This window comes from Larimichthys crocea, chromosome XVII (genome assembly GCF_000972845.2).
Source record: "Larimichthys crocea isolate SSNF chromosome XVII, L_crocea_2.0, whole genome shotgun sequence".
Lineage (NCBI taxonomy): Eukaryota > Metazoa > Chordata > Actinopteri > Sciaenidae > Larimichthys > Larimichthys crocea.
In genome coordinates this window covers 15088707-15231897 of record NC_040027.1, presented here as the reverse complement: position 1 = coordinate 15231897, position 143191 = coordinate 15088707, and the positions used below count along the sequence as shown (strand labels likewise).

Here is a 143191-nt window from a genome sequence, read left to right as displayed (position 1 = left end):
GAACGCATTTGACTCCAAGACTCATTGTTAGCACTTATGTATGGGTAAATCAAGAAGTGTTTTGAGGCAATTTAAAACATATCCAGTATTTGTGGTAGAAAATATCTTACAGTGTTTAACTGAATAGTTTTTATTCATGTAAGAATTCCTGTTCTATTGCAGCACAAATCACTTTCCCAACAAGTCAAGGCTTAGAAAACTACTTCCCATCCGTTCTTCATCCTTATGTTCTTTATTGCTTATGATTCATGATGTACAAAACTAAAGAAAACTCTAAAAGAAACAACAAAGAAAATACATAATATACTGTACATCAGCAGGTATATCGGAATCTGTGTCAATATCAGAAATCCCATATTGGACAAACACACACACACACATTCACTCACACACACACACACACACACACACACACACACACACACACACACACACGCACACAAACACATACAATGAGGACTGTTCGGTCTCTGCAGGTCTAACAGCCGAGCCAACACGGCAATTCTAATCTCCAATCAGTGGGCTAATGATGTTTCCTTCTCTGCGTGATAACGTATGAATGTACCAGACACACATACACACTCACACATGATCGTACACACACACACACACACACACATGTGTGTCAAGAGATGATGAAAAGAGGGTAGAAGTTTGAAGCAGCCCCCTCCCTCTTATTCATCACTTGCTTTAGGCCAGCCACATCTAGAATACTGCCCTCGGCAATGATTTTCTAAACGACAAGTCGATTTTTGTCGACGTGTAGTAGCTGCACTCTAAGTCCAACACCAATTCACACCTTCACATCTTAACCAGATGAACACGTGACTAATTTTTATATCCAGAGTCCAGGCACTGTAAATATCTCTCAATATTCCAACGTTTAACCTCTTCACAGATGATTATGACCTGTGTGACAAGTTAACGCCAAACACACACACACACACACACACAGACCGTCTCCCCTGTCCTCTGACCTACTGCTGGTAAACGAATGACATTTTTCTGTCTGCTAAACAGCTCTATATTTGTCATCTAGCGTAAAACGAGCAAACTCGCCGCCTGTTCCAAACAGGAAGCGCTGTGTTTAAGTATATGTAGCAATGAGGTCACGCTCTTGTAAGTCAAATGTCTTTTTATGAATGTGATGTAACGTAAGAAGGATTGACACCAGCAATCTGCGGGTCATCTAAAGCCTGCGCGCCTCTAAGCCTCCCCTTGAACAAATGATCTGATAATGACAGCTTGAAGATTTAACGGATAAATTATAGGTCCAGGTGTGTGTGTGTGTGTGTGTGTGCGTGTGTGTGTGTGTGCGTGTGTGTGCACTGTGTGAAAGCTGTTGACGGTGTCAGATTGAGGATGGAGGGGAGGATAAGAGGATGTAGCGATGCATGGTAAGAGGGACCAAAACAGGAGTGTTAATGTTCTCGGCCCTGCGGCTCTGACTTTAGCTGTGCCCTTGAGATTTATTGTGTGTGTTTATGAGTGTGTGTGTGTGTGTGTGTGAGAGTGAGGCTTTCTGCGTTTGAAGTGTGTGTCTGCAAAGATGTGCTACATCAGGCTCCTGTGTGACAGATTTTGATTAAAAATTACCATCCTATAGTAGAAAAAGCCTCTCTTCTGCAACCACATAAAGATATACTGTCACCATAATAAACCAAGCTGGAAATAGCCATAAACATGCACGCATGTAAGCACAAACATACACACACACACACACACACACACACACTGCCAAGCCCTCTGGAGAGTTATCATTTAACCGTGCCCATTCATCCAGGACATTTGGAGCCATTCAGCTCCAGAAAATGAATAAAGGCCCAACTATCAATCAGTCTTTCAATACAGCTGCTAAATGCATCAATCAGGATGAATTCCCGCTTCTGATGGTGAACCCCGCTCTTTTCTCCGCCCAACCTCTATCCACAGTTTGTCGTTTATCATCTCTAACTGCCCATCCGTCCCGTGATGGACAGGGCGGAAGCAGAGCAGGATGGAGGAAGAAGATCAAGTCTCATGAATCACTCGTCCATGCTGCTCACAGAGATGCTCTGTGATCGCTCTGCCCCACTTTAACACACAAACACAGCCACGCTTACATGAACGCACACACACACACACACACACACACACACACACACACACACACACACACACACACACACTACTATGACATCAGGAGGCCCTCTTCCACAATGACAGTTGATCTATAGACTGTGGCCTGTATGTACTGTATCTGTAGCATGAGGGCATTCAAGCGAGGCTTCCACTCACATAGAGTAGAGTCATGTTAGTTATACTCCATCACCCTGACGCTGTCTTCATGTGCGGCTACGATGAACCGACTCCATTTCTACAACTAGAGAAGGTTGGAGACCGTGTAGACTGGATGAGAAACTACCGCAGAGTGGCTCGCAGCACAGGAAAGCATACACACACACACAGAAACAAGAAAACACACTTACAGTGCTCACACAATATGATACAGTCACATAGTGTCGCTATAGGTAGACGTCTTCTGCCCATCTTTACAGGGGAATGAGCTTAAAAAGTAAATTAACACCAGGCTGAAAAACTGTTTTGCTGCCCTTCATGGTTCAATGGCTTATGCCTGACTTATACCTGGCAGCAATAAATGTTTCCATCCACCTGTTTTTATGCATATAAGAAAACTTAAGTGGACGATTGCCCCAAAAAACAGTTGAATTGCAACTGAGTTGGAAAATGTTAAAAGAAAATATGAAAAAAACAACTGAAACTTAGTGAATAAAATCATGATGTTACACGAAGCGTGTGACTTAAATGAAGCTTCAGCTCCACTGGAGAGATGAAAAATTGCAGCAGACAAAAAATAAAAAAAAACCCAAAAGCACAGGGACAAACACATCAAACAAACCAAATTTCCGCTGTATTTTTATGACATGGTTTCCCATCATCTGAGGTTTGACTGATCTTTTAATCACATCATCTTGTTGCAGACAAGACGCTCGATAGTGATGTCACAGTGAACTGACACACGCCACGGTACATGTTTACATCATTGAGGCGACCGGGACATCAGCAAAAACCTAGATTTTCAGGGTGGTGTTAAGTTGCTCTTTTTAAAGGTACCCTGTGGAATTATTATAATAATTTTCAATATAGTATAACGTAATAAGATAATTAGCAACAAAAACAATTATGTATACATTCAGAATTTACCACAAAACGTATTTATTTGTATCCTTGCTTGCTTTTTTTGATGCATTTCCTTCTTTGCAAAACATTTGCTGACATCAATGTTTGCTAACTAGGTTTACTTGGTGAGTGTCAATCACGAAAGCATCGCCAGGAATATGTTATTGTGTCACCAGTGTGGTCATGAGTGTAGACAGAGCATACAGACAAAATGGAGACCTGGTTATCAAAACATTGCTCCATAGTGCCACTAGTGGTTCAAAAACTCCACAGGGTACCTTTAAACTTCAAAAACTCACAGCAGGAGAAAGCAAGCCTCCGGTGAGTTGTAGTTTTTACATTCAAATGAAGTTTATCATACCCCAAATTGTTTGTGGACAGATTCTGTCTATAGGAGACAACAGTGACTGTTCACTATTTCAAGTGAGTTGCCTTAAGGCGTTCAGGAAAATCACATCTTAATAATGAAAATGTAATAGTTTTCCCTTTTTATGGTAGCGGAGATAAGGCATCACTCTCTTTGTGACCCCCAGTACCAACGTATGTGTGTTAATGTAGTGTGTGTGACTGTGTGTGTGAATGTGTGTGTGTGTGTGTGTCGCTCACATAACATATCCAGTTCTAATCAACATTTACAGAAAGATTTACTCAAGAGCGCTTCACGTAGTATGCAGGTACATCCACCCACTCAGGGAAACCAACAGCTCTGTAGAGTATCTGAGACGTAGTAGTGCTGAGATGAGCAGTGTGTGTGTGTGTGTGTGTGTGTGTGTGTGTGTGTGTATGTGTGTGTATGGGGGTTATTGCTCTCAATAATCTCAGAGGTCATTCTGTACTCCTGAAGTGAAGGCATGTTCGTCCTTATTGCTGTCTCTGCCTGTCTCTCGTTCTCTCTCTCTCACACACACACACACACACACACACACACACACACACACACTTTCTGTCCAATATGGTGAGGAGCATATTGTGATATCTAAATCTGTAACAAAGAGAGACAGTCAGATCTTGGTTCATTGCAGAGCCTTTGGTCTCAGAGTCCTCTCATCACTTCTTCCTCTCAGCCACTTCGTCATGTTCAGTCTCTCACACCTGCTTGCTCAGATCCCCGTTCCGCTGGGTCCCACAGCCCATCCCTCCCCTATCGTCCTCGTCCTCGTCATCGCTGTCCTGCTCCTGGCTCTTCTTTTTGTGGTAGCGCTCGTACAGCACCATAAGCACGCCCATTACCCAGGCCGACACCGTGCCGGCTGAGAAGATGACGAAGCCGATGGCGATGAAGAAGAGGTAGTCCCAGTAGCCCAGACCTTGGTGGCAGTCTGTCCGCAGCTGCATGCCAACCTCCGCCAACCGCTGGCCCGCCAGCTCTGGGGGATTGTGGCAAACTGTCTGGCCCTCGTCTGGAAGTGAAGAAGAAAGAGTAAGAAAGGAGAGAGGAAAGGTGAAAAGGAAGGGCAGAGTATCAGGAGAGAAAAGGAGGGAAAAATGTAATTACTCCAGAGAAAATGGTATTCAATAAACAAAAGCCAGGACTGGCACACACACATACAAACAGCCGCTAACAATGCAGCGATAACCTTTGAGATAAACGATCCCAAGAGACACTCTAGTACTAGACACCACTCCTCTGAGTAATGTGGGTCTTTGGTGTCTAGGACATGGCAACATTATTATGCTACACACACACGCACACATACATATGCACGGAAAGGTGACTAAACTTGACTGCAAGCCTCTGACACACCAACCCTTCCTCCCCCTCATACGCATCATTATACGCTAACAAATCACTCTGCGGTAGCGCAGAGATGAGGAGATGAGTGTTTTCTCTCACAAAACATCTGCTGGTCATAATGAGGAATATGATAATCAGCCCGGGCTGACTTCAGTCCACACGGGGAGACAGAAACAATGGCACTACAAGCGTTTTAGGTAATAAAATTGTATTTTATAGTTTGATGTTTCAACATACAAGAGGTTAAAGGTCAAGAATGGGCTGCAGAACTTGGTCTTCATCGTTGGTTTTCATGCCCGGCTGCATGTTTTCATTCTGCTACAGTGACTTTGCAGCATTTGCAAACGTACACTAATTAGTACTAGTACTAGTACGAATGCAGAGTGTTAAGAAGAAAAAAGATGCTTGTTCTGTATGTGGTGATCAGGATACAGTGTGCACAGCTTTCTATCTGTTCATCTCTCATTATAAGCGGCCCTAATTCCCATGCTCCTTCACTTCCCTGCATGCTTAATAGCACTTCCCAAAAAAGAGGCATGCAGGGAACAATGAGAGAGATGAGAGAGCCGAAACAGGTGAGCTGGAGATAAGGACAGAGAGAGATGAGAGTAAGATAGACAAACAAATGCACACTTTGGAAATATCTGCATCCACACTCACGCTCGAAGGAAGGGACAGATGCAGTGAGTCTGACCTCAGAAGACGAGCGAGGAGGGAGAGAAACGTATCTGGCTGCAGTCCTGTCGCCTGATGGATTATTGCCGTTAACAATGTTAATTAAACTGCACTCATCTACCAATAAGGACAAAGGTCTGAATGTAGAGATGAGCGATGGGGGAATACTTATATGATCTATACTTTGACTTGACTACGTGCCAGGGCTTTTTCAAGAGCAGTCTGAGGGCAAAAGCTGGAGCTAGAAGTATCAACACATACGATACACATGACACGATATGACTTAAATCCTTCCTCACAAATTCTTAAGGGATTTTTTCTATTAATATCCACTTTAACCCAGAGCGTACTTGGGAGAAGTTTGCCTTCAGGGCTGTCTGGTAGAAAACCCTGGGGGGAAACTTATGCACCCATGTGCACCTCCAGCTAACCCCAAGACAGATTTGTCTGGTAAACAGATTCAGACTTTTTAGTGGCCAGCCTGTATACACACTACTACTCTTACTCTTAATGTACATACACAGATATAGACATAAATACAGCTAAAAACAACAACTCCAAAAAGAAAAATGATCTGTTAAAGCAACTTTATGTAACTTTTCTGCCATAAAATAAAATATTTTAAATCATTTTAATGCTAAATTGACTCAAGTGAATGGTGCCTATGTCATTCCCACTCTTCACCCCATATGTCTGTTTCTGGACTACGTGACTTTGTGCTCTGGGTACGCAGGGGGAGCAGCAGTATGTCCATCTTATTGCCCAGAGAGCAAACGTTTCACTGGAGCACAGTGCAAAATCTCCGCTGCCTCAGTTTAATGAGCACTCCGGCTGTGTCTCCGGTAAATTCCTCAGAGAGCTGCTGCTCCTCTGACTAATAACTGTAAAACTTTCCAGTTCACTATAACCCAGTGATTTTTTTTTTTTACCAGCGGACAGTCTGATATTTAAAATTTCCTCCTTGGTGAATGTGACCAGAGAGCGAGAGCTGAAAACGAAACAAAATGAACGAAAACACCAAAAGGGGAAGAGGTCAAAATGACTCATTCAACCAAACCTGGTGTTTTGAGGCTTTTACACGTCTGCAGAGGAAAACATATCTGCAGGGGGTTTGATAAGATTCTTGATCAATACTTAACGATCGCCTCACCGAGGGCTTTGTCTCTGAGGCTGTGAGGTGACTCAGATACATCATGCTGATGCTGGTGTCATGTCTGCTGAGCCCATCCAAGTGATGGGTTGAGAGTGCGTTGTGACATGACGGTGTGCATACAAACGCGATGAGAAGTTATAACGGGTCAGGGTTATGCACACTGTCGACAGAATTACAGCGAGTGGATCAGAGAGATGTTTTAGCCTGCGTATGCAGGTGAGGTCAGAGTAGTAGATTATTGAGTTAGCAGGTAAAATTATGCAAGTCGTTTGTCGATGTCCTGCAATTACTGTGCATTTATTCAGCAGCAGCAAACCCAGGATGAACCAGGAGAAGCATGTAACACCCTCAGCAGACACTCTGTCTTACCTCAGTTTTATCCGTCCCTCAGTAGGAGGAAGGACATACATGCTGAGGCTTCCCCACACTGTAATTTTATATCCTCCCTCTCCTTGTTAGCACTCACTTTCTGCCTTTCAGCACAAAAAGAGGCCCAAAATGTTTTTTCCATCGGACGCTGATTGTGCATAGGAGGGCACAACCAAATTACAAGATCATTACACAGACAGAAGTTAGGCTGTTAACTGTTGGTATTAGTGTAAAGAAAAATGAAGCAGGTAGTTTTGTTTCTCCCTTTTTGGAAAGAGTAATCAAAAATATTGGAGAGTGGTTGCATGAATCACTCCCCCAGCTGGGTTTATTAGCAGACAGGTCTCTCTTATCAGCGGGTGTATCCGAATACTAATTTGGACTTCCTTTGGCAGGCTTTATTGGCGCTTCAAGGATTTTTATACCACCGCTGTAAGGGTCAGACAACAAAGTCTTATTTCAGAACGGTGATTGAGCCTCTTTTGAATCTCTTATCACAAGATTGGTCTAATTTTTGAACCTATTTAAAGAAGGAAGTAAATATTCCAACTATTTTTATTGTGAAAATGTGCTGCCCCACTTTCATTCTGTTAATGTTGTTTTGTTAATTGTACTTAATTATACGGCTATTTGTACCACAAGGATACTTTTATGTGCTCATGTTTGTGCTTTTTGCGTAGCTTTATCTGTCGTGACATGTTTCTTTACATGACTCTCTCTCTCTCATGGCTCTCTGTATTTATTTTCCTCTTGTTATTTCCCTCTCTGTGGGGGCCCATCGGTTCACGTGGTCGTCCCTCCGTCACTCCGTCACCATCTGTGGGCTGGCTAGCTGATCGCCTCAGTCTCATTACCCTGCCAAGCTTGCCTCAAGCCAGGTGTGAGGATTTTTTCCCTGTGTATGTGCATTACTGTTGCTGTGTATTACCTCCTGCAATATAACATTCATAGCTGGATGCTGGAACAGTGAGCTACAATCAGTGACTGTACAAACACTACACAACAGCAAACAGGTCCCTCAGGGTGTTTGGGTCTCATCTGTCCTTCCTCATCACTGTTTCCTGCTGCACCTTGCAACAGTTCAGACTTTCTACGTAGCTCTTGGCTGCCCGGTGTCCTCTCTCAAACTAAAGTGTGATGAAAGCCAAGACAAATCTCTAAAACAAAAAACATTCAACCTGAATTTGGCAGATGAAGTTTTCTCCAAGTATTTTAAGCCGCAGTAAAAAGCTTGTCTCTCGCCCAAATGTTATTACTCTTCTTGCACTTTTCATGAATCCACTTGTGTCCTTGAGACAATCTCTGAAAAAACTCCCACTTTGGGCATTCACCCACATTTTAGGATGATTTTCTGGATTAGTATAAAGGCCAATTAAGCCACATTTTATTGATCAGTACCCTCACTTTGACTTCTTTTAAACATGTTAATAGAGGAAGCCATTGCTGTAAAGTCAATTTCATGAGAGGAAGATTGTGTTCTTTCAAAAGTTAACTCTCCTTTTAAGGTAGAGCAGCTGTCAGACATATTGTATAATGAGGTATGTGTGAAAACATAAATGTCAGATCAAAACTAACCACTGAACAGTTCTTTATGGAACTTAAGAGTGAGTGATCTCCGATCCATAGTTAATTTTCCTCACGATGAACCCAAGTAGTGTCACACAAATAAAGCAGAAATGAATACAGACGTGTCATTAGATGAAAATTTGCAGGGGGGCACATTTTATGACCAATTCTAATAGTTGGAGGGAGTTCAGAAAGTTATAATAAGATACTTCCGGACCCTGCAAATCACAACAACGTGGACCCTGGCCAATTCAGACAGAGAAACTGTGGACCACAAAATGGAAACCACACTTGAATTGAATTTCTAAAAGGATCTACTGTATTAGACTCCCAGAGAGAGGAAAGTGTTCCACCAAGACACTGGTGCTCAAACAAGCCATCTCTAATGGCAAACACCTGTCAGTCAAAGCAACCACACTCTTAATTATGCATAACTTTAAGACTCAATATAATTTGAACAGGTGAGTTCTATAAAAATTCACCTTCAGTACAGTTGTCATTTTGTACCAGGCTGTAAACATGTTTATTTCTGCTGTGAAGTTGGACATTTGAACATGGGGACTTATGGAGACTGACTCGTTCTATAGCCAGCCTCTAGTGGACGTTTGAGGAACTGCAGTTTTTGGCTTCACTTCACATAGAGATCATCGTCAGGTTGCTGCTTGGTTGAATGATCTTAAAACTGTATTGCATGTATGGAATGCTGTAAACAAAACTAAATATTGAGAGATTATATTTTTATATATACGGTTTCTTCATCCACCAAACGAAATGAGGGAAAAGGCCTCTGAATTTTGCACTGCAATATATTTTTCCTTAACCACCAAACTGACATGACCGCTTCCTATAATCAGAGATAGGCGATAATAACAGAAGAGGTGACAGCCGGGATGATTCACTCTCTGCTCAGTCTCACTTCACCGTCTGTTTGTCACTCCGTGTTTCTCACTCATTCCATCACTTAGTTGGGGAAATCACTCAGACATCACTCCATCAGGATGCCCATGACATTTTCAGTGTTTTTTCACCTGCACGATTTTTTTCACTGAACATTGTCTTCAATAATTAATGCCTTGGCACTTTTATTAGAGGATGATAACACTCTAAGGTCCAATATTCAAGGATTTAAGTTAAATACCATAACGAAATTAAAGGCGCTGATATAATTGACCAATTTATGACTGAGTTTGAGCTCACACGGCGAGATAAACCTTCATCGGTAAGGTGTGTTTTTGTGTGGTTGTTTATGAGGCACTCACTGAAAGAAGCTTCGATTTGATTTAAATCTATCTTTGAAATGTTTTTAAAGGTGTCTGAACTTTTAAACTGAGAGTTTGGACAGTGTCTAGGCCAGTACTTGCCAACTCGAGCTAAAATTTACTCTATATGTCAGCTCGCCTTGGCACTTCATTAGGCCTACAGAAAATTAACACACTCATAAACGTCCTTTGAGTCTCTGCATGTGCAGCCCCCATAATATCATAACTTAGAAGAAGACAAGTACCTCAGGAACTAAACCCGAGGATGTTTTCAGGTTAGAAAGTGCGTTTATGTATGTACAGAGAGATAGAGATGTGTGTGTCCTCCGTGTTGCGGCAGTGCTGTTGCTTGAATGTGCAGTATAATTCCAGCAGTTTCAGTACAGCAGCTGCAGCCTTGAAGAATTCACACTTTGTTGCATGCATGCTGCACTGCAGTTTCCATATTCCTCCACCTTAACCAAGCACTGGCTGGGAAAATCCTGCAGCATAAGATGGATGCGGGATGCCCTCCCCAGTCTGCCCTCTTATGATGAGGTAGTCCGGTCTGAACATTAATCTTTGGCAACAAATTTCTTCCCTTGGCCTGCGCTTAGATACTGTCATTTTGTAGTTTGACAAGATGTCACCGTCGTCTAGTCTCCTCCAACAGCAGGACAGGAAGCAAAGCATGGTCCCATCTTATTTCTGCTGTGCGTGACATGATGTTTACTGCGTTATGGTAATATTACCAGGGTTATGGGTGAGTGTAAGTATAAATGTGACAATATGCTGGCCGGATAGTGACCGGACACAAAGTCCCGCGGCTGTGTGACACACCGACAATCATGGGTTATAAGGACAAAAATAGTACTGAAATAAATAGCAGTAATCAGAGGAATAAACACACTTATACACAAAGGCACACATACTCTGACATTTCCTCACAAGCTGCGCTTTCTTGGAAATGTGAATGGGGACCATAATGTTTTCCTTTTTTCTTTTTTTTTTAATTTAAAATGCACAAGTAAGCAAATCCAGCGAGCAGAAGTGTTTATGTGTGTGTGAGTTGCCACCGCAGTGGTGCGATACAGTCTCCGTGTCAAATCTTCAGCTGGATGGTTTCCAAGCTCGGCACTGACACACTGACAGAGAGCACGGCTTATCACCTCCCCCCCTCCCGGAGGAGGGGCTAGTGTAGGGGTGAGACGCTACTGAAAAATATGACTGACTCTTTTATGAACTTCACTCTTTTTTTCCTCCTCTGCCTGCTGCTCGACACATAAAAGAGCAATGAGCAGCGGAAAAACAATCTTTTTTTTTTAGGCTTTTTAGACGAGTCTGTGAATGCAAAACACACCAATAGACGTAAGCGGCCTACGCGGTCGTAAAAAAAACAGGTTGCATGTATACAGCATGTGCACATACATGCATACAGATGATTACAGCTGTGGGGTATTAACCTGCCAGGCAAAGAGCTTGTCCCGTGAACTGGGAACAGAGCTATTTATAAGCAGATTAATTATGCCGATGCATATGGTAATGAGTATGGTTGGGGTCTCATATAGAGGGAGAGGTGGAGGCTGTAGACACCAGCATCCCCTCAGTCCTAAAGCCTGCGGCTGAATTTCTGACTGCTTTAAACATTGTTGTAACATTGTATATAAAAGCACACAAGGAGATCACGCTTCAACCTTGGGTGGAGTCCCTTCAAACATCCACCCTCCCTGTTTCTCCGTCCTTATCAGCTCCTGTGCAGGTGTTTCTGTAGCTGACCTTTAACCTCCCTGTGGAAGCTGGCTACTAATAATAGCATCTGGGGTATTATTTATGAAAACATATGATCATAATAGGAATGGTGTCCTTACAGTTGCTGCCAAGAGAGCACAGTAAGCTGATTTGGTGTTTTACAGGTCAGAAGACGTCTGGAAGTCGAGGTTACATTCGTTAAGATCGTTGTGAAGAGACAGTCGTCTCATTCACTTAAACGGAGCCAGTCTAACAACACGGGAGATCCGTCCATTTCCTGTGACCGCTTATCCTTGTCAGGGTTGGGCAAGAGGCGGGGTACACCCAGGACAAGTTGGTAATTCATCACAGGGCTGACACACTGAAAAAAACAACTATTCACCGTCACACCTACAGCCAGTTTAGAGTTTTGGACTGTGGGAGGAAGCCGGAGCACCCACAAGGGAGAACATGCAAACCCCAGAGAAAAGCCCCCGCTGAGGTTTGAACCGGGAACCTTCTTAATATGAGGCAATACCATCCTGCCTGATTGTTGTCTGGCAAAAAAAAAGTTGAGTCTGGTTCAACACAACATCATCTGATAATCAGATATATGCAAGTGGATTATTTGTCTTGTTTACCTTGCCACTGCTGCCAGGAAACCTTTCCAGAATGGTAAAATCCTGTGACTCAGTATTATAAACATCCCCGCCGATGCAGCCGCATGCTTTGTTTTATTAGAGAGCTGATCTTCAGTCTGAACAGTTTGGTTAAGAAGTGAAGTCTAGATAATGAAAATGTCCATATTTCAGGTAGTTTTAGGTTTTGTAATTCAGTGTTTCTTGTTTTATTTTGTAGTTCTTAAATCTTTACATCCTGCCCTGTGTTGTGTTTTCATTAGTTTTACCTGTGTCTTGTTGTTCTGACTTGTGTATTAAGTCTCTGTATGTTGTGTTGTAACGCTGGTTACTTCTTAGCATTAACTATAAACTTTTACTGAATAAAATCACTTTCGGGTGGCGGGTAAAGCAAAAACACAAGGACGGCTTCATCTTGGTTACTGACGACGACATCACATATGACTCCGACAATCTTAACTATCACTTACAGGCAAAGTGTACCACATTATATAGTACCTGTTGATTCTACTCTCACTAAACCTGAGAAAAATCTATAAAATCTTTACAAAAATAAATCAGGTGTTTGTTTCTGAGTACTACGTCTTGGTGCTTCTCTACGAGTTCATGTTCCCTGTTCTGGATTTTTTTCACTTGGACTTTTCTGTTTGTTTTTTTATTTTATTTACCTGCCATATATCATAAAGTTACCTTTTGTTCACTTCACCTTCGTGTCTGCATTCGAGTCTACTTCTTGAACCATTCATGACATCAGGTCCTCCATGCGGAGAAATTATTTATTTTTCTTCAGTTTCAGGGACAAAATAAGTATCTCATATCTGAACTTCTCCTGTTCACTTATTTTGCCTTGCTCATCAAATCTTTTTTTTTATATAGATTTTGACAAACTGTTCAATTATTGACGTGATTGATTATTGTCTTGGGTGTTTAAGGTTTGGCCTCCATCTTTTGATTAGCTGTTCCAGCCTTGTGGTTTTAGTATAAAGATGTTTCATGTTGTGAATATGATACCTCACAAAGGTCTATGACTAAGTCAGCCTTTTCTTTCACGTGATTTCATTTTTCACCCGTCTACCAGGTGTTGAATTAGACAACGTTTATTCGGAAACATAAGACATTAAAATTTAATGCGAACAAATTTAAAAAACTTTCACATTTCAATCAAATATTTAAAGACAGCTGCTCACTGGAAACCTGTGGCGATAAGATGTGAGACTTTTTAGGCTCTTCCTCTCACAGCTAAGCTCGAGTATCTCGTCGTTTAGCCAGCTAAACGCATCATACTGGGGTTGGCTAAGACTAAGAATAGCTGACCTTTTCTCCATCACATCCACTAGGGCTGAATAACACACGCCTTCTCACTCCTCTCTTCTCAAATACAGCATTAGTCAGATTACCACCATCCTCTTTTCCATCGTTTCTCCATATGATCCTTTCTTCCTCTGGCAGAAGACTAGTGGAGAGAGAGAGAGAGAGTGAGAGTGAAGGTCAGATAGCAACATCTCTCTCCTCATCCTTCTATTGCTCTACTTATCAAACGTTATCACCTCCTACTTTTCAATCCCACTCTGGCACGTTAGCGTTTATTCTCCCTTCATGTCTCCCCTTCGGCTTTTAACACTTTTCCGTCTTCTTCTTCTTCTGCATCCTTCAAACTCTTTTTTTTTTTTGCTCTGTCATTTCACACTCTCTCTTTTGCAGTTTTATTCACTCGGCTCAAATATTGGTCAGACTCACACACCTGAGCTGGCTCCCCTCCGTGCCTCAGGTGATCACGCCCCCGCACAAGCATCAACATCAATCTTGGTTTCAAGCTCGCGCCGTGAAATGCAAAGAGACATAAAAATATATATACAGGCTACGTTACACAAGTAGGCCAGCTGAATTCGATATGCTTCTCCGCCACCAGATGGGTCTGAGGAATCGTTCCAGCTGATAAATAATGTATCGTCTACCTGTATTAAATTTAATCGATGCCTCCTTGTCATAATGAATGTTTTAATGGATTTGAGTGACAGATCTGGGGCACAGGCAATTGGTAACTCCTTTATAGTCAGCTTGTTTTTGTCTTTTCCCTCTCTGTATCTTTCTGTCGCAAAGTCCATCTTAATCTGTTTGCCTAATTTTTCAGCCCTTTCCGTTCTTATCTCATCTTTTTGTGCTCTGTTCTTCAGTCATGCAATTTCACTCAGGCTCCCCTCTCCTCTCATATCTTAAGTAATCTAAGATTCACTTTCATTAAACATAAATCAAATTCAATTTGCACACAAAAAAGACTTCCTTCTTACATTATTCCTCTCTTTGAACCCACGGACCTTTGTTTCTCCTTCTCTTTTTTATGAATATTTAACTCCTGCCCCGAGCCTGGCCCCCCATTTTGGCTCTTTGCCACGGGTCTATGAGCTGTCCAGGCTGGCAATTAGCAGCCAGAAATACTTTCCCAAACACCAGGAAGCCATAACATCACCAACTCTGCCAGCCCAGGACAAGTCACTGATGTATTTAGCTGAGGCACAAAATCGACCTACAGCGGGTACAGCGGGTCGTTCAACAAGCTGAAATTCCATTAGACAGGAAAGGTAGGTATATTCCCAGAGTACGGAGAATTGATGATTGAGAATATTTAGATGCTCAGAGCAGGAAAGTCAGAGTGTTGCATAGGACGGACACAAGGTAAAAAAAAAAAAAAGTTAAACCCTTCAGGAAAGAGATCTTTAACTCTAAAATAGCATCACCACAATAAACAGAGTTGGCTTCTTTGACATTCAAAGCCACATAAGACAATTAACAAACTCCAAAGAAGCTAAATCGTCTGTATCCAAACAAGCAGTGCTAAAATGTTCAAATATTTGAAAGTGGTCTTAATAATCTTGACACATGCCAAACAAAGTATTGACAACTACTAACAAACGTCAGTACTGTGACTGTGGAGTGAAGCTGAAAATGCCAAAAACTGCAGTTCCTCAAACATCCACATGAGGCTGGCTCCAAAAGTCAATCTCCATAAGCCCCTATGTCAAAATCGCAACTTTGCAGCAGAAATGTCTTTTTTTTTAAATCACCCGTTCAAGTTATGCATAAAAAACAGTGTTGTCGCTTTGATTGACAGATAAGTGCCACTGCAGGTGGCTTGTTTGAGCAGCCTTGTAAGTTTATATGGCTACTGCAGAAGATACGAAGGAAGATTATTGTAAGTTAGTCAAATATTCACCCTGTTCTGAGCTCTGTTTTTGGTCTCAACCCAACTCCCGAGGTAAATGTCTGTCTGTTTAGCTGCTAAACGCTTCAACTGTGCTCACCAGCTAGTCTCTAACTGTATCTGTCTGCTGTTGAGTGCTGAGCAAGCTCAGCAATGCACAGTTGGATTTTTAGTGCTTTTCCACGAAAATAACTGGCAGCTGAAAATGACACTAAGAGAGCAAAACAATAAAGTTGTGAGCCAGACGGCTAAACAATGAGCTGAAACTATAAAGCTCAATATAGCCAGCTGGGGAGCTGCAGAGTCATTTGATTGTTTTCATGGTTATTTGGTACAATTTTATTATATAAAATAAAAACTATAGTCAAGATAATAGTCATTACCGACCTTTGTAACTTTACGTTGTTTCCCTTTAGGTAAGGGGGATGTTATTCTCTGGCATTTGCTAAACAAACATGTCCACCATTGTCTTTCCCTTCTCACTGTCTCCCTCTTGTTCTGCCTTTACCCACCTGCCAACCTTAATGCTTTTGAAGCCATGCTTTGACTGACAGGGTCAAGTCATGTTCACCTTTCTGTCCGACACGAATGCAGGCGAACGATAACGACAAAATAAATAAACACAAACAATCAAGCTAAATTAGTTTTTTCCAGCAATAATTGACTGTCTAATTAAAACCTACACAATCAGCGGTCCCGAATGAGTTAGTGTGTGAAGCGGTTGCATACAAACACAAACACACACGTAAGCATGCACCTGATTCGTATTCACACTGAGAGGTAGCGACAGCTGGAATCTCTGTACATTAGACTCACCGCCCTGCAGTCAAACCGGAGGGAGTTCATAACCATTGAAATGCACGCACGTGCTCTCCTGACCCCATTCACTCTCTGTTAAACTGGTTACTGTGGTTGTTTATAACTGCTACATCGATACACGATTCAACGTGTGTGTGCTCGTGTGTGTCGATGAGGGCATCCAGTAGTTTGTTCACATTTAGAACTTTTCAAAGTGTTGCGTGACGTGGACTAAAGCTGTAATTTCATGGTTAGTAGTTGGGATTTTAACCATTACAGGTGTGTGTAAAGTATGTGTCGAAACACAATAGCCAGGCTGTGGGTGTGTGAGCTCTTCTCTCACGATGCTTGTTCTGGGAAATGTCAGAATGAAGTAGGAACATTTTTACATGTAATCTGGGAGTGTAGTAAGTATTGGCTCGGCTCGACAGTACCTGTATCGCCAAGACTAACCGGTTTTAACAGACAACATCACATCCATGGGCGTTTTTACCAAGTGGCTGTGAAATGAAGCCAATGTGGAAGTGCTAAAAACTGTGATTCCTTGAGTGGCCACTTGAGACAGGCTGCAGAAGTGAGTCAATCTTCATAAGTGCCCCGTATTAAAATGTCTAACTTCACTGCAGAAATAACGGCGTGACAGCTAGGTGCACCCAGGCGTCATTCAGCCTACCTCAGGTCCATGATGATCCACGTCTTAGCTGGGAAGAAGCATCCAACATCCAACATGGCGGGGTCCAGTGCTGCATATTTTTGGCTTTGGAAACCTCCGGCTGACGTCACTCATGCTCTGTCCATTCTTTATACTGTCATTGGTTTTTACTGATCACTTTTAAAGCCCGTCGGAGTCTGGCTCTTAACTATACTGCCGGTATGTTAACTCCCTATGAGCCAGTTTGCATCCTTAGATCCTTGGACTTCTGGCTGTTCCAAGGTTGAGGCTCAAAAGTAGAGATGATTGTGTCTTCTCCATCAGGGCACGTCAACTCTGGACCGACCTACCTGAGGAATTAATCTTTCTGAACTCCTTTAAATCACTTCCTTTTTTACTAAATTCAATTTCCTCTGCCCGTTTTCTACTTCTACTTTTCTCAGTTCTAACTTGTTTGGCGTTCTGTTCGGTCCTCTGCTCTGTAAAACACTTTGAAAACCTTGATTTAAATAAAGTATTATTATCATTATTATATTATTAAGCCTGTGTCTGTTAGGTGACCAATCAGAAGTGCCAAATATATCTAAATATGAGCGGGCGGTGATAAAAGTCAGGGTGGTCACGGCTGCTTGAATGATCCTTGGATTAGAAGAAAAGAGCTTCTCCATGTTTAAAAAATGGATGGAACTGTTGCCAGCTAACGCTGAAGATGGAAACTTTAAGAGGGCATGGGATCGTTTGTTTGTATAGTACTTCTGGGACACTTTGAAGATCTGGCATCGAATGTTTAGTTTGTTCGTTCCAAGGAATGCCTGTTCTGATTTGTTAGAGTGAGACAAAAATGAGTTTGTGTCTGTGTGTGCAAATCTTTGAGAGTACTTCAGGGTGGTGAGTAACAACTTGGGGGACCTGCTGTCTTCAAGTGGCTCCTTGTCCCTGTTTCCCATCCTGGATCCTGGCTTTATAGGGTCTGCCGTAACCTCCAGATCACACACTGACTCACACACACTTAAGTGGAGTGAGTCACTTGCACACACACACACACACACACCACACATGTACACTATGTCCTTAATGGGAGCATAGGAGTCCAGCTTTTTTGAGCACCATCATTAACCATCTGGACTGAAGGGCCAAAGCATGCGACGGTGGGAACGCCAGCACACCCAGGTGCATGCTGCGTGTGTTTGTGTGCAGGTACAAAAGGACACCATCATCCTCTTGTCACTATCTCTGCCTTCAGGACCCAGAAAGAAAATGAGTTAAGAGCGATGGGATGTGCACTGACAGCTATTAAAAGCAAGACCACACTTGTTACAAGTCCTAACCGAGTTCACCTGCTTGGAGCTAAGCTCGGTTAACAATTACGGGCGGAGATCATCTGAGCTTGGCCTCGCTTAGAAGGTCACGAGGACCATTGTTGGTGATTTCTTGGGTCGCTCTAATTCAATCGCCTGCTATTTAAGGAACAGACGGCTAAGGTGGCTGACGTTTTCCAGGCAACTGTAGCACAAATCTGCTGATTTGTTTGGGGGTAAACTAGACTTTATTGAGACGTGAAGGGCGGTTTGAGGGGATTGTGTTGCAGAGAGGAGCAGAGGGAACGAAATCTTCAGATTGCTCTGACTCTGAGGTCAAACCATTAGCTCTGTGTGTGCCTTAGATAGATAGAGAGAGAGAGAGAGAGTGTGTGTGTGTGTGTCCATACATATCTACAAAATAAAGGCAGAACAAATAGTGCAATAAGTGGCCCACCATCAGAGACTAAATTGACCGAGCGCCCACAATCAAATTATCTAAATGAGCTGATGTGACAATAACAAACGATAAGACCTTGGAGCGTCTTTGGCTCATATAGTTTCAGCAGAGGAACAGTTTGTTTTCCTGCCAGGAGACTGGCCAACAAGAAGATCCCACATCCAGAGCCAAGCAAACAAGAGGCCACCTGCAAAAGGTCTGACAGCGGGAACAGGATCGTGACATGGGTTTATAGGCGAAATTTTGGCAAAGAAATGCAGGCAGGAGATGTTTTTGAATTATTATTCTAAGCTGCCAGACTCTTTAGTGGTCATTTAAAAAGTAAATCATCCCTTTCTGGCAGTTTAAATCACCCTAAATGTTTCTGTGTGTACGTGTTGAGATTGAAAACTGTGAGTTTAACATCTCTTAGACTCCATCCATCCTCACCTTGGAACTTGAAGCCCTCTATCTGCACCCAGAGGCAGAGGTCCTCCGTGTCACAGTCGCAGCTCCAGGGGTTGCCGCTGAGCCCCAGAGACCGCAGAGCAGGCAGGGCGATCAGGTTGCTGATGTTGAGGACCGTGAGGTTGTTCCGGCTCACATCCAGAACCTGCAGAGCCAAGTTTTCCGAGAAGGCTTCCGGGTGGATGTCCCACAGAGTCGGGTTATCCGTCAGCCGGAGCATTACCAGAGACGACAGGGGCCCGAAAGTCCGGTCCTCAACCTGCAGCAGGGTGTTGAACGACAAGTCCAGGTATGCGAGTTTCCGCAAATTCCCGAAGGTGGACTCTGAGATCTCTGATAAAGAGTTGTTGCTGCAGTCCAGGTAGACCAGATCGGACAGGTAGTTGAGCTGAAGCGCCGGAAGGTCCAAGATGCGGTTGTTGGAGATGATGAGCTGCCGAGTTGCCAGGGGCAGGTCATCGGGGAAACGGATGAGATCCTGCCCGGCGCACTGGACCACCAACTGGTCGTCACACACGCATTTGTCTGGGCAGCCGGCTGTGAGAGCCGGGGAAGGGGTCACCCCCATCACGAAGATAAAGAGGAAGAGGATCCGGAGGGATTGGGCGCTGGGCTCAGGCAAGAGACGCATGACGAGGCCGCCCAGAGCGTCATGAACTCGGGCTGAGCTGGACCAGGACTCCCCAGCGCTCTCCGGGCATCCTGCATGGGTCTGAGGAGCGAGAGAGGCGAGATGGCTGCTCTGAGTGTCTGGCTGTCGCTGCCTGAAAGCCTGGCTGCTGTTTATATCCAGCCTCTCTTTTTCTCTCTCTCAGAAAGACTACCGGTCAGTCACTCACACGCACTCTGGCGCGCCGCGCACGTCGCCACAAGACATCATTTCAGAAGGTGACCGAGGGGACGCTTATCGCTCTGTGGGTGAGAATCTTGCAGCTTACCGGACTTTGAAGACCACAGGAGCACTGAATGTTGTCCATCACCCCCTCGGTGACTCATCTTTGTGAATTAGTTGTCTCCGGCAGAGTGCATTGCTTACTTTCCAAACAAATGCCATGACTTGCGCAAAAATCCCTGAATCCTGGATGTAGACTCCACCGAAAACGCACGTCTCTCACATATGTCCTTGACTGTGTGTGTGTGTGTCTGTGCGTGTCTATATGTATGTGTGTGTGTGTGTGTGTGTTGTACACAGGTATCCAGCAGCAGACAAGTCGGGGGTTTTGTCTCAGGAGCGCGATGGGAAGCGCGTCCTTCCACCTCTCCGCTCAGTCGGCTCTGTGTGACTGAGGCTCTCTGCTGCGCTGTGGTGGTGTTGGTGATGTTGGTACTCTCTGCGCTCCCTCCCCTCCCTGTCTCTCCATCCGCGCGCACTGCAGCTCTGCACACACACAGAGGTAATGTTTGTGTGTGTGTGTGTGTGTGTGTGTGTGTGTGAGTTGGCAATGATGTGATATGCACTGGTGACGTCACCAGGTGTTTCTCTTATGAGTAAACCAGACGACCAGAGTACAGCCTGTCCGACCAGAGAAACTATATGATGAGGGTAAGTCTCTCTCTCTCTCTCTCTCTCTCTCTCTGTGTGTGTGTGTGTGTGTGTGTGTGTGTGTGTGTGTGTGTGTGTGTGTGTGTGCCAAACAAGTCAATCATCATCTTGGCTGAAAGCAGCAGCCTCTTAGCACATACACAGATTTAACAGGCTTTATCTCATGTGGTCCAGTGGTTCATTTCCCCTCTCCTCTGTCCTCCTCTTTTTCCTTCCCTCCTTCCAGTGGCGTGTTGACAACATAATGCATTCAAATTGGATTGTGTGTGCTCGCTCGCCTATTAATTTTCTGGCATATACTCAATTTTTTTTTTTTTTATTTGGGGAAGGGAAAGTGGAGTGACACGTTCAGATGTCCACATTAATGTCTTTTTTTTGTCTCGACAGGATGTTGATTGGCTCTTGTGTCTTTCAGTGGAACAAAAGAAGTTAAAATGTAAACTTTGCGTTAAGATGATGAAAGAAATGAAGACGTACGAGTGGTGTGATAGTTTCCATCCCTCCCAGTGTCAGAAATATGAATAAATCAGCACACAAGAATGATTAGGTAGGCTGTAATTAAAGTCATTAGGCTAGTGAAGAGAAAAAACGAAACAATTATGAATGTAATTACTGTTCATTTATGACCAGCTGCACCTTTTTGTATATAATTTAATGCATTTCAAGCCTGTTTTCTTCAAGGGTCAAACAAAGGTCATTCATCTGTCAGTTACATTTTCCTCGATGTTATGAGATTTAACGAAATAGTTTGATATTGAGAAAATGGTTTCTTTCTTTCTTATGGAGTGTTAGGCCTAAATGAGAAGATCGATACTACTTCTAGACTGTATAAAACATGGACTGCCGAGATTTGGGTAGCGAACTATGTAGGATGAGTTGTTATGATGCCCTTCAGAGGTAAAGAGATTCTCATTGTGGGAAGATTAACTTGTCAGGCTGAGAAACAACCGAACTTTGGTTTCTTGTAATCAAGTTGAAGGTTTGCGATCACGTCAGATGCAGGGCAGCAAAATGTTACTTTTCCAACTCTTTGTCAAACTCTGAACCGCTTTTGCGTGTGAGGATCTCTGACCTTTCAGCTAAAATACTTGTAACTTTGTTTATTTGTCCATACTTCACCGGTTCCAAGCAGTAAAGTTTTATCACAGAGTTAGGATCCAAACCTATTTTAACCTATGAGTAAGCTAATATAAAATTAAAATAGTAACCTAAAGTCTGTGAAGGGTCTCAGGTCATCTTTCCAACTGGACTTGGTTGTAGAATCATGAAGATGTTTCACAGATATTTAGCCTCGGTGGGATCGTTAACAAGGCAATTGTTTCCACTTGGTTCGTTATTCCCCCTCGTTGTTGTGGTGACTGTTGCCTGTGTCGTTCACCTAAGGTCTAAGGTGACTATGACAGTCGTTATAACCTAGAAACATTTTCGAGCAATAGTTTACATACATTGCTACAACAAAACACAAAGTACAGCAGTGGCTGATGGGATTGCCATTAGTTTTCCAAGTGACCTGATGATGGTACTTGACGAAAAGTCATGGACATGACCAAGTTTTATGGCAATCCACCCAACCAAACCATTGATGTGACACCAAAAACTAAACATATCTACCAGATGAAAAGTCAGAAGATCACCGAAGTCAGCAGGCTTCAACCTCTTTGAAGAAACTTCTAGGTCTGAACCAAATTTCATGGCAACCTATTTAATAGTCCCTGATATATTTCAGTCTGGACCAAAAAAAGGAGGACGGACTGACATTGCCATCCCGAGACAATCCAGACAACTGAATTGTCTTGACAGCCAAATGATTGGACAGACCGAACAGATAATATGTTAATTGTGAAAAAAAATGTTCTCAGCTTTTCATTTCAGAGCTGCTGTGGTCAGACATGGGTGTCTATCTCCTGCCTGATATGTCATTATTGAAGGAAAGCTCCACCGAGTACAGAGCAGCCTGGAGGAAAATGAGCCTATTTGATCAGTGTCGCTTTCTGTCAGCCTGTCTGCTCCCTCAGTCATGAGTTTACTGTCTAAATGGCCCTGCTGGATCGTGTTCGCAGATAACTGCCCCCGTAAAGCCAGGCGATCAGAATCATTAATGTAACTTTCCTCCGTGACTGTTCCAAATGGTGTCGGCTTCCAGGGGTGTGCTTGTGTATACCTGTGCGCACGTGTGGGCTTACAAAGTCACCTGATATGTGCAGGTCTCATGTTGTATGATCATATGTGTGCAGGCATGTGTCTGCATAGGTGTTCCCTACTTTTGTGACAGTGTTCAGGATAGTGTGCATGTGTAGCGTGTGTGGCCTGCAGTGAAACATCCTTATTTTTTAATAAGGGTGTATGCAGTGTCAGCTGTCAACTGCCAGAAGCCAATCTGATCCTCAACCTGAAGGGAGGGCCACCTGCCATCAGAGGTGTCACTCACCTTTGCCTCACATCCATTACCTCACATCTTTTAGTTTCTATTTGGAGGCATCCCTGGACTACATAACAACCAGTTGAAGTTCTTCATACAGGCAGAGCTCTGCCTCTTTATCTTCTTCCATGTGTAACTATAACTCCTCTTTCCCTTTCTTCTCCCGTGGCTCGGTATGGTTGTAACTCTTCTCCCCTCCTGCTCCACTATCTTTCAGGCTGTAAGTCTGAGGACCTTTTTTTCAGCTCCATCATTCTAATGTAATTGAACCAAGAGTACGATCAGTCACCCTGACTGCCTCTTCACTGAATGGTATGTGTGTGTGGGTGTGTATAATGCCTATATGCCTCAGTATTACTATAAAGAAACCTGATGTGCAATTGCTCGATTTCAGGATATAGTTCAGAATCAGAAACAGAAACAAGTTTAGTAGTAGGTTTCACATACAAGGAATTCAGTCTTGGTGTTTTAGAAGGAAGGTAAAAATTAAGTACTCGAAGATATAAATACATATATGTACAATATGTTATTAAAATGAAAAGGGCTGCACAGTTTTGTGCAAGAATGTACAAACTATTCACCAGGTAGTGTGCAAAAGTTTACAGGATGCAGAATATTTATATATTTTGCGAAGTGCTGTGCATGGAAAATTAACTTTAAACATCACTCCAAATTACCGTACATGAATATATCTTAAAGGGTACGGCGGCCGATATTCTATATTTTTTTGTTTTTGTCAATAAATCCCATGCGAAGACCATAACCAACAATGTGTTAGTCCAACTGTCAGTACTTTCCAACTCTCACATTCTGTCTGTGGCTCTCAGCTTTAAGCTAAATAAGAAAATCTTTAGAAATGAGTCACAAACTCTTTAATTTTTGATGAAGGGCTAAATAATCAAACTGGAGTAAATAGAGCATTTCATCTCCTGCTGTGTGATGAACACACATTTGGAGGTCGAGTGAGTATTTACGTCAGCAGGATGATGTACAGCAGGTAAAAATAAACTACTACAGTGCCCATGTATATTGTAATGACGGAACATGTCATGTAGTGCATCGGTGTGGCTCACTGACGTGTGTTTAGCCCTGCTAGCGGCATGCCTCCAGGGATGGTGATGGCAGATGGTTGGGCTGTCGATTCACCACTTTGATCCAGACTAAAATATCTCGTAACTACTGGATGGATTGCCATTAAAATTTTCATAATCTCGCAGACTTTGACTTCTCCTCTCTAAAATCTGTCCATTACTGTGTTTTACTTGCAAAACTCTAATGATAATATTCATATTTACTTTGTATTTTGTGCTAACTAGGAAATATTTGCATGCTAACATGCTAGACTTAAGCTCCGTCTCAATTCGGATACTTCCATCAGTACATTTCTATGTGGTACACTGTGTGTACACTGTGTACTTCCTGGCGTAGTTGCACTCTGGACGGTAGTGTTGGCCGTTGTGCAAGTACGGGAAATGACACAACAGAACGATGTCACTACCTCAACATGGTGTTATACTGTTGTTGCTTCTTCTATTTATTGTATATACTTGTTTTTAAATTTAAATTTGCCTACTATTTATATTTTATATTTGATATCGGGCTGCTCCAATTTCATTTCATCCCATGTTTTTACATGTGCTGTAATGACAATAAAACTCCTTGAATCCTTGAAGAACATTAGCGTCAACATTTGACCACCAAAATCTAAATGTGAGACACACATACAACTTTTGTAAATAGCAGTATTCACTGCAAGTGCTTCAGCTTCCTCTGCTGCAGTTTCACAATTTGTGTGAAAGTGTCCAACGTTCAATACTCAACACAAATTTATCGTAACATCAGCTGAGAGCACAGCTGTTGTGTACTGTCAGTATGGCTACGAAGCAGGCCACAGTCTGTAGAGTCAGTCAGGGTTTTATATGAGGGGACAAGGAGTGGAGATGGTGATGTAAGCTGCTACCACATATGTCACCTGCCTCATGATCAGCCAATAGTAAAATTCAGTTGTAATAGCCTGCTTTCAACCAGTAGAGGGAGGTCGCTATGCGGATTTATAGCACAATATGTTAGATACTACTATTTCGACTTGAACTGATCAACAACACAACACCAGTTAAATTATTATTGGCTTTAGCCTTCTTTTAATGTGATTTATTGACAATTAGAAAAATGTAGGCTGGCACCAGACTTTTCCTTTAATATTCAATTTTACACTTTTGTAATGATAACTAATGAGTCAATATCAGCAAGGGTGCACATCTTCATTTTGATGTTCAGGGTTGGTCCTATCGGGGCTTTGATGGCTGTTGGTTCTGCAGTATCATCAAAACGTATTAACCCACTCCACCCTGCTTCTGTGCACTTTAGTGTGTGACCCTTCACACACACACGTCACCTCGAACATGTTCTATCTTCATCACCACTCCTACTCATATGCACACACAAACAACAAAAATACATGAGAACAAACATGTTGCACAACTGTTGTTTTGGTTTCATAAGTTACACCAGTTAAAAACAGCCTGCCCTGAGGGATGTTATATTTTTAATAGGTGAAAATCCATGAATGCAGACTGAACTACAGTATGCATGATAGTATTACAGTATATCTGTGTGATAAAACAACAGACACAAAGGTCAAACACACTGTATGTGCCCTGAGCAGATCACAGTGCTGTCTTGTTCTTGACAGACAGCTCTAGTAACAGGACCCCACTCACTCCCTCTGACTCATACCCCGTAGACAGGCCTCCCTATCTGAACTCGGCCCCCGGGATGAGGCTGGAGGGGCTGTCTACGGCTAAGACTCTCCTCCTGTTCACGCAACCTCCTGCCTCTGACAGGAGGAGAGGATGGAGATGGAGAAAAGGACAGTGGGACTCGCATCACTTTGAACTACAGTAGTGGTGATGGAGGAGTCAGCCAGCAAAGGCCTGTAGTTAAATGACATGAGCAGTGACTGCACTGACAAGCAAAGGGAGCAGAGGAGCAACAGGATAACATACTCCAATCCAATCCAATCTACCATCTGATACAAGACTGACCCCTGCAGGATCGGAGGGGAAAGGCCGTGTGTCTGGCATCAGCTAGGGTTCTCATGCTCCAATGTGTTTGTTGAGGAGGAATGTAAATCGGACCATTTGAAGCCAGGAAGGAGAGCTAGCTTGCAGAAAGGTAGACTGGACGAAACAATACCTCTCTGGCCTGTGTGTGTCTCAGAGTCAGTGTCCCTGCTGTGATGTGTGTTCAACCTGTGGGTCTCGTCTGAGGACAGGGTGACAGTGTCCGTCACAGTCCATCAGGTTCAGTTTCTGTCCTCACACTCAAAGGGCGAGTGTCATCTACCATCAGTTTTCCATCTCAAAGCACACACACATGAGAAGAGGAACAAGCACCCGGCGGACATCAAATCTGAAGAGCCTGTCTCGTCCAAACCAGAACCTTAGAAACCCAATGTGGTGACGCAAATCTGAATGACCTGAATGACATGTCTTTGTTTGGTCCTTTCTGTGCGTAAATAATATCATCTCTATTCGAGTTTCTCCCTAAAACCCAGCAGCCCGCAGCCACCTTACAATCTACATTTATGATACATTTATATCTCAGTTACAAATTAATATGATTCACTGCCTAGGCTCACTCGCATTCATGTGAATTAGGAAGAGTAAACAAAGCCAGACAGCAATAAAATGTGGAATAAAAAAATGTGCTCGCTGTGGCAGAAGGGAAGTCATCTGATCGATATAAATGTATCCTGATGAAACCGAATGCTAAAATAACTTTTTTTTTTATAAATGCTCAGTTTATATTACAATGTCTGGATCACATGCACGTGGATGTGCACACACACACACACACACATACACACAAACACAGGGACCTGTCTGTTTAGACTGTTATGCCATCAGAGTCACTGTGTGATTGTGCAATTGCATAACCTGTAAAGACATGCTTAATAATGCATGGTCAGACTAGACATGAGCAACCTGACGGAAAAAACCTTACCTCAACAACCCGCTTTGTCTGGCCCCAAGACTGGACACTCCAGAGACAGGACAAATGGCTGGAGGACAGTGTGTTTATGTGTGTGTGTGTGTGTGTGTGTGTGTGTGTGTGTGTGTGGGTGGAGGAGTAAAATTAGGAAGAAAAGACAAAAGATAGTTTCACTTTGAGTCCTGCTGAGTGAAATAGTGACTGGCATCAGGCAGTGCAAACATCCTCTTTTACCTAAAATACTTCACAGGAACTCACTTCAACATTTCAGGCCTAACTGATGAGCCAACATCATGTTTCAGCTCTCTCTGCTGTGCAGCCTTGTATGAACCACTGAAGTCAGGAGGAGCTTAAAGTCCCTGCTCCTCCTCCTCCAGGAAAGGGTACCTGCTCCAAACTTCCTGGTTCTCTCCTGGAGAAGCCTTCCTCCTTCTGTGAGCCAAACTACTCAAGAAACACACAACATGACAACCCTCCTCCGCAGACTTGTAGGTCCCAGGGGCTCATCGAGCCGGTGGATGGGCGTGATTCTGCGGGAAACGCACGGCAGAACTGTCCATCTGATTCCCCGGGACGGAGCGCGTCTGCTGGCCGGTGGCGATCGCCCTCTGACGGCGTGCAGTCGCGCACACAGCCGCAGGCAGCACACGGAGGCGGCGAAACCTGTGGAGGTGGATGTGAAGCGGTTAGATGGAGAAGACGATGGTAGGGGGACACACTGACATGTGATTTAACATCGTTCATAATCACACTGATGAACTTTACAATGTGGGGCAGGACATTTTAATAAGTTACCACAGAACTGACTGAAAGTGAAGCGTTAGTTAATGGGTAACTCGAGGTTTATATAGGAGCTAATGATTAATTAATAATTAGATAATTAAAAAAACAAGCGAGGAACGAATCAGACTTGACAATTGGTGAATAAATGCTTCTCTAATTAATACTAATGGAGGACAATAATGATGAGAGATCAGACCTGTGTGAATCAATCATACTGGACACTTTCTTCTCATAATTATGAGTTATGGAGTCAGTTCCCTGTTGTTACATATCATTATGTTAGTGGTCATTTCCACCTATATAAATATATATATGAAAATATATTCATGTACATTCATAGATATTAAACAGATGGAATAAAAGAATATAAGGATCAAGCAGTATAAAATAATATAGATAAGGAGCATGACTCAGATAAGGAGTGTTTGTCCACCTTTGCCTTCCCCTTTGTCCTCCCTTGTTCACTTACTCACTATTCTACACATACTCAGGAGTGTCCATATGCCAGGTGTGAAATGAACGATTGCCACATCATTATTTAATTTATTTATCTACTTACTATTCTCTCAAATAGTAGATTTGTTGTCAGGAAACATAAAATAACCCACATTACTCCGGTTAGTTTCTCCAAACCCCCCCAATATTTAGTTAGTTTCAATATAAGATAGAAGAACACAGATAATTCTTACATTTTACCTTTTTTTTTTTTTGCCATTTCTGCTTGAAGTTCTGCTTTTTATTCACTGGTTTTCAAAATTGTAGCCCATTATTTTTCTGTTGATTGATCAGTGGGTTCATACCGGGTACTCCGGCTTCCCCTCACAGTCCGAATACATGCAGGTTAATTGGTGACTCTAAAGTGTAAATGTGAGTGTGAATGGTTGTTTGTCTCTGTGTGTCAGCCCTGTAATGAACTGGCAACTTGTCCAAGGTGTACCCTGCCTCTCACCCAATGTCAGCTGGGATTGCCCACCCTGATATGGAAAATGGATGGATGATTAAGGGCCTGTTTTACTGACTTAATTATTAGTATTACTTTTATCCTGCATCTTTCTAAGTCTAAGTCTGCTCTTTCTTTCTTTCCATCCATCTACTTCCTTCCACGTGACAGCAGGTTTAACAGGGCGTTCCTTCTCCCCAGCAATGCATTACAGCTCCCCCTGGGGGATCTTGTGGCATTCCCAGATGAGCTATATACTGTAGTCCCTTCAGCAAGTTCTGGGTCTGCCCTGGGGTCTCTTTCCAGTTGGATGTGCCCAGACACATCCAAAGGAAGGCTTCTAGGACGCACCCTAATTAGATGCCCGAACCACCTTTCTTTCTTTCCAGTTGTTGCTAATTTTCCTCTATTGTGGCTTCCTGTAGAAGGTGATGGAGTTGTGCACGAAGAACACAGCGGGAAGCCTCAAGTGTTGTCACCAATTCACAGTTTTAACAAAAACAGTCAGTTCATTAAAAAATGTGAATGAACTGCCAGTTGCTGATCTGTCGTTCTTCTTCACAGGTGTAGTGGAGGTGTTGATGTGCCGACACAAGGCAAGAAACGCCCTGGGCCATGTGTTTGTGTCACAGGTGAGCAAACCTCTACGTCACACACACTCATAAACACACACAAACACACTAAGACACCGTGTCCCATGTGTGTGTAGATGAGGGAGCTGGTGTCCACTCTGTCCAGTGACTCAGCAGTGCGTGTGGTTGTCTTCAGGAGTTTGGTGCCAGGTGTTTTCTGCGCAGGTAAGTATCTTCTGTAACATCTGATACCTGCCGCGCCTCGCTCCGTGCGTGATGGTGGTATCATCGTGATGTTTTTCATAGGTGCAGACCTGAAAGAGAGAGCTCTGATGAACAACACTGAGTCTGATCTGTTTGTTCACGGCCTGCGATCCCTCATGACTCAGATAGGTAAGAAAGAGAACATGTTATGTTAAGACTGAACGTTTATTTCCTCACCATATGTGTATACATGTATGAGCTTTTCTCTCTTCGTTGTTATGTCTCTGGCAGCATCGTTGCCCATGCCGACCATTGCAGCGATGGATGGCGTTGCCCTCGGAGGTGGGTTGGAAGTGGCCTTGGCCTGTGACCTTCGCACTGCCGGTGAGTGAACATCCACCTACGAACGCTGAACTGGATGAGTCAGCAGTTTTGATATCCTCCTTCCCCTCCTTCAGGTGATGTTAAAGGGCTATGAAAAGGGATGTCGCGTCCCCTTACAGCTGTCACCAATCCAGTCGTATTAGATCAGTGGTTGAGACTGACAACTCCCACATCACATCAGTGTGGATTAGAGCAGTGGTTCTCAAGCTGTGATGTCAAGACTCCCCAAGTGGGAAGAAGAAATACTCTGAGGGGTCACAAGACAGGAAAGAGGAAGGAAAAACACTTACACCAACTTAAGTCTAATTTTGATTAAATCTACCTTTTTTTTCTTCGTTCTAAAATACCGCTTAGGACTCTAAAAGCAACTTCTCACAGCTCATGTGCGACCTGTAACGACAGATTACTTCATCATAAATGGTCGGGACAGTAGCTTCTATCTAATCTCATTTTATGAGCCCAAGTTTTCATTTATTCTTTGTATTTATCTGCAAAGTTAAGTTTTACCGTAGCAGGTTTCACTGCCACAACAGTCCGAATAGATGACGATTATTTTACTTACACTTTGCAGACACATACAGTTTAATACAGTAAATAAATGTCTTCTGTACGCTATGGTCTGCCAAGTATCTTATGCGCACGTCCTCCGGATTTAATCAGCTCAGTAACAGAAAGTTCCACTCGAACTGGTGGGCGCTTCTGCCTGGCTTCAGGTCCATCTATGTCAATCCACTCACCCGGTGCTGCTCTCTCCTGCAGCTGGATGCCAACACAGCCCACCTCCACAGTCCAGTAGTCGATTAATTAATCAGTTGACTGATACTTTGATAATTGAATAGTGGTTTTAGTAAAAAAAAAAAGCCAACCATTTGCTGTTTTTATCTTCTCAATAAGAGATTTGGTGCTTTTCTATGTCACGCATGATAATAAACTGAATATCTTTGGATTTTCACAAAGAAAGAAAGAAGAACAATTTTCTGCCTTTTTATAGAAAAAACAATAAAGTTAATCATCAGATTAATTAATACAGAAAAAACAGATTGTTACTAATTAGAATAGAAATAGAATAGAAAACCTTTGCTTTTGTTAAAACATATGTGGACTAAGAAACCACTTTAAAGGAAGCAGTCAGACATTACAAGCATCATTTTGACAATATCCATTCGATTAAATGGTGCAGCCATCAAAAGTCTGTGGAAGAATATGATTTTAAGTATCTTAAAGCTGCTTCGGGGACAATAAAAGTGCAAAATTGGATATTAAGAATTAAAAATACTCTACAGAAATGCACAGCGGTCAACAACAAATCTGTTGTTGCTCTGAGAAGTTGACATTTTGGAGATATATGTTTTTCGGTCAGCACTAATGATCTGCTGCTGAGCTCAGGGACTAATGATAGTTGGTGAAGCCAGACACATCTGCCCAGCTGTTCACGTAGCTGAATCTACACGCAATTGGTTAAATCAGTCATGGCGGCTCTGTGATTGGCTGAGCACTGAGGTGCTAGGTGAGCAGGTGTTTTCGACTGTTGCTCCGACAGAAGCATCAGTCAGACTTAACGCCCTCCCTGGCTTAATGGCACTCAGCAGTGCAGACCTTCAGCTGTCCTCTGTGTGTGTTTCAGCATATTCCGCACAGATGGGTCTGATTGAGACGACACGGGGGCTGCTCCCGGGGGCGGGTAAGACGAAACAAGAGGTCACACACAAAAAAATAATGACCTTGCAAAGTATAAAGACAAATCAGCTGTGCTGAAGTTGACCTTGTTGATGTGGTTTGCCCTGCAGGGGGCAGTCAGCGGCTGCCGCGGATGGTGGGCATCACTCTGGCCAAGGAGCTCATCTTCACAGGTGGTATTCTAGAAAAAACTGTGACATCCTTATCATTCAGCGAGGGTTTCCTGTATCACACTCTCTCTCTCTGTCTGTCTGTTATCAGGTAGGCGTGTGGGAGGGCAGACAGCTCTGGAGATGGGGCTCGTAAACAGAGCTGTAGAACAGAACCAGACAGGAGACGCTGCCTACAGAGAGGCACTCAGCCTGGCTAGAGAGATACTGCCCCAGGTTAGAATACAAACACACTTTCTCCTCTCTGCTACAGCTCAGATACTGATGCATCCCTCCTCCTCCTCCAGGCAACAATCTGCTCTTCCTCCCTGTTTCTCCTCTGCTTACTTATCTCCTCTTTTCATTCTGCCTTTCTCTCTCTCTTTTCCTGGTCTTTCCTTCCCACCTTCCCCCTCTCCTCTCTTCCTCTCTCTCCAGGCCTCTGTCGCTCCATATTTCTTTCACTCTGTTTCAGATGCCCACAGTTGGCGGGGCCAGAGTGGCAGCCAAGTGGAGAAACGGACCACAAATAGCACCACACAGACGCGCACACACACACACACACATTAACCGACACATGCTTGTGTTGGTGCGGATTGAATGATTGACAGGAATTTGGATTGAATGAAAGTGAGGAAGGATGGAGGAGATAATAAGCTGTTCGTGCCCTCGGTTTTTTCTGTTAGGGTTGCTGTGAATTTTATAAGACAAAGGAAGTAAGCCTGTTTGAAATGTATGTACAGTTGAATTTGAGCATATTCTTAAATTTTAATGTTTGCGGTTTTGGCAGGCGAGAGATTAAAAATAGAAAATGTGAAGTGGTTAAAATCAGTGCTACAGTTGCAAAGATATCCTGAATTTTAGTACTCAGTCAGTATTAGACTTTTCCTGCCATGCAAACACCAACATCATTTAAACTCCACATCCACAGTTTGTAATTTAGGTTTCCTGTTATAAATCCAAGCTCAAGCTGAGATCATCTGGGTTATTTTTCTGAGATTTGACCAAGCGCAAGCGACCAAGAGTAAATCTTCATAAGCCCCCATGTTCAAATGTCCAACTTCACAGCAGAAATAAACATGTTTACAGCCTGGTACAAAAAACAGTTTTGGTCTCTATAGCTAATTTACCTGTTCATGACAACTGTACTGAGAGTGAATTTTTATACAACTCACCTGTTCAAATTGTATTGAGGCCTAAAGTTATGTATAATTAACAGCGTGGCCGCTTTGATTTACAGATCTTGTTTAGCACCCAAGTGTCATTCAACCCGCCTTTAGATTTTTAGATTAGCCTGGTAGGCCGAAGAAGCAGGACTGCCAACATGGTGGTGGCCAAAGCCACATAGAGGAGTAGTACTCCTCACGATGAGTAAACTGTTGTTCACCTTTAGTTGTTTTCAGTTGGTCACGTCTTGTTTTAGTAACTTCAGTGTAAGGTGTCTTATTAATTCCAACATTTCCGTTGTTCAGGGTCCCATCGCTGTGCGGATGGCAAAAGAGGCAATGAACAGAGGCGTTGAGGTAAATCATGATTCATTGTTTTTAATCTCATTTTGCTGGCGTAAGTGATAGCACTGACTGAAAGTTGTTTCTTCCAGGTTGACATCGGTTCAGCGATGGCAATAGAGAGGATGTGTTATGCTCGGGTAAGACTTCCAGTGCTTATTTAATATTTGAAAAATACTCTAACAACCCTATGCTTTGTTAAATGATCAGTCTAGTCAGGTCATCTGTTGTAACTCTCTTTTCAGGTCATCCCAACACGGGACAGACAGGAGGGTATGGCTGCCTTCATAGAGAAGAGACCCCCACGGTACACTGGGGAATAAACTTGTCATGATAAGTAGTTAACTCCCATTGATAGTGTTTGTGATCGCTCACCAGTGTCAATACATTAGTTAAGGTCTCTGTGAGTTCTCAAAGGTGACCATGTAATATGACAAAAGTAGATTTGTACTGTTATGTACTGTTAACATATTTCATGTTTGGAATAAAAAGACAACTGCATCATGTCCAGTTTCTGGGAATGTACATTCTTTATTTCCAAACTTGAAAACGTGACTCTCAGCAGCAACATGGCACAGTCCTAGCAGACAAACAGTATCTTAACTTTTGCATCTTCCACCTGATATAAATCCGTGTGTAAAATTAAACTGGCCTTCATCGAGGGAGATGTTTTTAATCCGACATTATCAGGAGCAAAAATACAAAATCGGATTCTGTCGTCTGCTGCTCTTTGCCCTTGTTAAAGCTGATGAGATCAGCTCAGGACACACGCATAATTAGCAAGCTCATCCAACAACAACCGATTTACAAAAAACAATAAGGCCATGATTCATGTATGTATATTTTGCCGACAGCCGAGTACCACTTAGTCGCCAATATATTATCTTTACCTCTATTAGAATACAAGTTACCTCTACAAGTCCTGTGACCTGTCGTTGTTCCTGTTGATGCCTAGAAATGTCTTTGAAATGGTTTGACAGCAGTTTGTGGAAACATTAATTATGATTGCATAGAGACAGATGAAGGGGCCTTAATGAGAACCAACACCTCAGATGCAAAAGAAGAAGAACGTGGGCGTCATGGGTCAGCTGTTACAGCAAATGGAGGCTTATCTGGACTGCAGAAGCGTACCTGGTAAAAAGCCACCCTAGAGTATACTAATATCACATGGCCCAAAGTTTCAGAACAGAAAAATACCCTTGAATATTTCTGATAACACTCCCACTATCTCTGGGTAAACAACACTCCTAGGTTGTTCTTAATCAGATAAGCAAACAATGGAACATATAGTGTAATAGTTTCCATGCAGCCAAGTCCCGAACACACAGTTACCATCGCTTATGTACAAATTACATACACTTCTTTAAGACGCAGCTACTTGTACAGACGTACATACACATGCTCACACCCAAGTGCCGTCTCTGTCTTTAAGACACCCGGACGCATTGGGAAGCACAGCGAACATAACTGATATATACACGAGTTTCTCGAAGAGAAAACGGTCGTTACTCGATACACACATCCATCATGATAATACTGACCACGTCATTATAGCCATTTGTGTCCAGAGAGCATTTTTGCCCTTTAGCGGACATAACGGATGGCCTAATTTCAAGTTATCATGTAAATTCTTCTCTGGATCTTCTCTCGTCTGACCCCTGATATGATTTTGGGGCTGCCAAATGTTTACAAAAGAAAACTGGAGCCGCTCAAATAGATAGAACTTCTCTCTATTAATTTAGGGCTTTTCATCTTAAATGTTTGGAACATTTGAACCCAGTGAAAACACCCCTGGCAAGTATCCTGTCACATCAGATCAAAGGTATTAGCCGATAGAAGACTAAATGAGGAGGAGAGCAACAGCAGTATTGCGGACCCAGAGGGGGTGGGTTTCAGTGAACAGAGAGAACACTGCTATAAACAAACAAGCAGGCATTCCTAAAATGAACAGTGCAAGCATTGAGACAAACTCCAGCATGCTTGAGCTCACAGCAGCGTCATGCGTATATATCTAATGAGCTTATCCACCAATTTGGACGACCGGAGTCTTCAGCAATGTACAGGAACCTCGGGGTTTGATCCCAAGCGGAAAGTTGTATGTGCGGGCGTTTTTTGGTACGGAAGTCATCACGATGTCAATGTCAGACTAACAAGAGCGAGCGAGCGAGCGCCGACACAGACCTCATGTTGAAATTTGAGCTTAACTGACCAACAGTTCTCATAATTTAAGTTTTTTAATCACAAGGTTAGCACACGCAGAAATATTGTTGTTTCGAAACGACCACAAAGAAAATAAATAAAGTTAGTGTTTGTGTGTACAAAGAATTGCGTTTGTCTTTGTCCTTTATGTTTTACTTTCTAGGGATTCTTGGTAAAGTGTGTTTGTGCGAGGATACACAGACGCGTACAAAATCCCCTCTGTGGTGGGAGCCGGCCGACGTCCTCCTCTTGGTCAGCCTCATTTTTCTGAAAGAGGAAATGTCAAAAGAATGAGCCATTGTGAAACTGACATTGCGAAATGACCGCTGGCGTAGCGAGTCTTTACCTCTGTGAGGTTATTGTTGTGGCGGCCGCCGACTTGTCTGTGTTTGTGCGGGCTGGCCGGTGCGGGCTCTGTGGTTCTGCAGGCTCTCCAGAATGCTCTTTGCCAACTGTTTCACGTCTTTGTGGGTCTGTGGGTGTGTGTGAACGAGCTCCAGCTGCTGCAGGCCTCCCTCCTCCAATAGCATGCTGCAGTAGCGGGCGGCTGCAAAGACACGGTAGGTGAATGAGTAACTTCGTGTACAGATGTCAATGAATAATTTGTGTAAATTGCAAGTTCATAAAACTAGAATAACATTTGGTTTTTGGGGGCGGTCGGTAGCGTAGTGGGTTAGGCGGCCGCCCCGTGTGTGGAGAGTATAGTCCTTGCTGCAGCTGGCCCCGGTTCGAATCCCGCATCGGACGGCTAATTTACTGCGTGTCACTCTGCCCCCTGCTTCCTGTCTATCTTCAGCTGTACTATCAATAAAAAAAACATTTGGTTTTTGTATGTGCGTGTACACACGAGTCTCACCGTTCTTGCTGCAGACATGTTGCATGGCCCAGGCCGCCCACAGCTGCACACCGGGGGTGTGAAAGCACTCCAGTAGGGGAAAGAAGGGATTAAATGACCTACAGAACGAGACAATAAGGACATGTTTAGTATGTGCTGCATTTGTGTCTATAGCCCTCTAAGAAAAGTCGTTGCGTCTCACCTGTAGGCCACCATTTCACACTCAGGCGGGGGCCACTTTATGATGACAGCATGCTAGAGAGACACACAAATGTTAAAAGACTCAAACCAACTTTTCAAAATAGCCGTGTATCATCATGTATACTTCAGCTGATTCCTACCAGCTGCTCTAACAGCGAGGATCGAAGGTCAGGGCTGAGCGTCCAGGCTTCCTCTCCTCGTGACGTCAGGTGTGCGAGGATGCCTGCGGCGAAGTAGCTGACCTCCACCTCTGGGCTGTGCAGCAGAGTGCTGATGTGGTCCAGAAATCCTTGCACCATCAGCTCTCCATGCAGCTCCCCGACCTCTGCTATGTTGTTCTGCACAACAAAAGTTGAAAAGGGAATAATGATGTCTTAATGCTGGAAATTTATTCAAAACATTCTGTTTTTCCTAAAGGGTAACGAGAGGGCGGTAAACTCACCAGGAGTCCGAGAACCTTCTGCTGAATGGAAGACTCGTTGGGGAAGGACTGCAGAGGGGGAGGTATGGAAAGAAAATAACAGTAAGTCAACGTGCCCCAAAGGTATACATACTTATACAGAGCAACACATGACTAGCACGGTAATCTGCTCGGAGTTGTTTTCCACATGCTGACATTTCTTCTTTGTACCTCTAGAACTTTAATAAACAGGTCCAGGCCCTGGTTCTCGATAAAGTGGCGGCAGGTTGTTGGTGACTCGTCAGTGAGGTTCCAGAGTGCACTCAGTGTGAATTTGAGGGTGGCGTCCACCATGCCCTGAGTGGCCTTCTGACGCACAATGTGGAGCAGTTGCTGTAGAGGGGAGTGAAGGGGAAGCATAATTTCTATGAACACATTTGGTAAAATAGTAAAGCCAGAAAAGAACGGAGCAGAGATGAGGATCTTACCTTGACTATGAACAGCTCTGCACCCAGCTGAGCCGTCTGCTCTGTGGACAACTGGAAAAAGCAAACCGTCTACGAGGTTAGAAATAACTCCACAAATGTGCTGAGAATGCATGACTAATTCAACACAGCATATACCTTGGCAGCCAGTATGGAAATGATAGCGACAGCCATCCTCTGCATGTTCTGGTCCTCGTGGTTGCAGAGCCACTGCATCACCAGTTTGGCAGCTTCGAACCTTAGAAACATTTGGACTGTAAACGTAGTGTACATCTTTGACAGATTTAATAAGTTAGAACCTGTCGATTGTTTGACTTTTCCGTTTCCTGCTGACGCACATAAACATTTGAAAGGTACGTTATCATTAGTAGCTTTTCTCACCTGTTGAATGGAACCTCCTGCAGGATGCGATCGCTGCACAGAGACAGCAGGCAATTCTTCTGCAGCTACAGACAGAAACCAAAACAGACGTCGGTCCACACATCTGACTACAAAGACCTCACACAATCTGTTGATTTACTCTTTGTGCTTTGTTATACAGATTCAAATGCTCTTTATCAGTTCTGATTGGATCCCTGCGTTTGGTTTCAGTGAAGACTCTGATTTTATTACTGACCACCATTCACCTGATTACGAGTTTGTGTGGCATCAACAGATTTAAACTCTGTTATTTTTTGGTGTGTTGTTTTAAGTGGTGAAGGGGAAATAAAGTACTCAGACAATTCCCCTTGGTCATCTGTGCCTTAAAACAAAACCTGCTTGTTATCAACAGGAACTAGCGACAGGAAACATAACACTCTTGTATTGTTATATTTCTTCCATGGAAAATCATGTGACTATTCTCTCAACGTTCCTCTGTGAACTGTGCCAAATGCAGTCATTGATGTTTTTGACGACTGATATGGCATGTGTGACATATCCCTTGGATTTGGTCATGCGGTGCAGGCATGAAGTTACCTGTTGGTGGTTGGGGAATGTCCTCATGGCCTCCAGTAGAAGCTGAGTGACGGTACTCAACAGTCGCACCGGCATTCCTGCCGCCAGGTCTTGCTTCGTCAGGTTGAACACACAGGCGCTGGCCGCCAGCTGGACATTCAGAGTGGCGGGGTGATTCTTCATGCCCAAAACTACCAGCTAGAGGAAAAAAAAAAAACAGCAAACAAAGAGAAGAGGGAAGTCATATCATGTTAAATGAGGCAGATGAGGAACTTGAAGTGTGCTTTGGTTGAGTGGAAGTATGTGACTTTGAAATGCGGTTGATATTTTGCCATGTATTACATAAATATGTGGTTCGGATATGACATCGTGTGTGTTGGGTCGGCACGCTTAAACCAATAAAACCTGACAATCTACATTATTTTCTCAGAGTTAAAGCAAAATAAATCATCATTGAATTGAGAAAAGTGACTTCATTTCCAGGTACAATAATGTGGGTTTACCTTCAGGATGTCAGGCCTGGGTTTTTCCATGACGTGCGTCAGGCTGAACAGATGAAACAGAGCTTCTCTCACAAAACCTTCCCTCTCACTGTAGCGACGCAGTGCCTCGCAGATCTGCGTCTCGTTGGCTTCTCCTGTTACCTGTTAAAAAAAAAAACACAAAAGACACTTTACAAACCTGTAGGACCTGAACTGTTATCGACCTTAATGTCACATCTATATCTACCTTCAGATTCCCTTCTCCGGAGAGGAAATCAGAAAATCCAGCATCTGTGGCCAGAAGTCCCATAAAGGTCATCCCTGGCCTCTCCTCAACGAATGCCTTAACAGCTGCATCTGTCACCTGCGACATTCACACATTTAAGACATTAAAACTTGTAGCCTTCTTTGCGATTGCAATGTGTGTGTCATTGTCTAAATACTCATACACACACCTGTTTCCTCCCCGACACATCCAGGGAAACAAGAGCGGGCAGGATCCCAGGCTGTCCAAGCAGCTGACGAGCCACGTCAGATGTAAACTGCTTATCATCACTGATGTCCAGGTGCTGCATAGGCAGAGTTTCACACAGACACAGACAATAATATATTTAGTAAAGCACAAACAAGCGTGGCTGGTGAAATCAGGGGGAAACATGCTAGTCTCTGCACAAACCAATCAAACAGAAACAGGTTTAGTATCAGACACACAGCTCCATCCTTCCACCAACCTGCAGTACATTCAGCTGGCCGATGACGCCGAGCAGCTGAGCCGTGCTCATCTCCAGCCTTTTCAGCTGGTGCAGTGTTAGCGACCGCAGACGCTCCTTCAGGCCCAGCAGCGGGCTCAGGTTGGTGACTGAGGTGTTGGAGAGATCGAGGCTCTCGAGGCGAGGCAGGGAACACACGTCGACAAGCCCAGAATCATAGAAGTCTACGTTGGCTAGAGAGAGGGAGCGGAGGCCCTGCAGGGAGCTGAAGCGATAACGGATTGGCTCCTCCAGCGAGGACATCGTTAGACCTGTTAAGACGAGTCGCTGGAGGGACTCCTGCAGGAGGTTTGAGGAAAAAAGACATTTTTAATCTTCTTCTTCTTCTTTTCTTTATTTTGAAAATGTCGACATGTTCCTCATTTCTACCTGACAATATTTATTGGTGGCCAGTCCCTGTAGAATATCAGAAATAGTGAGGTCTGCATTGACTCTGGCAGCGTCCAGCTCCAGCAGTCTGTGCGGGCAGAGGGCTTTCTGGAAAGCCTCTGCAGAGATTCGAGCTGAACGGATGCAGGCTCGTCTCAGCCGCAGGTATTCACAGTTACGAAACACACCCACTGTGCTGTCATTCAGCGGACCTGAAGAGGAATCAAATAAACGGTAAATGGACTGTACTTATATATATAGCGCCTTTCTGGTCTTTTGCGACCACTCAACAGTCTCATTCACCCATTCACACACTGATGGCACAGCCTTCGGGAGCAATTCAGTATCTTGCCCAAGGACACTTTGACATGCAGATTTGTCCTGTACACGTGACATCCATTGCACGTCTGTCCATCCTGGGAGAGGGATCCCTCCTCTGTGGCTCTTCCTGAGGTTTCTTCCACCTTTTTTCCCTGTTAAAGGGTTTTTTGTGGGCAAGTTTTTCCTCACTCAAACCGAGGGTCTAAGGACAGAGGGTGTCACTCCCTGTACAGATTGTAAAGCCCTCTGAGGCAAATGTACTTTGTGACTTTGGGCTATACAAATAAAATCTGATTTGATTTGATTTGACTGGAAGGGATCGAACTACCGATCTTCTGATTAGTGGACGACCCGAGCCTCCGAGCCACAGCAACCCAAAATAAGAGTTAAGGGTCATGCTTGGGTTCATGCAGAGCGGGAAGGAGTCTTGCACAACATATATACTCTCTGTTTACCCAGGGCAGGAAAAGATTTGAGAAAAGTGGATCAAAGATTTCACACATTTTGTCATTCAGGCTTCGATTGCAGTTATTCAGGACAGTTTGACAGGTGATTTACCCGTCTTAAAAAGACCGGATCTTCACTTACAGTGGCTCAAAACAATCAACAACTCTTTTTAACTGCAGGAATATAATGGGGTGCAAGGTTTATACCTTCAGTGGCCATCTTGGCCAGCAGCTGGTCAGCCAGCTCCTGTGGGAAGAGCACAGCCTCTCTGAAGCACAGGGAGCCATCAGGGCGCTTCACGCAGAAACACTCCAGATTCTGGCTCACATAGGTCAGGCACAGATCCGTGAGAGCCGCTGGAGATGAATCATCCTGCACAAAAAACGATGTTAGAACATTTATTTTTAATTTTTTTAAATAATAACGCCACGTAATGACTGTTTATGACTTACCGTGCTTAGGAAGCTCGCCATTGCTCTTTTTTTTTTTGTAGCTTATGCAACCGAGACTGGTGTTATCTTCAGTTTGCAGTCTTCACCTGCCGGTTTAGCTTTTGTGCAAAACACGGTAACTAAGGAAAAAAAACCGAGTGACGGTAACGGACACACACACACACATACACATACACACACAAAAAGAAACTAGCTCACTTGTTGTGCAAAATCCATCTCCGTGGAAAAATGTCGAAAGCTGCGTCCTGTGCAGGAGTTCATAATTCAAAACAAGCCGACTAACAGCGACTGGAGCTCGGTTGGACAGGGGAGAGGACAGTGTGGTGGTGGTGGGGGATTATTCGTTGCACACAGCAGGCAGTTGGAGCTATTTTTTGACCAGACAGACAGTAAACAAAGGTCAAAGCACTGGAAGTACATGAGTGAAGGAGGCTGGACTACGGAAGCCTGCGAGGTATCAAACGAGGAAGCGATCACCAGCTGCACGCATGCATGATCACCTCCTTGTTTTTTGCAGAGGAGATTATTTTATATTTTACACAAGACACATTTATAGCATTTTTTACCACGTATCGGTGCTCATTCTTGTGTTCTTTGAACGTTATTTAAACGTTTTTTTGCAACGTCGTTGCATGCACCAAGGTCACACTGTGCACAGCAGTGAGGAAGCTTCAAAAAGCCTTTTTCAAGCACATGTGATTATTATAAGTTTGAAGTTTTTTTAACAGGTGAAACATGGCCGGACTTATAAACTTTGAAGATGAGAAAGAGGTGAAGCAGTTTTTGGATAATCTGGGAGTGGAGTACAGCTTCCAGTGCTACAGTGAGAAAGATCCTGAAGGTAACAAACAAACAAACAATAAAGAAAGAAAGAAAAAATCCTGAGCTGTTCACAGATCAGTGGTGCTGAAACACTGATCTCAGTTATGTTTGCCTCATTGTTTGATCCTTTGTTTTTTTCTCAGGGTGCCAAAGACTAGCAGACTACTTGGAAGGGGTGAAGAAAAACTATGAATCTACAGCAAAGGTGCTCAAACATAACTGTGAAACAAACGGACATGGAGAGAGCTGCTATAAACTGGGGGCTTACCATGTCACAGGCAAAGGTAACACAGCCCGCGCTTTCTTTATTTACCCTCTCTGGTGTTTGCATTTTGTGTCACACAAACTGGGACAAAATTGTAGAAGTTTCTAATGTTGAAAGGACAGAAAATGTGTCATGTGTGTATGTGATCAGTACCAATTAATGTTATGCATTACATCAGGGGTTTGTGTGGAGTTTGCATGTTCTCCCCTGTGTCTGTGTGGGTTATCTCCGGGTACTCCAGCTACCTCCCACAGTCCAAAGACGTGCAGGTTAATTGGTCACTCTAAATTGCCCGTAATTGTGAGCATGAATGATTGTTTGTCTCTATGTGTGATGATCTGGTGACTGGTATCAGCTTCAGCCCCCTGCAACCCTGATAAGGATACGTTTGTTACAGAACATGGATGGATGGATGAAAATGTAACTGCAACTTGACCGACTACTGTGAGAGATCAGTGTTAGTTTAAATGATTATCTGGTTAAAATCAATGATTAGGTCAATATACCACTTCACATGATTGTAAATTGAATACCCTTTTGAGTTTTACTAGTAATAAAGAAACTTCAAGGCAACAGTTGTGTGATCAGGACATTGTTTACATGTGGACACAATATGAAATACTTCAGTTCTACTTTTAATTTTGATAAATTTTAGCTCCATAAAAGTATTCATATGAGGCGTTTGAATTCTTCCCACCAGGTGGAGTGACGTCGTGCTTGAAAACAGCGTACTCCTGCTTTCTGCGCTCCTGCAATGCCGGAGGAAAGAAGTCTATAGATGCCTGCCACAACGTTGGTCTGTTAGCCCATGATGGACGAGCTATGGAGGGAGAACCTGACCTTACAGCAGCTCGGCAGTACTACGAGAAGGCCTGCGACGGTGGCTTTGCTCCTTCCTGCTTTAACCTCAGTGCTCTTTACATTGAGGGCAATTCTAAAGGGCTGGCACCCAATATGACTCAAGCTTTGAAGTACGCCGACAAGGCTTGTGAGCTGGGACACGTGTGGGGCTGTGCCAATGCAAGTCGTATGTACAAACTTGGTGACGGTACGGCGAAGGATGAGAAGAAAGCAGAGGAGCTGAAGAATCGAGCAAAGGAGCTGCATGGTTTAGAGAAGGAGAGGCAGCTCAAGTTCGGGGAGTGAATGTGACACACTTAGATTAAATCATTGGGGATTTTTTTTTGCCTACACATGTAGTGTTCAGTCAGGTTTGATGGGAACAAGTATATATGTGCACTGTTCAAGGTGTTCAGAGGTAGGAGAAAGACTGATTAAATGGATGTGTTTACCTCATTTACAGTCTGTAGACAGTAAAATTCAGGAAGCAAAATTTAACTTGATTATTGTACAGGCAGATTTCAGCCAAATGTATACAAGATAATGTAAATGTGAAAGCAATAAAGTAGTTGTGATTTGTTGTAAGTCAGTGTGTGTGGTTTAGAAATGATGAGACATGCATAGAAGATGGCAGATGCCACCACAGTGTTTTTTAAAGAAATCCTGCGCACTCCAAAGGACCTAAAGGGTTAAAACATAGATTAAACTCAGTGCACCGTCATCGGATTGTCATGCATTCACATAATATATTATGTATGAATATCTGCCAGAAAACTGAATTTAATTTGAGTTAATATGAACAAAACCTTGCAGCCTTAATTTAACCATATAATTGTTACATTAGGACATTGTTGAGTAGTTTTACAATCACTGTAGGGCAGGGATGTCCAAAGTGCGGCCCAAAGCTTAATTTTTATAATATATTATTCATGGCCTGCTAGCATTGTCAGATACTGTATGGCTGGCAGATTGTGGCTTTTTTGGTTGACATAATGAAGCATTTGAATACACTAAGGACAGGCTGGTGTTATATATCTGCAGATGTGACACAAAATATAACTTTCTGAATGATTTTTGTTAAAGACAAGAGCAAGAGTGAGACATTTTTAACCTAAATGTTAACAGACTTTGCATTACTTATATAAGTCATGTTTAGAATGAACATGAGGTTCAGATTTGTAGCTTTGAAGTTTAACGTTATTCCATACAATTTATTCTTTGTTATCTGAATGTGAAAGAAAGGAAGAACTGGTTTTTAGATTTGTTCACGCCTGATTGGTTTAGATTTGGTTACATTGTTGTTTTTTGAAAAAATATATATATATAATTGTGACAATGAAAACAAAATAGTTACAGAAAAGTGCATTTGTATCTAACTTTTATTCGTTCATTTTTTCATTTAAAAATTTTAAAAATGCGTTATGGCAATTTTAAACCCTTTAGTAAGGAAGACTGGATCCAAAGTATCAAAGTTTAAGTTGAATTTATTATTCTTGTGCATTCTTGTAACGCACACACAAAAGGGGTTACAGAGAAAAGGCTCCCTGAGGAGCTCTATCAATAGGTTCTTATACATTTTGTAAAAACGGGCTGTCTCTGACATCTCCCCACTGATAACATCATAACTTTTTTTTTTTTGGTTTTCTGCTCATGTGAAAATGATGAGCATTATGATTCATATCCAAATGGTACTCCCCTAGCCTGTCTTTCCTAACCCTGTACTACTGATTTATAATTATCTCTCCCTGCCAGCCTAAATCACAGGCCAAATAAGGGAAGTGCGCGAGACATGCAAAAGACAGGATACATACACACTATATGAATTAAAACACCTGAACCCCAGTATAATCCTAATTTTTATAACAAAATGTTAGTATTTGATTGATTGATTGATTGATTGATTGATTGATTGATTGATTGATTGATTGAAGTGTTTATTTCGAATATGCAAACAAAAATAAAAAGAATAACTTAACCTGCATATACACTTAATACAATACACATATACACACATGCACAAAGAGAAACAGTAAAAAACAACAACCCCAAAACGAAACAAAAACAAAACAAAGGAGACAATAACCTCATAACCCTTAGTGCTACCCAACACCTCCCTCATCCCTGTACCTTTTAAAAATAGTGTTTTTGTACCTCATTTTCAGTGGCGCTGTATAGGAGGGAAAAGTTGGGACAATTCCAAGGGCCCACGACTGACCCAAAGAATATTGTTGACACATGTGCAGCTAAGTTAAAAAAAATTCATTGCTTTGAGAGGATGATGTTAATTTATTATGATTGAAAATTTAATATATCTTTTAAGTTTGTTCACTTTTCTTTTTTTTTAATCGTTCATTAATGTTAAGAGAATTTTCCATTTTGAAATTTTACAATAAAAATACATTGATACTGTAAAAAAAAAAAGGCCTTTAGCACATTTTTATGGTGACTTTTAATCTCGCATCAAATAGTGAACTGCGCTGCAGACTTGCATGCATGTACAAATCACCAGCAGTAAATATTGTGCTAGTACTAGTAGATGCAAAACAGTTGCAAGCCTGTGATTAGAGTTATGTAAAGCTTTTGATGGGATAGTTAGGTCCTAGAGATGTGCAGAGGAGGGGGGCCCAATTTGATTTTTTTGTCATGGGGGCCCAAAATTCCTGGCGGCGCCCCTGCCTGTATCTCTTAAATATAGTTTTTTTTGTAGCTCATTTTAAACGGTGCATCTTCATCAGAGGATGCTGGTACAAGTCTTGTTGGACCACAAGAGGGAGTCCAAATCAAACGCATGAAGTTTGCGCCTTTTTCAAATCTCACAGGGCGCTTTATCCAAACAATAGGCAGTGTGTGTGTTATCCATGTCTGCCTATGAACATTATACAGACTGGATTATAAACATGTGGATAATGTTAAATAAAAAGAGAAAGGCGTCTCTCTATATATCATATATATATATATTTATATATATAAAGAACTAAACTGAAGCCGGCGTGCTGAGGATGATGGGCGGACTGCTCCACTCCGCACGCTGTAAGCTCCGCCCGCCCCGTGCGTCTCCCTCAGCCCTCATTCAAAACAGAACACAGCTGTTGCGAGGCGCATCGTCGTGTGTGTGTGTGTATATATGCGTGTATATTTATATATATAAGTGTGTGTGTGTGTGGGGACGTTTTAGCCTTAAAAAAAAAACAAAAACTGTTAGCCTGCTGTCTTCTTGTTGGCCTCTGATGTGCAGCACTGGAATATCAGAGGGACGAAGGAAGAAAACGGCACACTTGGGTGAGTTACAGTAACATATTGTACGAGTTAAAGTTTGTTATCGTTTGCGGCATCATGTAAAAAAAATCACCAACGGCTCGTCGAGCTTTAGCTTTAGCTAACCTAACGTTTGTTTTTTTTTGGGGGGGAGGGATGTGCTCCTTTTTACGTGCGGGATGCTCCGTTATCAAAGTAAACGGCGCCCAACAAGAGGTGGAGACAAGGGAGATGCGAGATGAACATGAGCATGCCCGGGTTTTTAAATAACGCACACCGTTTGTATCTGGATACAGTTTTATTTCAGCCGTTATTATATTTTCTCCCCTCACGCCCCACGTGAAGATACAGCCGCCCCGCCACACACTGAGAAGGAGTTTGATGTAACGCTGATAATAAATCATGCGCTCCCCCCCCCCCTCTTTTAGCTAACTCAGCTAACGAGCCGAGCTAACGGATTGCTAATGTGGAAACCAGTGAATTAGCGATATGTGCAGTTTTACTTTTGTTAAGTCGCTACGCAGTTTGTTTCTCTTTTTAGGGAGACGAGGGGGAGCTGTATGTCGACCCCCACTACCACCACCCCCTTGTTTGTGGTGGTGTTAGCCCAGCAGCAGAGCTTCTTTAACGGCCACACTCGCTGCAGGAGCTCCGCCGCTCCGGAGAGCTCATTGGCGGCGAACCCCCTGCACAGTTACCCTCCGGGGAGTGCTTTGGGTGTGGCGTGGGTTCACCCACGAACAATACTGTTGTGCAGCCTGGCTCAGCTGTAGCATGGTTTTAGGTTCAAGAAAATAGACACAACAAAAGTCGTGTTTTTTCCCCCCTTTTAGCTCCTTTTTTAGTTTATTTAAATAAGGGGAAACTTTCAGAGCAGAGGTCCCTACCTAAGTTCAGCTGGTAGTCACAATAAATCACATCTCACCAACAACAACAACACCCAGAAGCTGCTCTAACATGTGTCTACATCCATTAATGCAATCTAATTTATTGACCATTTAAATATCATTATCTGTTTCTTGTAACACAATGCCAGACACTTTTAAAAAATCTCTAATTATGTCATTCATTCGTCATTGTTCTCGTTTAATTGTTGAGCGTTACAGTACATGGACATGTTCCACTGTTCTACATGTGTCGGATAACTATCTACATCCATGCAATTTATCAATAATCATCATTTAAATATCATTATCTGTTTCTTGTAACACAATGCCAGACACCTTTTTTAAAATCTCTAAAAGCATGTACAGACATAATATTTATTAATCCTCAGGATGTATTTCAGCTGACAATGAATCTGTAACTATGTTGGTCTGATAACTAAGCGATAAAGTGTTCGCTGTGACATGTCCTGTCACAACTTTTGAGAGCTGTCTAACCACACGTAGCCTAATTATATCGTTCATTCGCCATCGTTCCCATTTAATTGTTGAGCGTTACAGTACATGGACATGTTCCACTGTTCTACATCCATGCGATCTAATTTCTTGATCAATAATCATCATTTAAATGAAGGGTAGTCTTTATGTCAGACACTCACACACACATTTAGTAATCTTCAGGCTGTATTTCAGCTTAAATCAACGTATGTTGACCTTCATGTCAAATAAATCTGTGACAGGGTTGCTCTGATAACTGCGGTCATTGTGACGTGTGACAGAGAGCCGTCTAACCACACGTGGCCTAATTTGTATCATTCATTCGTCATTGTTCCCTTTCATTTTTTTTTTTTTAGAGCTCTGAAGTAACCACAGATAAAAACATGTGGGCATCTCACCAACAAGGCTCGAAATCAGCAAGCTGCTCCACATGTGTCTGATTATACATCCATTAATGCAATCTAATTTGTTGATCAATAATATCATTTAAATGAGGGATAGTCTTCAATTAGGCATCTATTTCTAGTAACTCTGTGCCAGACACACTGGCACATAGAGAAGTAACACTTATTAATCTTCAGGCTGTATTGTCGTATTTTGACCTTTTCATGTTGATATAGTTGAAATAAATCTGTGACCATGTCGCTCTGATAACGGCGCTTGGCATTATCTTTAATCTTGCATTGCAAACATTTCCGAGAGCTCTCTAACTGCACGTGTCATTGTCTCCTTAATTTTTGAGGTCTGAAATAACCACAGATAAATATTTAGAGATCTCACCAACAACACCCAGAATCAACAAGCTGTACCTCTCCATTATTGCTGTCTAATTTGTGGATCAATAATGGCATTTAAATGCGTTGCTCTTCAATTAGGTATCCATTTCTTGTAGCTCTATGCCAGACGCTCTTAAAATCCCTAAAAGCATATACAGACTTCACATTTATTAATCTTCAGCTTGTGTTTCGGCTGTTGTATCACCGCTGAGATGAAGGTATGTTGACCTTTCCGTGCGAATTAATCTGTGACAATGTTGCTCCGATAACAGCGGCCAATGTAACATGTTTTGAGAGCTGTCTAACCACACGTAGCCCAGTTTTATCTGTTGTTCATTCCTTCATTTTCAAAGCCTGGAATACCCACAGATAAATACGCAGACTTGCAGCACGCACACTTGAGTGAGGCCAGCTCTATTAGCTGTCAAGGAAAATAAGTTGTAATCTGGATTCACGTCCTTTTCACTATTAGGCTGCCTTTTTCTTTCCTTTTAAACAAAGCCTCCCTCTGCTCGGTCTTCCTATCTAACACACTCTTTGTCAGTGTCTTGTGTGACGTTGCTACTGTTGCTCGCAGCCCATTTTAAAGGACTCGGAGGAATGTTCCATATCGATATTTAGTATGGTTGTGTGGAGCTGCTGTTCTCAACACTTAACATATGACCCAGAGGTCGCTGGTTCAGACTCATGACTGGCGTGCCTTTACAGTGCCATGGTGTCGTGTTATGCAGCAAAGACTGGTCACTGGAGCAATCTCCTTTTGGCTTCAGCGGTGTTCGTTAACAGTAAAACAGATCCTGAATGTTCATATCATTTCTGGAGGCATTATTTGGATACTACAGTTCGAGATGAGCCAGAAAAAGGGAGTTGAAACCTAATTATTTCCAAATGCAGGAGTTCCTCACTCCTCCGTATGTCAGAGAAGGAATCTGTTAGGAATTTCTTTTGGTTTTTTACTTCTTCTGATTCAGACGAAACCCACAAGAGAGAGTGTGCAAACAAGTGAACGTTTCACCTCTAGGACAGTGGTCAGTGGATATAAAGGGTACATCTTAAAATGTTTTCCCAAGTAGTCTTAGTAGCGGGGCTTAGGTTTTAATCCAATACAGTATGGTTGATTCAGTATTCTTCTCCGAGCACGGCGATTTGCACTCTTAAGCAACACAAGTCCCATCTGTACGCCTGTTTTTATAAACGCTGTGTTGAGTTATTGTTGTGTGTTTCTGGGTTTATCCTGTTCTCCGTCTCTCGTCTTCTTCTTCTTCTTCCTGAGAGCATCTCATTGCGTATCTGTTGCCTGCCAACAAAAACAGCGCGAGTGCCCAGAGGGTACGCTGAAGCACACTCGGCTGGAGTGCTGTTCTTATTTTCAGTTACATCACAACACATAATTATCTATGGCTAAACGCTTTGTCGCTGCAAGGACGTTAGCCAATAGTTGTTATTCAGAGGATACACCATCATATATCCAATTCCAGTTTTTCCATTTCTAAATCATTGCATAAGTACTTCCCTCAGCGCCATCTGAGCACCAGCTACTTTCTAGAAACCGTCCCTTGGTAACTCTACATACCACCTCCACCTTCTGGGCTAAGCTAATCCCAGAGATACGTGGGGCCCATCTGTTCATCAGTGTGGTGTAACTGCTCTGTCCAAGGCCTGCAAATGTGATTAGTTAGAGATTACATCTCTGTGTGTGAAATGAAACTCCCCTCTCCGAATCAGAGCCGTGTGTTTACAAGAGAAAGGGATAAAACACTGAAGCGCGTTTGCGTCATCAAGTTCAATCCCTGGTCTTTCTCAGGTTATGTTTCTCCGCTCTGCATTGCATCATGTTCACTACACAGTTTATGTGAAATGTTCCTAGATGCGGCAAGAGTGTGCAACGATATATTGACTATTTGACTTCCTCTCCCTGTGAATAAGCAGTCGCCTCGTAGCCCTCCTTTTCCGGAGCGCCATACATATTCTCGAGGCGTTTTTTGGTCTGCATCAAGCCTTTTTTTTCTTCCTCCGCGTGACCTCAAACCAGCGCTGTTGCCAGGGTAACTTTATGCGTGCGTCTGGCACATCCATTCAGCACAGATGGAACTGCGAAGTCACATGTCGTCACACTCTTCACAGCCGCGGCTCTGTCACTACAAGCAGAAACACAAAGCTAAGTTATCTGCAGTCGTTTTTTCCGCTCTGGTCTCATTGTAAGCTGCACAAAAGTCATCCAACTTCTCTTTTTCTATTGTGCGTGACGTAAAAAGTCTCCGTGCTTGACGAGTTGTTTTGGAACATCGACGATAACGTTGTGTACGATTATGTGTTTTGATAAAGACTTTTATAAATATATATATTATATATATGTGTGAGGTGTTTGTTGCTGGCAGCTCAGTGAAGTGGGTGTTGTAGATGTGAGCTTGGCCAGCACCTGACTGGCTGTCTGCGTGCATGACTGTGTGAGAAGGAGATAAAAGGCGAGGGTAATGCACCTCCTAGCTTCACGTCAGAAATTTCCGAGGCAGGCACTACGTTTCACTGTGCGGGTTGAGCAGTTTTTTTTTCTTTTGAGGGAGTTGTACACAGAACAAGATTTGAGGAAGTTGTGCAAAACTGCCTCCTCTTATTGTTATGAGCGTATTTGCCATGTGGTTCCTGCTGTGTTGTAATCACAGCTCTTGTTTAGGAGAAGTAAAGGCCATCAGGACTCAGACGGCGTTGAAGCTGTTGGAGACTGATGGTTGAAAAGCTCTCTCACACACACACACACACACACAGACAAAAACACACCCTTCTAAACGCACGCCACAATAGTCCATGCGGCGGCAGGAGGCCCGGAGCTTTGAGAACATGTTAGCCTGTATTTAACCACTGATGGGAGTGGCTCGCACATGAAGGGCTCAGCAGCGAGTGGACTTCTGCACAACTTTCCTCTGTAGTTCCCAGCTTCTCCTTTGCGCTACTTTGATCTCAGTTTCTTTTTCCGTTTTTTGCTTTCTTGTTGCGAGTGTGTCCCCGATGTAGTCCTGTTCCTGTTCTCCAGTTTTGCTCTAATTCTTGGGTGATGTCCCTCACAGCGTGTTTACATACTACAGTCACTAACCCACAAACTCCTGCTTCCTTCTCCGTCCATCTTCATATCTTCTTCTTTTTTTTTTTTAAAGATGTCTGGCTATCATATGATAAGAAATGAGCCACAAAGGTGAGCAGATTAAAGTAGTTTGTTAGTCAAGAATCAGTCAGAATTTAATCGATATAGAAGGTTGACGAAATAACCTACTACAAATATGGTAATGTATACAAATATAAGAATCACTAAAGCTGCAACATCCTGGCTGTGAAGTGAGGTCTGTGTGAAGTGTCAAAAACTACAGTTCCTCAAACGTCCACTTGAGGCTGGTTACAGAAAGAGTAAATCTACATAAGTCCCCATGTTAAAATGTCACAACCTCACAGCAGATATAAACACGTTTACAGCCTTGTACACAAAGCTAATTTCCCCGTTTATGATATTATATAGTGTCAGTGTGCCGTCACAGTTACATTGTCATTCTATGGGAATGACTGCTACTGGTCCACAATGTGTTCAGTTAGCACTATCCTGTGTTGTGTGCCTGTCGTGACATCCTTGACGTGCGAGTGACACAAATTGGTTACTTCAAATAGTGTTTCGGTTTGATGCCAAGTCTTTCTCAACCTGTTCACAAACCGCCCAGTTGATTGGTATTAGCTGGTGTTGGTGTGTCAGGTTGTAGGTGTCTGGGGTCATTAGGTTAGGGGTTAAAAGGTGAGTTCAGGGACAGGGCTATGGTAAAAGGGCCCAGCTTTTAAGGCATGCAGAATCTCAACTATGAGAGTCCTGTTCCACCTGACACTTTCAGGCTGGTCTTTAGCCCCTCGTGTGTCTTTTGGCCTCTTTACTCTGCATATCTGGAATATCCAGGAAGTTTCATTTGAGATTTAAGTATTGTGGTTCACAAAAATGCAAAAAAAGTGGGCTTTAGATAAGAAAGCAAAACCCTGGTTTTCCCTCATGGATGTAAACACTAGGTGTATCGAAGGAGTAACTAGCAACCGCACATATTTTCTGCATCATCCATCACATCGCAACTCGTAAACGTCCTCTGGCTTTGACAAACAGATCTCTATCCGAGTGAGTACACTCTCATTCAACAGCGTTTCAAACACGCCTGAGCCAAAGGTTGTATTATTGCCGCTCATACAAACAACATTGGACAGACGTGTGTGTGTGCTCAGGTGTTTTGAGTAAAATGGGACTATTGTGGTGTTTTGTTCTCTAGATACAGAATAAAGACCAGGCTACAAACCCCCCACCCCCTCACTGGCCCGATTGTACATAAACAGAGCGACGCCGCACCCTTCCACTTCCCCCTGCATAATGTCCTGATCCACCAGTCTGTATCAGTACTGGAGACAAAGATTTGTGGTCCCACAACACAGCCTCATCTATCTGTCTGAATCCTGAGTGTTTTGGCCTGGGAGTTTAACTGAGAGCTGAGCCTTGGCTATGTCATGGAAACTCGTGAACTTGGTCCTGAACTCTGCCAAAGACAATAGATCAGATACAGATAAACACGATTCCACCTCCCTTTCCTTTCTCTCTCTTCTTTTGCTCTCTTGTTCTCCCTGTGCACTCTTTCCTTCCCATCAGACCTTTAGAAACACAGTGTCTAAATACAAAGCCTTATCCTCTACACCTGTTTTCCTCTTATACCCCCCACCCCCCTTTTTTTTTACCGTCCGGCACCTCTTTGATGAAATGAATAGTGATGATTCACTTCTCGAGCAGATGTGTTTCTGTCTCTCTCTCTTGACAGAAGAAGACTTGTGTGACTGAGACAACCTGTTTCCTGTCGCCTTTGTCCCGCAGGTCGGGTCCTGACATGTAGACTTCGACTTGCACTCACACGTCTGCAGTTACACACTTTACATCACCAACTGTCAAACTGGGTGTCTATCCGTTTCATTCACACCTTTTTTCTTCTTTTTTTAATTCAACGTGAATGTCAGCTGACCTTTTTATATAAGGGTGCAATGAAACGTGATATAACCTACACCATTGCTTATTTCAGACAAGGCAGGTACAGATGTAGCACAGACTGTACAGTCAGAGTCAGATGTAATAGGAATAGCAGCAGGGAAATATGTTTGCATCTAAAGTTGACACAAATCTATCCAAATCAAACATTTCTGTGCATTTTTTTTTTTAACTATTACTATTTCACAGTCACTCAGAGAGCGCAGACCTCCGCCAAGGCCAATACTCAAATCTTCTCGCAATGTGAACAATAAAAAATTTTGTGTATCCGCCTTGTGGTTCGTATCCACTCCAAAGATTTTATGGGTTCTTCCTTGGCTCGTGCTGCACTCTTCCACCAAGTTTCATGAAAACCAGGCCAGTAGTTTAATCCTGCTGACAGACAGACAAACAAGCTGCACCCAAAAAACATAATCTCCTCAGATAAGATATAACTGAATCCTTTAAGTCTTTGAACATCATGGCGCTTCGTTGCATCTTCCCACATAATATGGCGTTTATGCAACTATTATGAATTCATTAGTTTCCTCCCACCACACATCCTCATTTGACGTTCACGAATCTGTTTTGTGTGTGTGTTTTATATTGCTGCATTAACCAGGCACAGTGTGTGTGTGTGTAACAGACGGTAGCATAAGTACCTAGAAAGACTTGATGGACGGGGCCTAAGTTGTGATTCATCTGGATGTTTATTTGGTTTCCTTTTGTCTCACAGTCGTGATAAAGCGAGGGGAGGGAGAACCGCGAGGGCGACATTGCCGCTGGAAACAATGTCTTTCCTATTTTTAGTCAATAGATGAATGTTTAGTAGCACATGCATCCTGTCTGTACTTGTCCTCCGAGAGGGGGAACAGAGGCTCGAACCAGTAGTGTCTGTCTAACTCGGGCACACATTGTACTGCGTGTGTGTGTGTATGTGTGAATGCAGAGTGTAGCCCGTGGCCATGCTGCATGCTGTGGGAGAGGGAGGGTCAAAAAGGGGGTGTGAGGGGCTCATTCAGGGAGAGAGGGGATGAGGGAGAGCGCAATGGGGGGGGAGGGGAGTAGTGCAGGCGTTGAAGAGATACAGCTGTTTCTCCAGTCTCAGCTGTTGCTCCTCTTCCATTAGATGCAGGCTCGGTTTCCCCCCTCTCTCTCTCTCAAACACACACACACACACACACCCTAATTGGAAGAAGCACACAGTGTAACGTTGTCCTGCCTTGCGTGTGAGACAGATGAAAGAATCAATCTTTCATAGCTGCATATCAGATGGGAATAGTAAGTCCTCGCCATGTTAGTGAGGGAGGCGGCCATGTCCAGATTAGGCAAAAATCTTTCTCCGTTTAAAAAAAAAATCATATTCTGTTGCTTTTTTCCCTCCTTCACTCTTTTTGTCTCAGTGAGATACGTCCAGTTGTATTTCCTCAAGCCTTTTCTGCGTTTTCTCCTCCTGCTGTATCTACCTCTTGTGTTTTCCGTTGACCTCTGTGTGTGTGTGTGTGTGGGTGTCATGTTTTATTCCCACCTCCCCCTGTGTGACCTCTGACCTGGTGAACTCTCAGAGCAAACAACTGTGTATGTGTGTGAATTCATGTCCCTCTTTAATCAACCTCTTGGTGACTGTTTTAAAGATGTAGTTTTGCTTCTCATTTTTTTTCTCCGTGTTGGAAGTTGGCAAACTTTATTCTTCTCCTTCTCGTCTCTTTCTTACTCAATCCTTCCTCACGGCAGCGCTCCCTTTGTGTCTTAAGTTGTAATTGGCCGTTTTATCAGGCCCTGGAGATGTTAAGGGAAGTCATGCATGCAGCACTGTGTGTATATGTATGTGTGTGTGTGAGAGAGTTAAGCCGTACCGGGAGGGCCTGTTATCTCAGCCTTGCTCGGTTAAGCAGGTTCAAAGTGACTCGAGTTCTGGATCAAAACCAATATTATACCTAAATACTCAAATCTTCGGTTCAGTTCAACTGTATCAACAACACAGGACGATATCTCAGCTTAGGTTTTCCACCTCTTTGTTTTTAAACTTGGCTGTGCAGACCACATATTCACACACAGGATATATGACTAACAATAGCTTGCCTACAGCAGACACTGCAGAGTTTCGGTATCGGCTGGTGCACTTCTCTTTTGGGTCAAGTATCAGAGCAGAGTAGGCCAACCTAAAAGCAGACAGAAAAAAAACTTGTTGGAGGAGGATGAGCTCATTGTTATGTAGACGGTAGATTTTATGGTGAAGTTGACAGATAGTAGGATACAGCAGGACGAGAAGCACTCCTTTTCTGTTTTTCTTTTTGCACGAGAGCTGCTCCTCCGCTCTCTCTAATCTCATTCTACCTCGTAAAACTAATGCTGGATCTCAGTCCAAGTTTGGCTGCAGGACCATTGAGCGAGCAATCCTCAATCCTCCCATCACAGGATGGCTGTAACATGTATGAAACTTGGAGTGTTGTTGTTGTTGTTGTTGTTGTTGTTGTTGTTGTTGGAGAAACGTTAAGACCGTACAGCCTTTTTTTGGGTTGATAACAGGAGGCTCATACAGCCGGAGGTCTGTCAATTAGTCTTACCTTAGCCCGTTTCCGGTACCAGGATGTGTACAGAGATAGAAAGAAGGTATTGTTGTACCAGGACTGTGGGTGTTTGTCTCTGTGTGTGTGTGTGTGTTTGCTCTCACATAATTGTACGGTTTGTCAGGTTGCAGCATGCCATGTCTCTTAAGTCTGTGTCTCACTAAAAAACCCCGAGGGCCCAGTCCTGGGAAATGCTATGTGTCTATCTTTGTGGTACCATCAATGTGAAGGTGAAAGAACCTTTTGTTTTATTTTATTTTTGATTGGAAGTCAGAGATGGAGCTATAAATTTTAGATGTTTTGTTCAAATAACATCTATTTGCTTAAGTTCTGTTGATATATGCGGCCTGAACGCAGAGAGAGGGAAGGCGTGTTCAGGACTGTGTTCTAATGGAGACAAAGCACATACACGTTTTGTCTTGTACGTACTGTGTAAACAATGAGAAACTTATATTTACAGAAGATTATGAAGTCTCAAATTTTCATAACTTGAAGAAAATTAGTTGTTTAAACAAAAGAAACTGAAAAATATTTAACAAAAGCAGTGGTGTCTTTTTGGTCATGAGGTATTTTTATAGAGGTGTGAATCTTAGGAAATGTATGATTTAATTTCTCTTTGAGTAACAAATTTATATTTATAACTGACTCATTAAATTCTTACAATCTGAACAATCAGCAGCAACAGTTGTTGGATGTTTCTTCAAACTGCTTACACTAATCTACCAACGTAAACACAGACAAAAACAACCAATAAACTTCCAACCTCTGTTTAAAACCTACGCTTACCCACTTCCAGTGACTGTCGCTTAAGGTTTTACGTGGTTACCACAATAAAAGCCTCTTATTTCATGTCAGTGTATACGCCAAGAGGTTTTTACTGTAAGAAGCAGCTACAGGAAGTGTGTCACACATTCTGTGGTTTTGACACTTGCAGTTCTGTGTTGTTGTTTTTAACTGAACCCTCCAGGCTGTTTGGAAAAAACAACAGACTATCTGAGTCTAAACATGCTGCCGTAGATTGAGACACGCAGGAAACTCTCCGCTCTAATCTGCTTTGACCAAAACTTCAGATAACACATCTACAGTGCTGACTCAAAGCAATGTATGTGTACAGCAAACAGAGCTGGAGACATGAAACTGTTAATCGTGGGAGGGAAGCCCAGATCGATCGGCCAGCAGTCGTTATCGCTCAGTAAAAAAAATGCGATCAGGAGATCGGGGTTAATGCTTTTTGCTGCCCCTTGAACCACGTAGCACATAATAAGAAGTAGTGGTGGTGCCTGGTTGGAGTGTGGAGGAGGAGGAGGAGTACTCATCCGTAGTACTGACTGTAAACTTTACAGAGTAATGCAAAGTACGCACTTTAACCTGAGGGTTCACAAAGCTTACGGTATTTGTGCTGTTAGTGGAAAAATGGTCTTTCCAAACCAATTGGCAGTCATCTTAAAGTCAGGGTAAAGTAAGAATAAATGTGTGTTCTGAGTTCTAAGACCAGAGAAGGAAGTGTTATTAACCACCAAGTCGAATTTGAATGCTTAAAAATATCAAGTTTATGAAACTAGGTGTCAAAATTGGGTGAAGCAGTCAAGCAACAAGTTTGAAGTGACTGTAACGTGTCGGATGAATTCAGAAAATGACATGACTAACTCTGTCTCTCTGCTAAGGGGTGCAGGGCTATTCTCAGGGTGGCCTCAGCGTGTCATCGAGCCACCTTTTAGGACCGCCCACAAAATCCTGGACTGAAAAACTGTTTTAACCTCTAACTCCACATTTCGGTAATATATTGTTCAAAGTCTTTCCATGTGTTTTCAGCAACTATTTTCCCAACATATTTAGTGTATTTTGAAAGAAAATTCAGAATTGCTTTACACAGACTTTCAAGTGCGATTAGAAGAAAGGCAAGTAAAACTCACGCATTAAAGTTTCAAACTTATCGACAAATATTTTTTATAGGTGATCATTATAACATTTACAGTTAAGATAAATAACATTCCTGTGACATAAATACAGTGGTCCCTCGTTTATCGCGGGAAATACGTTCTAAAAATAACCCGCAATAAACGAAATCCGCGAAGTAAGTTTTACAATTATTATACATGTTTTAAGGCCGTAAAACCCCTAACCACACACTTTTATACACTTTTCTCAGACAGGCATTAACATTTTCTCACATTTCTCTCTTATTTCAACACTCTCAAAGTTCAAACTTTCGCAGATTTAACAAAAATAAGTACAATACTATATTAATAAATGAAACCAAAGATCAAAATCTGTTTTTAAGCCCAAACATTTTTTACAAATTAAATTTTAATGATCAATTGACGAGGTTTGACATATAAGAAATTATTACCAGTAGCTCACGCGTATTTCACAGTTCCTCTGACGGTGCCGAAAACAATGCGCGTTCATACTGTACAGTACGCTGTAAAAAGAAGCAAAATTACACTGAAAAAATCTGCGAAACAGCGAGTCTGCGAAAAGTGAACCGCGTTATAGCGAGGGACGACTGTACACATAAATCATTGTGCTTCTCAACATAGTTATGGACATTTTTTACATTACAGACTTGATTTGATGTCTAATGTCGATGTCAATATTAAGACACCTGCAAAAGGAAGAAATATGATCATGATAGATAACTTAATGAAGTCTGAGTGTTTGGAATCAGCTGGTTCAGTACTAATCGGACAGTCGTGGCATCACTCATCTGTTGCATTGTTGGATCAGTATGCCATGCACGTTTTTTTTTTTTGCCTGACCCAGTGTGGGCTCACGTAATCTGTCACGTCTACACACACTCAGAATATCTTTCCTCGTCCCTCATAACGTAAAGGTTTTGTCTATATGGCGTGCAGTATCAGTTTTAGCCTGAATCGGTGTTTGCCCGGAGGTTTTTACTGCTGTGGGTTTGACTTGTGCCAATCCTCAGAGGCTCATAGAGGAAGACATAGAGATCCTATCAGTTTCCTCTAAACATTACTGCTCTGACTGACTGCTCTGTTGCCTTGTATTGTTAGCCTGCCCTTTCCTTGTTAATAGTCCGTGCAGGGAATGACCGCAGACATCAGTGCTGCTGCCAGCTCCGCACTTCCTCTGCTTCCTCCCCCTCCCTCCGACACTTCTGTCACCATGCTCCAGTCGCCTAGTCTTCTCGGCAGTAAAGTTGAACTTGGGCCGGGGCCGGGCTGCATGCCTGCTCACATTTGGGCCACAAATCAGTCTGAAGGTGGCAACGCACACACAGACGTACTCACAAACTGTCGGCCGTCGCTCTGCCCACACGTGACAGGCTGCTGCTCTGGGGCCCTGCCACATGCCACTACTCACGAGCTTGGCATTGTAGCCTCTCTTCGGTTCATTTGTTGGATAAACAGATACTTTTATCAAGATAAGTTACAGCCTTGTGTTGGCTCTTGGTCAGAGTAGGGTTGTTTTTTTAAGTGTTTATTCAGTTTTATTGCTGGAGGCCGGGGGGACTGGGAGCTATTGAAGCTCAGTGTTATCGTGAAGGCCTGTGAGAGTTGTACATACCAAGTGTGTCCGTGTCCCTGGGGGATGTGCCAGGACAAAAGGACAAAAAAACAGGGTAAAGCCTGGGTTCTAATTATCAACTGAGAGAGCTGTGGGGATTGAGAGAGAAGTGGGGGGAAGAAAGGAAGAGAGCAGGAGAGGCAAGTGTATCTAAAAAAAGCCTAATCACACCCCACTGTGCAAGCGGCTGCTACGACACAGATTTAGAACTAGTGGAATTTCACAAACAGGGTAGACGGATCTAACTAAACTAGCTGCTTGTATGTGCTCGTATCGACGTGTGTGTTTTTAACATGCATCGCGTCTTCTGCATGTTGTTGTCAGCTCATCAGAATAAGAATCAGCTGACCTGCACTTTGCCACAGCGTCCATCCAGCTGACAGACCCGGTGACTGTATTTAATTGTCCTTGCGAACCCGAGTTGTTTGCAAATCTGAAAAAGCCTTTCGTCATACATCCGTATTAATTACTAGAATGTGACAGTGTTTATAAACAAACTGACATGTCATCACATAGATACGATGTTGCAGTTGTTTTTTTTCCCCTCTTAGGAAATCCCCCACATAAAAAAAAAAGCTACCATAGTTGTTTAAAAAAGGGAAGTCAACAACATTTCATTATATCACATTCTATCAGACCTCGTGGCTACGCTTTATCAAGCTGAAAGTCCTACAACGAATCAGTATTTGTGTGTTTACGCTATCAATAATCATGTATTTGAGAGTTTTATGTTTCCAGCTGCACCCAGAATCTGAGTATATCGAGCTCATTCATTACACTTACCTGGAAACCCTTTGTGCATGTGACCAAAACAAACATTTATAAAGGAAGTTGGGGCAAGCCAAGCTTGGAGGGGGAAAAACGGGGGAATGTTCTGTAAAAAAACAAAAAAACAAAAAAAAAACAAAGTGACGCAGAGCTTGAATTGAGCCTGCACTACTACTGGTACTGGGACGCAGATTTCTGCACACATTGAGTAGTTGTACTATAACCGCCGGAGCTGATCGCATCCATTCTAGACAGTGCTTGTTGATTTCACCACAACTGTTGTCTGCCAACTAGACAACTACATACAAATCATGTATTACTGTACAGTACTGTATTCTGCTTTCAAGCTCAAACAGTGAAAGAAATGTACTGTGTTTGTGCTCGTCATGATTTTACATGGGATGTACAGTAGTCATAACAGGGTATACTGTCTAAGATAAAAGACGTTGAGGTGAGATGATTAAGAGTTCTGACACATTTCTATTTTAATTCATGAACTAATGGTGAGCAAAGAGGAAAATAAATAGTTACAAATATACTTTAATATTCAGAGTCAGATGATTGTCTTCACACTTCCCTGTGCTTCTTTTGCTGCTTTTTAGCACCCGTTATGCCCTTGGGTACTTTGGTACTTGCCCTTGGGTTTTCCCTCTAGATCATGCTTATTTCCAGTCACAGACAGGCCTAAATATTCATGAACTGATGGCTCGGTATGTAAGAGTGTAGAGCACAGTTGGTTCACTGTGAGTGTTGTGAGAGTCTGCGTGGTGTCACTGGGTTTATTACTTATTGATTTTCTAAAAAAACAATGCTTTTACTGTGAAATGATAAGGCCCCATTAAACTATTTTCTTTCTCTTCTGCATCACACTGCTGTGATAGATCAGATGTGATGAGTCTGTTTGGAATGCTGAGCTATCTTTTCTTGTGGCGTGTTACATTCTCCAAGCAATTGTGTGGGGGTAGTCCATTTAGGCTGTCAGGAGATGCTGGGGGGGGAAAAAAAGGCGCGACTTGTGGCGAAAAAGTTGAAACAGGCTCAGCTTTTGGAGAAACACATCCTGACATCACGCTGTGGTGGACAATCTGACAAACTGCTCCACAGTCGGCCGGAAATATCGCTGAAACTGGGCACCATCCAGGGAGAGTTCGTGGACTATGACTCACTCCCATTTGTGTCCTCACTTGGTTTATTTTATGTAGCCAGCTTCTAGCCATCTTGTGTGGCATGCAGTCTGCTTCAAAATATCAAGAATATCGCTTTGTCTGTTTATTTGTTTGAAAGAGAGCATGAGAAAGACAGAGCGGTTGAGTGATCTAGAGAATTGATGAAGAGAGGGAGCACCAGTAGTAAGAAAGCTGAGGAAGGGAAATGAAACATTTTCTCAGTTTCACTGAGGCACAAAAAAACATGCCCATAACCTTGCACTAATTGCAGCAATTCCTGATTTAACCTGAATGCGCCTCAGGGTGTAAACTGTGCTGGAAATCGTGGATTTGCTCAGAGTTCTAAACCTGTTCTGTTTGTGAGAATTAAAATGATGAACGTCCTGTTCAAGGAAACACCGTTAGAGTGCCTTGGGCAAAAAACTGGTATATTTGAACAAATGTAAGCACATGACTTTGAGGTTCAGATGTGTTTGAGGCAGTCCTTTTTGTTTTTTTTACCTCCACTCTACTCATGAAGCTGCCTCCTGATTGACCTCCAAAAGGATTTGAACATCAGCGGCATGTTAAGTGATAGTGTGAAGGGGCTGTTAGTTATGCTCCCTCAACAGTAACACACACACACACACACACACACACAGTGCCACCATCCTCAGCTTGAACAGCCAGCCTGCTGAGTGAAAACAGTGTACATCGAGCCGCTGTGACATGCAGCCACATGCTGCGTTGCTGTGTGTACGTGCAGGTTATTAGAGAGCGAGCATGATCAATCTGGCACCTCTTAGCTCGAGATCAATAGTGTTCTCCCCGGGAGGCATGACTAGAGTCCAAGGGAGAGCAAGAACCTCGATGCCATAGCATTACTGAAACACTGACACTGCCGACTAGCTCTGTGGTGATTAACAGGCTCCGGAAAAGGTACAACCAAAGTGCAAGTCATGTCAGGAGGACATCTCAAAGGCTAATCTTGCCTTGAAATGTTGCAAAAACATGATGGTAAAGCGGGTTAAGTCCTAACTTGTTTACAGGTTTTAGCCCAGAACAGTGTCTCCCCTTCATATGACAGCGACGTGTACAACAATGCGAGAGATAACTGACTTTGAAGGCCCACAGCTCCCAACAGTGTGAATGCCCTGATTGTGTACTGTGTGTATTAAAGGGAAGAAGCGGAGGGCACAGCTTAATGGGCTGCCACATCCCTCACTGCTCAGCTCAACACACTGACCTACTTTGCCTCCCTGACTTTGGTGCATCTGCGGCATGCTTTTGAAATGCGCCGCCACTAGGCAAAAACATAAGGCACGTTTCTGTACAGCGCATGCATTATACAGACAGTGACCGAGAGGAGGCACGGTGCAGTGGCACAGTGGGGCAAATGAAGGATTACATTCAAAGGATTGTGCGGTGAAAAGGCCAGTACTCTTGTGCTCTGCTCATAATTACGAGTCTTGCTGTGAGCGCGAGGTACAAGGACATTTCTGCAGTCTCGCACACAGTGGGAGCAGATTGAGAAGAGAGGCCTGCAGGGCTGCTATGTGTCAAAGACGAGCCTACAGTGCTGCAGACAGGGACTGGCAGAGTCACACAGCACTCTGATAATGCTGAACGTAACACAAATCTCATGTCTGATCCTTTATTTGCAGTCTCTCATCTTGTGACCTTACCCTGATCGCACTTGAGGTGCAGTTTAGTAAAGAGACACACACACACCTGGTCTCCTCTCTCTCTCTCTCACACACAGGCACTAATCCTTTATGTTTGAGTGCGCGTATATGTGATAGCCTGTGCTTCATGTTGGGACAGCGTCAAGAGTAGTGAGTGAACATGTACACACACACACACATACAAAAGTAAATGAGATTAGGGCCTGGAGCAGTCTGGTACACTGTCTGTGAATGCCAGGTTCTTACAGTGTTTCCATAGGGCCATCTGTGATGCACTGCCACAGTTTTGTCATGGCTACCGCAGAATAATAAATGATAAAAATGTCATTATAAATCCTACATCACAGCTGCTGTCACTGATGGCGAAGAGAAGTCAGATTATACTCCATTTAAACGGCTCCTTAGTAAAATCCATCCAGGTAGTGTTAAGTTGTGTGGCATTCAGCCTGTTTGGATGTTGGGACTGGTAAAGTAGTATTATTACTGCTGGTTATTTTGTCTTGTTTTGTCTGACTGGATGTCCACAACACAAAGAGATTTAATTAACTATAATATTAAGAGAAGACAAATTGAGACATCTTTAAGAAGCAGGAGGGATCACATGTTTGTGACTGAAAGATTAATTGAATGAACTCGCATGAAAAGCAGCACAGCTCCATAAATAGAAGGCTGTAATAAGATTTTTTTTTTTTGCCTGAAAATTCACTTAAACAATTTATTATCAAAATAGCTGCCGAAGATTAAAATAAATTTTCTGCTGACCAGCTAGTCTGTCTTTTGACCTGCTGTTTGTACAGTTCTTGTTCCCTCCACATCTATGTATGCAGTATATTCTCTCTGATTTGTTTAACTCCTGGAAAATATCCTCTCCGTCAGTCTGAAAGGACTTCCAGCTTAAAGAGCAATCCTTCTGCTGTAAAATAAGGTTGATGACGGGATATGAGCAGCGTAAGGAGGACAGAGGACACGCCGGATGAAGGTGGTGCAGACCTGTTTTCAGAGCCACTGGAGACAGGAATGCAAAGGGTCAGTGCATGCGTTGGCACATGTACAAATACGGCGGCATGTGCATGACGACACACAAAAAAAACACACTGTCGCACTGTGCCCTTCAGTAACGGGGGCCAGTTAGGCTGCCAGCGGCTTTTGTGTTTGAGCGGCAGTATGTATGTGAATGTCAAAAAGCTGTCTGGCAACACAAATAGAGGGGAGGAGGGGAGGAGGCGGCCGATTCAGGGAGGCCTGATTCAACAGCACCTGCCATGCAGTGCAATGAGTCACATTCAGTTTCACGACGACACATCCTCCGCTACAAGCTCCAACATGAATCATTTCACTTTCTGTCACTCTTCTTCTGTTTATTCTCTGTGTCCGCTTCTCATCACCGCCATGACGTCCTGAAGAAACATCCAAATATTCTCCCCCTAACACACACCTACACCTTTATCACTACGAGTATGGGCACAGACATTCCCTCTACTTGAACCTCAGTAAGCAGAGCATGAGAACTCGACCGTGTGGAATTGTATCACCACACGTTTCAGCTCAGCTCACTGTCAAAACGTGCACGGACGTTGCCAAGAGCAGGAAAAAGGAGCATCAGGAGCTACGTAAACTAGTTCAGGATGGTTGAGATCTTGACTGACGAGGCAGACAGAGAACTTGACTGGTGGCTGATGAGCCCAAACTCAAACACAAAGAAGACTTCTGCTAAGAGGTGTTTACACTGCTCGAGTAGTGCACAGATCAACACTTTGTCTCGTGACAATGACAGTGAAAGCCTGTACACAAAGAGATGTTATTGCCGTCTTCCCAGCTCAAAAATATTTTGCTCTTCAGACGTAGCTGAAGGGCAGCTCTGGCCCGGTGTTGTCTTGGTCAGACGTGATCTTTGATGGAATGCACGGGCTTGTGTCAGCAAAGGTTTAAAGTTTACTTTGGATAGCAGAAATCTTAATCCGCTGTTTGTTCTGCTCGTGAGCTTTGTACCCCCATCCAGCGTGATAACAACCTGGAGGGGATGAGAAGATCTTAGCCCTCTACCTGATGGCTAAAGGCCAACTACTGTCTGCCAGCACGTACCACGTTGTCTCCAGCCAGCCAGAGTCTCCACACACACAGCCTTTAATCTCTTAGAGTAGTGAGACACCTACTGGCTAAAATGTGTCATGTAACGTCATGGAGGCAGACAGCGAGATGGGATTTACACTTGATGCATGATGAAGTCAGCAGCAAACAGTGTGGAGCTTAGTGGACACAATCTGGTAAATGTTGACTCTTACAGTCGTGAATAACTAAATCACATAGTTTATAGAACAAATGATTCACCGAGTAGATGACTAACTGATAAAGACCTGATAATAACCTTTTTTGACATCGTGGTCAAGCTGTAACGGGCATATCTGTTAAGGAATATTTACAGAGTACGAGCGTATTTGTTTGTCAGTCAGACTGTCACCGTTTGTGTCTGCAGTGAGCTCACGGCTGTTTAAATCCAACAGTTCAGAGGACACGGCACAAAAGTTTCCACTAGAACAGACGGTACAGATCTTGTCAGCGTAATGAATGATGGTTTGTTAAGCAGTGGGTGTGTGGGTTTTCCTCATGTTCCGAAGACTCACACTTCTCTTCGTCTCTCTCTGTCTCTCTCTCCCCCTTTTTTTGTTCTTTTTTCGCTTTCACACAGACGGCAGGATCCAGCCTCAGAGAACGACAGGACTCGAGAGACAAAGACGGCAATACAGATCAACAGGCTAACCTCACGTCCAACACTATGCGCATCTGACACGACTGGTAAGTGCGGCCTTGTCTTTGCAAGAACAGCTTGTTTGTGGAGATGTGGTGACAGCACAGGGGGAAAAAAAATTCTTAGCATATGATCACAGCTGGACATGTCAGAGTTAGTGGAGCAAATATGATTTGCTTATTGGGTTAGACACACAGCAGGGTCGATGGAGTGCGACAAACTATACATGGACAAACTGAAGAGCTTAAGTGGTAAAGTTTAGCTGAAGATGATGAGTTGTAGATGTGTGCCCTAACTGAATGCAATGAGTGTCACAGTCAAAATCAGTTTGTGTTGTTTCATATCGGTGTAGATGAAGTGCTGAGCAGCGCACCATTCAGAGGTGAGCTTTTCTGTTGGACATCCTGTTCCTTTTGTTATTTTGTTTTTTTTCTTGTGGCTCATGTTAGGAGCGCTGCATATGGACAAGGACCGCTTGATTAATGAAGTGAAATGAGGAGTTATTTGTACAAAAGCTCCTTATTTGACTGAATAAGATGGCAGCTAGTTGGAAGAAGATCAGCAGGGAGCCTGAAGCTTCTGTTTAAGGAAACACACCACAGCTAATAACAACCTACTCACTGTTGGTTAGATGTTATGTAATTTCCAGTAAAGACACACAATATAAGTGTGTTTTCTGTTTAAAAAGTATGAACGTGCAAAGCTCCCATCGATCTTTTGCTTAAGTAGCAGTGGCACGGGTCTGCAACCTGATTTTTTTGAACGGATGCAGTTATGACACGGTGTTGCAGTATGTTCACGTGTATCACAGGATTTACTGTAACTTTTAAAACCTTGTAAAAATGTGTTTTTGTTATAGCTGTAAACAAAAAAACCCAGGTGACATTTTACACAATTGTCCAGAGTCACCTCAAAGAAACAGACAGGTATTAGACCAGCAAGAAATGTAATTACAGATGTATGACAACAGACAGACGCAGACTTGTAAATAGAGACCGACTGTTGCTTCCTGTGCAATTATGCACCGCTGTGCCACAAACAATGTGAGGAGAGTTGACGTGATGTTGTGGTGTTTACTCTTGGCTTAGCAGAATGCACCTGTGGAAGGCAGCTAATGGCTCTTAAAGCACAGGCCATTTCACCTTGAGCCAGCCAAAACACACACACACACACACACACACACACACACACACAGAGGCCTGCATTGTCAAGACCACAAAGGATGTCTTTGCTGGCCTTCAGTATTCTAAGCAGAGTCTTGTTTTTCATTACTGTCTCTGTGTGTTTTTGGCAAAGACTAGACTCTGAGGTGTTTTCAGTCACGGGCAGAGAAGAATATTCAGGAATATGAAACTATCATCACTGAGCCTTCTGCCTTACACTGATACATAAAACCATTAAAATGATTTAAAGTCTGTGTAAAGACAATTCTGGGATTTCTCTCAAAATACATTAAATATGTAGTTTCCAGTCCAGGATTTTGTGGGCGGTCCTAAAGGGTGGCTCGATGACACGCTGAGGCCACGCTGAGCATAGCCCTGCACCTGCATTCATCTCAGTGTTTCAAAGTTAGTCGTGTCATTTTCTGAACTCATCTGACACGTTTCAGTCACTTCAAAATTCTTCAAAATTGCTGCTTAGCTGCTTCCACGAGTGGGCGGGGCTTCAGCACAGTCCTGGAGCTGGGAATACTGCTGACTTTTTACCTGGTTTTGACCCCTAATTTCATAAACTTGTCGATAATTTCAATCACTCAAATTTGGCTGGGTTGTTAATAACACTTTCTTCTTTAGTCTGACAAACCTGGAACACACTTTTCTTCTTACTTTGCGCAGACTTTAAATAATCTCTCGCTGTGTTTCCGTCAGTTCACATAATCACAGGTAGGCTCAGATTGAAGCCAAGCTGCATGGATACTCAAATGATCTTTCAAAAATGTGAGAGGTGCCTGTATTATTTACAGTCATTAAAAGAAGACAATGAAAATGCATCTTGTGCAACATCCAGTGATTGTTGCTCACGCTGAAAGTACGTATTGATTATTTGATTTACACAAACAAAACGTGACAATGAGAACTGATTTAATCGTTCGAATCGTTTATCAAGAAGACAAACAAAGAGTTGTCTGTTACAGCTTTGAATACCCTTTTGTTTTGTTTTTGACATTTGGGAAAAAGAAAGTAAGCGATTAGAAGAGCTCACTTTGGGGCTGTTGGAGCTTGTGTTACGTATTTGTTACCTGCCATCAGATACTCAGCACTAACTAATCCACTTGGTACTCAGGTGTTGGGGCAAAAACACAAGAATGTGAATAAACCATGTTTTTCTGAGTATTCTTTCAGGACAAACATATTCCGCCTTTGTAGCCAGTTAACATAAAAAAGAAAACAAAATCTTTAGTTTAGTAGTGAAGTCTGGTCTGTAGAGTCACTGAGTGGCAGCGGGTCATACTCTAGTGTCAGCTGTAAGCTGTTTAGTGTTGTGTCTCTAACTGACAGCTGCTTTCTCCAGACCAGAAGATCTCTTCTTAATGCTCGGCCTAAGCTCCGTCTGTCGTGTCCTCGCTCTCTCTGTCTCTCGTGGAGTAAATGACAGGCTGTGAAAGTGGGCGTCCGTACGGCATTCACAGGCCTGCTGGGCCGATAGCTGAAACCTGTCAACACTTTGACCGACATTTCAAGTTCAGCGAGGTTGAATTCGACACAATATATAGCCTGAACCTGAGAATGCTTCAATTAACACTTCTCAACAGCAGGTGGTGCTGCCGCTGCTACAAGCTGAGTGATCTGTCTGCTTTGTTTGCAGGTGATAACGGTCAGTATGTGGTGAAAGATGTACTCACTGTGGCATGTTTTTGTGTCTGTGCAGAGGGCCGGTCCGGCTTTGCTGCAGCTGAGGATGATGAATGGTCTCCTGCGCTAAAACTAGATGGTGTGGGAATGATGGACCTCCCTAATGGTCAATCAGGCATCACCACCACCGCTGCAACAGTCTCTGAGGTGAGGCCACACCCGCTCACTCCCCAACCTCCACCCACACTTTTCCAAAAGTTCATCTTGTGCATGTTTCTCCCTGAAACTGACAGGACGGAAAATGTTCAGTCAACACTTTTTTTTTTGTGATTCACTGTGTTCGGTTATTTATTCAAACCTCTCAGACCTTGCATACCTCACCTCTCTTTTCCACGTGATAACCTTGTTCTCAACAGCACAGCCATTATTTTCTTCATAACACAAGTGTGTCTTTGTCTTCCAGAAGAGCAGCAGCTCAGAATCTCTCAGCGATAAGGGTTCTTCAGACCTGAAGAAGAGTTTCGATGCTGTTGTGTTTGATGTGCTGAAGGTCACCCCTGAAGAATATGCAGTAAGTGAAGTTAACGTGTTGCGTGAGTCTCTCTGTCCCTGTCTGGTTAACCTGTATGTTCGAGTGTTTTGAAAACGAAAGGTTCAGTAAGCACAAATTTGATGTGCTGACTTGCGGCAGGAGGAGACGGGGATGATAGAGGAGGAAATGGGGTCAGAGTTTGGATCAGTAATAATTGATGATGTCTGGCAGTGCCAAGTAGGCACTGATGGATTTCCCTCAGGCTGCCTCTGCACGAACCTCCCATGGCAACCATGAACGAGCAGAAGTCACATTTCTCTTCAGTTAGCTTTAACTTGTTGTGTGGAATAATATTCCCCAGAGTTGTGCCATAATAAATCAAATAAAATCATGTTTGTCACCATGTCCGTCCTCTCATTTCAATGCTTTGATGTTTGTCACCTGGTATGCCACATTCAGCCACAAGATGGCACTCTTTAACTTCTCCTCCTTCTGCATGTATGTATCTGTGTGGCATGTTAAGGCATCCAAAGGTGCAATAAGTTAAAGAGCACTGTCACGTCCACCAAAAGCAGCGTTTTAATTATTAAACCGTTAGCTGTGATCTGATTTTGTCTTCATGAAAGATAATGTAGCTCCTGTATAGCAGTGTGTTATTAGGGAAATGGTGCAGAATGTGTTTTTGTTTGTTTTGTTTTAGTCTAACATCTGTTGTGTTTCTTCTCCTCCAGGGCCAAATCACGCTCATGGATGCTCCTGTGTTCAAAGCCATCCAGCCAGAGGTAAGCTGCATTCAGTTCAGCAGAGAGAAGAGAGGTGTTGGCGGCTTTATTCGGATATTATTTTTGACACCTAGTGTCAGAAATCATGCATGCCTATTGAGTTAGTTAGAACATTCGGAGGTTGGGGAGTGACAGTCTGGAACCTGAACTCTCACATCTTAAATTATGTAATGAGAACAGTCCAACGGAGAATTTACATAATGTCACATAGAACATATGTGTTTAAGAATTTATCGTCACCACCTGCTGTCTTTCCTCTTCGATTCCTCTCCTTTTCGCTTTTCGTGCGGTTTATATCCCTGTACCATGCTGCAATATAGAGTGACATAGAGCCACATATCATAGCCATGCAGAAAAGGGGCATCTGTGTCTCACCAGGTCTTTCACACCTTGTCTGTCACATCATGAGATGCGGTGTAATCTCATGCTTTTCCTCTCTTTTGGACTGGTAGGCCCTTCCTAACAGCAGTTATGGATAACCTGTGTTTAAGGTTGGCCACTGTGGCCTTATAAAAGCAGCATGCAGACCACATCCCAGTGTGGTGCGGCTCGGTTTAACTCCTGCTATTTCATATGTGCAACACTTGTCTCGGCTAACACTAGACACACACAGGCTACTCTGGAATGATTCCCAGGCCCATGTTTTGATTAAATTTTAATAACAATGGTGTGGCGTGTCCTGTTTGATTCTTGTAAATAGTTTGTTGTGTCTGAGTAATGGAAAAGACAAAAGATTAAAGTTCCTGAGTAGCTTTCGCCAGTATTGTTGTTTTTTCACTCAGAGGGAAGTCGTTGACGTCGTTTGGACTCGAGCCCCATCGTCATAACTGCCTGTCAATAACGGTTGGCTCATAGGTCACTGTAGGGTTTAAAAATGCAAACACGCTCTTGTGCTCGGCCTGGTCCGACTGAGTGAGTTTTATAAGCCTAATGAAAGTTTGCTAAATTTGCTAGAATAGTGGTTAAGGGTAAATATTTTAAGGCTCAGTTGCACGGGCATGTGGTTTCACATTTTGCTTGAATATTTATTGGAGAGACCTTTAGTGGGAATGAAGATAGATGTGGGAAAGGGGTAGAAGTGAGCAAGTGGTGAGTTAGTCCCTGGCCTGATTGAGGGGGAGGCCTGACAAGGAGATGAAGGCTGCAGTCCGGAGGGAAAAGGAGCAGCACAGTGGACAGTGAGCAGAGTGACCCAGCAGCATCCTGGCAGGGACAGAATGGACTAGAGGGGGCTTTTCCTGCTCTCACTGTGCTTTTTCTCTGAGCACTGGCTGCAAATATGTTAAAAAAAAAAAAAAAGAAGCTACACTGCTATGACTGAACTAAAAATCAACTAGAGTTTCCACTGCTGTCAGTCTCCTCGCCCTCCTTGCAGGCACATGATGTGAAAAGCAGGTGTGTGCGTGTGCGTGTTGGTGCACGCCTGCTGTTTCACTCGGCTCTCTGCCTGAATAGGAAAATATTAAATAACTTCAGTTGTGCAATAATATTTTTACTGATATGCAGCCAATTTTAGCCAATTGAGCACCTCTTAAATGCCATGTTAGATTCAAATCTACATGTACACACACGTATGGTAACCCCGGTCGGGTTTACTAATAAATGTGCAACGGTAATTGACATGACTGAAGTTAAAAGGGGTCTTAATTTAAAACAAATATTTTCATATTCTCGAGTGGAAATTAGGCAGAGCGCGTTAGTTTCCATGATGGGATATGTTGTAATTCTCATTCTCATCTTTGACTGGATGTGATATCTTCAGAAGAGTTTCATGCATTACTGAACTTGGACATGTCCAGATGTTCTTCAGAGGTTTTAAAGTTGATATATTTTGACTTTCTGCATAATAACAAACAAAGGACGAATCATATTTTCCACCAGAGTACTTCCAAGTGTTGCTGGTCTGCGGTCATATTGCTTTAAAAACGATTCTTCTGCACGCTCTATGAATGCCCTTACAGCGGAGTTCCTGTAGATAAACCTAGATTTCCCTCTAGTCTTATATGCTGCATCGTACAAATGTTGTTCTGCATGACTGAAATGTTCTGTATCAGCAGTCTGTCATGTTTGAGCTGCTCTAATATTACTGCTTTTGCAAGTCTTCCAAAGCTGCGGTCATTTCCATAATAATTGCTACTTGAAATAGTTGAAATGACCATAAACTAGCTATGACTTCGCCCGTTTTTAAGATTTTATTTTCCCACATCATAACTGTCTTAATAGAATATGAATGTCAGTGTGTGTATGAGAACGAGAGAGAGTGTCCAAACGCTCTTATACACATTCTTGTTTACAACATTTTTACATGTGTATATGACTCATAAACAGACATTCTGGCACGAGCTGGGAAAAAAAAAAAAATCGCCCCAGACGAGATCGCAATACAGAAGATCTCATTAACTCAAGTGTTCCAGCGCTGACATGGAGCAGATGTATGGAGAGCAGCCTGAAAGGTCTCGCCAAAGCCTCGTGGATGAGGAAGAAAAGATAAGTGTTTGTCACAATAGCAATAAAAGATGACAACCTGTGGGTGGAGACATCAAAAAGCTGTGTGAGGCAAAGGTATTGTGTGACTAAGTGGAAGCGTAGCTCACTATCTGGAGCTGGAGAGGCTAGTACGTCTAAAAAGACTCTCTGATACTGGAAAAGTCTCAAGAGAGGTAAGCTCAGAGCTGAACACATGCGACTCCGTCACAACAGACAAAGACACAATCTAAACACATCTGCTTTTGATGACACGCGAGTGACAGCTCATAACACACCGTCATGCATGAGCTTTGCCGTAATTTACTTCCAACGCGTAATGGACGCTCGTCAGCACAAAACACAATGAGTACAAAAAGATGAGCAGGGAAACTGCCAAAGAGTTGTTGATCATAGCGTTGTCAGAGTTGTGTTCTGTTTTGGAGCACAGGTATAATCAATGAGAAGACCAGAAGTTATTTTGTTTTTGATGGTAAAATAATCTGCAGTGCAGAGCAGACTGATGTTTAATCTACAACCCTCAGCTGAATTGCTGATATGTTTTTTGGCTGTTGGTTGACAAAGTGAAATGCCATTAAAATGACAGGATGGCTCATAGAGAGAAGGAGGAAGAGCAGCAGGAGGAGGAGGAGGGGATCCTAGGGACTTGTAGCTAAATCTTTTTCTCTCATCCAAATTTACGAGGCAGTGATTACTAATGGGTTGTTGCATTGGCGGGATCTGTTTATCAAGAGCGAGCGGCTCACTTTAACATGGATAGATCAGCTGAGAAGGAGAAATGTAGAGAGCAAAATTATGTGTAAGTGAAAATAAAAGGAAATATGTGAAATAAAAAGGCCCTTTCTCCCTTCACCTCTCCGTTTTTCTGTCCCAGTGGGCCATTTATAATTTCATAATCAGACGTGCGGCTGATGATCTACAGCTGGATGTTTATGAAATAGAGGCAGAGAGGAAAAGGGAGATTGAGTGACGTAGAGGGACTTGTTTTTAACACGCAGCCAAGTAAGTAATTTAGTGGCTTTGGCTAGCGAGCTCTGCTTCAGCTCGCAGGGAATAGCTATCAGATTGCGTTTTTACGTACCGCTGAGAAGTATGTCAGTTCCTCACATGTCTGAGCACCCAGCGCCGAAATCCCCCGATTCCCCAGACTGAAGGTCTCACGGTTGGAAGCAGGTAACGTCTCACATACTCAGGCCTGCAGGCTTAATGTTTTGCAGCACTGATTGTGAGATAAAAAATAAATAAATCATTCAGTCAAGTAGTCACAACTGTAAAAAAAAAAAAAGAATGTTGAGTACAAGCTTTTTGTAGGACCCTGAAGTCTGTTTGCTGGTGGATGGATTGGTCTGTAATTACTACACAAGAAACACAGAAGGGAATCCCACCCACACTACAGTCTGTCAGCATGATGGTCAATACGCATTTATCATGATGAAAGGTGGGGAAAATAATGTTTTGGCGGTGGAGACAGAAAATCCACCATGACAAGTTTTCCCTTCTCTGAGAGGATTCTCTCCAGAAGCTGCCAACGGAATACTTAAAAAAAAAATCAGTCTGTGGTAGACGCATCAAAACACATTTTAATGATGCATCTCTGTTTTTATTTATGGTTATGGTTTTCTTTAAGAATTTAGAACCATTTTATGGCGAAAAACATCTATAGCGAATCGACTTTGCAGTCATATAGGAACATGCCTTGTCTGGTTTTACTAGCCTGGACAGATGGCCTGTACTGCCATAAGAACCACATAGAGTACATGTACTAAAAGAACTCCTGGAAAAGTAATTCTTTCCATGGTGTGCACAGCAAGGTAATGGAGACCACTGGCTTGTAGACCCATGCCAGAGTCTATAGTTTAAACTGTCGACTGAGACAACAATGCATTTTATGACCCTATTTTCCCTTTTTACATTCCTTTTGTTTTCCTTTCTGCTTCTCTCTGCTCCCATATTTTACCCTTTTAAATCTGTAGACCAGTGGCACCATAAATCTGGCATAACCTGGCATTGAGTTTAGGTTTCCTCTGTCTCACTACAAGCTGAAGTACAGATCTGTGCAGGTTTTCCATCGTACTCCTTCCTGTCATCCTCGCTATATCTCCGCAATCTCCTCTGTCCTTGCCGCAAACCTCGCCTCTCAATCGCGCTTCCTCCCTTCCTCATCGTTCTTCTTTTTCCACTCATCTTTGTCAGCCCTTCCTGTCTTGGCCTATGGCCTCTTGCGATTATTTTTTGGGATCCCAACGCTTCAGTTTTCCATTTACAATGTAGACAAAATCAAAAAGAATCGCTTTGGTATCTCACATGAGGTCATAGCAATTTGTGGCTTAACTGCAGGCAGTTTATCTTATTCAGCCTGCACTGTTGTTTAGATAATACACCTCATAAAAACCAAAATTGAAAAAATGGATAATGAGATAATAGAAACGACCATGGAGATGTTTTGGGTGAGGTAAAGTTTCAATATTCGGCTACAAATCTGATCTCCATTAACATATTTATTTGGCTCCATAAAAAATGCTCTTTTTACGCCATCACTTGTGATTTGTTAACGACTGCAGCTTATAGGCTGATTAAATGTTCAAACAGAACTGACGTCAGTATTAGCTATACGTACCCAACAGTGTAGATACAGCCAGCTTCTATCAGCCCCATAGGACTTTGCTTTAATGAAAACACTGCTCTGCCAGACCAGAATGTGGAAATGACAGGCTGTCTGTGGTTTGGCAGAGCAGCTTTTTTTTTTCTTTTTTTTTAAACTGTGCGCTTTAACGGCAGCATTTAAAAACCTTCTCCTTACCAGAGCCGCTTTGTCAAAGTCCTTTCTCCAAAGACTCAACTGTTTGGAGAGATTTATCCCCCGGCAGTTTGCAAATGCGAAATAAGTGTGAAATGAGAGTATAAAAGCACAAGAAAAATAAAGGAAACCTATTAGTTTCTGAAAATGCTCTGGATCAGTTCCCTGCTGTTTTAAGTACACATGAGGCACTGGTATTGGTTATTACATAATGGCTGAAGAACAATGGAGCCTAAATGACTTCAAGCTTTAGCTGGATAGACAGATGGAGGGACTGATGGTTAGATTAGAAGACAGGCCCAGGTGGTCCCGTATCGAAGGGTCGTTGTGGGTTGTTGAAATGTTGAGGGAGATGTAGGACTTCCTCTTCTTGGGTGTGCCGCCTACCTGGGTGGTCAGGTGGCGGCCCGAGCTGTGAGACACACAAACACACCCGCCTCCCAGTAACTGTGGAACGTCTTTGTTTAAGAACGGTCACCAAAGCTGTGTGGAAGTTGGAAAAGGAGACTGATCGACACGACGGCAGGAAGAAGGGAGAGTGCTTATTTAAAAAGGACAGATGTTAAATAAACGATGAACTCTCTTCGGTGAGACGGGCTAGTCTATGCCGCCCTCCATCCTGTGACGGGGACAGCACGCTCCAACTCTGAGGAGGCTCCACGCAGGCTCGTAAACCTTGTGGGAAGATGCTGTTAGGTCTTCTACAGTGTTGTCCTTTATAGTCTTAATGCTATCCCTTCATCTTCCCTCCTCTGTCCTCCTTTTTCCTTTCCCCCATATCCTCATCCTGACTCAGGAAACACAGGCCCTGAGGCATCACAGCGCCCACGCATGAATGTCTGCTCTTAACATCTGTATTTGATATGTTACTTCTTTACCCCCACTGGCCGTCTCTGGACGACTCAGAGACTCTCTCCTGACTGAGCACGTCTTCGCTTTGCAAGTGTATTGTCCAGGTCAGGTCAGGGAGCTTTGGTAGATGCTGTTGCTCCCAGACAGTCAGTCTCATGGGGGAGGAGGTATTGTGTGTATGTGTGGGAGGAGGGGGCCGCAGCCTGATTCAGCTGTTCATATTGTAGCCCAATTTGACCGGGCTGGCAGGGATTAGCAGGAGAGCTTTCACAACATTTTTCCTACTGTTACGTCAGTGTCCCTGGCCTCGGGACAGCCTGCGGCGGCCAAAGGAGGGTCTGGGTTCCCCTTGCAATGTCTGTGTGGTCTCTGTCTTTACCTCATCACTGAGGTCGGTGGCTGAGGACAAACTGAGTCCGGCATGGTACTACTAAAAAGAAGTGACGGTTGTGTGTTATTTTTATTTTTTATTTTTTGCTGTGTTCATGTTCCGAAATTACTGCCCAGCCTTTAAAAAAAAAAACAGTGTTTGAAATTAGTGTTGGCACTGCTGCTTCTACAGCTGCTGCTGCTCTGCAAGGCTAGGATTAGCGCTGAAATGATTAATTACATAGATGATCAGCAGAAAATTAATAAATGGCAACTTAAATCATGGATTTTTAAGTCATTTCCGACTTCTTAAATGTGAAGATTTGCAGCTTTTGTAATTGCAGATTGAAGAGTACAAGAGGTATAAAAAGTAGTGTACTATGGGGTTTTCACTGTTTACCAGCATGCATTCTCAGAGAAAATACATTGTTTGTCCATAATTTTGGCCTTAGGATCTAACAAACATTCATGAATACATCTCCAACCACATAGAACATCTACAATGCCTTTTTAAAAAATGTTTTGAAATCAACAATGTTTACATCGGCTGGCGGTTTGTTCCTATTTCTCTTTTCATGTGGCACCTCTACATTTTACATTACCCCAGCCGTCTGAAATGTGTACCACATAACCCCCGTGTTCACCGTGTGGGTCATTCTGACTTTGCTGCATTGCGTGTAGGTGTGGGCGTAACAGGACGTGACTAATCGGGACTAAGTTACCATTAATGTTATTAGTTACAGCTGTAATTTAACTGCCACGTGAGATGGGTGTATCGGTATATGAACAGATGCAGACTATACAGGGACAAAACATCACTCTGCAGCGGCACTAGCAGTCAAAAACGCCTTGGACAAGTTTTTAAGTTTGTTTGAGGTTGAATTCTTGTTACGCGGCAACTGAGCACGGATCAGTGCATATCTTGGCTACCTGCTTCACGTTGGAATTGTTTTAATCAGTATTGAGTACAGCTTGATACTGTGGCAGATTGTGTTCCTGCATAGTTTTCTGTTTGTTTTTGCTGTCATCCATTAATCTGTCTGAGAGTTGACTGGATCCTGTCCTCTTCTCCCCTCTCTTTCTCTCTCTTCCCACCGAGTGACCTCCGAATGTTAAGTACATTCAGTAAAAATGCTGGCATGTACAAAAAGGTACTGTGTTTCATTGCATAACATCAATTTCCCCCTCATTTGTTTGTGTGTTTTTCAGGAGCTGTCAAGCTGCGGCTGGAACAAGAAGGAGAAGCACAGCTCCGCTCCAAATGTTGTGGCCTTCACTCGCAGGTTCAACCAGGTGAGACACACACGCACGCACACACACACACACACACACACACACACACACACACACACTGCATTCAGTGTGATCTCAGGTCTCTCTTAAAAGGAGAGAGAAAACAGTCCCTTATGCAACGTTAATGATTTATGAGCTTTGGTCATCAAGGAACGGAGAGACCACAGCTCCTCTTTCCATCATGTCCTCTGCCTTCATCCTCCAAGTGCTAAATCATCACCCTAGCTCTCCCAGAGGCAGTTGTTTTTTAAGCCACGCTTGCCATGGCAGCTCCTAATAATCTCCTCCCTTCTTGTCATGTTACATCATAAATAGTCCCCGGGTGAAACTGGTGTGCATTTATTTTGTCCTTAGCTGGTCTTTGGTCCTGGCATTCAGGATGTTATTAACGTGCTTCTGCATTCTGGTGCAGCATGTGTAGGAACGTTTCCAAATGTATGCAGGAGTGCACGTGCTATGCTCCTTAGGTGCCCTGTGAAATCATCAACAGGAAGTTGTGGGTAATGATGTAAGGGGCAGCCATGCCCTTCAATCCCCTTCCAGTGTTTTTGCCAGGTTCCTTTAGGACCCACTTTACTGCCCTCCAGTATAAATATGAGACGATCTAACAAGAATGTGTTGCTGTGGAAACTTCTCCATGTATAGCCGATCGCAAACGGTGATTCAAGATGTTAGCTGCACACATTTCAGCTGCCGGGAGCCAAGGAAAATGATCTTTTTGGATGACGGGACTTGGATTGGGAGGGCGGAGAGTCCCAGAAAGCTCCTTAGCACGAGCACGAGCCATATTCTTCTTCCTTCAGTCCTCGTTTCTACGCTCTGGAAGCCAGCGGAGCAGAAGAGTGCTGGCCGGTCTCTTAAGGAGGCGGCAAGGAGAAAATAATTCAGAACCCATTAGGATCAGTGCAGAGTCATCTGTCTGACTGGGTGTTATGCAGAAACAAATCAGCAACTTGCCTACTGCAGTGAGAAAGAAAGCTGAAAGAAAGAAATGGGAAGTGACTATACCCTCACCAAAAGGAAAAGACCTACAGAAGACATCGCACCATTTTTAGTTTTATTTTTAACACTTAAAAGCAGCACCAACCTTTTCCCGCTCATTGACCTTTCATTGATGGCTTCTGGGTCGTTTGCTAACATCATAAATTGATTTTCTTCCATCGAACAGGCGCGAACACACTCAGGATCAGATCCCAGCATCACCCTGAGTCAGTCATGGCAGTCAGCTGTAGTCCCCTTCTCTGGCCAGATCTTAATCTCCATCCCTTCTTCCCCACGGGCCATTAAATGGGTTGATCCTCAGCTATCAGCTTGTGGCTGGATCTGTCTGCTTCTGCTTATTTATGATTATTGAAGTGCTGGGGCCTCTCAGCTCCGTCTGGAGGCCTTGATGCGCTCATAAACGCAGCAAACATGATCTCTGGTTCGGGGTGCAATATGAGATCTGTAAAGACTCAGAACTTTGACTGACAACCCCCTGTATCCCCCAAACCCCTCAGTCTCTGTCTCATTTGTGAATGCTCTTGTGTAAATCGCTGCCATTCTAAGTGATCTCATCGTTGTCCAGGTTTGGAGGCCAAGACTGATGAGGACACAGAAAGTGTAATGAAACCCAGCGGTATTGTGATTTTGGAGAGACACGATTTGTCCAGATTGACCTCAGATATCAAGTTAGACCACTGAGGAAACTAAATGTGAAGCTGCAGCATGTTTTGCTCCCAGATTGGAATCGCATTTTACTGCCAGTGGAAACTTTTGTCTACTGTAAACTGGAGGTGGAAGGAAGATGTGACATTTGAGAGTTTTTTTTTGGGTGGGGGGTTGTCTCAAGGCAAGAGATGCAAATCATAGAAGACACCAGTGGAAGTCAGGGTCCAACATCTATGTATCTTCTGTCCACTTTCCTCACTCCCTCATCTTCTTCACATACCTCTCCTCATGATATGGTGAAAATTAAACACACATGGTTCTTGTTTCCCGGAGATACAGTACCTGCGTAGATTGAACTCCTTTTGATGAGTGTAAATCGTGTGTTTATAGGAAGAGACTGAGCGAGAGAGAGAGAGAGAGCGAAAGTAGCTGGATGAATTTATCTTTTCACTCCTCAGCACCTCACCTCCTCCATGAAACAAAAACAAGTCATGGGGCTGCTTCCAGGAAAAAGTAGGCAAAGCCAGGTGTATGTTAGACGTTGTGCACCTCAAGAATGTAGAAAGGCATGGAGAGAAGCGCGCGCACACACAATTTATAGATCCACAAGAAGTTCACCTTGTGGTCTGGCTTGAATGGAGGAATGTTGACCACAAAGTCCGTTAATCGAGCTCGTACTAAAAGTCTAATGGGAGAGAAGAGTTGGCATGCAGCGTATAATTCAGAAAATGAAAGATAAAAACGCCTCTGCATCACCGAAATAGTAAAGATCAGCAGCCCTGGGACAGTCTTATCTTAACACAATGTGCAGACAGCTATGGGCTTTGAAAGCCCTCAGAGCCCTGCAGTGTTGACTTCCCCTCCCATTACCTCTTCTCTTCCCTCACCCTCTTTCCATTCCCTCTCTCCCCAGAGCTTAAACACTGATTGATTCACTGACTTGTCTGTGTGTGTGTGTGTACGTGTAATCAGAACTTTGGCTTAGCGGCGTTCCCCCTAAAGAGACAGATTTCCGACATCATTCTGGCCAAGTACTCTGAACACAAACACACACTCCTGGGTTGACATATTAGGAGTTATGGTGTGTATCTGTTGTGCAATCAGTTGGAATCGATGGGATTTTCCTGCAAAGCTCTTGTTTTTCCTCAAGAACTAATTCCTGATCGACTCTAATGGAGCATTGCCGTTAGCAGCCTGCACCACGCTCCCCAGCTCCACTTTGTCCTGGTCTCAGCCCAGAGATGTCATGAATGTCTGCAGACCTTGGCTCCGGACTCAAAGACTGGAGATTTAACAAGGCAGAACTCACTGCCTCACTTTGTACAGAGCTCAAATCTGTTAAAAATGTGAAATATGAGAGAGATCTTTTTCTTCTGTCATGAGTTTCGCAGTGTCCCGGGACTGTTTTCGGTAAGTTTGCAGGTGTTGTTCGGTGCCTTAATCTCTGTTCGTGTGTGTGTGTGTTCTTTGTTTTCTAGACGAGTTTCTGGGTTGTACGAGAGATCCTCCATGCACAAACGTTGAAGATCAGAGCCGAGGTGCTGAGTCTGTACATTCGCACTGCCAAGGTACACACATCAACACACAACGTGACATCCATGTTCTGTCCTTTTATCACCGTTTGCATTGTAAACACGACTTAATGTACTTCAAACTTCTTCACAGAAACTGTGTGACATGAACAACCTCCATGCGGTCATGGCTGTGGTGTCAGCGTTACAAAGTGCTCCCATATTCAGACTTACCAAAACATGGGCGGTGAGTATATTTCCCGTACTTTGAAGTTTATTAGTAGTGCGCTGTCAATAAACTTGGGATGTCACGCAGATCTCTACCAAAACATTAGACACACAAACAAAGGCTTATAAAAACTAGCACAGAAGTGACATGACAAGGTGGAGGGCAGAGTTCAGCAAAAATCAAACAAACAAAGAGGATTATTCAGAACATTTGGGAAACCTTAAATTCACCCAATCCCATGAGATAAAGAGGGATTTTAACAAACGTAACACCACACCACTTAGTTTAGATGTTTATTATTTGATCCCAGATACTCTACAATTGAGACAAGATGAATCATAAAATCAGATGAAACCAAGTACCGGTACAAAAGGACTTATTTGTTAGTTTTTGGCTCTGGGAAAATGGGGGGGGGGGTTTAAAATTCTCCCAAACTTCTGTGTCTTTGAACTCTCTCTTCAATCAAATCACACTTATTTAGACTATTCTGTGATTTCCTTTCGATAAGTGATGTAATATTTTTTTTCACTTCCGTTCTCTGAGCCTCTCCTGAAACTTCTCGCCCGCCTGAAGGAGGCCTGAAACTACTTTGTGTCATTATTTAGCAGCTTGAATTGTGAGCCAGACACAGATTTAGAAGCTGGGTACATGAAATAAACAAAGTCAGAACACATCAGCTAGAGTATCAGAGTTTAGTCCATGAATCCACCTGGATAGTCTCAGCTTCAGTGACATTTCAGGCTGACTGTGGAGGGTTTGAGCGCTCCCATTGTCTGATTAGCGGCCGTAGCTTGACGTCGGGCTGCGTTTCAACTAAAAGTTGGATCCGGCTCAAATTCTCTGCCGCAGGTCGCTGCGTTTTTTTGACGGACACCCTGCACCGTAGCAGCCAAATTGGACTATCCCCACTTGCTGGATTCTTGAATGTAAAAAACTCCTGTCCTGGTCTTCCATTTCGATTATATTATATCATAGTAATGAACAAAGCACCTTTGGGTTTTAGCAGGTTTTGTGTGGCTGGAAAAGTTGTAGACCTTTTTTTCAATGCAGGAAATCATACATCAGTATCCATTTTAAAAATGTGTGAAGGATAAGCAATCTGTTTAAGTGTTTTCATTGAAGATGTAGAGCTTACATAATGACATGATGATGCTCTGATGTAATGGTGGAAATTTCTTGTACTCTGGTCCACAAAACCACAGAAGAGAGTTTCTTTTTAGCCAGTCAGCAAATCCTATTGCTGGCCAGGACACAGCACACCTGCCTTTCTTAGAAAACTGAAGAGCACAAACAGAGAAAAGGGAGAGAAAGAGAGACAACTTGTACTTTCTGCTATTGTTGTCACAACCTCTGAAGTTCATATGTCAGCAGATCAGCTTGTACTGTTGTCTGCAGCCCTCCTACAGGAATAGGCTTCACATCCAAACCTCTCACAAATAGACATGTGCAAATGTGCAAACAAACTGTCAGTCACTACCTGGAAAGCTGCTTTCTTCTGCGCTCCAGGCACAAAACCACATGTGAGTGGTTAAGTTCATTAAGTAAGTCTAAGAAAAAGTTCATTGAACAGTTTTTACGTCTGTTTTTTCTCCTAGCTGCGTCGAAGGGTGACTGAAAGTTTCAGACATTGACGAGGAAAGGCTTCAAAATTGATGGTTCGTCTCCAGACGGCCAATTAGTCAACAGCGAGCCATTACAGCGAGCGCCGCATCAGTCAGACCTCGCCATACGTTTCTCAGTCCCTTTCTTTTTTTGGCTTTCTTTCCGTTACTGTTTCTGTTATAGCCCTTTTGTGTATATCCGATTTCGCTCATTAGTAAGTGCAGCTGAATGAGGGCGACTTACATTAAGCTATTTTATTTGAAGAGTTCTGTTTTCTTTCTCTTAGCTCGTGTGTTTTGCTAACCCGTCACAGCTGTTTGTTTGTGTCTGTTAAAGCTCTTATTCTCTCTTTTTCTTCTCCTCTCTATTAACGCGCAGTTACTGAGTCGAAAGGACAAGGCGACGTTCGACCGGCTCGACTACCTGATGTCCAAAGAAGACAACTACAAACGTCTGAGAGACTTCATAAGCAGCCAGAGCATGGTCTCCTGTATACCATACCTAGGTAACAGACACAAACAAACACACAGGCCCGCAGACCACCACAAGGTTTAATCTTTAGAGGATGCAGTAAAATACCTTACTATCAGCTTCTAATCTTTATGGTTTTTATGAGCCAGTGGTTAACCTAAGGACAAATCGTTTAAGTTTTTAGAAGCAAACTCTGTACATGCATCTGGTCTCATTATCTCACGGATTATTCAGTGCCACAGTCATCAGTTTTATCGTCTATTGTTGCTCCGTCTCTGTTCTCTCTCAGTAACTCTATCAATAAGCTGGTTGCCTCTCCACGCCTGTATCCCGTCATCCTTTTTTTTAAAATAGTTTTATAGGAGTTTTTTAAGAGCATGCTCGACATAAATTTGCTTCTTTGCTGTGAAACATCTTGAAGTTCCCTTTTTAGCTGGAACAAACACATGAATCAGTGAGAAATAAAAAGCAGTAATGTATTTTCTCTTAGATATTTATATCCTCTCTTCTTGCTTTGGCTCCGCAGCATGACATCACTCAGGAAGCCCTCATGAGTTTTTGCAAAGAAAACGCTCAGCGCGATGCACACGGGTACACGTGTGTGGTTTTATTGCTGTACTGTTTGTTCTTGTTTTGACTCGACAATGACTGGATGGCTTTGATGTCCTCTCGCTGCCACGGTTTTTCCTCTCACCGTCAGGCACGTATCATACCTACTGCTGCGTGACACAATTTTAAGACGCTCGCGCATGTACAAACAAACACGAGAGAGCTCCACAGTCTGTTTGTAGTTAAAGAAACTTTTAAACACCCATTCTCTCCATCATGGTCTGGAAGTAATGACAGACCATGAGACAAAGCTAATGCTATGAAACGCCACACATTTGCCAGTTTTAACTGTATGTCCTTATTGTCTGTATTTGTGGATAAGGAGGAGAGACTTTCCGCTCAGTAAGCTTTTCACCGATGTGTGACTAGTTGGTCGTTCATTGGGTGGAGTTTCTTTTTTGTCATTGTATGTGTGAGTGGAACGGCGTTTCCTTACAGTCTGAGTCTGTCAATGACGCGTACGACTGTGTGATGTGTGACCAGCTGGCTGTGCCGAGCCAAGTTGGCGCGCGTTGGGAGGGAAATCGCCACTTTCTTGTTCTCGGACGTTCCCCTCCATCATAAATCCACCCGATCCCTCAGAGGGAGAGTGGGAATGAATGAGTGGGAGACCGAAGCCGCAGTGCTTGTTCCAGAGCATCACTCCCAACATAAGTACTGGGTGTGTGTGTGTGTAATGGGTAAAGTTGGGTTGGGGGTTTCTTCTGATGTGTTTGTGCCTCTCTGGTCACTAAACAAAGTACCTGTTGAGTCTTAAATTGAAATCACAACCCACAGCTGCAGGCTAAATTCACCACGTGTGTTTTTCTATGTGCTAAATACGCCATATGAGGGTTCACGTCTGCAAAATGTATTTTGTGACTTCCTATCGTGTTTCTGTCTTTGCTCCATTTGCACCTTTTGTAGGTGTGATGCTTATCTGCGCTGATAACGAGGCTAAAGAAAGAGCTGCGTGTGCTGCGTAGGTACCAGACTCTGGTTTTTCCACAGTGATGCATTTGTGCTAAACTGTGTGCGACTGGCTGAACTCTGACCTGCTATTAGGCTTGGCAGACACAGTCCCTTCTTGTCTGCGCTCACCACAGGGCTAGCCTGTTAAATGCTCAGATGAACTTGTTCCTGTTCTTTAGCCAATCACAGAAGGGAAGGACAAAGAGCCCATAGAAACGTATGGCTCCACTGTGACACAATGCACACACACTTTAAAATGTTTCCCCGGCTCATTAGGATTTCACCTCGTCTACACCCGCCACGTCGCGAAAGTCAAATTTGGTTTGCAGTTACGTACGTGAAACGCGGTTGAAGTGATGTGTTCTATTATACAAATACGTGAAATAAACTACACTTACACTTCTCTCTGTAGTGGGTTCACGAGCAAGTGCTTGTTAATATTTATGATAGTCCCAGTGTAGTACTATTATACTTCTCACTGGTGTCCTGTAGTAACCTTTTTTCTGGATTGCCAGAGACCCGCTCAGGGGACCCTTCTGCTCCAGCGTGCTGTTGCTGTAGTTGTTGGGGTAACTGTGGGACAAAAGCAACACTGTGTGGAACAACCAATGTAATGAAAAGCACCAGGGACAAGGTGTCATATGTGTCAGATCAGAAAAGCCAGCCAGCCGAGACGCTCATTTCCCTACTGGTTCCTCTGATCTAGTCTGCGCTCAGCTCTTGGACTGCAGGGGAATATACAATATTTCAGAATCCTACCTGCCAGTTTTGTTGGCTTACTGAGTGTGCAAGTATGTGAGATAAATTGTGTTAGACCGTATGTGTCCGTGAGCTTCTCCTTCTTACGGCGCCAGAGTGCTCCTGTCTATTCTGACTTACGGTTCCTCAGCAGGAAAGCTCCAGAGGGGAGTCATAATTTCATGATGTATGTTTGTATTTTAGAGTAAGTAAAGCGCAACGGTTTTATGTGGAAGGAATGTTCCCCTCCTTCTCATCCTTGTCTTCCTCTTTTCATCTGAACTTCATGTTTTTTTAATTTATTTGAGTCTAAATTCTTCTATAGCAGCACCATTAAATATTGTTCTGGTTATCTATTTCTATATTGTGTCTTACATATTTCTTTCGAGCCTCTCCTGTTGCTTTCTCCTTCTTCCTTTCAGAACAAGAATAATGTCATTTTAAACATTCTCTCAGTGTGGTAATGGTTAATTTTTATTCAGTCCACTTTCCTAAATTATTGAATCCATCCGACCTTCTTCAGAGCCTTGAAATCGTGCATTGCACTTAAATCGTCAAAGAAATATTCAGATGATTGTATCATCCTTTATACAGATAAAACATGTCTCATATTTTACAGACAAATATTTCAAGTTTACTTTTTCTTACTTGAAATACTTTTGGCAAAGCAGAGGTCATGGTTTGAACCTCCATTTTGCTGTTTATTAAAGGTCCAGTGTGTCAGATACAGCTACTGTAGTATCTCCTTTGGAGGAAGGAGAGAGTGAAGTGATGGTCTTGCATTCAGCAAATATGCTGCTAGATGCCACTAAATCAAACACACTTGACTTTTTTAAAATGAGCTGAGTGAAGAGTAAAAGACCGGTTCACTGTTTACAAATGAATTTAATTTGACATGGATGAAAACAGGTAGTGCACGTCACATACTCTTCATCTCCAGTCAACTAGACATCCACTCTGGATTTGTTTGTCTCGGCTAGTTCTGTTTGTTTGTCCTTCAGTTCAAGTGTTGTTAATGTAATGTGTAATGTGATTAAAAAATACTAAGAATTGTATTGTTACAGGGGTAGATAATAAAATGACCATGACTATATTTACTATAAATACACTGATAAATAACAAAGAATGACAGAGTGACAACATTGTGAACATTTGGCCTGAGAAGAATAACATCTCTTAAATTACCTTTCACAAATAAAGCCAAAGATATTTACACACCAAAGCCAGCTCAGCCACATGCACATTGTCGCACAAGTTCATTTTCTGTTTGGGGTCGAAGGAAACCCCAGAAGTCCAGACAAAATCCAGAAACCAGTAAACAGTAGCAAGGCCTGTCTTGCAATTGTTTGATTTTCAGGTATTCTAACTGGCAACACACCTTTTTTTTATTTAAACTGCATTATTTTCACCATTTTTCATGCTACTTAGGTCAAACATCCAAATACATCCAGCACCCTTTGCTACGGGTGACACTACTTTCAATGAGTCACCATTAGCTGCTCAGAAGAAATTTCTCTGGTAAAATGACCTTTTCCCTTTTATTACATACTGAGTTTCAACAAGAGTGAGTAAGATAGGACACTTAAGATTAATACTTAATGGTCCTAGTGAGCTTGATGGACCATTACTTTCCAGACGTAAAGGTGGAGGAGAGCAGTTACTTGGGGAGGGCAATGGCATCAGTCTTCATCTCGAATTTAGAGTCAACATGGGAGCTAGCCACTGCGCAGGCCACTGGAGTCTTAATTATCTGGCCATAAACGCGTACCACTGTCTCTTCACCTTCATATTTTACAAGGCGCTGTTGTATGATGGCAGGGATTCCTGGTTCTGCCTTTACAGTATTTGTTTACGGGTAGATAAAGATAAGGTAAGAAACTGAGGTGCATTTGAAGAATGTCCAAGGTTTCAGTCAATCGGTCGGATCATGAGGCGGACTGACTTGAGGGAATAGAAACCTCCTCCATATTCTGCCCAGAAGATCCCATCCTGGAATTTGCTGCGGTAAACTCCCCCGCTGTACCATACGCCATTCAGGTTGGTCTGGCCACAAGCGTTGTACCACCAGCCACCCTTATGGAAGTGGGCACAATTACCTAGTGTAGAGGGGCACAACATCGTAAAACAAGTGTGACGTACAGACAAGAAAGGGGCGATGCCCTCATAATATAAGAAATCAAAAAGCATTTAGAACTCCTCTGGTGTCCCCCTTACCAGAAAATGCATCCTTGTCACGATCGAGCGTGGTAAACTGCTTTCCGTTGTGACTGCTCAAGGAGTCCCCAGCGTTGCCCTGGTAGGTGCCGAGCCTCAACCGATAACCCTCGCTCTCTGACTCCAGGCGGAAGCTGCTGTACTCGGCGTACACCTTCTTCCCTGTCCAGTCCTCCAGCTCAACCATCATCTTATAGTCTCCCTGTTTCCCCAGGTTGTAGATATTGTCCAGCCCAAGCCAGTGTTCACCATCTATGTTTCCAAAGCCTCTCTGCAGGGGGGTAAGCACCACCACACTTTCTTTTGTTATTCATTTTCATCGTCAATCCCAAAATGTCATTGCAAATGTAGTGCCGGCCAACAAAGTGCAGAATTGATTTGAGTTAGACGACACCGTGGGTTAGCTAACTGGTGAAAGAAAAGATTTCTTTTCATTCTGCGGTCAGTGAAAGCAAATCGGGTCCAAAAACACAAGCTGTAAAGCATACTGAGGTTAATAAAATTTCTTAGTTGGGTGCTGAGTTTAAAGGAGTCTGGTGACGGCAATCAAGTGAAATCAAGTCAAATCTGCTTCCCATTGAGACGATAATGTGTCAAGGTTGTGATCTGTGGTTTCTCACTCGAGGTGAATTAGTTGGATGGCAGGGGCAGCAGTGATTTGGCTGCAATTCGACGGAGAATTGAATACAGAAAATGGAGAGCTGCAGAGACACATTTCTGTTCCTGATCCAAACGACGTGACCATATTGATTTCTAAATCTAATTTATGACGGAGGAAAACTCTTGCCTTTGCCTTTTTATTTATTTTTTACAGAGAAAAAAAAACTACCAGTAAGTTTTTGCACTTATAAAAACAGCGTTCCTTCATCTCTCTCTTCTCTCTGGATCACATCTCAGTTGCAAAGGCTGACACGGGAAGAAAAGAAAGAGAGGATCATTTTCAGCTTTATTTCTCTCTCAGCCCACTGCGGCTCTGATTGCGTGTATTTGTATGTAGATGCCTGGCTACAGTTCTTGGCTGTGATTTTGGTGTGAGGAAATCCATCGCTGAGCTGTTTACATTGATGGAGCAAGTTCCTGCTTGGCTCCAAAATGAACTGCATCGACTGGGTTGTTTAGAAAAGATTTGAATACAGGTTTCTCTTTTGTTTAAAGATATTTTGATGGTTACTCTTTTGTTTAAAGATATTTTGACAGTTTCCCCTAAACTCTGCCTTTTATCATATCAAACCTGATGTTACGTTTACAATGAATGAGTTCCTTCACCTTACCTTGTAGTTCTCCCAATTCCGAAAAAAGTTAACAGAGCCATCTCTCCTCCTTTGCAACACAGTCCATCCTCCATTGTCCAGGCCGTGTTCACACCAGGCTTGGATCAACCGATCGCTACCTTCTGTCTTCAGAAGGTACATCCCGCTGGTGGTGTGACCTGCCTGTCGCACCTGGTAGCAGTCCTTGAAGGGACCTGACCAAAAAAAAAAAAAAAAAACAGTAAACTGAGATTGTGCTCATGGCTTGGATTTAAAATGTTTGATTGTTACCGACTTTCTCCTACAAAAGTCATCCATTTTTAGTCCCCTGAACAAATATGCCATACTGCAGCTTGGAATGAACAAGATGTCTTCTTTTTTATTGCATATGCAAAAGTCATCATCATCAGTCTAGGGGCTCTAGTGAGCAGACAAGAGAAAAGGGGAGAGAAAGTTGGGAAGGAACGTCTGCTAGACCCCATAGTTTGAGGTGATGTATCATTGTGGCCGCATTCTTTGGAAAATATCTCCTTCAGCTCAGACCATCCAAACATGCTTCAGTTCAAAGTTGTGGATACATGCATATGTATATATATATGCACACTTAAATAGTTTTAAATCATGAATAGGCACTGAAGTTTAATCTTCAAAAGAAGCCATGTAGTAGCGCTGCACCCAAAGTTGAAGCAGCTGAACCCAGGCCCAACATATTTCCTCTGTTTTCCCCAATGAGAATATGGATTAAACCAGTATGAACACCGGCATTGTGTGTGGGGCCTCCGGGGCCTAAAGGTCCATGGAAGACGGTTTTGTCTGCTGAGTGTCGGAGCACATAGGGACCCAGTGTAATGCCCCAGCACAGATATCTAAAACTCCCCAGCACAAGCTTGTATTTTTCTAGTAATGATATGTCTTCAGACCTGGCAGTGAAGGGGCTCTCTTACTTTTTCCTCTGTTCCCTTTTTCTGCCACTTTCTCCCAACTGACCTTAAAGGGGTTAACATTAATTGAGTCATTAAGCCTTAGTGGTTTACAAAAGCTTCAACTAGACCAAACTAGTCAGGAAATGTGTTTTTGTAGTAGTAGTGAATCCAAATTGAAGAGAGCTTATTAGTGGTCTTTGGTGGTTTGAATTCGGGTTGAAGGTTTGCTTATTTTCTTATTTAGATGCACACATTCTGTTAAAATATAAATTCATCCACGTACACTTAACAATGGCTATCAAACAGAAAATCAAGGGAATTCCCTGTAAATCTCATATTTATCATGAAAGAGGAGTACCATCCTTATCACAAGGAGCTGGGATGTTTTATGAAGATAAAAGGTAGAAATATTTCTGGGCATGTGTTTTTCTTCTTCTAATAAATAAATGGTGAAGGATAATGTGTCAGCCACCGGAGCAAAAATGATCCATCTCTGACTTTCTGTTGTTTTTCTTGGTTGTAGATTAATCAGGCGTCCAGATTGAGAACTTTGTTTCAATCACAGACAGAAATTAGATCCTGGCAGTCTGTGAAAGTTGCTGCTTAACATTTCAACTGTAATATGGATGAGGTCTGTGAAACTGGAGCTCTAATGAGCTATGATTGACTAATACGATGCTAAAGTTACAGTTCAACAGGGGCTTTGTAAATTAGGCAGAGAATTATTGTATACAGCTGGAAATAACCACGAGAACATTCTGTCTTTTTTGTCATGTACAAGTAGAGTCACTGCTTCTTTACCACCTCCTACTACTTCACTGTTTGTGCCTCCATGTGTTTTCTCTCTATGGAGGCTTTAAAAAATATTTTTCCTGTGCTCATTGTGCTCGAAATAGGCCCATCATTATCGGTGCATGATGTGTGCTGAAGGTGTTGCAAGCTCAGTGTTCTGAGAAGAGCCTTGTGGTCTCTGAAGGATCAAGGCAATCAAGAATTGGCACTTAACCTGATGGTAAAACGCCTGTCAGACACTTTGGAATATACACCTCAGGTTCACTTCACAATTTTTTGGCAGTAAGTACTGTTAAATATAAATGGATGGCTATAGATAAATATTAGACTGTCTTATTCACTGTTTTCTTTTGTAATGCGATCACAGGGACGGTCTGGGTTCGTTTGCCAAATGGTACGTGCCATTTTCTCTAATGGTAATAAGTAGGAAGTGTCAGTAAATTAATGAGATGCCAGAGAATATTCCTCACCACAGCCTTGTTCTGTGACCCATACTATGTCACCCTACTCCCCTTAGGACTCCCCTTAGGATGTCCAATGGATGTTATGAATGATTTCATCCATTTCACCATCTGGTTGTATAACCCCTGTCATCAGGCTCCGCCATAGTCTAATTGCCAGTCAAAATACAACACCCCTGAATAATTTTTAGGAGCCCTTTCCAGGAAGTCTTCCAACCTTGCTAATTAGTTTCACATTGGAGATGGATCTTTCTCAGAATCTCTGTGAGAACCGTACAGAGGAGCCCAGTCTCTCTTAAAGGATTTCATCTCATTTAATGGTTTTGTCTAGGGGTCGCGGACTAAATGGACTAGTCCATTTATCATGTTTGCTCTGTTTGACAATAGACTGGATGCAAATCTGACTAAAGCCTTGCAGCAAATGTGCTGTACATTCCCGTTCTCATGAAGTCCTTTTTAATGCCATTCAAAGCTGACTAATCCACATCTTACTAATTTAGTACATATGCTCAGTGCAGTGCTGCCAATACAAACAGCCAAGTGAGAATCATAGGAATGTATGATTTCACTGCCTCTGTGCCAAAGATGAGCCAACTGTTCCTCTGCAATACCAACTGCAGTCCTTTGGTAGTTGTGTATGCAATTAATCAAGACAATTACTTAAAAGGACATTTAGTTTTTCTTCTTTGGATCCCTGATTATTTCACAGTGTATCACACTTATTTACTCATCATCTCCTGCCAATCTAAAATTGGTACATACCATCAGAGGTAAGTGTTCCTTGCGGTGGTGGCGGATCAATCCCAAATGGGCTCGGAGTAGGTGAGTCCATGCGTGATCCTCTGGGAAAGGCCCGGTTGTTGTTGTACCTCTGTATCTCATTGGTGAAACGATTGTTCACTGGTATATTCTGCGGTACCACCTGTACCAGTGGAGGAACGACGGGCAGCTCACTGCGTCCCCTCAGACACTGCTCCTCCAGTGCAGAGATGAGAATGGACTGGTTGTTGACCACCCCGGCCATGTTGGCAAACCGAGCCTCCAGCTCCTTGTACCTTGAAGCCAGTCGCATCATCTCCGAGGTCACATTGAGGACGCGGTTCTCCAGCTGGGCCAGCTCCAGAGAGTTGTCTCTTTTCCTGATGATCTCATGCAGCAGCTGCATATAGAGTTGGGTCACCCTGGAGTTCATGTTCCTGCTCTCTTTCCGCAGCAGCTTCATCTCATTCACTAAGTTACCATCCACATCCACCACCAGCTGCAGTGTCTCAATCTCACGCCGCTGTTTGTTGAGCACCTCCCGCACATCTGCAATGTCCATGCGGGTCACTCTGTCCTTGTCTGGCTCAGGGCCTGTGGTGCTGGCACAGATTGGACCTGATGACAGATATGAATTATTCAGGAGATTGCTATTGGGGAATTTTTTGAAAAACAAGAGATTACATGAAGACAACCATATGATGAATAACTAACGCTTAACAAAAACAAGTTATTCTTTGAACCTGTAATTCTCTGCTCCGGTATGAGGAAGGTGTAGGAACACTTTTTGCCATCATCTTGGGAAGCTCTTTTACTCCGGTGGAGAGAAGGCTCTTTGGTCCTCCGGGCTTCCCTGGAGCCCCTGCAGTAACTTTCCTCCCAGAGGGAGAGGCAGAGCAGGGCGCACAGGCTCCACATCAGCCCCTGCATTGCTGCTGGCTGGTTAGATGGATAGATGGACAGCTACTGGTGCTCCCTCCAAGTCCCCCCAGGCCTCCCTGCAAGAATAACAAGATCTGAAGATTTGGGACTCTGAAACAGACACCTTGTTTACGAAGGCTAACAAAAGGAATGTAAACAGCAGGGGTGTTGATTGTTACCACCATAAGATTTTATACAAAATAGGTGTCTGACACTTCTTCGAAAATTTCCAGGCAATCAGTAATAGTTTAAGAAAGCGTTGACTGTGCAGTAGCATGAGTTGTCAGGTCATTGTTCCACACGGTGTTGTTAGTGTGGAAAGATTGAAAGAGAGAACACGTTTGCTTTTCATCCCACGGGATGAGGTCTGCTTTCTGTCTCAGTTCCCCCGACTAACAGATACCCAATTTTTCTGCGGCACTGTTATTTCCCCCCAATTAAGAGTTCTGCTATGTGCCTGCTGTCTGGGCTTTATCTTTAGTACCTACCCATACGCTTACTTCATCTACTTTACTCAGGGAACTGGAGAAAAGACTAATCTCATCCCCAAACTCCCATCCTCCTGTCTTGCATAGTTTCTGGCCCCCAGATGGCCACTGCCACTGAGTAAGCACAGTCTGATGGCCCAGGGTTTGCAGCTAACTGGCTGATTAGTCCAACAAAAGCTATTAAAACAGCATACAGACTAAACAAAAGGAGTTGTTACTCGAATATAGAGAAGAAGATGAAAGTATTGTCTTGTAAAAACAGCTGGTCTACGATGAGCGTGATTAAAAGCGAGTTGGTTGATATCATGACTTATTGTTTTTCTTCACAACTTCTGGTATGGATGTATTGCTTCACTGTTGCTTTTAGTCTCCCTTTCTGCCTTTGCATCTTCTTTCCAACATTGATTTAAGCACCACTGGCAGCATGCAAAATTACGTAATAAACAGTCATCGCTTTTTAAATTTGTGATTTGCCTAATGTTGGGGTTGGGGTGCAAAGTGAAATCGCTCCAGGACCTCTTGGCTTCTGTTTGTGTGAAGTTATGTCCTAGTCAAAAAGGGTCTCTAGGAGTGTTGAAGACCTTATTTCCTGCTCAGAGATTCGACCTTACTGTCCGGTACAAAAGTGCTGCACACTGGCCCCCTCAGTAAAACACGTTGACCCCTGCTTCCGCTGCCGCTCCTCCACTTAAATATGCTCACTGCTCTACGTGGCTCCATACACCCATCAGGGAATGTGAAGTAGGTGGGTAGTGTTTGTGTTTCACTTGAAAGATTTTTACAAACGTGCACATACAGACGGTCACTACAGGGGTGTGAGACGAAGGTATGAAAACAGCTCACGCAGAGCGAAGCGGTGTTGTCTTCAGCCCTGTCTGATTTGAGTGGTGACTGCTGGCACTCCCTCGCCTCTTTCTCATCCCTGCTGATTCTAGTTCTGTTTCTCATCAATGCAAAAGCACAAAAACACTCGCACACTGCTCCGCTTAACACCCTGGCCTGGGTCTGCATGAGGCCAAGACTGTCTAACCCTCTTAATCCACTCCATCACTCTTCAATCAGTCTTTACTCTGTGCTACATCGTTAAGTGCTACATCATTAAGTCCTACCTCCACCCTGAAACTTTGAGGCTCTGTGTGTCTCCCATATGACGCCATTGTGGTTCTTTAGGAATTCTGGTAATTCTGTCGCTTGGAATAATGTCGAGTGGGGACAGGATTACGGTCAGCACTGCATATCTGTAGTGTGTGTGCGCACTCTTGCTGGTATGCATAAGCTTGTGTGTATGATTGAGTACTGCGTGTGCATGACTATCCAGAGACGTTTTTCATTTTCATGGTCGTGTGTTTTTTTTCCAGCAGCCCGTGTGTCTGACAGCGTAACCAGGTACTGTATCCTTGCTGACCTTTTGTGAGAGCTGCTAACGACTTTAACAGCAGCATCAGCAGTATCAGTTCTCATGTGTGTCTTCTCTTCCAAACTATGACTGGCTTTCCACTGTTGCTGCGAGCTCCATAGTCTTTATTCAGCATCATCTACATGCCGGCAACCCCCCTACCCGAAGCACGAACAGGACAAAGTTACAGCTCATCCGTCAGTTATCACCTCCTTCATTTCTCATCTTTTCCTAGTCATCATTTTCTTTCTCTGCCCTTCTTTCCCTCTCTTTCCTGTCTTCTGGAGCCTGATTTCCTCCTGGGTGGTGGTTCTGAGTACGAGGGGCCTAGTCTCTTTCACGGAACCACAACATATCAAAGGCATTCCTGGGAACATGGAGGGGTCACCAGTGTGTCGTAGAGGTACAAGTTTTACAGTGTTGCCTCAGAACAAGCAGAGCGGCTCCTAAAAACTAAACACTTCTGAGTGCTTGGGGAGTTGGTAGCTATTGAGTTGACGCGGTAAAGTGCATTGTAGATTGGAAATTTAGATTTTGTACGGCCATACTTGACCAACGATTTTGGTTCAGCAGAGATGGAATGGGCGTTATGCTGCCAACAAATAATAAAGGTCCTTACATGCCTTTCTAAACACAAGCTTTGTCCACAAGCTCTTAAAATCTGACCAGACTGAACACGACTCTGCCTCACATACATTGTGTATGCGCGTGAGCCATTTTTATGACAAGTTGACATAAGTTCAGTACACCACAGCACGTGTCATGTTTTATTTCCATTAACTGGACAAAGACAAAAGCTTGCTTTTTGGCTCACATGTGCAAGTTCTTCAAATCTGGGAAAATGTGCTTTGGCACGAATGAGCAATGTTCCCTCACATGTTTCTAACTCTTCAGTGTTATTTAGTCGGAAATGGATTGTGAGGTGCTTTAGAGAGATGTTGCTTACAATCAGAAACTAGAAGAGCACTGAGCTATGTGCACAGATACTACAGGAGGAGAAGGAGATGAGGAGCGACAGGCTGTAAGGCTTAAACAAAGCACAAAGATTCGACAGGACAGCAGAGGAGTAAAGATGGAAGAGACTAATAGTGAAAGTGGGTCACAATCCTTTCTCTCCTTCCAACCAGCCTTCATGGACATAACTTCAGGCAGAGCCTCCCTTAGATTAATTACTCCTGTTCCTTTTTTTAGTCTTGACAGATTTAAACTCTTTTTCTCTGCCTCTTTCTTTCCATTGAATTACTCTCCTCTCTGTGTAAACCCCCCTCCTCCTAACTTTCCTTTCATTTCTGAATACTTTCTGCTGCTTAGCGTTCTCTGTTTTGTGTTTCTCGCCATCTTTTTTTCTTTCTCTCTCTCTCTCTCTCTCAGGGTCTTTTTTGTTTTTAATCACTTGCGCAGCAGATTGCATGAGACATATGAAAGTCATGAACCTGTAAGCGGGGCAGCAAAAAACGATCAATTGGAACAATTTTTCAATTTATTAAGGGTTTATTAAATTTCTTGTCATCCCAGCCCTCCCAACAAACCGCTCTTGTGCTCCACAACATCTGTATGAAACCAGTGTGTGGGAGAGAGGATTTGCAGCGGGCTTCTCCTCTAGCCTTATATGTTGGCAACAGTACAAGCTTCATGAGTCTTCTTAAGTGCGCTGCTGTGTCCTCACCCTGCTAATAGTTATTAATAGTCAGGAGACATATGACAGTGGCCCTTTAATTGCCCCCAGTGTTTCCTCTCCGTCTCTGTCTGAGCTATGTTTTAATCCACTTTCATGGTTGTTATTGGAACAGTCTAAGGACAGAGACAGTATTTATATGTAGCCGACTTCCTTTGCTCTGTGTTTACCGCACACTCTTTTCATTCAACTGGGAATAATTCTCAATAGAGGAAGGCACAATCATGTTGTTGTTTAAGCACGTTGAACTAACTCTGTCATCCAAACTGTCAAATATGTTATATACGTCTGTGTGTTTTTTGCTTTGTGGGTTTTCTTCATGTTGTTTGTTGCCTCGTTACAGTTTAACGGTCTTCTGTTTTAAGACGTACACTCCTACAGCTCTGTGATTTTCTGAGGCCCGAGGCTTCTGTTTGATTATCTAGTAATGAAAGAGCTTAGTGCTGTGATGACACATGCTTGGACTGCTTTGTGCCGCACACAATTGCACACACAGTTATTTTTCTCCGTACTTGCACACGATTTTGTAGTGTAAACTGCAAAGCGGTGTCAGCTATGCCCGCGGCTTTGCCGTGCTCTCCGGTGTTGTTTGTTGACTCAGTAAACCCCACAGCTGACTAGAGAGAGAGAGAGGGCACTGGCTTTAGTCTACCTTGGTGTTCTGATGTTGTACATGAATGGTGATTAGCTTTGTGCTCAAGTAGGAGACGACAGAAATGATTCTCTTCAGCATGTCGTCAGAGAGGAAATGACCAGAGAGCTCATTAAGCAAGATGGCTGTTTACGTTACTGCTAGACAGGAAAATGTGTTTAGCCGCATTTGTTAAACAGTGTAATGAATGTTGGTTGAAAAGACAGCCATGTGTCACACTTGTGGCCTCATATTACTGTCTGTGTGTGTGTGCGTGCGTGTGTTGGCAACTAACTTCCTCGAGTGCAGACATCGTTTTGCGATCTGAGCCAAGGCAAACTGCTTAATAAACAATCAGTTTAGACTACTTCCATGGAAAGTTGGCTCACTGCAGGTGTGTGTTCCCTGGGATGAATCCCTATAAAGTCACTGTCATACACACTAAAACCCGCGCAGCCTAACACAACAGTTGTCCGATAAATCCAGAACCTCAAACTACAGCCTCCAAAATGAGTTGACACAACATCTCTCATGTTTAACTGAGTCTTGGAAGACGGCAGCACCGAATGTCGGGCAATCAAACTTGATTGTTTCTGCCTTTTCCGATGTTCTGCGCTCACACTAACTGAATACAAGTGTGCAGAATCTGTGGGGATAGTCAGCTAGTACATTTGGTAGAGTGCACTGGACTTTTCATGCATGTTATCGGGTTAGGGACATGAACTAGAGCACACAGCAGTGTGAAATTATGATTCAGTCTGTCATCATGCCAGAAGTATCTTGTGACTGTTGGGGGTTTCAGAGCTCCTGGTCACAGCGTGTCTCCCGCACTGATTTACCACTTCTGATGTGTCAGTCTGCAGCCTGATTGATTGCAGTTCAACAAGCAGGGGAGAACGAAGTTGGCCAGAATGTATTTATATTTTCATAGCCAATGTATTTCCCAGCTTCTAAATCCCCCAGCCTCGACTCCCCCATCTGGTCCTCAGACTTTCCCACAACAAGTCCAAAATGCCTTTAAACATACAACACATCATCGCTGGTCAGAACGAAAAAAAGAAAAGAAAAGAGTAGGAACAAAAGAGGGATGAGCGGAGGAGAGAAGAGGTTTTGGATTTGGAGCAACAATAAACAGCAGCGCTGCTTTACATGACAGCATGGAGCTCGGCCAGCTCTACTGTTGGTGCGCAGCCAGAGACCGACTTCCTCCTCATCTCATCCATACATGATGTCACCAGCCACTGATTTTTTTTGTCACAGTTACATGACCACTCATAACTCTGTTCCTCAAAGGCACAAAGTGACGCTAATGCAATTGGTTGCAGAGCCACAGATGTAGAAACATCTAACGATCAAACTGAAATGAGCAAAGATGTTATCTACGAACGGGGAATGTTGCATGAGTTGGGAAGCTGTTAAAATACCGACACGATGAAACAATTTCTGAAATCAAAACAAATGTGCAAACAGCGCTAACAACAAGAAGGAAAAAGTCGTAAAAACCTCATCAACAGCACCGAAGAAACCATGGAGATTAAATTCTGCGACCACAGTGGAACAGGAAATAGATTGTGGTACCGTATTAATGGTGTTTTATATGTCCTCATCAAACAGCACATGTTGGAAATGTTAAAAGGGAAATCAAGGCAGATAAAAAAAAAAAGAGTAGCATTTTCTCTGCAATTATAAGCTTAAGCTAGTAATTGGGACGGGAGCCTTCCTTTTAGAGTAAAAAAGAAAGGATGGAAGGATGAGGTGGAAAAAATGAAGATGTTGTGTTCGATTAAGTCGTTCTATTTAGGAAAGACATCAGCCTGTGGTTAGAACATAACCAACCCAATAAAAAGCCCAGAAGTGGTTCCTGTCTGTTGCTTTCTAGCTACTGAGTTGTCTACCTTCACGACATTACTGTGGAGGGAGCCCCCAAAAACTCCCTGAGGCCCCACAGCACCCATCTGTTTTCCTTCTTCTGTAGTGAAACCTTAAACATGTGGGCTGATGTTGGGGTCAGAGGTCTATATGTGGGATTAGGGTGCAGCTCCACCCTTCCTCTACTTCACCCGCTCCACAAACCCCTGCAATCAATCGGCCTTTGTAGAAAACGCGTTCCCCCTTTTCTTCCTCCTTTTGCACAACACGCATACACATAAATGCACATGTTCAGAGTTCATATGTTCAGAGTGATTAAGAGGACAGAGTTCATATGAGGCTGCCCCCTCTCCATCTGTCATACTTTGTCAAGATAAGGACTCTCAACCTTCCAACACCTCCATCACTCATCCTCTTAACCTCCCCCATCGCAGAACAAACACACAAGCCCACCACTCACCACCAACACAACTCCGTTCAGGCATGATGTTCTTGCGTAACAAAACCCCAGCGGTTGACATCATCTTAAAGTTTTGTCTAGCCCAGTAATTTATTACCCCAGGCTGAAAGATTAGCTGTTTCCTTGCACTTTCAGGTGCCCTCTCTCTCCCTCTGATTAAATTGAACTCGTAAAGTGACACTTGGCTTTGAATGAACACATGCTGCTGCTGCTGCTGCTGCTGCTAAGGTTTCAAACAGAGAAAAGAGCTGGAGGAGGGTCAGGGGAGAGAGGAGAGCCTGGAGGAGGGAGTATAAAAATGTTACAGGGTTTATATAAATGTTTGTTTGGCTGCATGCTGTAAATCTTCAGATTTAGGAGATTACTCGTAGCCACTCATCTTCTGTTTCTTTGTTTTTATTTCTCTCTCTGAGTCACACCTCACCTTAAGCTCTCACCTCCCACTACACATGCTTTCTATTAGTATCAGCCAGGACGAACACAAACTCGCACAGAATAACACACTCATTGCCCACCGGCTCTACTTGGTTACATGCCTTTACATCTCTTGCCTGTTTGTCTCGACCTCCGGGCTGACCTCTAACTCTCTGTGTTGACCTGTCCGTTCAACTGTGTCCAAGCTCTCATTAGAGGGATTCGAAATGAGCTTCATGCAGCAGAGAGAGACTTTTCTTTGATGCTGAACCTCCTTTTTTTTTTTTCTCTCTCTCCCCACGGTTTGTTATTCTTCACCCAAATCCAACAGCCCTACAGGCAGCCTTGTAACTACTAATGTAGGTTTGACTTGTAAGGAATATAATGTGTCCGGTGTGTTCTGCTGTGGTTGGATTTTAAAAACCGCATGTGGTCAGAGTATTCAAGGAGCAGCAGTTTTTTTTTGGACAAGCCCACGTCTGTGTTATCTGTCTGTGTTTGCTCCTATGTGTTTTTACTGATAAGATCAGCTGCGCTTACACATCTGTGTAGCGTCCACACACACACAGCCTCGGGTCAAATGGTGAGATACGTTTGGCCGCATGCCCATCGCCCCCCAAAAAAACCACAGTTGGCTGGTGCTGGCTGAGTGAGCTATCAATCCCCAGCTGCGTTACAACATTACAACAAGTCTGTGACGGGATGGCTGGGGGTAGGGCAGCGGTTAACTGGCTCTGACAGCCTACCGTGCACCACCTGACCGCTATTTATTGGCATGTCCTGGGAGTTTTTAACCCTTTTAAATAGGACGTCAAACAGGAATTCTGCAGTGATTTATAGTCCGGTGTGAGGGTGAGGAGAATGGTTAGTTTATGTGTAATGACCCATTTAAAACTTTCTGCCAGGCCATGTCCTCCATGCGCCCGAGTTTCAGGTGAACTCGAAGGCCAAGCGCTGCCGCTCGAGCACAGAATGTTCTGGATATTTCTCAGACAGCTGCTCGCTCCGTCTCTTTATCTTTTTTTTTTTTTTTTTTTTTCCAGGCTCAAGTTATTGGATGTATTGATATGATTTATTACTCTATGGGAAAAACGAGCAAGCGCACCAAATGTTTTCGTAGCCTTTTGCCATTCCCTCATTTTTGATCAAACAGTGTGTGTGTGTGTGAGGCACTGTCCTCTTCTCTCATGGCCGTTTACAGCATTCACAGATGTGGCTTTGTAGCGAACAGACTATTTTTCCACAGATCCCCACCAACAGACCAGGACATAAGTGAAAACATTTGAAGGTAATTTTGAGTTGGTGATATGGAAGTGCACCAGATTGATGTCGTTAGTGTTCAAAGCTTTTGCTATCATGGCAAGGTTGTGACTGAAGTGTGTCATGTCCACGGGGTGTATTCGATAGAGGATGTGGTCAGGCTTGGACTGCATTGTCTCATCACTGTTTTTTCCCTTGATACAACCCTGTGAAAGAGTGTTGTTGTTTTTTTTTTCACAAACTACAATGCATTTTCTGTGCTGTCTTATTCTATGATCTCTAGACCCCCATATGTAACGAGGAGAAGCCTGTGCTGACAGACATGCCACCGCCTCATCCGGTGTAATATTATTGATTTAACCCGGATTCCCTCAGGTTAACTCCATCCCTGCACCCCTGTTAGTGGCCAGACTCACATGGTGCTGTATTAGGAAACCAAAAGCCAAGAGAAAATAAACAAGCCTGGCTCCACAGCTCAAATCTCTCCATCTGATCAGATCAGCCTCCCACAAGTGTTTAACTGGAATGTCCTACTTTTCTTTCGTTTTTCCTTTTTCAAGCTTTCTGTTTCTCTTCAGGTTGACCGTAGTGTAACTTTTAGGTAAAGATGGGTGTGTTTCTACCTGTTACATCTAAAAGAAATCACTAATGAAAAAGTTCATCTTAATTAAGTGTTTTTCTTCATATTATTTGATTAAAATCTACCCTCAACGCAAAGAAAATGCCAGAACAAACACAGTACTTCACAAATGGTGTCCTTAACATCGTCCTTAACATCCCCTGGCCTCATATACGGTGGGTCACACAATACAGTGCATACAGTAGGTGTTAAATGTACATACACGACACAATTATCAGCATGACACACACAATATATCCCAGGCCTTTAGACTCCAGAGCAAAAGCCAAAGAAGCGTTGCTAAATGATTCGGTCTGCAGCTGGAGACTGCAGTCACGAAACGTCCTAACCTCTCCAACCTCTCAGTCAGAGCTCTTACAGCTGCCCTGACACACACACATACACCTACACACGCACACACACACACACACTGTCATGCCGGCACATGCACACACTCCAAAAGTTGGAAACAGAATGAACTCATTGCATTTACCTTTTTGTTTGTTACCAGTAGTTAGGGGTGTGTTTCCTGCAGTTATAGTTTCACGTGTGTTTTGTATTGTGTCTTCACCGAGATGAAGTGCTCAGGACTCATCTCTCTCTGTCTTTCTTTGTTCCAGTCTTCTGAGTTGCTCCACTTCACTCACTCCTTCTGTCCTGCAGCTGAAAATCACAATATATTTTTTTTTTTTTCTAGCCAAGGCCTTACTTTCCCCAGAGATGTGCTCCTCCCAGTGGACTCAGCTGTCCTGGGGCTCGGGCTGGGGCATGGTTCAAAAGCCGGCCACTTCAACGGACTGAGCTCTGACGACTGATGCCTTTTCACAAAGGATGGGGGAGACTAGAAAGAGGGAGGGAAAGGAGGAAGAGAGGGGAGGAGAAGGGGGATGAGGGTGTGTGAGTTGAGTTGAGAGATTGCCTTTTTTTTTTTCCTTCCTCTATTTTTTTTTTTTTGGAGTGGCCCAGCCCACCTCTGATGTCACTCTGATGGAAAAAAGACAGAAAAGAGAATAACAGAGCTGCCTCATTTAGTTTCTCATCCTCAACAATAACCTTTGTCGGTCTTGTATAGACAAAGCGAGTCCAATGGAAGAAAACAAGACCTGTTTGAATTCAGAAATGCTTTTGCTTTGTCTGAGGTGCACACACGAGCCGCTTTGACCCCCTTCTTCTTTGATTACAGCCCTCACCCCCCCTCCCCCTTTTTGCTTTCTCCTTAAGCAGTAGGAAGAGCTGATTGTAATGCTGCCGAGGTTTCTGCGCAGCTTCCTGTCGAGCTTCAGCTGTGAGAGCCAGAGAAAGAGGAAGGCACATGAAACTGATTTGTTATTAGAGCGAAATCCTTGCTCCAGGTGTAGCTTGAGCTTGTCTGGTCTTTGCTTGCTCCTTATCACCGCTGTCATTTAGTGTGTTTGGACTGGTGAAACAAGGACAGATGGGGTTCTTTCCGGGATGTGTGTTTAAATACTTGAAATATAGAAGATGGAGTTTACTTTGGGACCACATTTCTCCCTTCCCGCCCTCAGGTTTCTAACTTTTCATACAAGTTTCCGTACATTACACATACAAAGTCTCTGTTCGCCCCCAAACCACAGGTCCTCTGAGCATGCATGTTCCTGCGTGTGTTCCAGGCAGTATGGATTTGTGCATGACTAACTGCTGTTATCCTTGACAAGCTATCAGAAGAGCAGCTACAGCAGTTAAGCCTTCAAGATCCCACTCTTCCTCTTCATCTTCTCTCACTTTCCATCCTTACAGCTCCAGCGTCTCCAAAAACTCGTGTGAACTGTATCTCCTGCTCACAGCATCTCTCTCCTTCTCTGATTTTAATCAGATTGTTGTGTTTGTGTGTTTGTATGGTATCCTGAAGACCTGAAGGTTTTGGCTCTGTTGTCATTCCTTACTTGTGCATCTGTGTTTAAAAACTCTGCATGCGCGATGTTGTAAATGCATGATTATGCACACACATCTGTGAGTTGAACACCGTTTTCCAAGGGTGGGTTGGTGGAGGGGGGGCGGTGCACAGGGGTGTCATGTAGTCTACTGTGTGATAACTTTTATTCCATCTGCACTCAATCTCGACGCTGGCGTGTGAAAGAAACGTTGAGCCAGAGGGGGAGGAAAGAGAAGAATGGGAGGAAAGTCACATCATCAGTTCACTCTTGAAGCTTGTTAATCTCAGTTTTCAGAGCGGTGGGAAGCTGCTCCTGGGTTTGTCTCTTAATATTAATATTTATGTAACAAGAGACTAAGATCCTCAGCTCTGCTTCAAGTTTGCCAAAAAGAGCCAAGCAGAGGGGGGAACAAGGGGAGAAGAGATGGAGTTGTAAAGGCTAAAGAGAAGATCTTAGATCCCTGGCAGTTTGAAAATTGAACAAATTACATGCAAATAAGACGAGTGTGTGTGTGTGTGTGTGTGTGTGTGTAAAGGGCTTTTAGTCCTGTCTGTTTCGGGGCTCTGTGATATCAGTCTACCAGCTGCTCTTCACATCAAGAAATCCACAGCTGCTAAACACTTGCAACACCCATCCAAGGGAAATCTGGCCCTATTACGATGTCCAGCCTCATTTGTGTCTACATGTTTGTTTTCTAATGAGCAGGCAGGAAAATCTTCATGTTCCCCACTGGTGTTCAATGCAACACCTCAAAAAGCTTTAGAGCATGAGGGAAGAGGGCGGTGTGCTTCTCCTGGACTCATCTTTTTCTGTCTGCTCTTTTTTTGTTGTTTTTTTCAGGGATGTACCTGTCTGATCTGACCTATATAGACTCCGCCTACCCCTCCACGGGCAGCATACTGGAGAACGAACAGAGGTCGAACCTGATGAACAACATTCTCAGAATCATATCGGACCTGCAGAGATCCTGCACCTATGGTTAGTTTAGCAACACGGACACACATTCATGGGATGGCAGTGTTGTCAGCTGACATTGTTTTGAAGAGCACAAAGTTAGGTAGAGTAAGTTTGTATAAAGGCTCCCAAGGAAACTGCAAAATAGGCACGGCCACTTCATTTTCTGTTGCCATGGAGACACAATGAAAAATCTCTGCTATTCATCAGTACTTCTGTGCAATCAGATTAGTTTCCTCCATCTGCATTCAGCATCTGTCAAAAAAACAGAGTGTTTTATGCTTTTTTTAATTTGTGGAAAATCAAGATGAAGAGGCACGATTTTTCTTTTAGATTAATGCCTGCACCACGTTTCAGTGCCGTCTTGCTTTTCTTGCTGATTGTTCAGCTTACAGATTCTCCAGAATATAGTTAGTAGATGTCCGAGTAGTTTTTACACGAAGCAGAAATCCAACATCCCTGGGTTGAAAACTGCTACGGTACACTGGCACAGAGTTTTGGAGAGAGACCAACTTTCTCTCCATGAGCTATTACCTGGCACGACTCGGGCTACTGCTCTGTCGCTGACCTGAACTTGAGTTCCCCGGAGGACACGTTTTAAGTCAAATCTTCTCTCATGGGTTTCACGTGATGGTGTTAACGCTAATGTCTTTATCTCTTTCAGATATACCAGTGTTGCCTCACATACAGAAGTATCTCAACTCAGTCAGGTATATCGAGGAGCTGCAGAAGTTTGTGGAGGACGACAATTACAAGTAAGAAACGGTTCTAACAAAATACGCTGCAGATAAAAACAGCAGCTGACGGTCTTCAAGTTTGTCTCATAATTCCTGATTTAGTCTCAGGAGAGATTTCCTGCCAGGAACATCAAAATTATTATTTATTTTTATCCTGTTTCTAATTTTATTGTTGGCTGCAGGGCACAGTGCTCGTCTGTGTTCCCCCTAAAAAAAAAATCTTCCATCCACATAATTGTTTTTGTTATGGGAAATTTGCAGAGAGTGAAGCTGATGGATCCGTCAATGTTCTTTATTTAGGTTGTCACAGAAGATTGAGCCAGGCACCAGCACACCACGGGCAAACGCCTCTAAAGAGGATCTCGTAGGTAAGTTGGGTGTTAAACGTAGAATGAAACCTGTTTTACCGTCTCTTTTTCTTTCCGTTCCTCCTGGTCTATAAATCTGTCCTCACTCTCACTCACAGGCCAAGAAGCATCTGCATCGCCACTCTGTGGCCGTAAATGTACGATAGCAGCTGAAGGAACCAAAGTCCCGGCCACGCCGCCCTCCCCCAGGAACCTGCTGCCCTACGGACACAGGAAGTGCCACAGCCTGGGCTACAAGTGAGTTTTTCTGTTAGATTAGATGATGATATTCAGTGTTTATGAAATGTCATGAAGCAAACCTCTTTCTTCCTCCTTCTCTTGTGTTTCGCGTCCTCATAGTTTCATCCATAAGATGAATACCGTGGAGTTTAAAAGTGCTACGTTCCCCAACGCCGGTTCTCGCCATCTGTTGGACGACAGCGTGATGGAGAGCCACAGTCCAACCCGGGGCCAAGCAGAGAGCTCAACTCTGTCCAGCGGTATTTCACTTGGTAAGATATAACACATGCACACTTACTGTTCATGCCACTGTTCAATGTTGTGTATTTTTTGTGGTGATGGTTTGTGTTTGTCCACAGGGAGCAGCGAGGGCTCCGAGCTCAGCGAAGAGGTGTCTTGGCCAGCTTTTGAGAGGTAAGGTTAATATGTCCGTGTCTGCGCCGCTTTTCCATCACATCCACATGTAAGATCATAAAAAAACACTCCCATCCCAGATGTGATTGTATAAATTTCAAAGCTCTGACCTCAAGACACAGCTATGCAAAATGATCTGCCATTAAACCTCACACACAAATGCCATGCTCAGCCTTGCTTTTTAGCCCTGCAGCCGGGGGCCCGTCATGCCTCATCCGTCCACCGCTACTCTCAGATGCCGCTGCTTCTCCGGCAGCCTGACATGCATTAAGTGCTTAACATTTTAAATCCCCTAACCAGTACTCCCACTGTGCCAACAAGTGCCCACAATCACTAGCTTTGAAATAAAGATTCACAGCTCAAGAATCAACTGGCTTGAAAATCACCCTAACCTTCTTTCCAAAACACGATTTCTTTAAGCTTTTGCTTGTAAACACACACTCATAAATAACTCCTCTAACCAAATGGCCGCTCTTCCATCCAGCCCTAACCCATGCAATTTGAAAGGAAATGCAGCAAACACACACACAGGAAACAAACAAAAAAAACACACCCACACAGCCTTAACAGTGTCCCGTGCCCCCTATCCTATCCTGTCTTATCCTATTCTGAACAGGACTCGGTTCTATCACTCTCTGGGCCCAGTGACCCGTGTGGCCCGCATCCCCTACAGAGGAGTCCTGAGGCCCAGCAGGTACACACGTCCCGACCGGAAACCAACCTGAACTCAATCAAACCCTCTCTTATCCTCACTTCATGCCCCTCTGTCCCTGCCAGGGGCTGCTGTGTGCTGGTGCTTAGAGTGTGTGTCTGTATGTATGTGTGTGTGTGTGTGTGGGGAGTGCTTGGATAATCCTGTGGTGGGAAACAGGTGTATGTGTGCAGGTGTGTGTGCGGGTGTATGTTGGTGCAATCACGGGTCAGGTGAAAGGCAAAGGATTGGTTTGGGGTCATGATTCTTCATCTTTTGCCCTGTACCATCACTCTTTAATCTACCCTTTTTGCTTTCTTAAATTTCTTGCATGTCTGCCTCACACATACAGACACACACACACACAAACACACACACACACACAAACACACACACACACAGACAGAGCTCGACCTTGACTACTTCTTGTGATACGTTTCCAGGATATTTCACAGCTTGGAGCTAAAAACGAGTTTCCACAGTCACACTCGGCTCCATGTGTTACTGGAAAGAAACTCTTACATCCTCATTCCTGAGGTAGAGAGGAACAGACTCTTCAGGATTATTAAAGCCAATTCTCATGGACGTTGCATATTAGGCGTCCCTCGCGGTTAGGGAGGGGTCTCTCTCTCTCTCTCTTTCCACCAGGCTTCACTGGGCTTCCTGCTCTGATCCTCTAGACGGACACAATCTGCACACCACCTTGTCTGCTTCTGCAGATACCGGTGTCGAGATTTATATCTGTGAAATTAACTTCTGTGAAAATGTAGCTTCAGCAGAGTTTATGGTGGTTTTTGCAGATTGCGTCTATCTTTTCTTTTTTTGTTCATCTCCGATTTGATCTGGTGTGTGCGCGTGCATGAGAACATCCATGTTTTTCCGTGTGTATGTTGGTCTTTAAAGCTTGTCATGTTTGTCTCTGTCCCGTTGTAGCTCGGCGGAGTCGGAGGAGCTCGCCGTTCACTTGTATCCCGGCGCGGTCACAGTGCAGGGGGTGTTGAGACGGAAGACTGTGCTCAAGGAGGGCAAGAAACCAACAGTGAGAACTCACACACACAACCTATGTATACGCATAAACCATACACGTGCATACACATGTACCTACCTATGGCCAGACGGGAGCAGATGGGCAGTAAATGCTGTCTGCAGAGCGCAGGATTGGACCTCAGAGACTCCTAAACCCGCAAAGCATCTCTGTTTCTATCTGTTCCTTAGACCTACTGTAATTCACCTCCACTGATTTTGTTTGCCTCTTAAGTCATCTTTATATTTGTACGGATTCTGTTGGAGCTCTTTCCGCAGTTGAAATAACTTAAACCTGTCATAGGTAGCGCAGGTGATTTATGGGCTTCTTTGATGATGCAAGTTGTTTCCCAATCTGGCCACGTAGACGGTCGAAATCGCTCCACATCAGGAGTCTTAATTAACTGGTCCACTTGATTCCTTTTTTCTTTCATCTCGTAACTCTTTTTTTTTCTTTTAGTCTTTAGATCTTTATATTTTTATAGAGCAAGATGCTAATTTTGCAGTGGCATAGATACCCTAAATATTTCTCATCATCTACTGATTCATCGCCACAAGCCAGCTAAACTGCAGCTGTGCCTGACTGTAGTTAATATAACAAAACATTAGCCCACTAGTTACTAACTGTTAGACACTGGAAAGACTTTGTAGCTCACCTAAGTTTATTTTGAATAGCTAAACCATGGTGAAGTGAGCATGTCCGCTCACTGCTTAGGTAACTAATCAATCACGTGCAGGCCTGACGTTTGATTCATAATGTGGTGTTAGCCGTGACATATTATCTCAGCGGATAATGGATTAGTCTTAAAATCTTTCAGTGTTTATGGAGTAAGAGGTTCATTTTGCACTTCATTGGACTAAACAAAGACTTCCTCTGAGTCATCTCTCTGCGTCTACCTCTTCTAATTGTCCCTTCCTCTGTCCTAGTCAAGAGTTTCTGAGTCACGGAGTTTCCTCTTTGTTAAACAGCACATGAGTAACCATAGAGTAGCACTTCATTGACTCATTCAGGCCTGAAGTGAAGTTAACGATCTGGATTTCACTGCTGTTTCTCCAGGTGGCATCGTGGACCAAATACTGGGTCGCTCTTTGCGGAGTCCAGCTCTACTACTACCCTGCCAAGTCCCTGAAGGCCACTGAGAGAAAACACGTAAGTCACCAAAAAAACACAAACGCCGGTCCATCAGCTCATCTGGTTCAGTTCGAGGAGGCGCGTTCATGCCACGCATTTATGCAGCAGATGAAAGACGTTTTTTGGGGTTTTACAGTGTTTGTTTGTGAAGGCAGGTGAAGACAATAACACACACACACACACATGAAAGACACATGAACATCTCAAACTTTACTGCGTAAACTGCAGTTGTTGATAGAAATGAGAGTAAATGAGCCTAAACACACTCAGTTTTACAAGGAGACGACACATGATAGCCATTACTTACTCACTCTTTGTACGTTTAATTACAGAATGAACTCGGGGAAAACATTTAATGATTCTTCCTTTATGTGTTTTGCTTTTGTTTTTACACTTGGTATGCACAGGAAATGAGGAATGATCAGCAAAAACGCTGATGAGAAACGTTAGTTTGGACACAATTTTAAAAACAAGTGGTGTGTGTGACTCAGGAGAGCATGGGGAAGACATGAGATGGTGTGTGTGTGTGTCTGTGTGTGTGGAGGGGACTGGTCGGGACAGACAGATGGTAGCACTCATTGAATAATGAGACCAGTGACATCACTGTAGTCCTGTGTGTGTCACTCACGGGCTAATGAGAACCTTGTGGAGTGCACATGCAGGCTCACAGGCAAGCTTTTAGAGGTCACACACACACACACACACCTAAACACACTTAAACACACGTAAACACACACAAAGCTTGTGCTAACATTTCTTCGTCTTAAGTAGTATTCAGTCACAGCGAGAAAGAAAATGAACTCCACTTCTCCTCCTCTTCCTCCCCCCAGTTCAAGTCGACGTCCAGTAAATCCGTATGCGTGGTGGGTCTAATGGCCATGATGGCCGACGACCCCGAGCATCCCGACGTCTTCTTGCTGACAGACTCCGAGCACGGTGAGACACACACACACACACACACACACACACACACACATATAAAGAAGGAAATGACTAACACGAGCAGGCACTCGGCTCTCTAAAGCAGATGCAGTAAAAAGGTGAACTGGAAATTGGAGTCACATGTGTCCATCTCACCAAACATCAGGTCTGTAAGTTTAAGTATGTGACTGCGTGCTAGTCATATCTAACATTTTCATCTTCATGCACAGCTGTTAATGCAGACACACACACACACACACATACCTCTGTCCTGAACTTTTCCACTGTGACTTTGTTTTTGTTTCACCGGACGGGCCAAAGTCTAGCGAGGCTACAGCCATCTTTCCAGAGGGTTGAGAAAACAGGTGGGAACGAGAGGCTTGGCATCTCATGCTTGTTTTTTTGTCTCCCGTTGCCTAGGTAACACCTACAAGTACCAGGCAGGGAACAGAATGAACGCTTTGCTCTGGTTCAAACATCTGAGCGCTGCCTGTCAGAGCAATAGGCAACAGGTATGGAGGCGCACGTGCACACACACACACACACACACACACACACTGTTTGCTGTGTCTTACATTTTACACACCTCGCCTTTTGTTCCCAGGTGCCAGCCAATCTGATGTCATTCGAGTGAGCGACGCTGAGGAGTGTGACTGAGCAAAGGAGAGAGGGACAAGGAAGCAGACAGAGGAGGATGAGGAGGAGGAGGAGGATGAGGAGGATGAGGAGGATGAGGAGTATTGACTCAGTAGTGGGAGCTTTCACTGCCATGAGCCCTGAACGCAGATTCTCCGATTCTAGCCCCGGCCTCACTGCAGCCTCACCTGCCACCACTGCCTTAACCAGAGTACCCTGTGTGTGTGTGTGTGTGTGTGTGTGTGTGTGCGCGTGTGCGTGTGCGTGTGCGTGTGCGTGTGCGTGTGTGGATGAAAGTGTTTTTGGATGTGCTGACTACTGAACAAGGACCTGCACCACTGCTCTCGTCTCCCATTTGCTCAGTGTCTTTTTGTTTTTACTGTTCAGCACTTCAGCGGAGCCATTCGACTTCTCCTCTCCTCTCTCTCGCAAGCAGACTGTCCTCTCTGGAGCGGACAGACGATCCTCTGCTCTGTTTTTTCTTTTTCTTTTTCTTTTTTTTTAAAGGGGTTTACTATTTTTATTTGTGTCCCCGCCAACGCTCGTATGCAAGATTTCTCCTGCCTTTTTCAATCGGCCGGACACACAATCACAACACGCACACTCACATCGGACTAACCCATCGGACTTTGGAGGGTTTGAAAACACTTTTTCTTTTTTTTTTTACTTAATCGGTTCACATTCAATTGTTGAACTCTTGATTCACTTTAGTTGGCTTGGAGTCACACGATTATTTACATGAACTACGTACTCACTCTTTCTCTCACACACACACACACACGCCTATTTGATCGCATCATAAACGTAAAGGGCTCTGATTCGCAAGTGATTCCAGCAGAGACAATTCCCACACTTCCTGAATGTGTCCAGTTTTTATTACAGAACTTAGCCTCCCCTACACACACACACACACACACACACACATACACTTTTTTTTGTCATATACTCTGCTGTGTGTTCTGTACGACGTACGTGTGTGTGTGTGTTTGAATCACTGCACAGGCTGAGGAGGGGTGAGGGTGGGAGGGCAAATATTTGCTTAAATGACAGGAATCTTGTCTGTGTTCAACATAGGTACGATAATCCCAGAATCTAAGCTAAGACGTGTTCGGGGTCGGGTAGAAGACAATTAATCTTTTTTTTTTTTTTTTACAAATCTGTATCTTTGTGTTTCTCCAGTGTTGTCTGCTCTTTGCTCAAACAAACAACAAAAAAAAAAGAAAAAGAAAGAAAGCGGCGCTCGGTTCACCAGACTCACACACATACTAAACACTAAAGACTTTAAGCTGTGAAAGAGTCCAACAGAGACAGAGACAGAGAGAGAGAGCAACGAGAACTCATCACACATGATTTTATCTCCTCTTCTTGTTGCTTAATATGGTTAGAGCCTCTGGTCTGGAGCAGACATTCAAAGCTACCTGGAGCCATACAGAGTCTATTTTAAATCTTGTTTGTTTATATTATTTTGTGTTAGTTTTTGTTTCATTTCTTTCGGGAGGGATGGTGCAGTTCACAGTATTACCATGTAGTAGTTTCGTCTGTTACATTTGAATGTTACATTTTGTGTTTTTTTTGAGCAGTTACTTTGAATATTTTATGTACATGTGAATTTTCTTTTCTCTTTTTTTTGTGTGTGTGTGTGCCCCTTCTATTCTATTAACCAGGACCCAGCTCAATTTTAGACCCTAACCATATTACATCTGATTAGGAATAGCTTAAGCACCTTGGTTATGATTAGTGCCAAGTGATGTAACGTCACTGTTTTTTTTCTTCAGGTTGACAAAACGTTAGGACGGGACAGAGCTGCAGTGGGTAGTGGTGTGTGAACAGTGAGGAGGAAAGGGGAGGGAGGGAAACAAAACCTGGGATTTGACCACTGTGCATCACAGATGTTTCCTGGTGCCACAAATGGACAACTGCTGTTTGTTTTCATTGGGAGCAAATTGCATCCAAATGCAGCAAACAAGATGAGGATCATGGAGCTGACAATGATGGAGGGGAACTCAGTAACGTTCATCAGATTCTACTATCCTTTTTAAAAAACATTTGTTTACACTGTATGTTTACACAATCATTTGCCCAAAATCACAATCCCTTTAATGCTCCACATGTACTTTATGAACTTTAAGACATGTATTACAGTATGTAGAAGCAAATGTCCCGCTTATCAATGGGGTATTTTAAGCTCAGCGTTAGTTACAGGTTGTTGAAAAAGGGAGGCGATGGGACACTCACCCGATCCCCTCTGGTGTGCTTCAGTCAACCCTTCTTCTTCTTCAGGCTAATATCCAGGCCCACTTATGCATTTAAACTGTCTTCAGCACAATAGTCAAGAATTCAAACTGAGGCAAAGACAATTTAGTGCCCATAAAGAGATGTCCAATCCTTTTTTTTTTTGTATTGTATATTAACTGAAGGAGAGATGGTCGTAGGTGAACCTGTGGAAGAATGAATGAGGACGCCAAAGACAGGCACACGAAACACGGCAGTTAGTATGTGCCTATGCACACTTCTCTATTTTTTATAAAAACATTGTAATTCAAGCAGTCCGTCGAGGCTGACGTGTGCGTAATCCTTCTGTGTGACAGACCCCCCCCTCGGCTGATGCCACGACTCGTGTCGTACAGGAAGTAGATAGTGGGTACTGTACTCACCTGTGTCTACCTGTGTTTTGTTTTGCTGCATAATTGAGCAGAGACTTTGAATGGACAAAATCCCAGAGCTGAAGCACTATAGAAGGCTGATCACTGCTGGTATTTTAATTGGATTGGTTGGCCAAGAGCGGCTGTGAATGAAAGAAATAAAACAGGTTGGACAGAGTTTTGGGCGGTTTTGGAGCGGAGGCAAATTGTTGCAGTGAAGCAAGAACTGATGTGAACTCTGAGGGGGGAAAAAAGGAGTGTAAACAGAAGTAGCTGAGATGTAAACACACACACAATGTAGACAGTCAACATCCCCATCACATTTCCCCTTCTTTCATGTTAATCGAGAACGATGAAAGACAGACTGTTACAAGTTTTAAACCTAACCCGACTTGTCGTGGGAGGTTTATTTGAATCAGTTTAGGCGTAACAATCTTCCCCTGGTGTACAAACCCAGATAATGTCGAGCGCTTTTTGTGAGGTTTTCCTCACTGTAACCTGAGTTTACATGTTTTTTCTTTTTTTATTATTATTATTATTATTTCTGTACAGCGTATGGTCAAAATAACAGAAACACGTGTTTCAATTTCGGGATGTTTTGTGGTTTTTAGTCGACTCATTTCTTGGATTTCAAGGCCAATCACTACTACAACATAATGACCCTGTGATCATCTTGTTATGGGATCAGTGTGGAGAAAATTTAAAAAATGTCTGGCGCTCCTCATTTAAGATAATTTCTGGTTATTACAAAGAAACTTGATAACATGCTTGAAAATTCCCCTTTTTAAGTGGTGAACGTTCATGTTGTTTCCTTTTACATTGACCATACTTTCTACAAATGCACAATTTGCCCTGTATTAACTGTGTTTGAGTGAATCTGCTTCCTGAATTCATTCTTTTATTAACAGTCATGAACAGTTGAGATGAAGGGTTCAGCCAGACGAAGTGTTCGGCGTGGTTATACGACGTGTTAATCCTCTGACGAGGAGGAGAATCAATGTGAATCTGTGCCTCCCGTGCACCGGACAGGCATCATTCACTGTTTACCAAGGACAAGCAACAGCAAACCTTCGTTCAAGTCTCTGAAGGTGACGAGGGTGATGTGTAGTTGACCTTTGACCCTCACCCTTTTACCTGGCTCTGTGTGCATCTGTCTCTGTCTGCCTGTGTCATGACTGTGGCGAGCGCTGTGACCTCGCCGCCGAGTGATGCGCTCGCCTGGTGTGAAGACTGAGAACCAATAAACACTCTGCCCTTTTTTTACTCCACACATCTGTCTCGTGCTCATTCCTCTGTTGTAGATCCATATGATGGAGGGACATTTAAATACAAATAATCAGCTCCAACGTTTCCCAAGCTGCTGTTTTAAATTGTTAGAGAGTAGCTCGGATGACTGAAAGCTGCTCTAACTGTCGAGGAAAGTTCCCTCCTTAGTGGCAGTTTAATTTCTTGATTAGTATTCCACTTTAATTGCCAAAATATTAACCAAAAGTTTAGATTCTTGGAACGGCTAACAAAATAACAAGCAACAAAATTACATTACCTTCGGTTGCTCTAATTGTGTGTGATTATTTTTATGCAGTCAGTAATTTGTCTTAATGAAACATTACTTCACAAGGCTGCGGTTATGGTCACATTCATCATAATACAGATGCTGGATTTCTAATGAACAGCTGTGGGTTCGTTTTCATTGAGGGGCCAGCTGGTAAAGGAACACATTACTTATGTAATTCCAAATTTTTGCTACCTAGACTAGTTATATTCAGCACTTTGCTGTAAATGTATGTTTATTATAAATATATAAGGACAATATAATATCCAATAGTGTTTCTTTCTATTGAGTATGGTGTGGTTTACTCAAGTATATTTGAAATGGAAACTCAACTTAAAGATCCAGTCTGTAAGAACTACAGGACTCTATTTACAGATAATGGCACATTTAATGTAATATTCATAACTATGTTCTCATTTGTGCTTACAAAAGTGTGAAGCGAGGAAGTTTTAATTCAGAAACCACACTGCTAAATGCCACTAAATCCTACACGCTAAGGTGTTTTTTGTGAAATAAATATGTTTTAAGAGGCGAGGAAAGCAGAAAAACAGCAGATTTCTTTTGTTTTTAAAGGTCCAGTGTGTATGATTTAGTGTAGTAAGTTTACAGATTGCAAACAACTGACTACCCACATCCTCACGCTCCCCTTCCACGTGTGTTGGAGAAAAAAAATAACAACCCTTATTTTCTGACAGATTCCCATAAAACTTACAAACTGGACTACTTTCAAATTTTTGCTTATTTTCTTGCTAATTACAAGAAAAAAATCCAAATAAAACTGTCTGAAAAGGAATAACCAGGCTGTGCAATCCAACATAGCTTTGTTATAAGGGTTGACAGGGGGGGAAAATACCAAGACCTACTTTTAACAGCCAAAGTAAACTTTAATGTTCAACACATTATGTGTTTAAACTACTGACGGTATAAAGAATGGACGACGTAGCCTATGCATGACATCACCCATAAGTTTCTGAAGAGACATTTTAAAGTTCAAAATCTCTGTTGGCAGTCTTCCCGGATAATTTAAAAGACGCCGATCATCTGCAGACCTGAGGTGGGCTGCTGGACGCTCATAGTGTTGGGAAGTTCAAGTCTTTTTACTGAATCAGATCACTTACTCTTAGATGTTAAATTGAACAAATCTTATCTGAGTATTTTCGTTCATTTCATTCATTTTTACAACGGTGCTGTAGCCCTCTTGTGGGTGTTGTAAAAATAAAAAGACTGTGGTTCTCAAACACTAAGGTAACATGGTTTGCACATGGTTTGCACATAATACACACAAGCAATTCAAACCATGTGAAAACCAAGGAAAGCTTGAATGACTTGTGTCCTGTATCCTCTCTGCTGTTGTCGTTTAAGACACCGTGACAGTCTACAGTGACTTGGTAGCTGAACTCATGCTCAAACAAACCATCTGTAACAGCACATACCTGTAAGTCAAAGCAGCCACACTGTTAATTCTGCACAACTTTAAGCCTTAATATAATTTGAACAGGTGAGTTAAATAGAGATTCAGACCCAGAACAGTTGTTATGAACGGGGAAATTAGCTATAGAGAGCAAAACTGTTTTTTGTACCAGGCTGTAAACATGTTTATTTCTGCTGTGAAGTTGGACATTTGAACATAATGCCCTAATCGTTTATGTTTAATACTACGGAAGCCCTAAAAGGCCATACATATATACATACATACATTTTATTCCACCTGTTTTCCCGTGATAACGAGATAATTAATTCGAGATCTCGAGAAAACAAAATGATAGTCTAGTGTATTAAGTGCGCCCGTATTACAGAATGTATGGCAAATGCATGTAGTCCATGATACGGAGCAAGCGAACCTATTACGCCACTGTAAAATGTAAAATCCCTTTGATCCATAATTTATGACAAAGGTTAATACACTTGATCTCAGGACCATCCTGACAGTGTCAAACATATTTACTGTATCATTTTTGAGCAATTCAGCCTCAAAGTTCATTATTTTGAATTGAAAAGGGCATTATGTGCAATATTAACTCCACTGTAAAACCTCTTTGATCCATAATTTCTTTGGCTAATCCTCACTCCAGTCCTGAGATCAAGTGTATCAACCTTTGTCAGAAATTATGGATCAAAGGGATTTTACGGTGGCGGGTTTGCTCGCTCCGTATTATGGGCTACATGCATTTGCCATACATTCTGTAATACGGGCGCACTTAATACACTAGACTATCGCTTTGTTTTCTCGAGATCTCAAATTAATTATCTCGTTATCACGGGAAAACGGAGGAAATTTTCTCGTTATCACGGGAAAACAGGTGGAATAAAATGTATGTATGTATGGCCTTTTAGGGCTTCCGTAGTATTAAACATAAACGATTACATTTGATGTACTGCACCAGAGTCAGTTTACAGCTACTTTTCATCTGCAATCCCTTCGGCAGACACAATTAAAACATATTACAGCACAATAATAAACAGTACAAAGCAAAAAACACACAGGACACATAGTACAAAATACAAAGTTACACTCAATAGCACAGACTGAGAAAACAGAGGAAATGTATTACATTATCACGGGAAAACGGGTGGATTAAAATGTATGTATGTATGTATGGCCTTTTAGGGCTTCCGTATAATACTGCACATGGTCCAATTAAATAAATGAATGAAAAAAACAAACATGTGGACTTATGGAGACTGACTCATTCTGCAGCCAGCCTCAAGTGGACATTAGAGGAACTGCAGTTCTTGATGCTCGGTTCAAACCACTGACAGAGAAAAGTTTGAACTGTTTAATCACTGACATCCACGTAACGCGTGGACGTATTCACGAGGCAGCGCCGCCACCTGGTGGCCGGGTGGAGGACTCACGGGGAGGAGGTAGGAAGTGTTTCGGAAGTGGACATGGCAGGCCACAGAAGGAATCGGAGGAAAAGGGCGGAGGAAAGGGAGCTACCGGAGGGGAATGAGAAAACGATAAACCACCGTGACTTTTAGCAGAGGAGCCAGCTTTAGGGAATATAAACGTGAACGTCGCAGGACTTTACACGCAGTTTGGAGGCTTTACTTTGTGTAACGGCACCTCGCCTTAAAAAAGGTAAGTCGGTTCGGTGGACAGTGAAATAAAAAAATAAAAATAAATAAAAACAACAGACGACGTAGCGCTACTACTGTAAGCTAACCGACTGCTAACCGAACACAGCGGCGGTTTGCTACGGCGGCTAACCGTCGTTCATGTGAACGTGAATGTATCACCGAGTGTTAACACCGTGTGAACGGTTAGAAAACACGTTTTAAACGGAGCTACCATTAAGACACAGAGGTGTTTTTAATGCGGTCAGTTGTAGCCAACCGTTTTCTCTCTGGCTGTCAGTAAACATCATGAAAGACCGATTGTGTGGACGTAACGGCTCCCTGCCTGCGTGGCCGGAGCTCAAACACACCGGGGCTTTTTTTTTTTAAATTTATTTAGCTGCTAACGGCTAAAGCTCGTGCGATAAACGGTTGTTAACGGCTGCGGTGTCCGTTAAACGTCCGTTAAATGTCAGTTAAACGTGGCAGTTGGTTGTTGGTTGTGATGTAACGGCTCACAACATATGTTTTTTTTATTTTTTAAAGCTCTTAGCTCAAATTTATTTCTTAATTAATTCATTTAATTAATTAATTAATTAAAGGTTTGTTTGTCCGACACCTTATCTGACCTCCTCCTCTCTCTCTCTGCACCACAGCAACATCATCCCCTCATTGGGAACAGACAGGGTCGATTTAAAAATAAATAAATAAATAAAATAAGATGCAAAATTACACATTTAAAGAGATAAACAGGGAAGTTTTTCAATGCTGCACATGTAAATGTTTAACCTCTTAGCACAGGTTTAAAGTCTTTGCACAGATTTAATTTAAACCCATATTAACCTAATGCAATAAAGAAAATCAATTATCTGTCTGTCTGTGACACAGCCCAGCTTGTAGTGGCACAGCCAAAGTAAACTTTAATATTCAGGTTTCTCTGAATGTACACACAGAGCAGCCTGTGTCATACATCCGCTGGACGGGCTTCAGCTGTGCTGCAGTACTGGGTCATCGTCTGTCCTGAGGGGAAACAAGCGAGACGGGAAGCAAATCAATCAGTTTTTCTCTCCACGTATTATTGATGGTATGTTTTTTTTTTTTCTCTCTCTCTCTTCTGTTTCCTAGATATCGCCCATCTCTGCTCCTCTTCCCTCCACGCGAACGCCTCTTTGCTGAGTTTGTAGGAAGGCAGCGAAAAGCTCCCGTCCTCTTTTTAAAAAATTTTTTTTAGAAGAGTTTATCTGACGGGACAGGACGGACAGGACGGGACGGACAGGCGACGAGGATTCGAAAGGGGCCATGCATCAAGGGTGAGGGGTGTGTGTGGAGGGGGGGGGATTGCTGCGGGGGACACACACAGCGTCGGGTGAGGAGGGGTGGAGATGAAGCTCAAACAGCGCATGGTGGTTCTGTGTGCCGTGCTCCTCTTGCTGGGCCTGGCCAAGATCTTTCTGCTGGATGGAGGCGAGGGCTCCGCAGCCAGTCGACGGGACCTCAGAGCGTTTCGCAAGGTCAGGGTGCCTGACGGCTATTTTTAAAGTAGGACACACAAGACTGTAATCGGCTGTAGCTCGTATGAAGTCAGTGATGTATAAATCAATATAATGACACACTGTGCTATTTACCCACCTCTAACAGATGGAAGCCGGCCTTTCTCTGTCCCGGGGAGCTCGCCTTACCCACACCCTCCAGTCTCCATGGGAAATTGCAAGCCAGTGGGTGGGCCCGAGAGAGGTGTACCCAGAGGAGACCCCAGAGCTGGCTGCTGTGCTCACCTCCCTCAGCACTGCCAAAATTGAACGGGCAGATGTGGGCTATAAGGGCACGCAGCTCAAAGCGCTGCTGGTGCTGGACGGAGGACAGAAAGTAGTCTTCAAACCCAAGAGGTCAGGTTTGTTAGAATGGGATTATACACCTGTATTTCTCAAGAGTGATTCTTACTTTATGTTTTCCATCCTTTCCTCAGATATAACCGTGACTACGTGGTTGAAGGCGAGCCATATGCAGGCTACGACAGACACAACGCAGAGGTGGCTGCTTTTCACCTCGACAGGTGTGTGAGCATCATTATCGGAGTGTCTAACACAGAGTAGAAGTACTGTGTAATAATAACGCTGTGTTGGTTTACCCTCTCTGCAGGATCCTGGGGTTCAGGAGAGCACCTCTAGTGGTGGGGAGATACGTCAACCTGCGAACAGAGATTAAACCTGTGGCCACGGACCAGCTGCTGAGCACCTTTCTCATGCAGGGTCAGTATCTTTACTTCTTTTTTTTTTCATACTTTTGTGTCTTCAGACATCCAAAAAGTGAGAGTGACACGTTATTTTGTGCATGATTTTCTTTCTTTTGACTCATCTGCTTTCTTTCTATCTAATTCTGATCTCAGTTTTCGCTCTCTGTCTCTTTCTCACTTCCTTTTGCCTTGTTTCTTCAATCTTCTTCCTCAATTAGTACACTTGACTGGGTTACACCCTGCCGAGACCTGTTTGGTGAAGGTGTGGCACCGCACGGTTGTCAGTATAATTAGCATCATGAACCACGTTACTGTTATGGATTTGAAGAACATGTTTATCAGAGCACCTCACAAAGAAATCACCACAAGGAGATACCACTGATAAAGAGATTTTAATACTCTTCGTGTGTGGATTTATTCCCATCAGAAATTGAGCCAGAAAAACGTATTGCAACCTAACAAATTTGTATTACCTTTTTGATGAAGGGGAAATCCAGCAGTATTACACATAAAGGTCAGTTCACCATTTCTGCCAGTTGCTGCTCAACCTGTGAAAGCTGTTTCATAAAATCTTGTGTGGTATTTCTCAAGTATGACAAAATAACCACAATGATTTCATCAGGGGTTATTTTCTCAGTATGGTCTTGGAGACAAAAAAACTATTACAGAAATTTAAATGGGGTTTGAAAGACACCGACATTTATTCGGCATGGAGGTTTTAGTGATAAGATGTTATTGGCTGTGTTCAGTCAGTGTCCCGAGGACATTAAAAATAGCACCCTGGACACAAAGATAAAGTGCGTGGGACACTTCTGGGACAGCAGAGAAATGTTAAATCATTATCTTAAGCAACTTTTTTCTATTTGTGTTGCCAACTTGGCAACTTATTCAGACCGTCCGGGAAAAGGCGAGAAAAATATTCACATGTATTACATTGCAGTTAATTCCCGTGCATGCTGCTCAAAGCAGTCCACGTCTCTTCTCCAACTCCAACAGCACTGAGTCTTCTCTTCAGTCAGTCTTCCCTGTCGTCTTCTGCTGCATGCAGGCAGTTTATAGTTGTGATAAATGTTTAAACTGCTCTCAGGAGTTCAATCCACATCTCTGGATTAGGGTGTTCCCATATCCCGTAATTAGTTTGTTTGAGCTTGTAAATATTTAACTAGTTAGTTTGATTTCGTCCCTCCCTTTGTAGGTTTTTGTTTCTTCAAATGTGACCGTGTCTCTGCTGTGAGTTTGTGATTGTTTGGCTAACTAATAATAATTTATTTGCAACTCAACTCAACCAATGACTGAAAGAATTATGAAAACTGTTGGCCAAATGCAGAGGGTGATTACAATTTTTAGTCAGATATAAGTGCAGGGAACAACAAGCAGAATTTCATGGCGGACCAGAAAGAAGTTATTAAACTACATTTATTATGTAAAGTTTAAAAAAGAGAACTTTATTTGGTTGTTTTGAGACGGTTGCGGGACAATTGGAGCCCTGATTGCATCATGGGAAATGCAGGACTCAGGGTTTTTTTTGTTTGTTGTTTTTTTTTAAAGATCATGAACCAAACTAGGGACTATTTGTAACGGATTCAGACCTCTGCTGGTTTGATTCTGACTATTCTTCTCTTTGATCTTTCTCTTGTGTGTCCCAATAACTTTACTGTTTTGCGTCACTTAATCACTGGAGTGTCCCCTTAAGACTGTGTCAGAAAGCAGTTCAGTTGTTTCATCATTTTTCAGGTGTCAGTAGTTGTTATACACCAATATGGCATTATAAATTTGTCTACAATCAGAGATTTTTCTCTACTGTTTAGATCACTGTGGCTTTCGCCTAAATATCTCATTGCAAAGACGCAAACAGGAGCTGCTCTAATGCAGTTGGATTTTCGTCAGCGTGATGATATACCTTCAAACAGTTTCTCACTTGTTTGACCCAGAAAAATGTACTGTATCGTGATTTATAGACAGGCGACAAATTAACGGAAAAACCAACATAGAGTGTCTTAGTGAGTTGTTACAGTGCCAGACAGCTTCAACACGCCTTGGCATTGGTTCTAGTCTCTGAACTCTACGGGAGGGACGAACATGAGCGCCGTTCTCCCAAAAGATATTCCCTCATTTTGTGTTTCAATGATTGTGTCGGAGAGTCCAAAATGTTGAGGTGTTCAGGTTGAGATGGGTCCAGCTTAATGTGAGGATCTGCTGCTTTATCTTTTGTTTTTCATTATAGTAAATGTGATATTTCTATATATTGTGATATTTCTGAGTGTTGATCAGACAAAACAAGACATTTGATGACTACACTAAATGATTAATTGATTAACCAAAAAAGTGACACATAAATTTGTTAGTTGCTGTAGTTATTTCATGAAACCTCTGTTGGTATGTAGTGAAAATGGCCTGACGAGGTGAGCTCAGATCTAAGCTACAAAAAGTAAGGATGGTAGATTATTTCTTTGTTGTAACAATGCTTCTTGGTAATAAATCTGTTTATTTCTCTTTTAAATGGTGCCACATTTGTAAGGAACATGCATTTTTGGGATAAACTGCAGCTTCTCTGCCAATGAGAAACCGCTTTTCATTGCTGTCGAAGTCTGAAGAAACAAGATAATTGGCAATTTCTTCATTTAACAAACAGGAGCCCCAGTAGCAAATTTCCTTACTTTTTGAGCGTTGCTTATTTTTATCTGTAGTGGATTGATTTGGAGTCCTTGGGTTTGTTAGTTGCGCAGGTGTGGCCCTGACGGACCAGATCACTATGTATTCATAGACAGGTATGGAGAGTAGGGATGGGGATTATAGGCAAAAATTATGTTCAATATTAGGGTTGCAAAATTCTGGGAAATTTTAAAGTCGGAAACTCTCCATGGGAATTAACAGGAATAATCTGTGAATTTACAAAATTATAGATTGCCCCTTAACAGGGAACTTAAATACAGCATAATATTGACTAAAACAACCAGATTTCATGCAAGTACACTTGAATGTCTGCTATTCCTCAATCACATGCACATATCACACTGCTTATTGCTATAGAGGCCATGCCTCCTCCACCACATGCACTGATGATTTCTACAACCCTGGACTACACTTTGGAGCCCAGAGCACGAGAATATGGAAGACACACATTTGAGCCCGTGGACTACATATAAAAATCAATAAAAAATAAAAAAAAAGATAAAGTTCTTCTTACAAATAAATCTGTTGAAATGTCGTGTTTTTAAATTGTTTTATTTGTGTGGATGTCTGCTTATGACAAAACAAAGTTATTATGTTCAGATACAGTTACACAATTTCCAGTTATTTCCCGTAAATATCCATAATTCCCATAGAGTTATTGATTTGGAATATTTCCAAAATTCCCCAGCTTAGCTTCCCATGGAGAGTTTCTGGAAATTGACCAGAAATGTACTGGAGATTTACCAACCTATTCAATATTCACTGGTGGAGTAGTTAGCATTCACAGCAAGAACGTTCCTGGTTCGAACCTCGGCTCTGGTTTTTTGCTGCGTCGGTTCTCTCCAAGTACCTCGGCTTCCTTCCACAGTCCAAAGACATGCAGGTTCATTTGTGAAATTGCCAGTAGGTGTGAATGTGAATGGTTGTTTGTCTCTATGTGCCCTGTGATGATTTAGCGACTTGTCCAGAGTGTACCGTGAAAGACAGTGGGAAAGCTTTCTCTCAAACTTTCCATAGTTGTTATAGACTTATACCTATACCTATCTCTACACACGGTTTTATAACCGTAGATAACCCGAAGCAAACCACAGTTGGCAGTAGTAGGACTAATTTAACCTGGCTTGTAGCTGGTAACCAGCACATCAGTCCGGACCACTCTTTTAATAAAGGTTGAAGGAAAAGTACCAAACTCACTTACTTAACCATAGTCTAAATATGAACAAACATTTCAGATGACCGTTTTGGTTTTCTTTCAGTCAAAGATAAAGGTCACGTAACCAACTTCAACTTTGCAGCCTCACTGTTTCCGTCGTGCACCATCATTCATCATTCAGCTGTTTTATGTGCTGTAGGTTACATTACATTTAAAGCTGTCACTTACCGCCAATCAGTATTCAATATGACGTGACTCATCTCTGAAAGTGTCTTTGCAATTGTGGTTTATAGCAAGTTGACAGAACAGCACCCACGGTCACAGCGGTATAGGCAATGAGTTCTCAACAGAAAAACTTCAAAAGGCCTGCTAGCCTCAACACAAAAGACCACCGTCACACTTATTCTTTTGCCCCATTAGCTGTCAGAGACCTCTTACATGTATCTAGTCATGCTTAAAGTTTTGGTTGTTTGTCCAGGATTTTAAATGTGTTTTTCACCACAATAAAACCACTCTACCGTTCACAGCTCTTAAACCTGACAATTTATTCAGCCTGATTTGAGTAATGTGAACTTTCTTTGTCTCACATGAGCTAAAAATGAATGTACAGCATGACATGAAAGAACTTTGCTCCATCAAATATGTAAATTTCAACTTTTAAGTAACATGAAATAAAGACCCCCAGGGGCTGCCCTGTGTTTGAATTATCAAGCTAATTGCAGACATTAATTGGACTGAAAAACACTTTTTAAGGTGGAATGAAGAGGAGGTGTTGAGGGTTCTGAGAAAAGGAGCTACTCTGTAGTCGGTGGTACAGTGAATACATTTGTATCGCTTGTCAGATGGCAGCAGGGTGTGCAGGCTGTTGCTGGGCTGCGTAGACGTGAATAACACAACCTTTAGCTCGGTTGAACATCTGCTTGTGTACATTTGTGTGTTCTCTGTATTCTCTGGATGTCCATGTGAGTCATTATCCCTTGAGAACAACGTTTCTGGTAACATCCATAACTCCAGTAACACTCTGCTACGAACGCCTTCACACTTCACCTCCTATTGATGCATTTGTATCCCTTTTTTTTTTTTATTTCAAGGGTACCTTTGTCTTCTTTCTCTCTGCAGGTAATAATACGTGTTTTTACGGAAAGTGTTACTACTGTCGGGAGAGTGAACCGGCGTGTGCAGAGGGAGAGATCATGGAGGGGTCGTTAACCCTTTGGCTGCCAGACGTCTGGCCGTTGCAAAAACACAGACACCCCTGGGGACGTACATATAGAGAGGGAAAACTGGCCAGGTGAGTGTTTGAGCCCAAAAACTTTCTATTTTTGTTTGTTTGTTAATTAAGGGAAAATCCCATGACATGACTGAAGTATTGTTAGTGTTATTTTTTATCAGAAGGAAATGGAAATATTGCTGTGCTGATGATGAAAGTCAGCTCTTCCATAACGATAATGGACACTCCACCTACTCTGTCAGTCTGAGAAGGGGGCTGTGTGACTGTGTTATCTTATCATTCGATGATGATGATATGTCATGGTGGCGCCAGTGTGGGCTGCAAAGAGAATGTTTCTGTGTACACAAAGAGAAAAGTTTCCATTAGCAGCTCAACACCTATCTGTGGAATTTAAATGGATTTACACAGTTGAAATTAAAGTTTTACTTTGAAAATCATTGATCTGAATTCATGGGGTTCAGATCCCTCGTCACAATGAGTAAGGAGTGCATCTTCAAAGGTTTTCTTCTCAGGTTCACAAATTCAGAACTAAACTTTTTCCGAAATCTTCTCAAAGATTCCAAAAAATTCAATTTGTTGAGCAAGCTCAGCGAATTAATAAAACAACACCCGGTTTGCCAAGGATTCTTCAGAGGTGTCATCAGTTACATTCAGGTTTGATTATTGTTCTTTGCCATTTAAATAAGTAACAACTTGTCAATTGATCGAGTGATTGGAATAAAAAAACAAAAAATCTTCAGGTTTCAAAGCAGGGCTAGCTGATATGGCATAAATAAGGCATGCATAGAGATATATTTTTTTGTCTATGCTGTGGTTTTTATATGATTTGACAGTGAAACACCACCAGGGACCATTTCTCTACACAATAACTACTCCAAGTAGACGGAGGTCGTTTGGAGTGTGCCGACTTTCTATGACACTGTGGTGACATCTGCATTATTCTTGAGAGACTTCAAGGCCTTGAACATCTCCTCCAGCAACAGGTTACTACTCCCACCATGTGAGAAGGAGCGCTACAACAGGTCCTTCATTCCAACAGCTGTCAGACTCTTTAACACCAGCATGACTTCATGACTTTCTTCAGCTTGACTTTTTGTTCTATACATTTCTTACTTATGAGTATTAGTATCAGAGTAATTTCTTGTCCACCTTGTGTATACGAGCGGCTGTGTCAAGTGAATGTCCCCGGTGTGTGACATTAAAGTCTATCTTAAGGTTTAGAACGCAGAGCGTTTACTTGACATATTTTGAGAGCAGGTTGTTGACTTTTTCTGAAGTAAAAAATAACCCGGTTATGTCTTCCAGCTCTGCTTGGCACATGTATGCACATGTATTACCAGCAGAGCCTACCTCTTTTAACGACTGTCATCTTGTGGGTAACAAGTCTGTGTGACACATGCTACCATGGTCGTTGTGAAAGTGAGTCTTTCCCGGTGTGTGAGTGAAGTACACAAAAAAGCAGCCACAAAAAAAGTTGATGCCATCCATGCAATGCAATGCAACGCAATGCTGTGTATGTCACCCAGCTCTAGTTCAAAATCTGAGAAAAAACATCTCACCATTTTGTGCTTTCATTTTAACAGGGGATGTGTCTTGGTAACGATTATTCTGCATTTTGTCATGTGGTTAATTTCTTAATAATTTTCAGTCCTGACATACGAGCATTAAACTCACATGACTGATCAGCTGTTTTTTCCTCATCACTCCCATGATGTTATACATCCATGATGATTCAACACAGAATTGACATAAGCCTCTTCACATTAATACACGAGACAAACAGAAATGTCATGTTTCCATCATGTTTTCTGCTTTGTTTCCCACCAGTTGAGGTTCGACTGTCGCTCAGCTTGTTTTGCCTCTTTCTTCTGGTTTTCCGCTTGGAGAATTGGTGCCACCTACTGCTTATCTGCATGAACAACTCCTAATTTTTCTCCTATATATCCATTTCTAATGCGTAGGTTGCTAGCTCGGAGGTGGTGGTTGTTTGTTTCCGGTAGCGAAGGGGATTTTGAAGAGTGTTACACGCAGAGACCGAGATGCTGCGGGAAATCTGGGTTATACATCAGACAAGCAATATGTCATCAAGCACTGAGGCCGAGTCCCCTTTTTGGAGAAAAGAATAGTGATTACTGGTGATAGCTAGCTCGAGTGGGAGGCTGTTAGAGTACGGTCAGCAACGTCAGCCTAAAACAAAACACACAGTTGACTGTTAAAAGGTTGAGATTTTACAGACAACATTTAGCTTTATGGCACATGATAGTTCAGTATATCTGTCCACTGTGTTGGGTCATTAATCCACTTGGATAGGGGAGAAAGGAGGAATGACAGCTGACTATGAAACCCAGATTTATTCAGGCTTTGTGAAGCTCAGGTTAAGGCAAAATAGTTATTCGACATGTCTATAAAACAAAGCTTTGATCTTTGATATCCTTACAAACATAAACATGTCAAATTGAATCTACATAAGTCTTTAAGTTTTCAGTTCCTCGGAACGTGGTGCTGACATTTTCTGAAGTACTCACACATGTCTACATCTGGTGAGTCAGCATACATTGAGCTTAAAGAGCAGGTTTCAAGACAGTGTATCGTGTCATCACATTTACCCAGCAAGTTTTTCAGGAGGTTAATCTATACTGAGAAGACATTACAGTTTTAAATTTGGTTTGGAATTTGGAAACTGTGGAAAATAAATAAGATTAGGAAACTATGCAAGAGTAACTAAGCAAGATAGACTTAATCATTGTACTGGGATCCTGTTTACGTAATGAAATATGAAGTTTATTAGTGGTATTTCATTGTAGGGAGGTTACAATGGTTAAACTATGGTGACAAAAAATCATGGTTTCAAGTAGGTGTCTTGATCCTAAACCAACCTGGAAATGTGTGCACATGGATCAGCCTTAACCAGCCTTCTACACACCCTCATTCAACCATGAACGGTCAATGCAAAGCACCACATGAATAACCAAGGTTCTTGTGAGGTGGAGGTTACAACGTACTTAGTATTTGAGGGCCACAGCAGAGTCGCACATAAAAGAAAATGTAGTTTAAATGAGTTTTAAAAATATATAATTTTTTTTTCCAAAAGGGAGGAAGAAAGATGAACAATATATATTGTTGAACATATCAAACACATTTCTATCGGCTGGTTCCCGCTGGTAACAGCCGGCCATCGGAAACCCCCAGAGTGGTTCCCACTGATTCCTTCCTAATCCTTTCAGTGCCAGTTCACCCATCATGCAGCATTACACACTGCAGTATTCATATGACGTGTTGTATTGTATGTTAGTGATGCTAAATACTTCATACTTTTCTTAAATGATTGTGTGTTCTCCACCCTGTGACGTTATTCTTATTTGGGGTTTGTTACAGGGAACTTGGCCTGCATTATGATTGGGACTAAGTATTTGGAGTGTAATGTTTGAACAAGAGCTGTCACTGGCTTTCCGGGCTTTGCTAATTTACACAATCCACAGATGAGCCAAAGTCAGGTGTGTCAAAGACAGAAGGTGTCTCTGTGCGCCTGACAAGTCGTGAGAGTCGTGTTCACTGCAGTGATTTTACACAAAAACTATACAACAACTAAAATTGGTGATATATGCACAAAAGGTGTTATTAAAAATGTGCTGACGCTGAGGTCTGCAATTCTTTCATGCCATTTGACTGATGATAATTTCATCAGCTGCAGTCCAGCACCGTCCACTGAGACCGCCAGATGAAATATGGAGCAGACTTTTATTCATTTATTTAGATTTAAGTTGAATGTTTTTGTGTGATAGTCATGGCTCAGTACAACTGCAAGGTCAAATAACACTGCTGGTTTGAATGTTTGAATGTGGATCAATAATTCATGTTGCTATTAAGTGAAAATAAATATGTAATTATACAAACATGGAAAAAAACAGGCAACAAGGGCAACACATAAATACTACACGCATATTTGTTTGTAGTGACACATCATTAAAACAGACACTTCCTGAGTATTTATGTGCAGACTATTAACATATCATGGAATTTGTGTGTGTCTGTTTCTATCGTCCAGGTGGGAGTACGATGAAAGTTACTGCGAGGCTGTGAAGAAAATGCCCCCATACGATGCAGGGCCGAGGCTGCTGGATGTCATCGACACAGCCATATTTGATTATCTCATTGGGAACGCGGACCGGCATCACTATGAGAGTTTCCAGGACGACGGCGGCGCCAGCATGCTCATCCTGCTCGACAATGCAAAGAGGTCAGTAACAATGTGAAAGATTTTAACAACCAAGATCAATTTATTTATTTATTTTTTCCTTTTTTAAATCATCGTATTGAGTTCTAATAATAAACACAAAGATGAATAAATCGATTGAAAATTTCAATAAAAAGACAAAAGCATTAAAAATCTCATCTGCAAACATTGTCCACCACATGTAACATGAACATGTGACATTGGTACAGAAGGTTGATGTGAGTGTGTCCACCAGAGAGTTTTTTTCATTATTATTGTTTTTTAATTATTATTATTATTTTTTCCATTTACTTGAACAAGGACCGCTCTAAGTGACGGTACTCTTATCTTGTATTTATATTTCTAGAACTCTTTCCATCCCTGAACACAACAGCCCGATCACTTTTCAGAAGTTCCCCTTTTTCTTCTCATATTCGAAATCTAATTTTTATTTTCATTTTCAGTTACAGTTTTCTTTGATTTTTCCAAGAACTGACTTATTATCACTGAAACCTCTTTAAATCAGACTCATGGTAAACAGCCACTTCCATGAAGGGAGGATATCGAGCTGTAAACTGAACTTTCCGTCACACATTTTTCAAAGAATTAATCGCAGCTGGAAAGATATCGAATTTGTATACATTTATTTCTTTGCTTTTTTTGGTACAAATCTGGGATGCCTATCTGAGAAGCAAACTGGCTCAGCAGGAAAGAAAAAAATCCTCTTGCACACACAAAAACTGCAGCCCCATGGGGAGATACTTCCAAGAATTGAGTCATTTCCTCAGTTCACAGCTTAATCCTTAATCATAAACTTAGGTCTTGCCTGTGTGTTTTCGAAATTAATTCCTTCCTTTGACTTTCTGACTGTTTTGTTCTGCTTTCAAAGCAACGGTATGAGGAAATTGGTCATTTTTTAAGTATAACGCCCACAGTTTCAGCGTGTAACACTTCCCACCTACTCTTCTCTGTTGAGCCTCACCCAATTCTAGTTATGCTGCCTATTCCAGCATTTGTCCCCATCTGCATTGCCCACGCGTTGCGCCTGGGAAAAACTCTTCTTCTGTGTGGTCCAGTACTTTACTGTCAGTGATGAAACGCACAGCAGCTGGAGGACATCAACCTACATGCTGCAGGAGATTGTGCCTGGAGCAAGAACATGAGACGACATTCAGTGCAGCATCAATATGATTCAAACCTGGTATTTTATAGTATAGAAAAGTTACATAATGTTGCCTTCCCGTCGTGTTCGGGTCAAATCTGACCGATTTACAACTTAAAACACTCATAAATATTGTGTTTTACATCACCTCTTTCATTGAATTTTGAGTGTTTTAATCAACCTTGTTACATCTGTTGTGTTCCTGGTAAAAAGTGACCGCCATAGGAAATGAATGGGTATCCAGACTTATTCATCCATCAGACCGAAAACATCCCCATACACACCACCCCAACTCACTCACTTACTCACTCACACACACACATTTCAGACTGAACAATGTATTTACACATCTCTTTCCCGCGCTTAAGTGCCTATCCCCCACGTGAACCAACTTTCTGATGAAACATGTTGATACAACATATCTGTGTCATATCTTCACACAGACTGGACAGGTGTCTGTTATGTGAACCAACACAGACCCCATATATATAGCTTAATGTTTGCCTTGCACTCCTTTTATTCAACAAACCTTATTTAAATCTAAATCCATATTGATCTTAGTTAGTGAAAGTACTAGTGTCACTTCACAAAGGCTGAACTGTTGAATGGGATGACGAGGACAAACATACAGACAAAAAACTCAGTGTTGTCCCTAGAAGCATATTCAGCATTTACTCTGACATGCCCTAACAAGCTATAACAAGCCCCAACATGACAAAACATGGTTTCAATATTTTGGTACATGTCCCAATGAGTAGGAAACTGACCAAGCGGTTCTCTGTTGAAGAGGTTCTGGCCCAGGTTAGTGGACATGATGAAGAGGGCACTGAAATAGAACCAGAGATGGAGGAGGATGTCTCGGAAGTGAAAGACGACACAGTTTTTGATTCAGACTTTGAGGAGACTGAGCAGGCACCTGAAGAACAGGCACCTGAGGAGACATTCTAGGACACTTGCTCTGGTCTTCATCCCCCCAGGACAGAAGAAGTAGAGCGAGCGTGGAAAACATCATAAAGCTGACGCCAGGGCCAACACGGTATGCGATATCTCATGTGGATGACATCAGCTTCCAGCTCTTTTTACCAGAGTCCATTGAGGGAATTATACTGGAGATGACAAACCTGGAGGGGAAGCATGTGTTTGGGGACACCTGGAGAGAAATTGCCCTAGTAGGCTTCCAAGCCTACATAGCTCTGTAGATTTTAGCAGGAGTATATCGCTCAAACAATGAGACTACAAAAAGTCTGTGGGATGCAGAGTCTGGCAGGCTTATATTCCGTCCTATACTATGTCCTTACAGCAGTATATCCATATCCTTTCAAGAATTATTCGAGTTGATAACAGAGATACACGATCCGTCTGCTGATGAAATGACAAACTGGCTGCCATCAGGAACGTTTGGGACAGGTGGGTGGAGGGACTACCACTTGGTCGCTGTTCCTTCAAGGTGTAGATTCCGAGCAAACCAGGGAAATATGGAATAAAGATCTGGGCAGCATGTGAAGCCAGGAGCAGCTATGCCTGGAATATGCAGGTATACATGGGGAAACCCAGTATTGGAACAGCCAAAGAAAAACAGGGCATGCATGTTGTGCTGGACATGACAACCAGTCTTCAAGGGCATAATATCACCTGTGACAACTTCTTCACATCATATGCTCTTGGTCAGGAGCTGCTGAAAAGAAAGCTCACCATTGTAGGGACAGTGAGGAATGTAAACAAGCCTGAACTTCCCTCTGCACTGGTATCGACCAGAGGAAGAGAGGCACTCTCATCAAAATTTGCTTTTACTGACACACTCTTGTGTCATGTTCTCAAGAAGAATAGAAATGTCATCCTGATGAGCACGATACACAAAGTTCAGTCCAGTCTCATGAGACAAATGTCAGAGCAGTTACAGTAAAACAGACCGGCCAGTTTTGACCGGGAACACTAAAGTAAGGGGCGGGAGGTGAACACAACCGGAGGGTTAATGCAGCTGAAAGTAAATCAAGAAATCATATCTAACCCCAAACAACACCTGTTTTTTGTGTTGGTAGAGTCAGTCTTCTTCCACGTCACAGGAAGAAAGAAAAAAGGTTACTCCACGTACTAAAACACAAAGTTTAAAGACAGACAAAACCACCAAGTTTTCTGAGCAGCTAAGTACAGTAAAAAAGATGCTATGATGTGTGGAAACACACAGCAGAACAAAGCAAAACGGTAAAAAAAGAATGTTGGAAAATAGTTGTGGTTGAGAGGAAATGGAAACAATTGGTTTCATGTCACAGACAACGAAGTAACAACAAAGATGTGCACAATTGACCGGAGCATCATAATAGACAGTTTCAGAGTAACAGCATTATTACAAATGAACAGTTCCAAATAATCGTAATACAGATTTTGTTTTATTACGTTTTAAACTCAAAACATCTTATAAATGCTAAATGCTAATGCGGCTTTGTATATAATGTGACACTTGTTAAGTTTAAAACGTTTGTCTCCAAATAATATTTGTTCATCATCTTAGTTTTAAATGTAAAAGCTCCTCAGAGGAACGAACAGATAACAAGGACACTGCTGTTATGAAAAACACTAAACCCATGCTCAACTCTACTCAACTTTATTTATTTATATAGCACCTTTCATACAGAATTGTAGCCCAAAGTGCTTCACAGAGCAGAGTAAAAACTGAAATAGAAGTTAGTTCTTAACTAGTTCTTAAGGTAAAAGCGCAGTTGCATAAAAACACGAAATTAGAACAAAAGTAAAAAGCATAAAACTACAACAACAAAACAAATTAAAGCTGCAAGCAGCGATGGTCGGGCCCTCGCACATGTGCGCACGTCGAAATGTGCATAGATCGCCACGGCCACACAGTTTTCCCAAAATTCATCATTTTGATAACTCAGGAAGTCTATATGAACACACCTACCAAGTTTGAAGTGAACTGGATAAAATCCCTAGGAGGAGTTCGTTCAAACATGACCCCTTGTCAACCAGCCCGAAACAGCAAAAATGGTGATTTTCATTCTTAAATATATCGCTTCCTGTTCATTGTAGCCCATTGCTCCAAGAGACTTTTTTGTAGGTCTTGCCATGTTCTACAACTCTGTTATGCTGAGATTTCGTAACTCTGTCCAAAACTGTGGCGGGGCTGTTCCAAAGAAACATTCCAGGGGGCGCTATAGAGCGATTTTAGAACACTTTTGCCTGAAAATCAGCCCAAAAGTAAATGGAGTCTCATTTTTTTTCTTCAAAAAGATCGTCAGCGTTGATTTTGCTGCGCCGTCACGGCCACACCCTCTGATTAAAAAGTTGTGATTTTAATAACTTTTCATTGTCGAGGTCTTGAGAACACACATGCCAAGTTTCAAGCACATCGGATAAAATCCCGAGTTCGTTCAAATGCGACCCCTGGAAATGAGGCCAAAAACACGAAAAGTCCAAATTTGACAGAAATTGGACGTCGTACGCTTCACTGTAGCCTGGGACACCAAGAGACTTTTTTGTGCGTCTCGGCATGTTACATGTAACATGGAGTGATCAAGACCTAAAAACTCAGCAGTGAATGGCCGACCACCTACAAAGCTAGGCTAAAGAGGTATGTCTTAAGTTTTCAGGATCTGAGGGACCTGCTTGGTACATACATTTCTAGCATGTCAAAAAGGTAGGTCGGTGCCATTCAGTGATTTAAAAACCGCTAAGAGAATCTTAAAATCAATTCTACGCTTTTAAAATGCGGGTTATTTGTGTCCTCTGTCTGGTCTTTGTCAGTACTCGGGCTGCAGAGTTCTGTGATAATTGTAAGCAGCCTAGTATTTTTTATTTTTTTATTTTTAGGAAAACCACACAGAAGGGCATTACAGTAATCGAGTCTTGAAGTAATAAAAGCGTGAATTGTTTTTTCTGTGTCAGCCTTGTGATGAATGGTCTGACTTTTCTAAGGTGATAGAATGATGTTTTTAGTTATGTTTTTTATATTGCCCTTAGGGCCCGGGACTTAAAATGCTGGGAAAATGTGTTCTCTCATGCTGGGCAGCTGACAGCAGTCAAGACTAAGACCAGACAGTATGAAATACTTAGGTAGCCAATATTTACAAAAACTCTTTGGGTGATGTGTGGTTGCTGCATTGAATCAAGCATCGCCAAGCAAGTATTACAAACTGCTTTGCATTCTTTTGGACACTGTTTTGCAGTTTGTGGTTAAGAAATCGAATTTTAATCCACTTGAGACTCCTCCGTGTCTCCACTCAACAGATAAATCAAGACAATGCACTGACAATTGAGTCATATCCCTGCGATTCAAGTCTTAACCAATTGTGAACTAAAATGAACCTAATGCAGTTGATTCAGAGTCGAGACAAGGCCGTAAAAAGTAGTGCGACTAAAAGAGTAACTGTCTCAGCTGTCTCTGCTGTGTGTACAGTTCTCTACAGTGCCATGGCCAGTAAAGCGCAGATAATGCGTTTTGATGGCCTCTCCTCCCCGCAGTGCAGACACACTTCTGGCTTCAGTTGTCTCGCTTTAGTTTTTAATTGTAATTTTATTTCATGTTGTCATCTTTTTTCTTTTTCAGCTTTGGGAACGCAGCTCTGGATGAGAGAAGTATCCTCGCACCACTCTATCAGTGCTGCATGTGAGTCCTCAGTAAACGCTCACATCACAGTTACATTTTTCTCATGATTTCATCTTTTTTTTAAAAACTGTAATATCTCTTTCTTTGTCTGTCAGGATCCGTGTGTCCACATGGAACAGGTTAAACCTGCTGAGAAGCGGAGCTCTGAGCTCAGCGATGCGGCAGGCGCTGGGATTCGACCCTATTCAACCGGTCCTGGCAGAGCCACACCTGGCAGCCCTGGACAGGCGTCTCTCTGGAGTCATAGCAACTGTCAAGCAGTGTATGGAGGCCCAGGGCCCCGACAACACTCTAATAGAAGACCGAATGAACCTCCCACATCCTTAGAAAACAAGGGACATGAGAAAACAGAGGAGCAGGAAGAGCCAGGACTTTACTTCCCGAGCTTGGACAGGAGGAAGTGGATCAGCCCTGGTGTTGGAGAAGGAGATGCAGAGTGAGCAAATGGATCAACAGGGTGGCACAAAGACTTCCTTCTTCCCCCTCCTTGTCCTCTTCTTGTTTGTCACTCTGATAAGACTGGAAAAAGGGAATCGCTGGATTCAAAGTGGCGTCACCTTCAACTATATAAACTTTTTTCTCAGGACTGTTGTACACTATAAGACAGTATCTGCTGTAAGAGCCTCTCCATCTAATACTACTGGTTATGATGACACTCCTGCTCTGCGCTAAATTCTCCCGCCCAGTCCGGCTTTTCCTTCTGAGTCAACCACGGCTGTATTCAGACCAAATCAGGCATCGCAGTGATTCACCTCAGCTCTGTGCGGCAGTGTGTTTATTTATGCTTAGTTATGCTTAATTATGAAACAGTCAGAAAATAACTATTTGTCTGATTCATCGGCTTTCTTGCTCTCTGCGCTCCATCTAAGTCATTCACTGTCTATGTCGGTCAAACCATCGGACACAAACCAAAAGGAAAATTCTCTGTGCGAGTCAGACAGATGTAGAAGCTGGTACGTGAAATAAAGAGTATCATGAGGTCCACCTGGACGGTACACTGTTTCAGTAACATTTCAGGCTGTCTGTCGAGGCTTTTGAGCGCTCTGACGCAGCATGATATCTGGTTTCATTTCCCTAAAAGTTGAAAATAGCTCAACTCCTTCGCCGCAGGTCACTTTTTGGTTGCACAACGCCGCAGCCTAAACACAATACGGCCCGATCAAATAAACAGGGGCAACCTGCATTTTCACCGCAGCACCTGGTTTGGTCTGAATCGGACCTGAGGAGGAGGAGACGGAGCCTGTACACACTCACAGGAGCAGGAAGGAGGACGCTGCGTTCAGTTGGAGTTTACAGTCCAAGAAACTGAAACTTTTTTTTTTTTCATGAACTGAAATTGAACTTTGATCGAAAGGAAATCAAAACAAACTCCCTGCCCCGTCAATGTGTAAATATTTAACTAAGTAGTGACATAGAACTATGAGACGAAAGAATATACATTTGTGGATTATAATATTAAATAAACTTAAGGGTGTGTGGTGTGGGTGTGCGAGTGTGAGTGTGAGTGTGCGAATGGAGTGCCATATTGTGCCGTAAATAAGAAAAGCTACTGACGTGACAGACTTGAAGTGAAGGGAACACAGAGATCCGCCGTGTGGGTAATCTTCAGCATTAAACTATGATCTATTTAATTGTGATTTTTTTTTTTTTTTTTTTTTTTTTTTTGGCCTGTCATCTTTCCCCCTCGTGTGTTCACCCACACTTCATACTTATGACTTCACACATCACTTGTGAAAAAGCACACGGTCTGTTTTGAAAATTTGCATCTGCGCTCTCGCTTGTTTGTGGTGTTTACGCTGGAAGGGACTTTCACTTAACTCTTACTTTTAGTCTTTCAGATATTTTTATCTTAGTCAGATTGGATCTCGGATGTGATTACAGTCATATCTAGAATCCACTGGTGATAGTTAACATTTGGTTTATAATAAATAGGTTTAGTTGTTTTTTTGTTTTAATCTCTTTATAGTGTCAGTTTCTGTAAGAAAGAAAGAAACAAAGAAAGAAAGAAAAGAAAGAAAAGTCATTTGTCTAAATTTAAATCACTTCTCATCCACTAAATTTAAGGTGCCAGTAACTCTCTTTAGCCACGTATTAGTCAGAGATTTGATTGCAAATGACAACAAATTGAGCACATCGCGTCGTCTGTCTCACTCGCCCTGTCTGATTTCTAGCATCAACTTAGATCAGATATTGGTCGTCTGTGTCGTCTGCAGAGACGCTTGCGAATGCACTTTGTGCGTCACAACAAAATAAAATCCACAAACTTTGAATACGAACTTTGATGACTGAGGTCGCAAGGTGTTTTCAGTTGTGGTTTGCACACCTGTGAGTGACATCCAGCTGTGTTAATGTGTCTGATCCTCCTGGCGTTGTACAGACTCTGACGGCAGCTGTCTATGAGCCGGGAGCTGTAAACAGAGACAGCATGTCTAAATGTTACTCTGATTTTTATCTTTCTACTTTAAGCTAACTGTAGATGTCGAGCAGACTTTAATCCTCAGTTTCACATCATGTTCACACACTTAAGGTGTAGGGGTATGTTGAAAAGGATGTGTGTGGGCTGTTGATGATTAACCATCGCACTTTTCTTCCACAAAGTCAAAGTTTCCTAATCCTTTTGCCCTTGATGTCAGTTGAAATTGAATTACCCGACATGTCCAAAGTGACTCTTGACAGCCTGACCCTGCCTCTGATTCCTTGAATGAATATTTGCTACCTGCGAACAGATCGAACGGTTGTCGCAGTACTTGGATGGATTTCCCCATTTGACAAGAGCTGCTTCTGTTACAGATCATCTTCCACCACAGGAGCTCGTCCTTATCACTTGACATTTACTTCATCTTGTTTGTTAAGCCTTTTTACCGGTGGTATCGTGGCTACAAAATCTATACCCATAAACTCTGGTCTGAGTGAGTTTTGTTGTCTTTGCCTACAGAGGAGGAAACTTGAAAGCTGTGAAACCATGTGGCATGTCCCCTCTATCCCACATGCAGATGTTTTGCGTCTCAGCTGCCGGCTTTTTTTCTTGCTGCCACATCCAGCCTCCATTTGTGTTTGTGGCCAACCTGACAGATGATGTAGGGCATCTGTTTCGTTTAACCTCAGCAGGTGTTCTACTTGGGACATGTACCAAAATATTAAAACGTGTTTTGTCATGTTGGGGCTTGTTATAGCTTGTTAGGGCATGTCAGAGTAAATGCTGAATATGCTTCGAGGGACAACACTGAGTTTTTTTGTCTGTATGTTTGTCCCCAAAGATGTCATCATCCCATTCAACAGTTGAGCCTTTGTCGTTTGACTTTTCATGAGTAATACACGGGGAAGTGATACTAGTACTTTCGCTAACAAAGACCAATATGGATTTAGATTTAAATAAGGTTTGTTGAATGTTGTGGATGAGGATGAACAAAGAGAAAGTACAGTAGCAGGCGGTGAGAGGAGAAATCAGGCGTCGTAGACGGATGGAGAAGTTCGAAAGGGAAAGGGACTCTTCGTCTCGCAATCGCTCCATGGTCCCTGTATTTGATCGAAAAAGAGGAAGAATGGAAAAGCTGGAGCGATTAGTTTTGGGGGTTTTTTTAAACAGTTTTTTGGGTGGAGGGATGTAAAAACTGAGGGAATGAACAGATAAGGTGGGTGAAGTGCACATTGGTGTGGAAATGAGATAAGTTCAAGGTGTGATCTTCGTTCTTGAGCCTAGTTATAAAAGTTCATAAGTCATTACTATGTACCACAGACACTAGATGTCCCTCTAGGTTAATTTATATAATCTTTACATCCTACACTACAACCCTTATGTAATTTCACACTGAACAGGTGAACTGCACACATGAAACAAGCAGTATACAGACATTTGTTTAGTTAACTTTAGGCTGTTAAATCTAATACCCCCTTTTAATGTTTCGGTTGTGTTTACATGGTGCATATTCTTTTCGATAGACCCACTCGCTGAACGTTGCTACAGCTGGTTGGTCGATTAGCTTAGCTTAGCATAAATAGTGGAAGCAGGGGAAAACCCAGCGCTCTGGTTGCGGTTGTTCCAGGGCCACAACACACCGACTACCTAATTAGTATGCAGAGAAAAAATCGCACTGGGATCGGTTTTACAGTTGGAAGGGTGGTATTTCTGTTTCCTGTGTCAGTCGTTGGATATTGATCACGATGATGGGGTGGAAAAAAAGAAATATTACACTAAGGCTTTCGGTGACTCCAGTGTGAAATCCATCCATGCTGAGCTGTGGACGCTTTAAGTTCTGTCTGTCCTTTGCTCCCATCATTAACACCCACGGCTGGTACTTATTTCAGAGGCTTAATATCTAGTGTACAGACATGAGAGTGGTATCGACCTTCTGATCTGACTTACAAGCACGGAGAGAATTTCCCAATATGTCAAACTACTACTTAAAATAAGTCAAATTTTTATTTATATAGCACCGTATCATAACAGAAGTTATCTCATGACTTTTTCCAAAGTAGAGTACACCAAGTTACAACCTCTGTGGCATTTCTTCACCTCTGTGTGGCTATGAAAGGAAGTTCTGGTCTCTATTGATAATTTCCCCGTTCTGTGACAACTACACCGAGACTGACCTTCTATAACTTTAACTTTTCTCTTAACTCACCCATGCAAATGATATTAAGGCTTAAAGTCATGCATATTTAACAGCGTGGGTGCCATTACAGATGGCATGTTTGAGGTTTGAGCAACCAGCCTCAGCTCCTCAGACGAGCCACAGCCTTCAGAAACCTTCTACATATACTGTCTGTGATCTTGATTGGACTGTTTGTAATATTACGTACAGAGACCCAACCATTCCCACCATGAGCAAGTATCTGGAGACGGTGGCAAGGAAAAACTTTAGATACCTTAGCTATAAAATAATAATAATAAAGTGGCAGGAATGAGGAGGTGGGGGTGTTTATGATGTGGTTGTAGACCTTTTTCACAGCACCCATTGTTTCATGAAATCAATTTAGATGTTTCCAATGATACTAATTAAGGGCTTTATTCCCTTTATTATAGCACAGGGTTTCCATCCAAGCACCTTGTTGGACCTTGTTGTATCACCTGTGTTGACCCTACTTTTTCATGTCAACATGACCACTGTGAAAAAAAGGTGTATTCAGTTACAAGTGCACACTTTTGTGCTTTAAACATTACAAGTTATTATAAGTCGGTGTGATGAAGGCAGACCACTTTTTTCACAGCTCAAAAGTTGGATGCTGTGAAGACTGAAACTAGACTCTGACATCACACGAGAGGGTACTACAGTAAACTGTTTGTCACACGACCGCGTCTGTCTCTGGTTTCCTATAACCAAGTTAGAGTTCATCGTCCTCAGCCCCGGTTCATGTCTGTCCCTTACACCCCCTGACGAATCTTATGGGAACACAACCGTGATTGAAGCGTACATTTGATGTGGGAGGTTGCACTCGAGATCGCGTACCCAACATCTCACTGTGAGTCTGCATTATCAGCCAATCAGCTCCCGATGCGCCGCGCTGGTTTCACTCCTGATTCTCCCCTTCAGCTTTAAAAGTGTGTGTGTGTGTGTGCGTGCGTGCGCGTCTCACGGGCGCGCTTGCATCCATCCCCCCACCCACATACAAAATAAAGAGTAGATCACGAGCGGTTTCTTTCCAGTCACTCCCCTCCTTTTCACCTTACCCACTCGTTGTTAAAAGCCTCGCTGAGATCCTGAAGGGCGCACACACTGCATGATGGACCGGAGGAAGACGGATGCTGAATGTGGTGGCGGCGGCGTCGGCGGCCGCGTGGTCCACCGGCACAACCGCACGAGCACGCTCACGGTGGTGGTCGTCTTGCAGAACCTGCTGGTGGCCGCGTGCCTCGTTGTCACGCTTTACGTTTACTGGGAGGTTTATCAGGTGCCGGTGAGTACACTGAGGAGGGGATGGGGAGGGATGCGCACTGTTACTGTTACTTCCATCAGTTCATTGCAGCATGTTATCATGTGTACTGAGATCTCAGGCGTCATGTTTCATTCATTTCAATATATAGTGTAGTATTAATTCAACTTTCTTAGACACTTTCAAACCACTGCTGCTGTCAGTGTTGGTTTATTCCAAGCACATGATATCTGTATCAAACAAACAACACTGTTTGTTCTTAACTCCTCCATAGTAACTGTAAACTAGGCATATGAGGTCAGTTGAGGTTGTGTTTGCTTCTTAACCCCCCCCAAAAAAAGTACATCCAGACTTTAACCTCCTCTGCTTCTGCTCAAAGTAATTCAAACATGTATTAAACCCAGTTCAATGAGTGTCCTAAAGCCGCTGTGTTAAAGGATGTGACAGTGATCTGAGATGATACCAAAATACACCCACGTTTTTTTATTTCAACAGGCAAACTTTATCTTTTTTTCTTTTTTCTTTTTTGGTACATTGAATGGAAACTCCCCCCCTCCTCAGCGCAGCTTTGTTTCATTCATCTCATGTGTTTGAGGAAATGTCTGGGTCATGCATGCGCACACAGGAGCAAAGAGGCTGCAGACTCTGCAACCTGTGCTCGCATCAAAGACGTATTTATAGAATTTAGAATTGAAAGGGGGGCTGCGATAAGTAGTTTCTTCTTGTACTTGAGATTTTTTTTTTATCGGGAGCTGTTCTTTCACTTGTTCGTATTTCAAAAGCTGCAGAGTAACATTTAGACGTTATGACACAATCAGATATCACATTTTGAATTTGCATTTAAGCCTGTCGCTGTCGGATGCTAGAAAATCCCAGTAAATTGGAGACTTCATATTCAAGCGTATGCTGACAGGATGCCACATTGCATCTCTCACATACAGAACTAACTAACCGTCTCCAAAAGTGCCACTTTTAGTTCTGGTTTTCAGTCTTAATATTAAATCCTGAGTCATATTTATTTATTTTTTTAAAGTTTGCCTGAGCGTGATAGAGCAGCGCTGCAGGAATGACCCTGTTATAGAAGTTTTGAGTCTCTCCAGATATCCTATGACCTGGATGACTGATTTATCTGCATAGACATGTCTGCACGGTTACTGTATGATTATTTTAATGACTAACATTTGTTCTACATTTAGGCTCTGGTGTTTATCGCTGCGATGCTACTCTCACTACAGATATTATTCAAACGTGAAAGTGAGACTTTCCCTAGTTTCTGTCAGCCTGCCTAAGTATTTTCACACCATGTCACTTCACAACCTCAACAAACAAACAAGCTTTGTGCTTCCTAGATTCGAACCTCAAGGGTACAGAGCCGTGTGACCTTTAAAGTAAAAAAAAAAAAAAAAAAACCAAAACACCGACATTTGTAACATCAGAGTCATAATGGCAGTGAAAAGCAAACATCAGAACAGCTGGAAGGTCAACGAAGGTACTATTCTTCTAATTGTGTCTTTTCTTTACAGGAGGGTAACATACACATAGAGTTTGTGTCCACTGGAGGTGAGTAACCAAAACACAAACTGTATTTTCTTATTATTTAAACTTTTATATCATTTTGTTCAACGCTGTTTTGTTTTTTTTCTTTTCCTCTCTGCCTCATGCGCCACCTCCACCTCCACATTTCACCATCCAGCAATCTCTCGCAACAAGACGCTGGAGTTTGACATTTACAGCAACAACAAGGTGGATCTGATTGGGAAAGACAAGATCTCCATCAAATGCACTGGACCCTACGTTTTGTATATGTACGCATGCTACAGGAGTCTGTACCGTACGAATGTCACAGGGATGCTGCAGCTGCAGGTGGTGGAGAGCGTTCCCATCGCCTCCGTCATGATGAATACGTCAGCAGAGGACTGCAGTGGGCTCCATAGTATAGCCTATCTCAAAGCAAAGAACCAGGCCAGTCTGCGGTTGTACGCACCA

General features: G+C 42.9%; 7 protein-coding genes across 11 annotated transcripts; 4 read left to right on the top strand and 3 right to left on the bottom strand.

Moving 5' to 3' along the window:
* Positions 1-2911: 2911 nt before the first annotated feature.
* Positions 2912-20483, bottom strand: lrrc52 (leucine rich repeat containing 52). The gene is made up of 2 exons (XM_010739812.3): positions 19119-20483; positions 2912-4580 (listed from the first exon to the last, which is right to left on the bottom strand). The coding sequence occupies exons 1-2, from the start codon at positions 19765-19767 to the stop codon at positions 4267-4269; spliced, it is 963 nt and encodes a 320-aa protein (XP_010738114.2). The 5' UTR covers positions 19768-20483; the 3' UTR covers positions 2912-4266.
* A 6961-nt stretch (positions 20484-27444) lies between these two features.
* On the top strand, positions 27445-33814 carry echdc2 (enoyl CoA hydratase domain containing 2). Its single transcript, XM_019276346.2, has 11 exons — positions 27445-27796; positions 29379-29446; positions 29524-29611; positions 29693-29779; positions 29882-29974; positions 31599-31655; positions 31762-31824; positions 31913-32037; positions 33273-33323; positions 33401-33448; positions 33554-33814. Exons 1-11 carry the CDS (start codon positions 27556-27558, stop codon positions 33629-33631), a joined length of 999 nt encoding a protein of 332 aa, XP_019131891.2. The 5' UTR covers positions 27445-27555; the 3' UTR covers positions 33632-33814.
* Positions 33815-35853: 2039 nt separating this feature from the next.
* On the bottom strand, positions 35854-41597 carry zyg11 (zyg-11 family member, cell cycle regulator). 2 transcript variants are annotated; one of them, XM_027290060.1, is made up of 18 exons: positions 41404-41597; positions 41206-41324; positions 40960-41125; positions 39986-40197; positions 39578-39895; positions 39302-39415; positions 39094-39210; positions 38868-39008; positions 38386-38562; positions 37810-37874; positions 37567-37666; positions 37432-37482; positions 37175-37336; positions 36986-37033; positions 36684-36881; positions 36545-36597; positions 36364-36461; positions 35854-36054 (listed from the first exon to the last, which is right to left on the bottom strand). In XM_027290060.1, exons 2-18 carry the CDS (start codon positions 41224-41226, stop codon positions 35864-35866), a joined length of 2232 nt encoding a protein of 743 aa, XP_027145861.1. In that variant the 5' UTR covers positions 41227-41324; positions 41404-41597; the 3' UTR covers positions 35854-35863. The 2 variants fall into 2 exon arrangements, with proteins under 2 accessions (XP_027145861.1, XP_027145860.1); XM_027290059.1 differs by lacking the exon at positions 41206-41324.
* Positions 41593-44029, top strand: coa7 (cytochrome c oxidase assembly factor 7). Of its 2 annotated transcripts, none has more exons than XM_027290075.1 (4): positions 41593-41659; positions 41934-42046; positions 42171-42311; positions 42993-44029. In XM_027290075.1, the coding sequence occupies exons 2-4, from the start codon at positions 41941-41943 to the stop codon at positions 43436-43438; spliced, it is 693 nt and encodes a 230-aa protein (XP_027145876.1). In that variant the 5' UTR covers positions 41593-41659; positions 41934-41940; the 3' UTR covers positions 43439-44029. The 2 variants fall into 2 exon arrangements, with proteins under 2 accessions (XP_027145876.1, XP_027145875.1); XM_027290074.1 differs by having other exon boundaries at positions 41601-41695.
* A 2109-nt stretch (positions 44030-46138) lies between these two features.
* On the top strand, positions 46139-114712 carry ralgps2 (Ral GEF with PH domain and SH3 binding motif 2). Of its 3 annotated transcripts, none has more exons than XM_027290061.1 (21): positions 46139-46411; positions 65957-66063; positions 68885-69015; positions 69275-69379; positions 70072-70122; positions 77834-77917; positions 81046-81135; positions 81233-81325; positions 83288-83414; positions 104546-104683; positions 105324-105414; positions 105697-105764; positions 105863-106001; positions 106104-106255; positions 106343-106397; positions 107014-107091; positions 108022-108127; positions 109169-109261; positions 110074-110179; positions 110585-110676; positions 110769-114712. In XM_027290061.1, the coding sequence occupies exons 3-21, from the start codon at positions 68956-68958 to the stop codon at positions 110796-110798; spliced, it is 1758 nt and encodes a 585-aa protein (XP_027145862.1). In that variant the 5' UTR covers positions 46139-46411; positions 65957-66063; positions 68885-68955; the 3' UTR covers positions 110799-114712. The 3 variants fall into 3 exon arrangements, with proteins under 3 accessions (XP_027145862.1, XP_010738070.2, XP_010738071.2); XM_010739768.3 differs by having other exon boundaries at positions 46140-46411; positions 69272-69379; XM_010739769.3 differs by lacking the exon at positions 107014-107091 and having other exon boundaries at positions 46142-46411; positions 69272-69379.
* angptl1a (angiopoietin-like 1a) lies at positions 86544-102711 on the bottom strand. The gene is made up of 6 exons (XM_010739767.3): positions 102304-102711; positions 92821-93075; positions 92081-92695; positions 89164-89357; positions 87893-88163; positions 86544-87774 (listed from the first exon to the last, which is right to left on the bottom strand). The coding sequence occupies exons 2-6, from the start codon at positions 93005-93007 to the stop codon at positions 87587-87589; spliced, it is 1455 nt and encodes a 484-aa protein (XP_010738069.1). The 5' UTR covers positions 93008-93075; positions 102304-102711; the 3' UTR covers positions 86544-87586.
* Positions 114713-117748: 3036 nt separating the features above from the next.
* Positions 117749-136965, top strand: fam20b (FAM20B glycosaminoglycan xylosylkinase). Its single transcript, XM_010739770.3, has 9 exons — positions 117749-118076; positions 119177-119562; positions 119690-119937; positions 120018-120104; positions 120191-120300; positions 125230-125401; positions 129387-129578; positions 135275-135334; positions 135430-136965. The coding sequence occupies exons 2-9, from the start codon at positions 119434-119436 to the stop codon at positions 135659-135661; spliced, it is 1230 nt and encodes a 409-aa protein (XP_010738072.1). The 5' UTR covers positions 117749-118076; positions 119177-119433; the 3' UTR covers positions 135662-136965.
* The last annotated feature ends 6226 nt before the right edge of the window (positions 136966-143191 follow it).

Bases quoted from the DNA above. Each gene is read 5' to 3' on its own strand.
- fam20b (XM_010739770.3), top strand. From the start codon at position 119,434: ATGAAGCTCAAACAGCGCATGGTGGTTCTGTGTGCCGTGCTCCTCTTG. The intron at 120,105-120,190 runs GTGTGTGAGCAT...CCCTCTCTGCAG, and splicing joins GCTGCTTTTCACCTCGACAG to GATCCTGGGGTTCAGGAGAG. The intron at 125,402-129,386 runs GTGAGTGTTTGA...TCTATCGTCCAG, and splicing joins AGAGAGGGAAAACTGGCCAG to GTGGGAGTACGATGAAAGTT.
- zyg11 (XM_027290059.1), bottom strand. From the start codon at position 41,466: ATGAACTCCTGCACAGGACGCAGCTTTCGACATTTTTCCACGGAGATG. The intron at 39,416-39,577 runs GTTGGTGGAAGG...CTGCCTATGCAG, and splicing joins GCCAGCTGAATGTACTGCAG to CACCTGGACATCAGTGATGA. The intron at 39,009-39,093 runs GTAGATATAGAT...TTTTTTTAACAG, and splicing joins CCGGAGAAGGGAATCTGAAG to GTAACAGGAGAAGCCAACGA.
- ralgps2 (XM_010739768.3), top strand. From the start codon at position 68,956: ATGATGGACCTCCCTAATGGTCAATCAGGCATCACCACCACCGCTGCA. The intron at 109,262-110,073 runs GTAAGTCACCAA...TCCTCCCCCCAG, and splicing joins AGGCCACTGAGAGAAAACAC to TTCAAGTCGACGTCCAGTAA. The intron at 110,180-110,584 runs GTGAGACACACA...CCCGTTGCCTAG, and splicing joins GCTGACAGACTCCGAGCACG to GTAACACCTACAAGTACCAG.
- lrrc52 (XM_010739812.3), bottom strand. From the start codon at position 19,767: ATGCGTCTCTTGCCTGAGCCCAGCGCCCAATCCCTCCGGATCCTCTTC. The intron at 4,581-19,118 runs GTGAGGATGGAT...CTTCACTTCCAG, and splicing joins AGAGGGCTTCAAGTTCCAAG to ACGAGGGCCAGACAGTTTGC.
- angptl1a (XM_010739767.3), bottom strand. From the start codon at position 93,007: ATGCAGGGGCTGATGTGGAGCCTGTGCGCCCTGCTCTGCCTCTCCCTC. The intron at 92,696-92,820 runs GTTCAAAGAATA...ATCTGTCATCAG, and splicing joins ACCGGAGCAGAGAATTACAG to GTCCAATCTGTGCCAGCACC. The intron at 88,164-89,163 runs GTAAGGTGAAGG...ACCCCCCTGCAG, and splicing joins GGAATTGGGAGAACTACAAG to AGAGGCTTTGGAAACATAGA.
- coa7 (XM_027290075.1), top strand. From the start codon at position 41,941: ATGGCCGGACTTATAAACTTTGAAGATGAGAAAGAGGTGAAGCAGTTT. The intron at 42,047-42,170 runs GTAACAAACAAA...TTTTTTTCTCAG, and splicing joins CAGTGAGAAAGATCCTGAAG to GGTGCCAAAGACTAGCAGAC. The intron at 42,312-42,992 runs GTAACACAGCCC...TCTTCCCACCAG, and splicing joins TTACCATGTCACAGGCAAAG to GTGGAGTGACGTCGTGCTTG.
- echdc2 (XM_019276346.2), top strand. From the start codon at position 27,556: ATGACAACCCTCCTCCGCAGACTTGTAGGTCCCAGGGGCTCATCGAGC. The intron at 29,447-29,523 runs GTGAGCAAACCT...ATGTGTGTGTAG, and splicing joins GCCATGTGTTTGTGTCACAG to ATGAGGGAGCTGGTGTCCAC. The intron at 33,449-33,553 runs GTAAGACTTCCA...CTCTCTTTTCAG, and splicing joins AGAGGATGTGTTATGCTCGG to GTCATCCCAACACGGGACAG.